The sequence below is a fragment of the Siniperca chuatsi genome, linkage group LG7 (genome assembly GCF_020085105.1).
Source record: "Siniperca chuatsi isolate FFG_IHB_CAS linkage group LG7, ASM2008510v1, whole genome shotgun sequence".
NCBI classification, from domain to species: Eukaryota; Metazoa; Chordata; class Actinopteri; order Centrarchiformes; family Sinipercidae; genus Siniperca; species Siniperca chuatsi.
In genome coordinates this window covers 16,016,175-16,160,353 of record NC_058048.1, presented here as the reverse complement: position 1 = coordinate 16,160,353, position 144,179 = coordinate 16,016,175, and the positions used below count along the sequence as shown (strand labels likewise).

General features: G+C 39.6%; 5 protein-coding genes and 2 long non-coding RNA genes across 9 annotated transcripts in view; 2 read left to right on the top strand and 5 right to left on the bottom strand.

The window, feature by feature from the left end:
• cpda (carboxypeptidase D, a) overlaps nucleotides 1–3,251 on the top strand; it is a 20,045-nt gene extending 16,794 nt beyond the window's left edge. The window contains exon 21 of the mRNA XM_044202399.1: nucleotides 514–3,251. Coding sequence (XP_044058334.1) covers nucleotides 514–740 — 227 coding nt within the window. The 3' untranslated portion in view covers nucleotides 741–3,251. The remainder of the gene's footprint in view (nucleotides 1–513) is intronic.
• A 1,429-nt stretch (nucleotides 3,252–4,680) lies between these two features.
• On the top strand, nucleotides 4,681–29,075 carry gosr1 (golgi SNAP receptor complex member 1). The gene is made up of 9 exons (XM_044202434.1): nucleotides 4,681–4,836; nucleotides 5,363–5,474; nucleotides 6,953–7,040; nucleotides 7,678–7,785; nucleotides 8,036–8,127; nucleotides 13,042–13,116; nucleotides 24,180–24,209; nucleotides 28,135–28,217; nucleotides 28,493–29,075. Exons 1-9 carry the CDS (start codon nucleotides 4,803–4,805, stop codon nucleotides 28,615–28,617), a joined length of 747 nt encoding a protein of 248 aa, XP_044058369.1. The 5' UTR covers nucleotides 4,681–4,802; the 3' UTR covers nucleotides 28,618–29,075.
• Nucleotides 29,076–31,883: 2,808 nt separating this feature from the next.
• Nucleotides 31,884–49,667, bottom strand: trarg1a (trafficking regulator of GLUT4 (SLC2A4) 1a). Of its 2 annotated transcripts, XM_044202435.1 has the most exons (4): nucleotides 49,376–49,667; nucleotides 48,672–49,087; nucleotides 34,850–34,976; nucleotides 31,884–34,163 (listed from the first exon to the last, which is right to left on the bottom strand). In XM_044202435.1, the coding sequence occupies exons 1-4, from the start codon at nucleotides 49,401–49,403 to the stop codon at nucleotides 34,153–34,155; spliced, it is 582 nt and encodes a 193-aa protein (XP_044058370.1). In that variant the 5' UTR covers nucleotides 49,404–49,667; the 3' UTR covers nucleotides 31,884–34,152. The 2 variants fall into 2 exon arrangements, with proteins under 2 accessions (XP_044058370.1, XP_044058371.1); XM_044202436.1 differs by having other exon boundaries at nucleotides 48,672–49,666.
• A 1,719-nt stretch (nucleotides 49,668–51,386) lies between these two features.
• Nucleotides 51,387–57,683, bottom strand: aipl1 (aryl hydrocarbon receptor interacting protein-like 1). Its single transcript, XM_044202433.1, has 6 exons — nucleotides 57,476–57,683; nucleotides 55,470–55,649; nucleotides 54,005–54,193; nucleotides 53,656–53,832; nucleotides 53,401–53,542; nucleotides 51,387–52,882 (listed from the first exon to the last, which is right to left on the bottom strand). Exons 1-6 carry the CDS (start codon nucleotides 57,578–57,580, stop codon nucleotides 52,683–52,685), a joined length of 993 nt encoding a protein of 330 aa, XP_044058368.1. The 5' UTR covers nucleotides 57,581–57,683; the 3' UTR covers nucleotides 51,387–52,682.
• A 1,283-nt stretch (nucleotides 57,684–58,966) lies between these two features.
• LOC122878915 lies at nucleotides 58,967–64,032 on the bottom strand. The gene is made up of 3 exons (XR_006378573.1): nucleotides 63,974–64,032; nucleotides 59,148–59,200; nucleotides 58,967–59,029 (listed from the first exon to the last, which is right to left on the bottom strand). It is a non-coding gene; the product is annotated as an uncharacterized LOC122878915 (long non-coding RNA).
• An 8,693-nt stretch (nucleotides 64,033–72,725) lies between these two features.
• On the bottom strand, nucleotides 72,726–90,063 carry LOC122879259. Of its 2 annotated transcripts, XR_006378666.1 has the most exons (3): nucleotides 89,804–90,063; nucleotides 89,023–89,126; nucleotides 72,726–88,178 (listed from the first exon to the last, which is right to left on the bottom strand). It is a non-coding gene; the product is annotated as an uncharacterized LOC122879259 (long non-coding RNA). The 2 variants fall into 2 exon arrangements; XR_006378665.1 differs by lacking the exon at nucleotides 89,804–90,063 and having other exon boundaries at nucleotides 89,023–89,796.
• A 25,437-nt stretch (nucleotides 90,064–115,500) lies between these two features.
• Nucleotides 115,501–128,948, bottom strand: abhd15a (abhydrolase domain containing 15a). Its single transcript, XM_044203163.1, has 3 exons — nucleotides 127,873–128,948; nucleotides 118,910–119,262; nucleotides 115,501–117,686 (listed from the first exon to the last, which is right to left on the bottom strand). Exons 1-3 carry the CDS (start codon nucleotides 128,419–128,421, stop codon nucleotides 117,026–117,028), a joined length of 1,563 nt encoding a protein of 520 aa, XP_044059098.1. The 5' UTR covers nucleotides 128,422–128,948; the 3' UTR covers nucleotides 115,501–117,025.
• Nucleotides 128,949–144,179: the final 15,231 nt, after the last annotated feature.

The following is a 144,179-nucleotide window of genomic DNA, read 5'->3' as shown; positions in this document are numbered from 1 at the left end:
ATCATTTTGTATTTTGGCTATTGTGATGTGCTAAAATGGTATTCCAACCTGTAGTTTCATGTTGATGTTTTTATTTAATGTTGCTAAAAACCTTTTAACAGTTACCATGCTCTGTAGCTCTTATGAAACAACTCTTGCTAGTGATAAAAGTCTAAGAATCAAAAAGTTCTCCTCTTAAATGGTTTTTGACTCCATCTCATATGTTAGTGTTGTGATCTTTGACACACTAAATAAATGCCTCCACCTTTTGTGAAATACTTGTAAACCAAGAGTTTTGACTATAAAAAAATTAGTTGACACTGAAGTCAGTGTCTTCCCACAGTGTCTTCCCACGGGATCTTTGTCATTGACACTTGAGGAGTACAATCTTATGTTTAGTGTGCTTAATCATCAAAACGAAAGAATTTGATTACTCCGTTGTTAGATGTGTGATGGAATATTTTAATGTTCTCCCAGCTATAAACTGTGTGTACGCAGACATGCTGAGTTGTGTATTTCTCTTCCTCCTTGCAGCAGCCTCCATGACAGCATTGGTGGTGACAGCATGCATCATCTGGTGTGTGTGCGCAGCCAAGTCCAATCGTCAAAAAGATGGCTTCCACCGTTTGCGGCAGCACCGAGATGATTATGACGATGAGATCCGGCTCACCTCTATGGGCTCCAAGAAGTCGCTGCTTGCCCACGAGTTTCAGGACGAGAGTGAAAGCGATGAGGAGACACTGTATCACAACAAAATCTGAGAACCGTTGCACTAATTTGGCTGTTGGCTCAATATTTTATTTTGATCTCCCCCTTTAATTTAATCCCTGTCCAACAAGAAACAGGTTGAACTCTAGGCAGCATCTCTGTCCCTCTTCATGACAGAGATATGAGAGGGATAAAGACACTTTGTTCTGTTGTTATACCAACAAGCTCTGAGGGCTCACTCACAGTCACTCTGTCAGTAGTGCTACTAAATTAATACTTAAAGAACATCCTGCTGGTCCTGGACTGAAGGGTTGGCTTTTTTTACTCCATCTCTACCTGACTGGATCGGGACAAGAAGACAAAAAGAAGGTGATTTAAAAAGAGGGAGAGAGAAATAAAGGTTTGGTCCACTGTGGACCTTATCCGTCCAGGTTTTGAGTTCCACAGCTTTTTAATTTCCGAGCCACGCAAGAGCGCTCCTTCAGACTACTTACTACCTGTCCTGCCCGGCTGAGGGATTCCAGCCGATAAGTCCAAATAAACTCTTGTTTAGTGGATGTGTAATGAACTCTGGATGGATGTGCTTAATCTCACACAATCACCCCACTGATATCATGCATTTCTTTCAATACTGCTTTGACCTAGGAAATTAGAAATTATATCTGTTTCTTTTATCCAAGACAGCATTGCCACATTGAAGTGTCCGGGCCTTCGGGAGACTGAATCCAATACTGTGCCTTGGCTTCTGTAAAGTTTACAGTCCATTCGGGCTGTAGCATGTGACAGAAAGCAGCAACATAGTGAATAGCTTATACTTGGTCCGTGCTGGAATTTGATCCATCCTATACTCAGGTGGTAGGAAAAGAGAGAAGTTATGATTAAAGGACTGCTGTATTCCAATGTTGCACTGTTTCTGCACAGATGACTCTAGGCTGGCCGGCCTGGGTTCAGTAGTTTTGTATTTTTCCAGTGAGTCAATGGTGTGGCCAAAATCATAATAGGAGCGAGCTTCTCAAAAGCTTTCAAGCATCAAGGCGAATCTGTTACCAATGAAATGCTTGAATGAAAACCTTCCCAGTAAGTGCAGGGTGCTCTAATGAATGCATGGAGGCCACTTGCATTAAATGGAAGGCAAGGATTGTCTCATATCATTGGTCAGGGGAAAAAACTATGAATCTCTAAATATGTAATCATAAGAATGTATCTGTTGTTTTTCCCTTTTTTGTTTTAACTATAGGTTTGTTGTTGGACAATTCCAAACTGTCTGTACATGGAAAGTTACTGCTGACTTTCACGCATGTCGCATTGAGCCTGCGCCCTGTTTTTGATCAAGGATGTGCATTCTCATCCATGTCTATAATTTCACACAATAAGGAATATCAGTTCTGTTTTCAATTCAATATGTTTGTATTTATTCCCCCACTAAACAATGCTTTGGAATGCAAAAGTCATACCAGGTTTGTCCGTCCATTTATAATCACTGTCTACAAATCAACATCAGACCTACCCATTCTACATGATTTAAAGGTCCGGTGCAAAGAAATTCTTATTTTCCAAACTTATTTTAAAACAAAGGGCATATAGATCATAATCCATTCGACTGTGAGATGTGGTTGAAAGCTTCGAAAAAGCTAGTAAAGGGACCTTTGAGTTGAGACTTTTGTGACACAAAAGTTACTCCGTATGCACCTGCCATTGTGGTGTAAATTTGACATTTGAGGTTTAATATGCAGTATGCAGATACTCATCGTCCTTCAGCCAGTTGCCAAGGACAATGAAAAAGAGGCTACTAACAGATTGCTTTAGTGGCTGTAAAGAGCAACGTAGTCAAGTGTGAATGAAATGATAATGCAGTAATTCTCTCCTATATTAAAGAAGCTCATTAGTCATTGGGTGCAAATCAAGGGAGCAGGTTGGTGTGCAGACATCCAAGTAAAGTGGAGAGTTATTAGAAGAAGAAAAAGCGAGACCTCTGTGTTGGTAATTCTGTGCCGAAATGTCCAACATGGCATAGAATTCAACTTTAAGCATCTTCTAGCAAATCAGATTAACTGCCAAAAACCAAAATTGTGGTTTCCTTTACACCAGAAATCCATGTGTAACCATTCGTAATGGAATTAAAATTGTTGCCCTGGATCATTAAAATCAGGTCCTAAATTGGGAATTCAATGCATGTTTTTAATCGCATACAAATACGCACTTGTTCACTAAGGAATTTGCCTTCCAGTTACTTTGAGAAGAGATTATTTCCTTCTTTAAACAAATGCAGCTGTCATCAGTGAAGTTAAACCTGATATCTGTGTAGAGAGACGGTTTTGTATATTATGTTTTCTTCCTCATACTGTATCTGTGAATGTGTGCGTATGAATTTTTGAAAGTTGAGCGTGTGTCAGTCACACAGTGTTGGTGAGAAGATTTTATATGAACTGGAATCAACTGTAAATGTTTGCCAATTGTGATTCATGTTAACCTTGAACACACTCAACAAAAAATTTCATAAGAACCTCTGTGTGACATGCACAAAAACTCATGAAACACAATGAAATAAAGCATCTCACAACATCTTTCTTGCTTTTGTGTTGCATTGTTATTTTTTTTGACACTTCTTTGAAACATTGTTTAGCAGTGATGAATAAAAAATGTAATCCTTGGAACAGAATTCACACACAATGAACAATAACGTAATTATGATTAAAGAATGGACTTTACTAACTTTAAAAAGAATATATAATTCTTAATCAGCTGAAGAAAATGGTGCACCCTTTTCTTGTCTTGTGTGTGTGATGTTTGAGGCACCAAATATGTAGTGGCCTAAAGCTGGACCGTTTCGATACCGGGGGATCATCAATCTGCAATGTTACCTTTTTTTTTTTAGATTTTCCATTTTCCTTTGTTACAGCAATAGCAGTTGACATAAAGTAGACGATGAAGAGACCTGTCCAACATGTATGTTTTGCAGAGTGTCTGTTTTATTTCTTTCTTTCTAAATATCTGTTATTTGTCTACCTGATGTGGCTTTGTAGTCCGAATATCCTCTTAAATACCCTGCGTATTGCTTATTGAATTAATTTTGTCCACTACTTCTTGTTATTTTTAATAACTGGAGCATATGGGGAGATCGGGGGACCGCTATGGCTCAGAAGGTCAAACAGGTCATCATTTAATTGCATGGCTGGTGGTTCAATCCCTGACTCCTCCTTTCTACATGTCAAAGTGTCCTTGAGCAAGACACTGAACTGCACCTGATGGACAATGTGTGAGTGTGTATGCGTGTGGGTGAAAGAGAGACATTGCAAAGCCTTTTGTGCCTTATGATGGTTGAAAAGTCTCAAGCACTGAAAGTATAGTTTTGTTCCTTTTTTTCAGAAAAAAAGTATTGATATTATAAGTGCAGTTTATTTACCACAGTCAGAGTGATATAATGAGTTCTTGATTTTGTCATTATTTTAGCAACTGAAAAGAAAGAGGCCCCACTAGGAAGGCCTGGTGCATAGATTAAAAATCTCACAAGTAAAACAAAAGTTAACATACTGTAAAACACCAAGGTTATTTCGGCTTGAAACATTTTAACATCCTGTTAGCATTCATGAACGAAATGTTGATGTTGTTAAAATATTAGTATTAAAATATAAAAGAATGATGTGTTCAACTGTAGTCGTTTGAGAAACTGCTCTGTTATATTCACTCCTGGTTATGTGATGCAATATTAACATATTTAACCTTTAACATTTATTTTAGTAGTTTTACAGAGTCAAATTAAAAATCACACAGTTTGACAGTATACATACATACTATATTGTGTATCTGCATGTTCAAGATTATTTTCTGAACCAATAGGATGCTTCTTTAAGCTAAACATAACTGTAATTGTTGAACCTTATTGTGGAAGCCCCATATGGCCTCTAGATGACGCTGTCTGTATTATTGGAGCTACAGACTGTATACAGTCAATGATTAGGGTTGGTACATGTGGAGCCTGGGTAGAGTGCTACCTGAGAGGCTCAGCTGAGGGCGAGAAAAGCAATATTTTTAAATTTTAAGTAGACGTCATGGTAGACGTCTTCTACTGACACGTGACACACCCCGGAACTTGGTGACGTAGCAGAACAACAAAGATGGCAGGCATAGGAGGCAGCAACTATTGGGAAGGTAAAGTAGCAAAATTTGACTCGATTTACAGTAAACTTTGTTCGCAGCAACATCTAGTACAGTATTCCTAATGTCAACAATTAATTTGCCGGTGTCACTGTCGGCGCGTTTGGCTCATACACCCATGGGTTAAACACATAACCTACGTATCTCTACGACCAACGTTAGCTCCCAACAAGCTAGCTATAATATCGCCAATTAAGTTAACGTTATTCATTAAGCTGTTAAATCTGTGTCGCCACTTTAAACGGTTTATCAGCTAGACACACTGAGAGTCCGCTGTACCGACTGTTACACTTATTAGATGATAATTAGTAGAAATCGTTGTCTTAATTTTCCCCTCGGATGATATTGAAAATAGTTGGCTCTTTCAGCTTACTCCAATGGTACAAGTTAATAAGCGTTGTTGTAATAACGTTGTCATTGCTTTGGCTTTGTCAGCAAACTAAAATGAACCGTTGTTAAGTTTTAAAATGTTTTGTCTGTCTGTGTGTGTGCGCGCGCGCGCGCGTGTGTGTGTGTGCAGATCTGCGAAAGCAGGCAAGACAGTTGGAGAATGAACTTGACCTAAAGTTGGTCTCCTTCAGTAAACTGTGCACCAGCTACAGCAGCTCCAGGGATGGACGTCGAGGAGACACGTAAGATCAAGTTTTCTGTCACACCTGCAGAGCTAACAACCGACTAAGGCAAAAGTCTGTATAATTCTTATTCATACTGGTAGTAAGGCATGGGTAGCTTGACTGGAGACTGCACAGTTAACGAACTACTCCAAGTACACCAAGTAAATCAAGGCAAGAACACATCCGACCTGATTGGGATTGATAGGTTGAGTTGATGTGATGGTTAAAATAGTAATGTTAGAGCTGAAACAACAAGTCCAGCAAAACAGAAAATTAATCAGTAACTATTTTGATAATCAATTAATCATGTCGGTCAGTTTTCAAGTATACATGCCAAAACTTTTATGATTTCAGCTTCTCAAATGTAAGGGTTTGCTGCTTTTCTTTGTCATATATCATAGTAAATTGAATATCATTGGGTTTTTATTGACATTTTGAAGACCAAAGGATTAATTGAGAAAATATTTGTCAGATTAATTGGTAAGGAAAATAATTGTTAGTTGCAGTCCCAATGAAGTCCCTCTCATTTGTGTAAGTGAAGGGATGCATACCTAATACTTAATCAATATGAGGGGAATAATCTATGTAGGGCATGTCCTTGAGTTAGTGAGAATTATAAAATCTCAAGGTTACTGAAGGTACAAATGTGGCCCAGGTTGTAGTGGTCAGAGGTCTGGATATGTGGGTGGAGGCTCCTGCAAAGTGTTGGCTGCAGGAAGGAAGTCTCTATGAACAATACATTGATCTCATACCAACTCCAAGGGTGTTGTTCACTAGCTATGATATATCCTAGGAGGGAAGCAAGTGAAGGAGGACTTCCCCATGGATCTTATTATTCTAACACTAGTGCACGGTTGTTTCTTTTGGTAATCAAACCACTACTTGCGAGCTGTAAGGATGAAACACACCTTTAGATTTTGATTCTTGAAAATAATTTGACTAGAAATAGTCATCTGTTTATAAGTGCTTCTTTGTTAGCAACAACCAGTGTATGTTTCTATTGATGCATCCTTACTTAGGACATTCACTAAACCATCACCAGCTTAAAAACCCATAACTACCCGTGTAATTTAAATCTAAAAAAATGTTAATCACACTTAAGATCTGTGTATGGGGGGAGTAGTGTCTTAAGTCATGCCTACTTTGGTTGCTATGTGGATGGTGTTAATAAAACATTTTAGATGAACAGTCGTAAATAAAGTTCATTGTGAATTATTTCTAATTCAACCTTTATTTTCATTTGGACTTAACTCATGCCAAAAATGTTTTCATGCAGTTTACACAGTTTGAACCCAAGTGCAGAAGATTCTTCACACAAGCATGAATTCTTTAATATCAGGTTTTTGTGCTAAACTTAACATTTAATTCCATCAATGTATCATTTAATCACTGAGACAACTAAAATCAATGCCAGTATATTTGTAAAGCTTTGTACAAACAAACCACTTTAAGTCAACTTTCTATTTGTTTTCCATTCTTTGTTTTTCCTCCTCAAGGTCAGACACCACCCCACTGCTAAACAACTCTACCCAGGACAGGATGTTTGACACAATGTCAGTGGAGATTGAACAGCTGCTGGCCAAAGTAAGTAAATTCTCATGGGCCAGTGACTCGTGAAAGGCCAGCAAAAAGACAAAATAAGCAATAAGAACAGCCCTGGATTTATGCCAAGGCTCTTGTCTTTCATCGAGGAAAGAGCAGACTGGAGGCTCCATTTCTCCGCATGATTTCCATTGGACCCTCTAATGCTTAAATGTATTTGATTCAGTTACACTCAAAAATGTAAGATTCATAATACTTCTTTCAATTCCTCATGGGACAGTTCAAAAGCAGACTCAGCAAACAACAAGAGATCATAAGAGGAGTAGAATTTTACAATACAGTATTTTTTCTAAAGTTAATGACACGAATACAAGCGCTGTAAGTCAGAATCAACAGCTACATTATAATAATAATATTGTGCACTTCTGATCACAAAAAGGTAAAATTAATTTATCCATGGGATATGTTGTATCATTTGGCTATTTGCCATGAAAGACATCCCTGTGACATAAAGTGTACATCCTGGAATTGACACATGCTGAATGTGTGTGTTATCGTGTTTTGCATATGTAGCATGTTGTATTGGGATTCTGTGTGGGTCTTTACCTTATCTGCTGATCACCTGGTTTCCCTAATGTGTTTTCCTTCCACCTGTCCATCCATTAATTTTCTCTGTCAGCTGACTGCAGTGAATGACAAGATGGCGGAGTACACCAACGCCCCGGGCACGGCCTCTCTCAATGCTGCACTCATGCACACGCTCCAGAGACACAGAGATATCCTACAGGTTTGCCCTCTTATTCTTCTCAATTTAATTTTCGTTTATTCTTCTTGCTCATCTATTTTCTATACTCTTTATGTATTTTACTTTACATTTTTTGTTTTCTGTAAAACACCTGTTTGGTAAAAACACTCTGCAATTCACTGTAGAACACAACTATACTATGAAGCACACATGCCTCAGTGTTTCCATTTTGTCCTCTTGGTGTTTACTCTTTGTTCTTCTTCATTTTCACTTTTATTTGTTTTCTATGCAGGATTACACACATGAATTCCACAAAACCAAAGGCAACTTCTTGGCCATCCGGGAAAGGGAAGACCTGCTTGGGTCTGTCAGGAAAGACATTGAGTGAGTACTCAGTCACACCACCTCATGATTAATTTGGCCATGCAGCTAATAGACCAGTATGTGTTCACAGTTATGTAAATATGGTCGGTATGTAGTTTCTTATTCACACTGTAAAAGCAATTTCAATGCATATAACTACTGATAAATGATTAAATGTATTGACTGGTGAAGGTACAGTAAATGGGTGGTCAGAGCCACCTTATACCATCTTATTGTCTCACATGAAACTGTACATGGTACTGCATACAAAACAAATACTATCGTCATGTGATGCATTGCTTGTGTTTGATCTTAGTGGCTGTGAAGGAATAAAAACTGCCAAGCATTACTCAGTGCTTCTGTGTTGTAGACCTTATACCTTAGGGAGATAGTTGAACCTTGACTTCCACTTGGCACGCTCTTGAAAAATGTTGACCATTAAAACCTAAGAAGATTCATGGCCTCTTTGGCCTTGTATTGAGAAAGTGTGTCCTCTCCTCAGATTGGTTCAGTTGTGAGTGTATTGAAATGAAATGGAGGCTCCCCCAGACCATGACTCTTGTCGTTTTTTTTTTTTTGTAATGGCTTATTGATCTGTAAGACACAGCACTGAGCATACGGTGAGCACTGCAGGATTCCTGTTGATCCCCCTCCATCCAGCTAGTATGCAGATAGACTGCGGATGCTTCATACAGTCATACATGTTCCATAGGCATCACAGTCCCTTTATATCATAACTCTTTCTCATTAATCTCTCACAATGCAACATTAAAATGTCTTCTGTGGGGGCTTATCTGTATATTTAAAGTATTTTTCACACATAAACCCATTTAAAGGTGTGTTCTTAGTAGTTCATGATAGGTTCAGTCCTCATATTACTAAATCATTTGATTCCTTCAATTCTCATTGGTTTTTACCAGTAAAATGTTATATCAGTGTAGTAACCGGCCATTAACAGTTATACAGGCTGCCTTCATGTTTTCTGTAGAGAATGCAGAAGAGCTTGGCTTGCTACTTAATATAAGAGACTGACTATTAGCAAATGTACTCAAGCTCATCACACACATAAGGAAAAACTGTGCAGCTCACAGTCTACAACAGTGTGATTTTCATTTTGAAAAACCAGACTTTATACAGTTAACTCATACTGTACATTTTCAGGTCACCTCTATATTGAATCAGTCTTTTTAAATGGTGTTGCTAAATCCAAAATCATGTGCTTCCATAGACTTGATGAAACTACATACACATACAGGGACATGCACAGATCTCGGATTGCTTTGCCCACATTGACTAAAATGCCTCTTGGACCATTGAATAACTATCTCTTAAAATATTACTGGTATTATTATTATTGTTGTTGCTACTGTTATTCATATGATTATTGTAGTAAGAAAATCCCATTAATATTAAGATAGGAGTTAAGGAATGATGCTGTCGTTGTATCTGCATTAATTTCTGGAAGACTCTGTTGAGGAGGAACACACTGATTTTGCTCTCAACAGCTTTTTTTCTTTATGTATAAATGAACAAAGTATAATGTTTATAATGTTTATCGTGACAGTGCTTTATTTCTAAATTTCTATTTCTGTATTTTTTAAGTATTTAATACTACTTATATCAGTGTACCCCAAGCCATTATTATCTAACACATAAACAATAAAATTTTAACTGTATATCTACTAGTAGTAGTTAGTAACATCCTGTGGGGTCAGCACTACATGCAACAGTTCACTCAATCTTCTCATTAAATCACATTGCTAAGGAGTGCCACTGACCCTACTAATAGACTCAGTGCTGATGAATCTAATGCATAGAAATGAGCCATTGTTGTTGACCCAGTGCTCAGCCTAACGATGACTAATGTGCCCAGGGGCTGTTAATGAGGAAACCATCTGAGCTTACAAGTAGGGGAATTACAACTGCTACTGTTATAGCACAGTGCAGTGAGATGTCGAGTCATGCTTAACATGAGGCCATATCTTTTGAAGAGCAATATTCCCCTAAACTCCCTCATTGACCTTTGCTGGTGGGGCATGAGAAAGTGATAAATTAGGGCTTGAGAATATATGAAAGCAGCTGTATCCTGGACAGATTTGATCAAGACTTGATCTGTTGAACTGCCTTGACTGTAATACAGTTTGTGAGGAATAACAAAACTGTGAGCTAACTTGCTAACACGTACAGTGAAAATCAGTGATCACCATTTTATTAAGTTTACTTAAATAAAAATAAATAAGTAAAAAAATTTGCTGTAAGAAAAATAAAAATTACAAAAATATTTTCTCCCAATAACAGAAGCTGGGGCCCGATATTTTGACTTTGTGATTTCACAACAAAAGTCAGATAGGTTTGTTCTTGGATAGAGGAGCTTAGTTTAGTACTTGCATCATAACAACAGCATAATAATAATAAAAGTGAAAAGGGTCACCGTTTTAAAATTTTTTAATGTAATATATTGCGGATTAAGTTGTGTTTGGAAAGCAAAACGTTAAGGTCAGTTGTATTTGTAGGCTTTCATGCCATTGATACAGTGATGAATGTTTCTGCTGCAGCTGAGCCTTTTGTCCCTTTTGTCAGGTAGAGGGCAGTAGAGATCTTGGGCATGGAGTAAACCTGGCCAGGGCACTGTTCACTGTAAATTGTTCATGTAAAGTGTATGCACACTGCACACGCAAAAAATCCATACTGATTAAAAGAAATAGTGCACACTGTCTCATTTATGCAAGCACCTATATGAGCAATATGACATTTTATCAAACAGTCTTATCGATATCTTTCAGTGTGCTCGCAGACCCTGTCAGCAGAACACACGTGCAAATATGCGCACACATGTGCACACACACACACACACACACGCGCGCACACACAGCTGCGTCGCTCATAACTGAGCTCAGACCTAACGCTCCCTCTGCTCCTGCTTTGATTCTAAATGTCAGCAACAAAAATGACAGCTAGACTGTGATTTACATTGGTGCCCTTTTAAAAAGCCTTGCTGGAATGATGAAGCTGGCTGTCTGTACAGGCAATTCTGGCCCCACTAAGGCATCAGCTCTGCTCCTGGGGCGACCAGCTTGGACTCAAGGCAGCCACTGTGGAGTGTGCTGTGTGTGCACTGCATATAGTATTTCCATTTAACGGCTTTGGATGGCGCACTGGGGATGGAGTAGGCACATTTGTTCTTGGACTGCTTGCAGTTAGCTGGGTGTTGTAGGATGTTTATGGTATATGTGTGTGCGCATACTACGTTTCCCAGTTTCCCCCCTCATCCTCTGTTCTTTATCTCATTGTCGCTCCAACAGTAGGGTGGGGCTGTGTTAAATGACCAGAAACCCAGGAGAGTACTGGGAGTCAGCTGTTCACAGAGGCTGATAGCTAGAGTTGCATCAAGCAAAAGAGAATGGGTGTGATGTGTTCGCTCTGAGTGGTGGTATAACAACCCATCCATTAACTTTGACTGCTTTGCTACCAGATAGCTCAGTAATACAGTACACTGCTTCATTTCTGTTCCATGGAATTAGTGGTCTCTTACATAGATGATGCATAGAGTAGTATAAGAATTGTAAGCCATAGTGAACAAAATAAATAGTTTATTAACCGTTCTAGACTCCCATCCACCCACTCTGAATCGTTGTCATTGTTGTACAGGAGGAGGTCAGGCCAAGCAGCTCTTTTGGCACTTTCCCACTGCCCAGTATGGAATTTTTAACTGTGTTTAGCTGGCATGCCGAGCTGTGATTTTATGCATTTCCATTGCTGCTTCATAGCAGGGAGAGAACCAGGCTGGCTAGCTATTTATGGCCGTGCTTGGGAACAGGATGGCCACCTCTGCCCTTCCAAGTTGTGTTGGTGCAGTAAACAACTTGGCTCAACATGCGTGGTCATTCAGGTGACCAGAGAGAAGGCAACATTTTTAAAAGGCTTGCTTTGTTCAACTTTCAGTATGGTAGAAGCTCCTGTGTAATGTAAAGTGGGTTGTTCCACTCCTGCTGTACCGTCCTGTTCTTGCTTTCAGCCAACCGATAACTGTTTTCTGATCTGCTCGACTACAACCATGCTGGTGATGTATTTGCTGTGTTAAGTTACTGCTAATGCAAACCAAATATTTCCTGCTTGCTGCTTGCTTCACATTAAAAGCTTTCCACTGGTGAACCACAAGAAGGCTTTTACTGTAAAGCAGGTACAGGGAATGCAGTGGTATTGGCGCCAACTGCTATGTGATAAAAATTGGTCTACACAGCAGTTACACCAGTACTTTTTGTCAGTAGATCAGATTAAATTGCAGTTTGTGTGAACCAGCAAAGCTCCACCACACTGTTAAGGTGAGCAACGCCTTTTACCATGCCAATAGGTCCCTAATTTTCGGTGGGATGGACATGTAAGGCCTTTACGGGGCGGCTTTAAAGAGCCTGCGTAGACAAAAACAGACAGATAATCGCCTCACTTTGCAAAACAAACTAGCCAAACATTTTCACCCTGTGGTCTTTTGACTGTGGATGAGGAAAAGAAAAGGTGGTGATGATGAAAAACTTAGTCGTTCAGATAGTTCTTTCTCTGACCGACTGATTCCAACGCCTGGTGATATATACAGACGAGGATCATTAGTTCCCGACATACTGCAAAAGCTATAGCCGATGATCAGGCTCTAGGCTGTCGACTATTAACTGTCCGCTTGGTCTGTCAGGATCCTAAGACTTTATTTCAAGGTGTCATCATATGTATGGTTCTGAGGTCTGGGTCTTTTTTTAAGTTTTCGACTTGGATGACATAACTTTGTCACTGAATGCAGAAAATTACTCTTCTCTCACTGTCTTCGAATGTTGTGTCACATTACAAAAATAGCAAATATTGTTACATAACTTTCTTTAATTTGTGACTTTATTCAAAGTAACCAGTGTTATTTTTTTTACCAGTTTATCTGCATGCCTTTTTCAGGACATACAAGAGTGGCTCTGGGGTCAACAACAGAAGAACAGAGCTGTTTCTAAAGGAGCACGAGCATCTGAGAAAGTAAGTCCCCATCACCTTTCTTTGCCATATTTGATGAATTTGAAATAATGAAGAATGCAACTTTTTAATTCACTCGGAGCAGTGTTTAAGGATATTTATTAGTTTGTTTTTGCATATCAATCTCAGCAGTTCAAAGTAGAATATAGCTGCCATTTTTCCAGAACTGTACAGCCTTTCCTGGCAAAGCAGTAGCCTCAGCTTTCCAGAATTTAGAGCAGGGATAACTCATCTGGATGGTGCATCACAGCCATTCGGAATAACACTGGTTACTGATGTTTGCTTGTTAAGACCTGGCACCCCATGGCACTTAATCTCTATATGCCTTTACTCTCAAATGGGAGGCCACTTTTTCATGATGTTGCATTCATTAATCTAAAGTTTGTTGTATAATTCAGGACAAAGAAAAATGTAGATTGGATTTGAGTGCTTTCCTGGCTAGTTGAGACAAAAACCATTTGTGCTTTACTTAATGCCCTGTTGAAAAAATATCAGCAGTGAGGTGTAGATTTAGCTGTAGGCTGAATTGTTGTAAGCTAATTCGTAACACACATTATTGCATCGATTGCATAACTTTGCATCTTAAAGCTGTAAAAAGTTAGGCAGACTTTTCATAAAGACACAGTAGGTCAAACCATGATCTGCCAACAACCTCATTAGTGTCCTACTATCATTTGGCTGACTCTCAAGCACTGCAGAATGGCATGAGGTAATAAAGTTTGTGAAATCTGTATGTGTGTGAATGTGTGTCTGTGTGTCTGTGTGTCTGTGTGTGTGTGTGTGTGTGTGTGTGTGTGTGTGTGTGTGTGTGTGAGAGAGAGAGAGAGGTACCCTGTGTGGAAAGTAAAATTGGAAGTCAGCAGGGCACACACACAAGCACACACTCAAACAAAACACAAATAAACCACAGAAGAGCTTTTAACATTGCCCAGGCTTGAGGATCCCATCTGATAATTTGGATCAGTCTGATTGATTTTCTCTTTAGCTAAATGTTTCCTGTTTCAACCTCTCAAAGGAACAATGCCTCAATTATTCCCCATCAAAGATCTCTTAATTCATTTCAAAACAGGCTTCACCTGCTCTGACATGGCATGGCTAATGTTTATCTTTCAATTTATGAAATGAAAAGGGGTTTATGGAGTGACTCGTATACACGAGGTAAACTCAACAACACGAACACCTTTAAAATACAATGCCGTCTAATAAAATAATCCTGCAATCCCATGGCAGTTCTCGAAAATTCAAAGAGTTTTTCGTGAACACTAATGTGGTTTTGCATTGTTCCACGAACTCTTTTGCCAAAGTTCTAGTACTGTATGTGCAAAATACTGATCTGCATTTCAATTACTTCCCCAGTCTTTCACCATGTACACTTTGGATGACTATATCATTATCAACATACACAGAATTGTTCAGGTCCAGTAATTTGACTGGCTCAGCAGATTTCCTTATCAATTAGCAAAAAAATAAAGTAACACAAAGAAGCCTGACAAGGAGTGGGTGGCAGCATGTTAAGGGGGACAGTAAATCCACTTTCCTAATACGCCTTGTACATATACAGTATTTGCATGTGTGTGGGTATACACACACAAATGTGTATATTTGTATGTGTGAGTGTGTTTTTTTTGTCAGGCCTTTGCAACACATGTGTAATTGCATCTATAGACAATATTATTAGATTTTCTTTTGAGGGTTGAGCAGTGACAATCTTCAGGGCACTTGTAATGCATCAATATTTTCAGCTGAATGAAGTGTGACTTAGAAAAACCCTGTTAAGTACCACTTCAGTCCACTTTTGGCCCTGTTTCTATAACAGCTGCCATTCTTTGTGGCAGTAACAGGCGGTCTGTAGTGTATGGTGATAAAAATCTGATCCAGAAATCTGTGCTTCATGTGTTTGGGGGATTTGGTGGCCACATAATTTCAACTCAATGTTCCTTTAAGGATTGCTGGACAATTATCGCCCGGCGTGCAGTCGTTACTGGGATTCACCATTCAATCTTTCCTTTAGTTATCAGCAGTTCAGTGCAAATGCCCTTTAATGGTTTACAGGAGGGATGCACCGATCTGATCCGGCTGATTGTTGTCAAAATCATTATAAAAATCGGTATTTTCACTACTAGTTACATTCATTCAGTCAAAGTTGTCCCTGGCCTCATGTTACATCACATAAAAATGATTCCAATGCGTTCCACGCAATGTGGTATACAAACAAAGGTTCAGGACTCCGAGGAAAGAGGTTTACTGAGAGAGTGATGTAGCTCCAATGCTATCACTTCTAGACTTTTTAAGTGCTTGTGCATATTGCATCGTGATACTCAATATGACACTACTAGGAAAGACCCAAGTGAATGCTTTAATGGATTCAAGTACTGAAGCAGAGAGAATAATTCTTCCTGTCCTGTCACTAAGGGAGTGGACCTGAAAAATCAGTCATACGGTTACTTGTATCTGCTGCGTACCTTGTATTCTGGCTTGAGAAAGGAAAGTAAGAATTTTGTTCTAGATAATGTGGTTTTTCAGGAAATAGAAGAGAAGACCCTCTCTTTCCTCATTTATTCAAACTTGGCTCCAAATAGCAAAACTCAATACTGCTGATAAAATAATCTTAGAAATGTAAAATGAGAACAGGATTTGCTAGTGACACACTGTGCTGAACCTCCTCCGGCTTGCTGCAGCCATGTGCATTCCCAGCAGTCACGCTCTTGTGCCAATCCAGCACAATTGATCAGGATACCGATAATGAAATTATCTTATTAAGCCACAACCCATATTATAGGGCTTCCCCAGACCATTGACAGAGATGGGAGAGATTGGAGATGAGGATCGAGTTACGCTTGATTGATCCTGTTAGAGCCATAAAACAGGAAAGAGGGCCTTTAGAGAAAATGACTAAAATGTGTTAGTGGCCAGAGCAGTGGTCTGAAGGCAGAGCACGGATACTCGATAAAGTGGAGAGATGTGAGTTAAAATGCTTTTTATCTTTTTCATGCTTCATGCTTCCTGACACAGTCTGTGATGCTCTCTTTTCAAAAGTTTTATGAATAATGAGGTATCCCTTATGTGAACTTACGTGATCTAGAAACATTCTGGACATATTTTTTTTATTTAATATTTGCACCCTGTTATAGAGAGCTGTTTGAGGAGTTGTGATTTTGTAGCTCAACTTGTGATAAAACCCTGTTTTGTGCCTTTGGCTTTTTACCTTAGACAAGTAAGCCTAGATGAGGATTAAAATCTTCTGTTCTTACAATGGTTTTAGGGTAGATAATGTAATGTTAGATTGCTATAAATTTGCACAAACAATGTAGGAAGTATTGTATAGTGTGTGTGTGTGTGTTTGAATCTAATATATTGGCAAGTGATGGCACCAGCTTTGCCAAACTGATCAGCTAAGACTAATCACTCCCTAACGAAAAAAAAGTCCAAGCCCCAAGTCCCTTCCAGTTAATCTACAAATGACTGCGGTGGGTGGAGTGCTTGCCAGCCTGCTTTCATTCTCAACAGAACCTAATGAGACAGACATGCCTAGATTAATTTTTAAGATAGCCTCCTCTCTAGTTTTTGCTGGTAGTGATTAACCTTGTAGAAATCCACATCAGTCAGACCTGCCTACACAATATGTTTGAAAAACTGTTGTTCCAGCAGATGATGGTAATAAGAGTGACACTTAAGGTGCTTTCAGACAGTGAGCGGTTGCCACCTCCACCTCCATTGTTTTCAATGTAAACACGGCAGACGTTGGCAGCAGCTGCCAAGTGAGGGAGGGGGGCTGCCGCTCTTGTGAACGCACACAGCTATTTGCCGCTGCATTCAGAGTAGGCATGGGACGATATGAAAATTTCATGTCACAATTATCTTGGCCAAAATAATTTCGATTCATGATATTATCTCGACAATAGGGCTGGGTACCGAACGTAGGTACTTTTATGGCACTGACCGATTTGCTTTGATACAATCGAGTATCAAAAATTCCTTGTCATTCGGTACCAAATTTTGATACCTAAGGAGTAAATCTCATCAGCGTCAATACGCATGCAGCATGCTTGTACCAAGATCTAATAATGCTGGTAATTGGCTGTCTAACATTACATGTCGTAGAGGCATGCAGGAAAAACACTACCTTATGCCTAGAGACAGGGCTTGCTGTTATTTTTTCTTTTCATTTATCGCCAGCTGCTTATCTGCACAGTGAATTTTGTGCATGCTGCTTGTTAGTTAGCCAGTGCAGCTATCACATCGTCCACTGGGATGAAAGCATACTCTCTTTGCCACCACGGGGATGGATAACCTGGAGCTGAGGCGGAGAGTCTTCTTCTTCTTTCTTCTTTCTTCTTCTTCTTTCTTCTTTCTTCTTCCTCTTCCACCAAGCTACAATGGTGAATTGCTGCCATACTGTTTGTTATTCATTTTCCTTTTGACATTTTTTTATATAGTCCAATACAGTACAGATATTCCATAATTTTCTTCATTTTAGTCCAGTTAATCAGGTTGAGTAAAGTGAGCAGAGTAAAAACAGTTTCTCCAGCTGCTCCCAGGTCTTTGAACAACTTCCTCCTTTGAAGTGAATAATTGTAATGTGTATTGAATTTTCTTTTTGTTAAAATAGATTTTATAAAATTGGTATTGAAAAAAGTCATTCAGGAGCCGGTACCGTAAAAAGGTTTGTATTGCATCATAGATAGGACACACATATTTGTAGTGAACATGCTTTTTAGTGAAAAACAACAATCAAACAATCTTAAATAAGGTAATCATAAATCATAAGGCCCCTTGTGTAAATAAAGGATTAATAAATAAAAATAGCAACATTGTGTGAGTCTGTTCTTTCTTACATGATAATTCCTGTATTTTTTAAATCAAGCTCTATTTTTCACTTCTCTACCATGAAGTCAAATGGTACAGACAACAATTTCATCAATTGCATCAGTGTATAGAATTTACCCCTGACTTAAGAAATACAGGAATTATCCTTCAACAAAAATAAAGTCCAACTGGCATTGGGCTTTTCGAGTCACTCGTGAGGATATTACGATATTATTATCCCGATAATGGAAATTCACCACGATCAACTTATCTCAACTTTATGATGGTTCAACTATTTCAACTTGCTGCTGCAGCTCGCTGTGTGACCTTGGTAACCACCAACTTACATCTTTCTGGCTTTGCATGCAGTTGGACTGAACGATCCTCTGGTTCCAAGGCTGGATCACTTCCTGGCACTGTATACTGTGTGAGGACATCTGAGCCTGCCTGAGCGTACAGACGTGTGTTAAACCAGTTGTTGGAAGCCCTATTTGGCGAGGCTGATAATTTCCCGATCAACTTGGGTCGATGAGCCTCTGGTTCCAAATTGCAAGGGGGTGCTTGGACCCTGTTATACTTGCTTGCAAGTCTAGTTTCCAATGACTGGTATGCAATCATGCAGCATCTAAAAGTTCTAAAAGCCTTAAAGTGTGGACAAATTGAACACACCTTTGGAAACAATGCCTTTCAGCTTGGTTTCACGTTACTCTTTAATAAAATGTAAAAATATCTCCTGGACAACTTATGTTTAATGTCATAGACATCGTTATAAATGTTTCTCCTCTGTGTGTGTATTTTTCAAAAGTGAGGTATATCAAATCAGGGCACTAAATACTGCAGGACCCATGGACCACATATGCAGTTGCAGTGGAAAAGATGCCTGCCAGTCCGAGAAAATCGGTCTAGCATGTTTTAAATAGTTCTCAATTGCAACCAAGTTGTTATGTACAGTATACGGTCCTTTTTCATTTCAATAGCTATGATTAAACCAGAACAGTTTATTGCCCATCCAAAGTACTGAAATGCTCAACCGGCCAGTAACAGAAGATATTTATGGGGGAAAATAATTTGGACTTTTACTTCCAGAACCCTGATGGCCAATATAACCCCACCCACTTCTCCAGTCTGCCTCACTTTGTGCAAGGTCTTACTTGAAACAAAATGTCATATACTGTAAAAACAGTGTCATTTGAAACTGAATAGCTAAGTGAAGTAGTGCTGCAGATGAAAAAGACACAATTGGCATCAAAAAGTATAGGTATGTTTGTGGGTGCTTCATGATCAACAGTTTTTAAACAGTTCATTTTAAACAGTATTTGCCTGCCACAGTGGCCACGTGCTACAGCCTCTTTCTTGTTCTCTCTCTCTTTTTCTTTCTTTCTCTGTCTCATCTTGTCCCCAAGTTTGAGACCCCAGCTTTTAGTCTGCCTGGCCTGTTGCCCATCTTAAGAAGTTCGATCTGAGCTGCCAGTTATGCTAATGTAATCAGTAGAGGAGAGCTCTGAGGATTTGGGTAAAGTGCAGCCCTGCTCTCTCTGGCTCACCAGAGGGATCCAAACAGTTAAGTTCAGATTCAGTTCAGAAACTTTAGAGGTTCAGTCAGAGGTTTACCCAACAAGAATGTGAAAGTGTCTGAGGCATTTTGGGCCAGTTCATTTCAGTGCTTTGCTCCCAGCTGGTTGTCAAGATAAGCTGCTAAAAAAAGATCTGGACCTAAGTGACACAGCTTTTGTTGAGTGCATCAACCATATGCATTGACTAGCTCATATCGAACAGTCCATTATGATCTATCGCAAGTGTATTTTCCTGTAATCAAGATTAGGACTGTGTGCCATTTATTGCCACTTTGCTATGAAAGAAGATGCCATTTTTTATAAATTGATTCCAGTGGGTTTGAAGTGTTTTGCTACTTACTGGTATGCGCTGATTGTGCTTTGTGTGCTTAGTTCTTTATTTGCCCAAAGGCCTCCCATTTAAACAATGCTCATCTCTGAGCAGCAAACACTACACCACAGCTTTTTCTCTGCTGTCCAGTCCCAGCAGCACTGTCAACAACAAAATGGAGGAATAGTTAGAAGCTCTTGTTACTGACAACACATTGCTATTTGATCGAACAGACAAATATTAACATTACATAAACAATAACAATACTGTCACAAAGTTGTGATCAGGATCGAAATGGCAGCGTCTGCCTTTCTTCTTTCAAAATGTTGTGTGTCTGAATTAAAAAAAAAAAAAAAAATGGAACCCCAGTTCCCTAGTTATTACAGATTCCCAGTGTTTAGAGTTTTTTTTTTTTTTTTTTTTTTTTGCATTTTTAGGGTCAAGGTCTTCTTTCTTATGCTATTACTAGGCCACAAAGGTTGGTGAATGGCAGTGTTACTAAAAAATCATCTCTGTGAATCTCACAATCCATAAGGTGTGTTGAGTGTCTAACAGTGGATTTTGAATCAGCTCTGAGCTTTGATTTGTGACCACTTTTCCTCTTTGCTGATGTAATTTGCTTTCTGCAACTGTTGCCAAGATTTGCAAAGTAATGAATGTTTCGGTTTACCTGGCTGATTCTATTAGTTGCCTCATATTGCTCTAAAAGCCATCCTGACAGAGCATTACTCTCAGAAAGTTGCTGGAAAGTATTTTCTTTCAGAATACCTCTTCAAATAATTGATGAGTCAACAGAAAAGATTGAGTTATCATTTTGATTATCTATTAATCTTTAATTAATTTTTATTAATTAGGCTTTGAGTGATTCCTGCTTAACACTGCCACTTGTTCTATGCCAGTTTTGAATGCAAACAAAAAATGGACACATGCGTGTGAGCAGTAAGCAGTGTCCATTTCTATGTTTGTTTGTGTGTGTGTGTGTGTGTGTGTGTGTGTGTGTGTGTGTGTGTGTGTGTGTGAATGACAAGAGAGGGCAAAGAAGCATGTGTGCAGGGTGGGTTGATTCATCACACTGGGAAAGGCAATTAGCTTGGAGCTAACAAGCGATATAATGACTGCAGCAAAATACCACTGACCAGGGGAAACGGAAGGAACCCACTCAAAGCTGAAACCACAGAAGGCCACATACACGAACGTGATGACACAATCAACCTCACCACTACAGCTGCGGCTTGATGATGTAGGGAACAAAGCACACATCTTTTGCCCCATCTCATCTCTGCATATAAAAACTCTATGAATCAAGGCTCCCCTCAGCCCACAGCCACTCTCCTTTGCTCTGTAGCTCATGATTTATAAGGTAAACACTGACAGCAGACAGACAGTTAAAGGATATAGTTTTCTCTGTCACTTGTTTGTCTGTCCACCATGATTTTTCCTCCATCACTTATAACCAGGTTCACGTGGCTGTCTGGCTTTTGCCTAACCACATTCTACTTAAGATGTCATTTCTTTCTGTTTAAGACATACAGCCTTTGTTAGGGCTTTGTTACTTGCAGTAATCAGTGCTGCACCCACCTGCTTCCTCAATCCATTTGTGCCGAACTTGCCTGCCAGCCTTCATTCTGAATTTCGTGCCAGTTACCATCCTATTTCACCAAAGACAACAGATATGATATTACAAACTACTGCCAAATAGCAGTTTGGTGCTTGTGTGCGGAGCTCTGATCCAAGAACAGAAGGCTGTCCAGCTCACACCGTGACTGTGCAGTGTCCAGTCTCATGGGCAACACTGACATTTGTTCGCGTTCCTTGTCCATGGTAATCCCTCCTACCTTTCCCGTAACCCTTCAAGAACTATGTTAAATGTAGACCAAAATGAAACTCAACTGCAGGAAGATATCAGAGACTTCAATGAATATGTACAAAAGTGAGCATTCCTATAAACTAGACTAATAAGGTTGAGATGAGATAAAGATTGGGATTACAGCAATTAAACTCATCCACATTTACTGGTTGAGGTCAGTCCTGTTTGGCCCTAACCTTGCACGTCATTAGCAGGACCAATATCTCAGTGATTACATCAATATATAACCCAGAAAGAGTCTGTCCTCTGAGAGATCAGTTTGTCAAAACTTGACCACATTCAGTAAGTGACCTGGTCACGGTCACTTGTGAGGCCCACAATCAAATTTAACTAGAACCTCTTGATAGTATTACTTGGTATTATCATTTTTGGTCTGCCTGAATCAAAGCTTGATTTGCTACTTAGCTGTTTGCTTCTTAAGCTTTGCAGTGCTCCTTCTGTAATAATCAAGTTGCTATTCATTTGAGATTATTAGGTCTTCCTTGAATTCATCATTTTTGATCTTTGAAACTCCTTTGAGGGCTGCCCAGCATCTGTTGGATGAAAAAAACTGTTAACTCAGCATACATATTTTCCAACTGTGCATGTGCACATGCGGAGCCTTTATGGTCTGTTTCCGCCCTCACTTTGCCTAAATAGAAAAAAACTGCTGGGCAGAGAGAGAGATCATCCCATTGAATGTAAGGAGACCTACACACTCATCCATCTTTCTCTGTAAGTTTACCATGTGATAAAATGAATGAAAAAAAGAATACTTTCAAATTAAATTAAGTGATTAAAAAGAGACATGGCACTCTCTCAAGGCCCAAGATAAAAACAAGTTGATCAGAAAATATGAACTTATCATACACTTAGAACAGGTGTATAGGAGAACGTTCAACGTTTAAGATTCTTTTCTTTTCCCCTTTTTCACAGAAGACATTTTAACATGTTGCAGTAGGGCAAAGGCACAGGTGTAAATAATAAAATAAATGATGGCTGAATTCCATTTAGCTGCTTTAGTTTCAGGCTCCTGGTATTGAACTTGCTGGCTCACTGTCACACTCATGACTTATTAATAGAACAGAGCCATCGTTAATGTTATTAGTAACACCCGTACTTTTCCTGCTATGACAGGTCATAATGTCTGCTGTGAAAAAGGCCTGTTGTTTTTCTTGTACCTGAATGTGCACCTCCTGTCTTTGGACACAATATTATATGATGCTGTATAACCAATCACAAATATGTAACATTGATAGTTTTAGCTTTATTATTACTTTGTTTGGATACATAAGCATGCTAAGAGCTTAACAGAAACCACATATTGAGCATGACAATGATGATGTGGAGTTGTTGAATGGATGTTGAGCTATGAAATACAATCCCTGCAGTTTTGTTTGTTTGGTTTACTTTAGCTCTCTGGAACATTATCCAAATTGATTCCAATTAGGGAATAAACTGCTGAGACCATTGTTGTTTATGAGCAACCTGAGACACAAAACCAGTGTGACACACACACACACACACACACACACACACACACACACACACACACACACACACACACACACACACACACCATTTCAACATAAGAGGGTTTTTTTTTTTGGTGTGAGTGTGTGCCCTCCAATATTCTCTGTAGGACAAAAGCAATCATTTGACACTCCCTCGTTGATGTAGCTATGCAGACGATTAAGCGCCAGGATCTCTGAGGTAGAATCTAATCTAATCTCTTTTGGTCTATGTAGTCCAGACTCCTTGTTGTTGTGGGAATCATCCATGACGAGAAGCTGAACTAAACAAATTATTAACAGTCGCTATTTCATCGCAAGGCTAAACAGAAATTAATAATAGCTCACAGTTATTTGTTTGCAATTTTACTTGGGATTTTAATTGCCAAATGATTTGTACTTGTACTTATTCCTACATTTACTACAGATTAGGGGAGTAAATATATCTGTTTGAGTGTTTTGACCAATGGCATACATTCCTCATTGACTTAGTACATGAGTCATTCTGATAAAAGCTAAAAGGAGGCTGCTCCAAAAAAACCTGCATTTTTTTAACATCTGGTGCTGCAGTTTCAATTGCCCACACAACATTTTTACAAATAAAACTTTCTGTTGTTTGTGTCAGTTAGCACAAGCAAAGGACATGAACAACACAAAAATTAGCAGCACATACACACAGAAATGTGACCGTACTGATGTTAGTGCGAAGATTCAAATTACGTTACGCTGTCTTCTGCCAGACTGATTGGTTAATCACTACGTGGGAGTCGATAAGATTAAAATGGAGAGAAGAAAAGGAAATCCAGTTCAAAACAACATGAAATTTGTCCAGCTCAGTGTTACCAAGTAACGTGATCAGAATTCAGTATTGATCACTGCCAATTTGAGACAGTTACCGATAACTACCCCCACGTCAGTTGTTTATTACCTTGCCATGTTTTTGCTACACTGCCTCTTGTCAATAGTTAACCTCTCTTTCTCTTTTTCTCCCCACCCCCCCTCCCACTCCTTGTTTATAGTTCGGACCGCCTGATGGATGACACAATAAGGTAAGACCTGCTTTCTGTCTTGCACATATGGGAAGACATATTTGCATATCTTATCAAGCTGCTGAACCTAACTCTAAATCCTTAGTATGTGTGCGTATGTGTAAAAATAGACCTTAATATGGTCTGGATATGTCAAGCCTAACAATACCCGTTGAGCTTAGTTTGGACACCTGTAGAAAAACGATGCTTGCTTATTGTGCCTCATCCTTCAGTGGCCACTATATTGCAGAAAGGCTGAGTGAGGAAATGAATACATTTAACAAATAATGAAATTTTCTCCCTAGCTCCATTTTAGAACAGCAATATAATATAATATAATAAAATAAACTTTTGGACCTGTATAAATCTCTTTTTGTCTCTGTAGGACACATCCTCCTGACAAAAGAAAAAAAAAATGTGAGCAGTACCGTTTTGACATTTCAGCCTTTGTCATATGAAAAGCAAAGTAAAAGTGGGCAAAGCTGTAGTCTCTTAAAATGAACAATCTAACTACAGCTCAGGCATAACGTAAGCCTTTACTGTTTTTCTTTTGTGGCATTTGTAGGAGGCAAAAACGAGTGGACAGGAAGTGTGACTATCATAATAATAACATGAATGAAGCTCAGGCTTTCACAAATTGACTGCAACATTTAATTTTATTTTGTGGTTATTTTCTTGAACAAAACCTAACTAACTTAGGGACATCATAACTAGCCACCACATTGATTTACGTAACTAGCCATTACATATAGCCATAATTAACTTGCATAGACTGTAATGTTATGCTTTCTGCTGAAGCATAGGCTGACATTAGCAGTGCAGGAAACCAGATTTTTTGCTCAATTAATGTTTCTAACTGTAGTGCTTTTTAGGAGTCAGTTGACTTCTTCCCCAAAGATTTTATGTATATTGTTTTGGACCTTGACTTTTTATCAATGGATTTTCCAGTGCCGTTGTTCATTGTTTGTACTGATGATTCAGCCTTGGAAGTTTGCCAACTGCTGGTCACGTAATATCGTCTGTGCATAAAATGAACGGGACTGTCACTTGTGCAACCCTGGATGCCCAGAATAACTCCTCCCACTTCACTGATTTATAGGTATCATCCATCTTTTACTAGTCCCTCCTCCTTTCTCTCCCTTCAGGCCTGCACAAATGACAAATAGCTTTCTTAGCATTTACCCTGTCTCCTTCCAGTCTGTTTTCTCTCGTCTTCCTCCATTGGTCCTCTCCGACCCATTGCCTTTTCCATTTCCAGTCCTTGTGTCTCCTTGCAAACTACTCTTACCTGGGGATTGGCGTGAACAACGGTTTGATTGGCGGATTTTGTCTCTGAAATCTTTTGTTTCCTGCTTATTTTCCCCAACCCTAGCTTTATTTTCCACAGCCCTTTTCTGAGTTTCTGCCCACATTTCTTTTTAAACCAACCTTTACCATTGTATTTCCTCATCCTAATCCTCCAAAGATTAATGTGGGAGTTGTTAATATTGTTGCACAACTGATGTTATCACACTCTGAAATTAACGTAATTTATAAACTCAAGGGAAAAGAGTATACAGCATTTAAGTTGTTAAGGTTAGATGTGTAGATGTGAACAATCTGAAGTGGCACTTTTTTAAGTCAAAGAGGCATGATTGTGCTTGTTCATGGGTGCATTAGTGAAGCAGAGAGATGTGATAGGCAAGGGCCATTTTTATTTATACTGAATGTAAACTGCTGTGTGAATGTGCCTAAGTATTCAAAGTGTGTCATTTCAAGATAATGAGTTACATTAGACTACAGGCTTGGTCACATCTCAAATCATAGCTATTTGATAAATAAAATAGTCCATAATCCATATATCTCTCTATCTGCATTTTGAATATTATATCAGTTAAAAACATTTCTTTATTTGCTACCTGATTTTGCTTTATTAAGTGATATTAAAATTAAACACCCAGTCAGCTTTTCAAGTTTATGTATGTGGTGTGTCCTCTTACTGTGGTAACCTCTTTGACAACTCAGACCCTAATTTTCATTTCTCTGTATTGTATATCATAAAAAATCCACCTTAAAAATAAATTCTGTGGTTTGCTTTGAAACAGAAAAAACTTTTTTTAAACCGTACTTTCACAAGCAGTTTTTCTTATCTGAATGGGCCTCAGTGTTAGAGGATAGAGGGGTGAACAGATTGTAAAGCCCTCTAAGGCAGGTTTATGATTTGTGATTTTGGGTTACATAAATACAATTGACTTCAACTCACCTAACTTGACGGGTTACTTGTCAACCTGAGACCACACATGCAGGTCACTTTTCAACTGCGATCACTGACTGATCACACACAGTGTGTGAAGGGAATCTTTATCCTCCAGCTCTGATTCTCATGAGCTGGTTAACATTGAGATAAAGGCTTGTCGAGGTTGCTGGAGTCAGCAAAGTGTTTCTTCCTGACTGGGGAGAACATGATCCCCAAAACACTGCTCCAGGCCAAGACTGCGGACTGTCAGGAGATGCCATGACCTCACCCTCCACACACTCATACAGTCCTTACAAACTGTAAATTTTCTTTACTCACTCAAAACCTGCATTCAAGTTCACACACATTCTCTCTAGGCCTGCTGCTCATCAACTTTGCCAGCTGAAAGAGTTAACATGGTGGTGGGGATTTCATTTACTTTGTTTTGACCTGCCTCCTCTGGGGCTCTGTCACTTTGGGGTGGGAGGAGTTTGTCCCCTGTGGCCAGTGTTTACTGGTTGTCACCCTGCTGTTCAAGAGTTACATAATGCTACTTGCAGTGAAAAAAAAAACAACTGTTGTACCAACTGTTTTTTGAGCATATTAACACTATACTCACGTCAGTATTTTTACTTGTCGAGTGGTTTTTGGGGGAGCTGATTTCTTTTACTCAAATGCTCCCACTGTGAAGGGCTCAAAGATGGGCTCAGTAGCTGCTATTGATTATTGTGTGTAAGCAGATGCCACAGAGGGCAAACAGAGCCTGAAACTTTTCCTGCCAGCTGCACTTTCCTACACTGAAAGTTGCTGAGGCCCAAGCGAGCAAGAGAGGTACAATATCATAGCAATTCTATACCTTCCTTCTACAAGCCTAGGCGACTCGCACACATACTGTAGGCACTAACATAAAGCTGAAGAAGAACGCGATAGGATGACTTATGTTTCACCCCAGAATGATTCCCTTCCTTTCAGCACGGACATGCCGTGCCTATAGACATGTAGTCTTTAAATACCCATTTATAATCATTGCACAGGAGGAGATCAAGATTTGAAAACTATGTTTCACAGTCCCATATTGTTTCACATCCTATAATGTCAAGTGTGTATGAATGTTTATTAGAGAGCTATCAAATAGGTGACAACACATTTAATTTGTAACCTCTCTCAGCAGGCTAAATATCTGATTGAACACTTAATTTGGATTCATTTGACTGACAGTTGTGGACCTGCTGGAGTGAGATGCAACTATTAACAGTACTTAAATACATAACAGTTTATTTTAAATCAAATATCGGCAGATAGTTTTCTCTCCATTGTCTATTTTTGCCTTAAAATGCTTTGTTGTTTTGGCTGAGAAAATAATTATGTTTAGAAACATAATTTTTTTTCTTGGATCACACATATGCATTTGTGCATCCAAAACTTGACTTAACCTAAGATCTTGCTTTTAGGTAAGGTGCAGTAGCTAGGGATAGACTTTACATTATAGGATGTTTTCTTATTATTTTTCTGTGGTTCTGTTGTTCTCCTTGACAGTTTGTGGCTTTAAATTGCGCCACCTCTCATCCTTTAAACCGGATGCTCGTTTCTCCAAAAACGTCCCTGGTGGAATTGAATTTCTAATCATATGTGGACTCGCTTGCTGTCAAGGGCACTTTACAGTACTAATAACTGCAACCACATGCAGTATATTGTCACTTCTCAACTAATTTATCTCTCTTGTCTCTTTAGTATTGCCATGGCGACCAAGGAGAACGTGACCTCCCAAAGGGGCATGCTGAAATCCATACAGAGCAGGGTCAACACGCTGGCCAGTATCCTTTATGCTGCATGTGTGTCTGGTTGTGTGTGTGTGGAACCAAGTAGAAGAAAGCACACATAGCTTGGAAGCTGAAGGGTTCCTGGTACTACTGGCCCTTCAAAAATCAACGCTCACAGATTGCTTTTCTATGATGGAAAGTGGTTCTTTGTTTTCCAGAAATAAGAAGAAAAGTATAAATAGAGCTGTTTTTCTTCTTTTATTTCTAATGGGGTTGAAAATTCAGGAATAGAAATATTTGTGATCTTCCTTAACTTTTGACTTTCTTAGACCGCTTCCCAACCATCAACAATCTCATCCAGAGAATCAACCTGCGGAAGAGACGGGACTCTCTCATCCTTGGCTCAGTGATCGGCGTCTGCACCATTCTCCTCCTGCTCTATGCTTTTCACTGAAAGCCTGGCCTGGTGAAATCTTTAATGGAACTGGATTGCTCTTTGTAGCGTGGGAAGCCCAGGAGACTGAGCTCAGTGATTGGAGGACCCTTGAGGCTCCCGAGCAGAAAGACATACAGTTGGTCCAGTTCTTGGATGGGAACAGATTCGGCCAACATGAACTGCTGAACTTGTATTTAGCAGTGGGACAGATGGAGGGTTGGTGGTTTGGTGCCAACAGGGGAAGGGAGACCAAATAGTACAAATAAGACAAGATTTAAAAAAATTATACTGATAACTTGCTTGGAGAGAAACTGAGGAATGTGTGAAGAGACTGCGAATATGTGATGCATAATGTTCACAGGTGGAAAGATTTTAAGTTGAATGGTCCTTTTTAATTGATGGAGTGGAATGGATAGTTCATTGTGGGCTGTAAAATGTGAAATAATAAATTATTCATATCGGTATGTGTAAAAAAAGTGTGTGACACTACTAGATACTGAACATTTAAAACATTTTCTTTTAAAAATACATGATTTGAACTCTACTGAAAAGTGGTTTCTGAGCTTAACCATCAGGATGCCACAGCAGAGCTCATAAAAATTATTATTTTTACTACATTTCTATATCTCAAAAAAAACAAACAACTGTAGCTGTCCCCAGCCGAATTCAAACCATGGATGTTATGGTTTATGGTCCGCAACTTAACCTCCCAGGCCACTCTCACTGAATTTATATTTAGAGCTGAAATAATCAATGTGACAAATCATCAGAAAATTTATCTGTAACCATTTTGATAATTTCATTGATTGATTGATACATTTTTCAAACACAAATTCCAAACAGCTTCTCAAATGTGAAAATTTGCTGACTTTCCTTGTTTTAAAATACAGTAAACTGAATATCTTTGACTTTTGAACTGCTGGTTAGACAAAACAAACAATTTGATTAAGTCACGTAGGGCTCTGGGAAATTCTGATGCACATTCTTCACTATTTCTTAACATTTTATAAATCAAATGATTAATCAACAAAAATAATCAGCAGATTAATTGATAATGAAAACAATCATTAGTTGCAGTCCTATCCACATTCATATCTGCATTTGCAATAACTTGACTGATGAGAGTTGCTCAGGTCACACAATGGCAGTCATGACATGAGTTATCAGGTTCATGTGAAATAAGCATCTTGGATGAAGTCTCTTTAAAGAAACCAGCCAGTTCTTTTGCCTTTAGTACCCTACTTCTCGGTTTCTGTAGGAGAAAAATGGAAACGTAACACTGCTTTGATGATCGGATATCGAAGGACTTAACCATTTTGCACATTTCCTAGTATAGTATAGCGTACCTGGCAGAGCCCATGAACCTCTATTTGATTTCAACCCACCTGGAACACAGCAAAACGACGTGTGCATTTGAAGGTGGGAACTAAAGCATTCATCTGAGAAGGGAATGATCGCACACTGGGTTTGACTTATTAGATTAACGTCTTACCTTGTTGGTGGGGGTGAAGGAATGTGAAAGCAAGGCATCTGTGTGAGAAACATCAATGTGTTTTTGTCTCACAGCTTCAGGCTGTTACTCGACTGGAATCCAAATAAAATAAGCTCACTTCAGTGGAGTGAAGAGGATACATTTTGTTTCTTCTCCTCATTCCCTCTGTTTGATGCCTTGCTCACTAAGAGCACATATAGGAAACTTTGCAGACTGAAGTTTTGTCTGTTTTACAGCAGCCAGACAAGCATCGCCATCTTTCCCTGAATATCTCACGTCCTTTAGGACTGTGCTGAAGTCTAAATGTGGTTCAGACGTGTGTACACGCTGTCAGCAGACTGCAGAGGTGCTGATGCGTTCAACTCCTGAATATTTCAGCCAGTCAAACTGAATGCCACCCAAGCAGAACTAAGCACCAGATCCTCTCACTTAGAAAGGTCGCGCTACAGTAACTTCTGACAAGTCTGTTCATTCGCAGCAGCTGAAATGCACGACGTAAGTCTGGTCCTCTGTGTCTGCGATGAAATCAGATGGCTATTTTAACATCAGGGATGCTTCACTCGTCTGATGACATAATGGCCTCTATCACTTTTCTCTGCAGATGTGTATTGATTGTTAAAAGGCTTTTTGAGTGTGAAGTTAAAGAAAGACATCGTTCTTGCTTTTAGCAAAACAGTCAACATTTTTTTTTTTTGACAAAATAAATAGCAGACAGTATCTGAAACCCAGAAAAAGCCCTTACCTTCAATGCTAGAAGAAAGGATGCAGTGTTTTTTAATGTTTCAGGAGTTTGGTGTTGTAGGTGTTGTAAGGGTTGCATCAGGCAACTACTCTGCAGAGTATGTAGGTGTGGGGAGCTGGCTTTAAAAGTGCAGAATCTGTCATGAATTCTTCATTGTCCCTTTTTTTTTTTTTTAACCAGGGCCATCTATAACCCATATCTGTGGCGGCCATGATAAACGGTGTTTGTGTGCTCTGAGGGGCATAGTTGTGTATCAGGATCTGCTGTATGTACAGGGTTCAGATATTATTAAAAGCAACAGCTGTACAATATAGTGCAATCCAATATAACAGCACTGCAGACTGCAGCCTTAACATGGAGTGGAATCAATCTCTCTGATTCAGCCTCAATAAAAACTGAACATTACACATAAATACTACATTCACAAATCTTTTATTCTATTACATTGTACAGGTGTAGCTCTTATTGTGTCCAATCCCTTCATGTATGTGAGGTACGTGAAAGGAATCGGGCATTCCTTCCTACTCATGGGGGCGAAGTCAGACTGAAATGTCTCAACAACTATTGGATGGATTGCCATTTGGACACACATTCACGTTCCCCAAAGGATGAAGCCTACTGACTTTGGTGGTTCCCTGACTTTATCTCAAGCGCCACCATAAGGTTGGTTTTTAATGAAATATCTTGACAACTATCGACTGGATTGCTATGGAATTTGGCTCAGATAGTATTCATTTTCCTAGCAGGATGAATTGTAAAAACTTGGCTTCTCATATAGTATCATCAGGTAAAAAAAAATCTGCCCAATACTTTGGTTTATGATCAAATACACTCCCCATCAGTCTCAGTTATACTTTTGTATTTAATGCTAATTAGCTAAACATGCTAAACTAAGTTGGTGAACATGGTAAACATTATACCTGCTTTACATCAGCATGTCGCTGCATGGCTGTAAACTCTTCTTGTGAAGTCTTCTAAACTCATGTCTGCCTGTTTCTGGCTGTCAACGCACAACTTCTCATAAACAGTATCATCGAAAGGCAAAACGTGGAACATGCATGGTAACATTTATTCCAAACATGCAAAATGTACACCACAGAGATGAAAAGTGGCACATACAGTATATTGGTAAAGAAACACAGGAATATATAGGAATGAAGTGATGTGTTGAACTGTTTTACTGACAGAGTAGAGCTTATAGGCTAGACATCTGGCTCTTAAACACCAGTTTCAGAGATGGAACATTTGTGTGTTAGAGAATAACACTAAAGCAGTAGCCTACACTCTGTGTGATGTACAGAAATTACACATACGCCATTTTGGCAACAATGTAATGTAACATTTTTTTCATTAGTTTGGTAGTAAACATGGGGACTCTTTGGATTTTGCTGCTTCAGATGTTTGGATAAAGATTTTTATGTACAACAATGGAATGGAATCGATAAAAACCCATTTTGCACAAAACATTGTGCTATATAGTGTTAATACTTGATATGATTGCAGGTGTTCAGCCTTATATTGATGGTGTTCAGATTAGGACTTTAGAAGAATCACGTTAGCTGCATAGTCTGATAAATGTCATCCCTCATCAGTTGTAATTAGCTGGTGTTTCTCCTGTTTCACTTGTATGAGCCCTTAAATAAACAATCACTGGAACTCAACAAATGGCATCACCTTTTATCCCTTGAATGGGACTTTGTCCAAATTATTCCTGATTTAAATTGCACAAGATAAAACAATGAAGCATTAATGCCCAAAGAAAAGCTGTGGATTTAAATAATGCTACATGGTCTAACAGTGATGTTACCTGTGCTTGTAGCATAAGCCTGTAATGTGTCAATACAACAGTCCTGCGTAGTCACAGGGGATTTAATACAGTGACTTCTCTCTGATAAAGTGACAAATACAGACAATCTGTCGTGCTTGGATTTTAAATAAAGATTATTTAAATGCTATTTGCTGTTACTCAGTCAAACTCAAACTCAGGCCTGTTCATTTACAAAAAATAAATGTGTGTAAGCCTGTTTGGCCCATAGCATGCGTACATATTGCATATATATATCCCATATAAATACATTTCATACCAATTCAAGGAGCGGAAAAAAACATTCAGTGAAACAATGGCATTTAACAGTCAATGTATAACAATGTAAGAATGGTAAGGGAAAAATGGGGAGCTATGGTGTAGAAAGGTAGTACAATGTAATATGTAAAATGGAGTTTAAGGACAGCAGCCACTTAGTCAGATTTTGTGGTAAAGAATTAGAGGATGTGAAAGGAAGGAATTAAAAGATGGCGGGAGATTTGGCATGCGTTTCAGTCTCTGCCAGAGCAAGGCAATGTTCAAGAGATTTTGGAGAAATGGGGGGATCACAGTCCTTACACATTCTACAGTGGCTAGACTCATAATGTACACAAATCACTCTTCCATGTGCAAACCTGATAGCCTCTCTGGCTCCTTAATAAGAAAAGAGACAACTAATAACAGTCAAAACGAAGGCAGAAGTTTGGTTATCTACATTCAGGCATGCAGTTGGTCTCAAATTTTGTTTAGTTCAAAAAATAATAATAAATAACAAAAATTAAAAATGTGTTCCCTGCCCCTTTTCACAAACCCTTGGATTTCCACTGATAATCCCAAGTGTTGACAAAACAGCCATTGTGACATTCTTAACAAACCCAGCACCACTTGGCATACAAACATTTTATAAAATGTACATCTATATATATATATATATTCATATATCCATATATCCATATTTCAAATATATTTGTAGCTGTATATGGTTTGAATGCAAGAGGTTCAGTAAGGAATATATGAGGATTATATGCAGCTGTCCAAAGTTTGAAGTCCAAACCCAGAGTTTTTCAAAGGAGCTCCGTCCCAGACATAGAAAATGTCTATTGTTCACTCTCTCCTCATACATAGATCATCCTCTTCATTTTAAGGAGTCCATTATTCCAAACAGAAACATTAATGAGTCCTCCTGACCACATACAAAGCTGCATTTTCATTTTCCTCTGTTTTAACCTGAACAATTCTACATCAGGTTTTTCGTTATTTTTGTCAAGCAAATGTTACTGGATTCTAATGCATGCATCTCTGAATGATTTTTTCATTTGTTTACTTGCTGCAGTACCTACTGTCATGAGTTGCCTATCTTTTGTATTCTGAAGGTGGTCATGATGTAATTACCATATGACATAAAGTTAGGAATTGTATTTCTTTTTATTTTTTGGAATGGGCTTTTGTTTTTTTCCTTGTTGCATCCATGGTTTTGCTTCCACGCTTCATTTTTCTACCCTCAGGTTCTCCATGTCATTTGCTTACTGTAAAAGAAAGAAGAGGAGAAATGTGGCATCATCAGAGAAAATCAGGTCAGACACAAAAACAGCTTCAGCCCACCATCATATTCATTATTTTGACTGGTGTAGCTCAAGTGTCGAAGGCTTTGAGCAGTAGGGTAGCCTCCCTTGCTGCACAGTCAGCCCTCTACACTCGCTGCAGTGCCAAATCAATCTGCACACACACACAAACACACACACAAGGCTTGGAAATGTGCTGAGTTTGGACGTAGAAAAACATACATCTCATGCGTGTGTGGTTGTGGTAGTGTCATATATCACCCTGTAATTGTAATGCAGTAGGTATTCTTTGTTGTTGAGCACTTGTTGTTAAAGCCCTGTGTGTGTCTTCTGTCAGTGGACACATGCACACAAACCAGACAGCATTTTCAAAGTTTGCTCTATGCTCTTCGGTTTCTCCCTTTGCACATTCATAAGCTTTACTATAAACATAAAATGTATTTTATGCACATTACTCTGGACATAATTAATGCTTCAATGAATACTGTAAGTAAACATGAGTCATTATCACAAACATTAAAACTAGCTGTGTCGTGTTGACATATATGGCAGGCACTTCTCAACAACTGAGTAGGTTTTGCCCTGTCATTTATTTTTAAGTTTACATCATTGTATTTTGAAATGTATCCTTCTTGTCTTTGTTTCTGTACCCGAAACGGAGACGTAGACTACGATGATGACAACGCCCAGGACGATGGAGACGATACTGAGCAGACGAGCCAGTCGACCCAGCCTCCTGGCCCCATCAGTATCCCCCACCTGGAGACTGTTTCTGGACTGGAGACACACAGAAGCACAGGGTGTTACCAAGAGAAACATTTGAATGACATAGATATGTAAGATGTTACATAATAATTGTAAATCAAACCATACCTACATAAGAGTAATATGTTTTTGTTGCAATGGGCCATCAAAACTTAGAAGACCCGAAGTAAATGCCCTACCAGGAATATAGGGTAATAACACTCAATGCGAATGGGTTACATAATCCAGAAAAAAAAGTAAAGTTACTGCTAAAACAAAACAGGAAGGATTTTTTTGGCACATCTCTCAGACAACTCAGAGCATGAAAATAAAAAAAACAAAACAAAGGGGGAGGAGGGGGGTTATGAATACAGTTTATTCCTCTCACAAATTGGGGTGTAAGAGAGGAGTGGCCATATTACTCACTAACAAGGTACAACCAGTCAAATTAAATATAAGGAAGGGTGCTATATTCTAGTTGAAGGGATGATAGATCACAAAGAAGTTACTTTATTTAATTTATATATTCCACCAGGTCATTATGGATCATTTATCAACAAAAATTCTATTTATTCATCCTTGAATCATCAGGAACCTTAATCTTTGGGGGAAACTGGAACGGAATACACCCAAACTTGACTCTACTATCTTGATTAAGAGGAAAAACCAAAGTTCATTGGTCATGAGGAAACTGTTGAAGGAATCTGCCAAGATAGATGTATGAAGGAACCTTCACTCCACAGAAAAGCAATTTACTTATTACTCCCCTTGCCATGCAGAATACTCCAATTAGATTACTTTTTCATGTCTTTTGCAGATTGGCACAGGATTAGTGAATGCAAAATAGGTGTCAGAGATGTCTAAGACCACTCAGGAATGTATCTTACATTGCACCTGGATAATAAAAAGAAGGATACATTGTGGAGACTTAACACCAGTATACTGAATGAATGAAAACTGAATGAAAAAACAAGGTTTACTAGACAAAAATATTATGAAACTAGTCCTTAAGCTATGAAACTTCTATCATGGAGACTACACAAACAACAGAGTGAGAGGACTATTTATAAAGTAAGAAATCCCAGCCTGAATTAACACCAATACTCCTGAGGTGCTTTAACCACACCCTTAAAGAAGAACAAACACCCCAATCATGAAGCAAGGCAATAATATCAATAATCCCTAAAGAGGGCAAGGATAAGTGGGAGTGCAGTTCATATGTGCCTATATTCATTTTAAATACAGACTACAAACTATTTGCATCAATAATAGCCAAAAGGATTGAGCATATTGTCTCTGAACTAATAGACCCAGATCAAACAGCGTTTGTCCAACAGAGACAAACACAGGATAATATTAGGTGAACACTGCACGCGATTGATTATTTGATTAAAAAAAAAGGGCAGTGCCATCAGTCTCGATGCACAAAAGGCATTTTATTTGATGGGTGTGGCTATCTCCACCAGCTATTAAAGCGATTTGGATTTAATAAGAGTATCAGTGAAATGTTTTAGATTACGCATCCCCCATAGCTAGAATAAGAATCACCTCTCCCAACCCATCAAGTTAGAAAGAGACTCTACCTCGATTAAATATCTCACGGTTTGGATCCCAAAAAACAATTCCAAAATTTACTAAAGTAACTATGGTCCTATTACTAAGACAATTAAAGCCGACGTTGACAGATGGTCCCTATTACCGCTAAGACATGTCAAACCGAATTGAAACGATAAAAATTAATGTACTGCCACGCAGTTTCACAGAGTTGGTGGTTCGATCCCTGGCTCCTCCTGTCCTAATGTCTTTGTAGGGCAAGACACTGAACCCGAAGTTGCTCCCAATGGGCAGACCATGCATGGTCGCCATCGGTATGTGAGTGTGAATTGTAAAGCGCAGTCAATTTACAGTAATGAACATTGTTTTGGAATCAAAATTGACTGTTCTTTCGTCACATTATACCTGAGCAAAACCCCAGACAAACTCATAGCTCAGGATGAATATATGCTTAAAATCCTCCTCGTTAAAGGTCCGGTATGTTCAATTTAGTGGCATCTAGTGGTCAAATTTGAATACTGCTCGCATCACCCTCCCTTTCCAAGGGTGTAGGAGAAACTACGGTGGCTGCGAAACTCACGAAAAACTAGAGCCAGTGTTTGGTTTGTCCGTTCTGGGCTACTGTAGAAACATGGCAGTGCAACATGGCGACCTCTGCGGATGGAGAGCCGCTTCCTCTGTAGATAAAAATGGCTCATTCTAAGGTAATGAAAACACAACAATTCTTATTTTCAAGTGATTATACACTAATTAAAACATACTAGTAAATATTATATTCCATCTCTGCCAATAGCTCCTCCTACATGTTACACAGTGGACCTTTAAGACTACGATATAATCAATATGTAAAATACTGGAAAAAATGGACTACTTATACGTGCAGTATAATGTAGCCCATTACATACGTCACTGAAAGACTCTTTTCCTGTACAAGTATAATGTTACCACACACACACACAGTACAGGAGCTTCTCTGAGAGTTACACTTTAAAATATTCATCAGGTGGTTTTCCGTTAATTGACAGCCAAGTTATTTTAAAGGGGACATTACACAGATATAGTACAGTAATGCTGACTAGTCTACTGGGTGCTGTAGAGTCCGGTACGGTAAAATGCCAACAATAATTTATTCCCAGCTGTGAATGGTGAAATTGTCTATTTCAGATTGGCAGTTTGGGATTGATGGAACGATGTGACTTGTAGAGCCAATTGGACTCCAAGGATGGAATAGGTGAGTGCAGCAGTGTGAAAGGGTTGTAGATCAATTTAATGCTGTATGTATATTGCTTTATGTATGCTGCAGATGTGGAGACAGGATGATTTATGTGTATGTGTGTGAGGCATGACGGATGGATCCTCAGTCATTGTGCATTGCTTTCACCTGTGAGAGTCCCAAAACAACAAATCTCACACGGTTGATGTCACTATCTTCTCATCAACCTTGGTTTGCATTTAATTTTAATTTGTGATACTGTTAAACACATACTACTGTACATGGCACATACACAAGTGTACTAAAACCAGTGCAAGAGAAACACACACACACAAACGGTTTGGTTCTTGACATCTTGTCAGTGATTTTGTCATAAAACTAGGTTAAATTTATGAAATGTCAACTTTCTTTTACAATTTGTCTTTTAAATATGTTAAGTCTACTTGATATATATATATAACTTAAGGTATTTGTAAGTTTGTTTATTAAATAGTGTATGAAAGAGTGTACTTGAACATGGGCACTGTAGTTTTTTTAAGTCGAACCCATCCACCTTCCATAAATACTCACTATCTCACCAAATGTGTATTAATCCATGCCTGAAAATAGTCCCCAGCTATTTACTCCTGTTTGACTACAGTGCCCATCTGTTTCAGGAAATGACTGAGCCTTTTTTAAAAATTAAAATATATATTGATTGAAATACCCGTTTTTAAAAATGTGCCACAGACAGGGTAGGAAAGTCAGAAAGTCAGAAAGACTGACTAGAAAATAGTTGGTTTTGGTCATTTAATGTGATTTGTTGACAATGAGAAACATATAGAAACCCCCCTGCCTTTTTCCTTTACGTAGACTGACTAGGTGAATCAGGTCAAGAGAAGTATCATCTCTGTTTGATTTCACCCGTTAAAACAAAAACTCTAGGCAAATGATATGTAACGTAACAGACAGGAATAAACAGTTAACAGTTGGTTAACTGAGTGCAGTGCTAAAAATCCCATAATAATATAATAATAACATGTCCCACTATAACACAAATGTGGTATGACAGCTAATGACTGAACAGAGTTGTGTTTTCTTTCCGCACTAATCAAGAATTACAGGTAGTACTGAGGTAAAGAACAACAACATTGTACAGTGGAGAGTTGGAAAAACATTGCCTGGTCTGATGAATTCCTGCTGTCTCACTCTGGTTGTGTAACTCAGTGCATCCATCACGCAGTGTGAAAACATCGCAGTTTGGTGGTAGTGTGATGGTGTTGATTACATTTGCATGGCACTCACTGAGCCCCTTTCATAACGGACATTTGAACGTTACAGGATGTCTGACCATCCCTTTATGCCAGCAGTGAAAGCATCTGTCAGGGATTTCGTTTAAGAATAAAATAATACGCCATGCCAGAAGGTAAAAAACGTCTAGGAATGCTTTCATGAACAAAACAGTGAAATCAGGTTATGCAGTGGCCTGTCCACTCACTTTCAATCCAGAGATACTTGGGCTATGTACACAATACCAGGTGGTGTGAGTCAGCCTGGGTTAGCATCCCTGTGGAGTGGTTTTAACTACTTTTTTAGGTCCATGCCCTGGTAAACTGAGACTGTTCAGAGGTCACACTCAGGGGGGGAAAAACACTATTAGAAAAGTGTCACTCATATTCTGTGTTACACTGAGTGCTACAGAAAAGAGCAAAGAAAGAAGGTAAAGAGATCACATATAACAAAGCTCATGTTCTACATTCAAAATTCAAACCTTCCATGCAGTGCTGCCATGTGCTTGCTCTTGTCATGGCACCATCCTTTTATATTTTGAGCCCGATGAAAACTTTAGGAGCTGTCCGTGGTTCTGAACGAGTCTTTTTAAACCAAAGTCTGTGTGCCGTAAAGGAGGAAAAGGACCTCTCACTCTCCTCATCTATATTAAATCACACAGCTATATTTTTGTAGGGTGCTTTTTACATAAAGACAAAAAGCACATAAAGTGTGGTGTTAAACGGAATAATCACTATGCCCATCCTGAATTTAAAACATATATATATATATATATATATATATATATATATATATATATATATATTTTTTTTTTTTTTTTTTTTTTTTTAAGGCCAACTGAACAGTGCAAAGACATTGTTGTCTAATGATTTACCTCTTATATTTACCCTCAATGTCTCTTTAATTGAATAATTATGGGAAAAATCATACCAAAGACAAAGAGAGAGGGAGAGGTGTAATTAGAAAGCACATTACTTGGAGAGAAGATGAGGTGAAATGTTATTTCAGTGGAAAAACATGCCTGAAATTATGAGCCCCACTATAACATAAGACTACAGAGAAAGAGAGACAAGGAAAAATCCTCCCTGATCTCCTACTAGTGACTTCATTCTCTCAGTCCCATGAGCCTCTCTGTCTCCAGGCTGTCTCCGGAATAGATCCCACAGTGCACTTGGTGCAGGTGGGTGGGGACAGTGCAACCCTGGGGTGTTCCACTGATATTGCAATCTGTTTTTTCTGTTTTCACAAACAGAAAAAACAGAACATTTAAAATTATGTGTAGACTTCCTGTTTTCCACTGGGTTTTACAGATTGTAAAACAGATGTAGCCTGATTAAAAATAAAAAAATAAAAAAATCTTATGAGAATATTGAGAATATTAATACTCTGGATATGTATTTAAGAAGCATACCCAACATATGATTGTCACTGCTTGTTGAAGAGTGAGATTTCCCTTGAATGTCAGATGAAAGAGGGTTTGTCGTTTCATGGCAAGTAGTCTTATTTAGCCTGTATTGAGCCGGACTCACATGACAGAGAAAAGCAACATCAGCATCTTAAATGAAAACACTGCCTAGTTAGCCTGCTTGGAAAGAAAACATCAATGAAACAAAGTTACAAACAAATTATAAACTTTTCCATCCATCATAGAAAAGAAAAGAAAGAAATAAGGGAAGGCTTCTATGTCAGCATCCGTTTAATAAACCCAGCCTTTTTTGATGTTAGCCTCAGGGGCTGCAAGACATTTAGTGTGTGTGCATGGGTGTGTGTGTTTGTGTGTGTGTTTGGTTAGAGGGAGGCACCCTACCCTTGGCTGATGAATGTCTATATTGATTCACAGCTAGAGTAAGCCTGGTCATGTTTTTTTTCTGAATGGGAAATTCTACCCTTAAAGTGTCTTGTCCCGTGTTCATTGTGCTGCATGTGTACACACCAGCCACACACACACACACACACTCTCTCTCTCTCTCTCTCTCTCTCTCTCTCTCTCTCTCTCTCACTCTTTGTAGTTCATGTGTTCAGCAGAGGAAAGTGGAGGCTAGTAAGTCACTAAGTGCTCCCTTTCTCTCTTGTCATTAATAATGGAGAGCCAGCAGCAGCCTGGTAGAGAGGGACAGTGTACAACCAGGAGCTGGTGTGTAGTTATGTCTGCGAAACTGGCCAATTTGATCAAATTAAAATTGTTTATTTGCATTTACACCCATTATTTCCTGCAAATTGTCAATTTTTTTGTTAATTTTTCTCCATACTTTTCATTATATGCATCCCTCTTAAAAGTGTATTCCCCATTTTGTTACGAATTTTACTTTTTAACTTAGAAGCCTTATTTTAAAAAAGTATCAAGTTCAAAATTCAAGTTTGAGGATAATTTATAATTTAGTAATTGTAGTCATATTCAAGCCCTAAAAGAGAGAGAACAAGGCTGTCGGTCGGTCTCTCCGTCTGTTGGGTGTAAGGAGCATCATGGCCTCTAGGGGACGCTAACAGGGCTTTTAGACTCAGTCTGTTACACTTGAATCTCCATTAAAATTGCAAACCACTCAATGTGGTCAGATGATCAAATCTGTCAGACCCATGATGGCAAAGCTCTCATTCTTGGAGCTATAAAATGCATTCTAGCTGCTGCTGCAGTTCATGCATTTTAATTGTATTTATATCTTGGTTAGCTTGTGAACTGGAAACACAGTTCAAATGAGCTAAGCGTTAGCACCACAAAAACACAAGGCCATAATAGTGTATGCCTTATTCCATTTTGCACATCAGTAATGAGTGAACCACTTTCAGACCGGTTTATTTAATCCAAGTTTCACAATTGACTTCAAAGCACAGTGCATCATTATCAGGATTAACAGAGCATGCTGCTATTAGTAATGTGTTTGTCAAAACAAAATTAGATTATCATTATACAGTAAATCTACAAAGTGCTGGATGTCCTGTCCAGAATGGGGCAAACACATCTGTAACTAAATAGGTATCAGATTGATACGGGAAAGGAAGCGGAAATTAAACAGTCAGGAGAAGGTTTGCCCGCATCCATCAGAGGATTTAAGATGATCGGGAAATGAGAGTCCAGTTACAACATTAAATGCATGTATAGTTTCTTACTACCTCAATGTGTAACTATGACGTTAGAATTCTGTGTGATTCAGTGGTGAAATTTTAACAAGACTAAGAGTCTACAGCCACGCTAGCAGCTCTGTGAGGCTGCACTTAGGCACAGCTGTGCTTTGAGCTAAAAGCTAACGTCAGCTAACATGCTCACACTGACAATGCTGATGCTTAGTAGGTATAATGTTTACCGTGTTCACCATCTTAGTTTAGCATGTTAGCATGCAAACATTTGCTAATTAGCACTAAACATAAAGTACAGCTGAGTTTTTGCATGTATTTGGTCATAAACTAAAATATTGCACTATCTTGCTTTTGGTGACTCATTATTGCCAATCAACTTTGGATATAAAAATGTTCTTTGGACATCAAAATCCCTCCAAAAATGTAGTGTTACCTATTTCTGTTGCATTCATCCATAAAAATATGTAGAACATGTAGCAATACATACATATTCTGTGCTATTACATTTTCATTCAGTGTTATTATCAAAGCCCCTGCTAGGATTTGAAGATTTCTGACATTGGATGCCACCCCTCCTGTGCGTCATAAAGCTGGGTGCTACTCTAATGCCATCACATGTATCCACAACATGACAGTGTTAGCTTTCCCTATATTCTATCTTATACACTGTGGAATGATAATATCATCACTTGCACAGGTTTAACATTACAAATAATAAATAAATCAGTTTTCTATTATAATACGAGCAGTCTCTGATTTTCTCACTAATAGGCTTCGTATAATTGGCAACAACAGTATGAAGTGCTCTCTCACTATGGCTGCAGTATTAGATTGCTAATAAGAAGTAATTTACCTACGCACACACACATATACACACACGCATACACAGTCATCCGTGCAGTGCAGCACTGCGAGTCCATATTTCACAGGCAAACCTGCCGAGCGTGCAATAACGCTCCTGAGGTTTGGGCCTTCCCATTACTGGGATAGGCTGGTCTGGGCAGTAAAAACCCCTGCCTCTCCACTCCCCATAATTGACTGCACATCTTCCAGGTTTGCCAGCCACAAGCCTTCCCCACCAGAGCATCTGTCAGAGATCTGTGGCGGCAGCCAACTGGAAGTTGGCTTTTACGTGGTCCTTCTGTCTGGAAATGGTGGTGGATGATGATGGATGTAACTTTTGGTGGTCCTCTTGTTATCAGTGCACCATCTGCCAGTATAGAAAGATGCTGACTCTTTTACAAGGCTAAATGAGGCCTCAACAGATTGTACTTACTTATAGTTCATTCTGATTGCTTATAGGATTAAAACACAGAAACCTGTCTCATTGCTTGATGTTTCGTGTCTGTCACCGCCACAATAAAAGGATCATGTGACAGTATGAAGTGTTCAGGTCATTTTGAAGCTAGATGTGGGCAACTAAAATTATTTGGTTGAGGTTAAAGCTGCATAAACTGATTGATTTTGCCACTTGGGAATGTTGGAACAATTTGAAAACACAACACTGACCTATTGGCACCTTATTTAGTTGTTAAAACACATCAGTCAGACATGGAGCAATAACATCATTCATTTGGAGTTATGTTTGTGTCCTGACTAATGTAAATTCCAAAATTACTCTACTTTTAGCTCTGTTTTGGTCTCCACCAACTCCTAAGGGAAATATCTGGTTCTTCAGCTGCTAAATGCTCCAGTGTGTTCTCTGGCTAGTCCATAACTCGGTCTGTCTGCTGTTTGGTGCTGGGTAGGTTAATGTACAGTGGATGTATCAGAGCTTTTTTGCTCAAATTATCTGCTGCTGCTGAAAGCAGGGTTGATGAGAGTGGTGATGCGGGCCAAGAAAACCAAAATAATGATCCAAAATAGACTAAAAGCCACTATAGAACTGTAGGGGATCTGAGATCAGAGTCGGGTGATAATTCTCTGTGTTCGTCACTACAAGTGACCATTTTCATATTACAGTCTTTTGATCTGTTTACATACTATGCTTAGTTTTAAATTGATTATGATGATGCATAATGTATTAAATAGTACATAATAGTACATAAATATCAAGTAGTAGAAAACCTCTTGGCATGAATTGAGACCTGAACCCAGGTCAATGGATGTTGAAGACAGCTTTACACACTCACCAACAATGCAACCACAACAAACTCACTATTTACTACTGTGGCATTTCATCTCAAACTACTTCCTGGAGTCTGGGCTGTTTCCTCTGACCTCCATTCATTAATATTATTTTAACAGCAGTTGAGCAGTTTCTTTTTTTCTATTATTCTTTGCGGAAGTGTCAATTTCACATGGGCGAGGAGAATATTACCACTTAGTAGTCAGCTCGCACTCTAGGGCTTTATCGTATGGTATCAACCACATTACTTTTGATTCATTTGTTCACAGCGAGTGTTGTAAACCTCTGTTTTCCTGCTCTGGCTCACTTGCACTTATCTGACATCACTGTGGTATCTGATTCGATTCTCTTCTAATCCAGTGATAGGAACTACTTTATAGCCATTTGCTGTCTCTCTCACACCCATCTGCCCTTGTGGCGAATGATTGTTTGATCTTCTTTGTGAGGCCCGTATCCCCTTTCCATACACCCAGGAAAGAGAGAGGATGTTGAACGCTGTCACAGAGTTGGCTAACTGCTGCAATCTGCCCTCTGCAGAGAAACGAAATTGACTTCTCTCGCCTTCTATTGAGTTATTAGCCAGCTCCAGTTTCTCCCTCCTTCACTTTTCTTTCTTCTGCCCTCTGTCAAAGCCTCTCTCTAGCTCTCTCTCTCTCTCACACACACACACACACACACACACACACACACACACACACACACACTCGCTCCGTGCCATTAGAAAGCGGCTGACTTGTGAATGTCAGTGGGTTCATGATGATGGCTCGGGGTACTACAGGCTGTCTCGTGGATACTTCCTGATATTCCCTTTGGTGTGTAGTGCCCACAGGAGTGATATCACAGAACTAATGGGTTTACTGCATTGCCTTTGCCTTGTTTCTCTGTAGATCTAAGTGTTGGCTGCTTTACAGTGTCAGAAGTAAAGTGTGCTGAAAAACACAAATGACTGTGCCAATAGCAACTAAGCTGCTATCAGCCAACATGAGTTAAAATCCTGACACAACAGTCTAGCTACTGATACCACTGAAATGACTCCTGGTAGAATACTGCCAGATACTTAATGCAAGGGTCATTCAAAAGCCGTATTTATCTGTACTGCTCAGTTACAGTAGAATCCCTTCTCTGCTGTTGTTTCCTGGCTCAAACACATGGAGGTTTGCACATTACAAGACACTTTGCTTGGTTTTGTTTCGATTGTTACTGTTCTTAATGATCCACTGATTTTTTTTTTTTGCCAAATGCAAAAAGTGATTTTTCACCTGCATGTGCAGCTCACACAACCTTTATTGTGTTTGCAGTTATTTGTGCTAAAAAATGTAGGAGAGAATGATTTGGGGAGTGGAGGTACATTATAAAGCCCAAATGATACTTTGCAGTTTCCAACTCCTCTGCTAGATTTGTTTGTCAGTTTTCTTTGGCTTTTGATGCTCTCCAATAATAAAAAAAAGATTAACTAGATATCTCACAATGACAAGATTCAAGATTTGAGAAACTCCCTACAGATGTAACACACACTCTCTGAGCCACTCACACTTATCTGGCTGCATTGACAGTGGCAAACCCTGAACTGGTTCTAATATTTTGTCTCAGACCCCCAACAGACAGATAAACCAAGCCTGAAGTTCTGTGTTTTCGGCTTAAATGTTTTAGTGAAACTCAATTCATTTCTGTGAATAAATCAATTATGAATATGTAGAATTTTGAAAGGAAAGTCTTGCTTATCGACTGTAATTTGCCAATTTTTGAATACCAACATTTGTTCCAAAGACAAAAAGGAGGGGGTGCTCCAAGTACGTAAACAAACGTAATTCCTATTTTTAAGTGATACCGTATACTTGGCGCTTCATTTAACAGATTTTTCAATAAATTGAACCCAGTGAAAAACTGTCTAAACTGCTGTTTCTAAATTTCGACACACTTACATGCTGTCCGTTATAGGTCTGACCTCGAATAAAGCATAATCCCACTGAAGGAGTCTGTAGTTCAAGTACACACACAAATAAATGCAGGGCTTTTGAATGACCCAGCAGGGGATTTGACTCTGATGTACAGTTTCAATAGCTGCCTGGATTTGTGTCACTAGTGGTGTCAGTCAGCTAAAGACCTTTTTACTGACGATTAAGGAAATTACAAGCTAAAAGGTGCAGGATTACTGACCTGCCAACCGTGGAGTAAGTCCTGCTGTGTCACGTTATGTGAATGTATGTCTGTGTAACAATCCCTGAGATTTTTTTTAGAATGCATACTGCATGTGTGTGCAGCAACCTAACACACACAGTACAGTATGGTATAGTACACAACAACAAACAACTTATTGATCACCGGTCCTGAAGTTATCCCATCAAACCTTGACAGGTTTTTATTTCACATACTGACTTTGTGAATTTCCACATTCAACTTTCCACAACTGAGTCTACCTTTGATTGAGCAGGGACACACTGACATAGTAAAGTACAGTGCTAATTTGCTGGGGAAATTAAATCGTGCCAGTTACCACATGCCTTCTGCAGCTTTTGTAGGAGCTTCGTCTAACAGGATGTTTTATTGTCTCAACTTGCACAAGTGTAATTTGAAGACAAAATGTGGAGCTTTTAAGCTGAGTGTACAGGCTGGAATGTCACTTTTTATTCCCGTTTCCAGCTTCGCTGCAATATCACTGGTATACTGCATAAGTTATACATTTTCATTAATAGTACATGTGTGCCAAAGTGAAACGAGGGTCACTGTCATCATAAATGCTGCACAGTATCTGGAGTTTAAAAAAACAAAAATCATTAAAATATTCACCTGTGCCATAAAGTATTGTCAAACACAAAACTGACACATTTCTCTGCTTGTCAGGTTACATTTGACCTTCACACTGCGTTTGTATTTTTACACATCCAATTGAAAATCTCTTACAGCCTTCAATAACACCGCCACCATTTTTACTGCAGACCTCTCACCGCCGCAGAGGGTGACAACAAGAAAGTGTCCCAAAGTGTGTTGTAGACCGACTGAGGATTGTGTCTCCAGAAAACATTTATTGAATGGCGAGTACGAAACAGTAGCATCATCAGTATCAAGCATCCGCGGCTGCTCGGCGTGCCCTCAGTGTCTTAGCTGCATCTTGTATCAGCATTTCTTGCATCCTGAAACTTTCAGTGAGAGGATTAATCAAGTGTCAGCGCCTCGAAAACCAGAACAACCAGCAGCTGAGTGGCAGCAGCAGCAGACCTGAGATCATTTAAAGCCTCAGCACTGGGAAAGCTGATGATGCACTGAGCTCTAGGTGTGTGTGTGTGTGTGTGTGTGTGTGTGTGTTCTTATTCATGATGAGTTTATCAGGGACCACAGAGCAGCACTGCACTTGCTGCAGTTACAGAAGTGGACCCAACTATTTTCTTACAGTAAAATATGCAACATTTGGAGGAATTTTAGCTATTCAGATAAGACATTGCCTGGAACTGAACTGAAACAACTGCTCTGTGGAGGTCTGCTCAGCTGCATCTGAGGGCCTCTCTGGTTTTGGTGGGAACAGGTTTCGTAACCATTTGTTTCTGTTTCTGTTTAAATAAATGTAACTGTAAATGCTGGACAGTTGCAGTTACTCTGGTGCCTGTTTAAATTAATATTTAATTGTACACAGGATAGAAAGGCACATTTCTAAGAGACTCCAACCATTGAAGAAAAATTAATCAGTGACCATTTTGATAAGTGATTAATCATTGATCGTGATTTATTCAACAACAACACCAAATATTTGTCAGTTCTGGCCTCTCAAATTCATGGATTTGCTGCTTTTATTTATTTTGTATTACTGTAAATCAAATACCCTTTAACTGTTGGCCAGATCAATTAAATCATTTTAAGATGTCACCCTCTGTTAATTTGTGATAGGCAATTTGTCATTATTTTTTGATATTTCATTGAAAAACGATTTTCTATTAAAGAAAAAAGGTACATTGTCATATTTCTTACTGATATTTATCTATTCAGGAAGAATATTTCACTCCCAAGCAGTTTGATGACCATCCTCTCACAGACTAATGTTGAAAATCCACTTTCTCTAAAATATCTCAGAACTCAAGTTCTTCAAACATCAAAATAATATGTAGAAAAGTGGCACGCTGACGACTTAAGTAAATATTAACATAATAAAACCAAATATACAGCTGTTTTGGGAGGCATCTTGCCTTATTTGTCTCCTCAGTAATAGACTCTTGACACTTCTGAACCAGATTAGGTTAATATCAAACATATTTTCTGATTTTGACACTTAATGCTCATTCATGTTACATGAATATCCCTGTTTACTAAGTTACAGACTTGAATAAATTCAAAATACAGAACATTTTTGACTCTCCTTTGGATTTCTCCATCACACACTGACACACACTTACTCATCCACCCATCCATCTCTGCTGCTTCACTTTGTGCTCCAAGACAGACTTTAGGCTGTTGTAGATTTTGTGGTAGTTCTACAGGGGCAGTTTAATAAAGCGATACTCACCATGATGGAGTACACCAGTGCGACAATGCTGACGGGCCAAACGGGGCAGAAGCAGGACATGATGACTAGGATGAGGTAATCCTTGGGCTTCGGGGTCTCCTGGACGGTAGCATTCCCTGTGGAGGAGCGGCTCAGACTGGCCCTGGACGGGGAGAGGGGGGCGGCGGCGGCCAGCTGCCCGGCGGAGCCCGATCTCACAGCGACGCTGTGGCCGTTCTGGTCGGCCTCCAGGCCCTTGTCGCTGTCCATGTTGACCGTGAAGGAGGTGGACATCTTCATCCCATTTCCTCCAGGCTCGGTGGTCACCGCCAGGAGTTTCTCCGTCTCCTGGGAGTCCGCAGGCGGAGCGCCTCCTCCACCCTCTCCCAAGTTGGACTTCAGGAAGTCGGTGTCCGTGTTGATGGCCATGTTCAAGTCTCAGTTGTATCAAATTAGATCAGAAAATGAATATTTTTTAAAAACTGGTTTAAAATTGATTACAAGGCAGGAGACGCCGACATTCCATAATACAGCTGAATGCAAGTTTTTACAACTAATCTTTTTAGCTGGGATCAACTTGGGGTGGGTGGGTAAAATTAGATTATTTGAAAGGTGATGCGCAAAGCTCGGATAATAGATAAAATAAAATGATAAAATCAGTGAGGAGATGAAAGCAGCGTGATTCCTGCTGATATCATTCTTACTCTTCAATCACTTTCCTTTACCTTCCTTCACATCCGTCGTTTGACTCATTTCCCGAAAGGGGCTGAGATCAGAAAATCTCCCCTGCTACCTGATACATCCAAGGAGGAACAATTCAGTCAAGAGGGGCTCCTGTCGTCCGCCTTGATCCAGTCCCACCACTTTCCTTTAAGTCTGTCTGTTTATTGAAAAGTAGCCTAAACGCGTCTCTTTCCTTTTCATAAGACAGAAGGATGAAGGTGAAGCGTCTCTCTTAAATCAGACCCCACATGAGCCACTTTCTCCTGTCTTCACTGTCTGTCTCTACGCCGCAGCAGCACAGCGACTGTACTCAACTTGGGACCAGTGTCAAGGTACCCAGTTTAAAACAGCACACTTCCGGTGACGAAACACAAAATAAAAGCTTAAATTTGCCAACAAAGGGGCTTTTGAATATAGGTTACAGTAAATGACAACAATTAACCTATATAATATATCTTATTTATCATAGGCCTATATAATTTGTATTAAATTAAAATATAATTATTTTTGCCTATCTGAGTAGAACACACAGCAGGGTGTGTCTTTTTACCACATGCGGAATGCCTGGGTCTATTTTGGAAAACACACTTTTGTGCTAATTTTGAAAGCCACATATGTAAAATAACAAAAGATTCTGTGTTAAAAGGTATTGTCAAATACTATTAATTAGGATACTAGAAATGTTGCCTGTGTAGCCTGCACGGCTTCTGCACATATAGCTCAGATGGTGGAGGAAGGTTGGCTGTTAATTACACGGTGCTGGTTCAAAATCCAGCTCCCTCTGTCCACATGTCAAAATGTCCTTAAGCAAGACACTGAACCCCACATAACTCCCAATGTAGGCCTAAGCTATATGAATGGGACATTCAACAAAGGCTTTTGCCAAATGAATGCAATGTAGGCTGTGAAAAAGAGAGGAATCAGTTTTAACTCATATAGCCTAATCAGTTAATAATTAGTTCAACAGTAAAAGCAAAGCAAAACAAGCATACATGAAACACAAAATCATATACCTTTATTTATTACCTTCCTTCCAAAATCTGACATTTACAGGTTTTTATTTTGAATACACGATCGTCGTACTTCCGGTATGAAATTGGCTTTCTCTGGCGAACTTGAAGCATGTCATGTTGGAGCAGGGCAGTCTGGCGCTGAGCCCATCTCCTCCTCCTCCTCCTCCTCCTCCTCCTCCTCCAGCTCCATTTCTTCTCTCCTCAACATCAGCACCAGTGGTTTATGGAGGAAAGCCAGCAGCGGATTGTGCTGCTATGCAGAATTTACTGATGTTTTTGTCCTGGGCAAGGTTTTCAGTGGCTCAGCCCGACATCATAAATCAACTCTTTCCATTTTCTAAATAGCGCTGAGGATATTCAGGTGTGGAGATTAACAAAATGTTTGTCTGGATCTGAAAAGAGAGGAATTGCATATAGGCTAGTCTCTAATGAGTGCCGTATTAAACCACAGCTTTTAGTCTCCTTGTTTACTTGCCTCAGATCAGCCAAGACTCAGCAGTAAGAAAAAGTGGTTGTAAAGGGCTGGATGCTATAGCTTGAATGTTTAATCACGATCCTCCGTAGCTTTTCTTTTCTTTGATTTGCTCCTATTGATTTCCCTCATCATTAAACTGGTGCATTAGCGTCAGCCTCATTTCCCTGAGTGACTGCTACACTGCACTGTGACCTGTGGTAGTGACGAGGGGAGGGGGGTGGTGGGGACACTAGTGCAGATAGTGATGACTGGGGATTCCCTGAATGAAACTGAGCTCTCAGTGTGATGCCATACTATTGATTTAATATTTTATGTCAATGCACAAACATAAGTGCATTCAAATGTGTCTTTCCAGTGCATTTCCCTGATGTATTAGTCACAACTCCCCCTTGCACTAAACTCCCTCTGTTTCCTTCCGTCTCTGTCTTTTCTCATTGTAAAGCTTTGTCCCTCCCACTTTGTAACAGACACTCTGCAGTAAGATCTTTTAAGATGTACAAAGGAAAGAAGGGAAGGAGACAAGCAGTAGATACAACCCAGATCATTTATTTTTACGAGCCCCTAGGCTCCAAATGAGGATACTGCTTAGGCTCAGGATAATTTCTCCAACAGGGATCAGGTGGAAGCAGAAGAATAATTGTTGTCAGAGCCCCACCCTGTGGAAGAGCAATGTGCTTACAAGACTTAGAGCCTTTGTTATAAATAAAAGTTGGTTTTATTCTTATTTTATAGAACTAGTAACTATAAATAAAGCTTTAGAAACAGCATATAGCCACTACTTCAGTTCTTTTACATTGCTTAGGGTGAACAGTGGCAAAGTGTGACATATGAGTTTTGAAAAAACTACAATGATGGTGTTGTCATTGGCTCACATAACATCTGGTGGGACAAATTTAAACACAGAAATCCAACTGAGCCGCTCCAACAATTCATTAGTTGCAGTCAGTCAGGGATGGAAGATTTTTTCTGTACATGTCGAGGAAATATTTTAAAACAATATTACAAATCAGAACACTAGCAAAGGAATAGTTTGACATTTTGGGAAATACGCTTATTCGCTTTCTTTAAGAGAGTTAGACAAGAAGACTGATACCACTCTCATGTCTGTATAGTAAATACTGTATAGAACTACAGCCAGCAGCCGACAAGCTTAGCTTAGCATAAAGATTGGAAACAAGGGGAAAGAGCTCTGTGCAAAAGTTAAAAGAAATCCACCAGAACCTCTAAAGCTCACTGATTAACATATTTTAATGGTATTGTTCAGTGGATTTTGTTGAAAAGAGCCAGGCTAGCTGTTTTCCCTATGGTTTCCCCCTGTTTCCAGTCTTTATGCTAAGCTAAGTTAAGCGGCTGCTAGCTCCAACTACATATTTATACAGATGCAAGTGTGGTATCGATCCTCTCATCTAACTCTAGGCAAGAAAGCAAATAAGCGTACTATTCCTTTAAACAAACTGTAATCATTATTCTCACTTAAATCACTTAATGCATCCATAATCTTAGCACGTAGGCACATCTTTAGGCCTTGCTAAACATAGGAATGAAATATAAATGCAATACAAACAGCCCATTGAACAAGTCCTTAATTTAACTTATATACAGTCGATTGTCTCAATCATGGTTTGTAGGAAAAAGAAAGACAGGTCGAAAGGGAGGGGTTTATACAATTTTATTGGACACTGTCTTTCAGGCTCTCTGGAGTGTCTCACAGCCCTTGACAATGCAGGGAGTTAAAGTTAAAAGCAAGTGTGGAGATTTGTGATTTAACAACTTTACTCATCTTTAGCCCATCACTTCAACCTCTGCTGCAGTCTCTCCTGGTCAAAACATGCCCTTGTACTTGTCCTTGTCCTCCTGGTTCTTCTCTTCCATGCGCATGTTAAGCACAGCCAGCTCCTTCTTGACGGCCTTCTTCATGCCAGGGTCCAGGTCCAGCACCCTGCTGAAGTCCTGCCGGGCCTCCGCCTCGTTCCACACTTCCATGTGGGCCTTACCTCGCAGGTAGAAAGCCTTCACTACACCTGGAGGACAAATACAAACACAAACATGTTTGACAGTAGTCGTTCATGTGAGGGACATCTGCAGCTTCATAGTATTCAATCAACAAGGTGAGAGAGTGTGCTAGATGACCGGATGCTTAACTGAAGTGAAGTATCTTTCACAACTTAGTTAGATTCACATCTATGAACACACACAAGTATAGACTGCATGCTGAACCACAGGGCACCGGATCTTTTATAGGGTCAGAATTTTATAGACATGAAACATACATTTACAGCACACACACACACACACACACACACACACACACACACACACACCCAACTTGTTAAAGGCTGAATAAATTGTAAAATTAAATAAGTGAAATTGTAAATAAGTGAGGCTGTAATGCTTGCACAGCAGGACAGTCATTTACACTGAGATATCAACTGGCTGGAATGTGATAATATACTTTTTCTGCTTTAAAAATGACTACATAATCCCTCACTCCATCATGGTAGAGTCACACACATCCTATCAGTCTATGGCAGTGGCAAACCTGGATGCTGGTTGATAATGTCGCTGGTGTGCTCAATGGCCTCGTAGTACTCTTCCATGCGCAGCAGACACTGACAGTAGTTGAGCGTTAAGGTGTTGGCCATCTTCTCCAGCTTCAGCCACGGGGCCTCCCATGCTTTCTCCTGAAGAAGAAAGTAGTTCAGATCCATGTCTATACATACTGGAAAATGCGGCACATACTGTTTTATAGAAGCAAATAAAATTCTATTTTGGACCACTTATTTGACGTAATCACCTTCATCTGAACATTCTTGATGCAGATGATGGCCTCCTTGTACTTTTGTGTGGCCTCTTGGTACTGTCCTTGTTTGTAGAGCTTGTTCCCCTGGCCGTGCAGCACAGGGACCGCCTTCAGCCTCTCCGTATCACTCAGAGCCCACGACTCCCTGTCATACTCACTGGGCTGCTGCACCTGTCAATCATACACATACTGTATGTATATAGGAGATTCTTTTTCAGTTTTCCACAGACTATAATATTTTAAAACACTATGGTTAATGCCATTGAATTGTCCTGGTACAGTAAACCCCACTAATGTGCCACTTCCTTGTTTAGGAAGTGTTGTTGTCTCTGTTCTTTCTCACCCTGAGCAGCTCCAGGACAAAGTAGAGGGGCTTTGGTTCCTTCATCAGCTCATCCAGGTCGTCGTAGCCAAGGCTGTGGTAGGCGAACATGTTGGCCATACCACATGTATGGATGTGCCAGTCGACTGGGTCTTTGCCCTCTGCAATGCGCCTCATACTTTTGGACACAAGTGGGTAAACACCAGTGTGCTGGAGAGGAGAGAGGACCACAAGAGTCAAAATATAAAACAGAATTACTAAATAATAAGGGTCTTTCTCTGTGAATGGCCTGCAGTGTAGAGTAAAGGCGACTGAAGGTTTGATATTTGAGCCTCTTAAGAACTTAACAAACAACTAGCCTCTAATGCCTCACTGTCATGTAACTGACACCATGACTTATTGACCACAGACCCATCGCCCTGACCTCTGTGGTAATGAAGTAATTTGAGCACCTTGTGTTGTCCCACCTCAAATCCATCACAGACCCACTCCTGGACCCCCTGCAGTTTGCCTAAAAAGCCAACAGCTCTTCTCCTACACAGGAAACATGTGATAATAATAATGATTGAAAATTAATTGAAGCTTAATTGTAATTTAAACTTAAATGAGTTGTCTCACATTATCTCCAGTCTATTTCCTCAGTTTAAATGGCAAGTTTGCCCTCCACTGGATGGGAGTGATACTGCACAACATATGCAGCGGCGTGTGCAGCGCAGCTCTGTTGTTCAGAGTGAATAAATGCTCTAAGCCCCATCAAATCTAATCAGAGTGGAGGGGAGTCAGTAGTGCTGATTCAGCAGGAATCAGAGCCGATTAGGGAAAACTGAGGCTGCTCCAGATTAATGACAGTATGCCTCAACCCATCTGTCTATGACAGTGTGCGCCACACACACACGCACACACACACACACACATAAATGCAGAAACACAGACCAGACATAACAAATTATTGATTACATAACAACATTCATAAAGACTAAACACTACTCACAAAAAATATACAGGTAATTCAAAGTGAAACTAAACTGAAAGTGAATCAGATGTCTTCAGTACATGAATGTTTGTTATAAACCACATGTATTATTATTATGTAAGTGTTTCTACTTTAGGTAGCCTGTTGATCCAGTTTTGAAAAAGTTGTGAGCACTCCTCTCCGTTTGCCCTGTGCATCCTAAGAGTGTTATTATCTGGCCATTCCTGTGTTAATTTTCTATTTCCTGAATGGGAGAGTTATCATGGAGGGTGCAATATATGCTCGTGCTTTATGTTTAGGCTTTAAATTTACATCTGGAGGACACCAAACTTTTCTTATTGGGTTGTTTTGTTGCTTGTCATTGAAAGCACAGTCTATAACTTTCACATCTGCAGTGTGATGTCATTCTGTATAAAGTCAACAGTCAAACGTCTCAGAAGAGGTTTGTACTAACAGACTATAATGCGCTGTGCTTAAAAACAAGCAAGCAGGAAAATGTTTTTCAGCACTCACAATGGTGTCACACCAGAATTCAGCCACCTCACCGATCCTCATGGAGGACAGCAGGGTCTCCCAGATGTCCAGTTTGAACATGTTGCCGATCACTATCTCCATGGGCGTGCCCACCACTTTGCTGTCATCTATCACTGTACGTTCATCATCACACAACTGGGTGCGGAAGTGGAATGTCACCTGGAGTAAAAAAGAACCATAGAAAAGAAGAACCATGTTGAGAGAAGAACTACATGAAGCTTGCTTGTTAAACCTGTACAGAGTGGACAAAAAGTGGGGAAAATTGCTCATAATTGCAAAGACTTGTGTCAGCTTTAAAAACGGACAATGACTCTCTAGGGTAACATAAAGCATCTAAAATGACATGATTATCAGAAAGGCCTGAAATGCAGGTGATCACAAATACCATAAAATTTAATTGCATGAGGAAAAGTTGTTTCAAGTCACTCACTGACAGGCAAAGATGACGTGTTTTGTTGTAAACACAACTGAACATCAGTCTCAACTATATGTCATGTCACGAGCTTCACACAGCTCTGTTATTCAACAGGACCGACAGACAAGAGGAATGACAGACATGCCAAGATTGCATAGTTGTATAATGTCCAAGGAGAGTGAAACCATATAACAACATTTCACACTGTTGTGCAAAAGCTGCTCTTTCATGTGCTTCTCCAATATGTTAGATGACAGTGCCCTCATATACAGTACCAGTACAAATGATTTCATGAACCTAGGATGATGTCAAATGCTTTTAGCAACTCATCAGTTAACACTATTGGGGAAACTTCAGGAGCAGTAAAGAGTAGATTTCCACTCTCAAAGAAAAAGATAAAAGATACATAAGAAGGAAGCAGAGTCAGTAAGCCACATAGGTCATGAGTGTCACACAGCTGGTATAAACAGGGAAATAGCACTGCTACACACCATATAACATTGAGGAAATATGAAGCCATTTCTCAAATTCAAGAATGGTTTCATATGTCAAAAAAGTGAATCTTTCAGGAGGCTTTCCATCTTAAAAATATCATACACACACATTATATAACAGCGTTCTTTGGGTTAGACTAATTTTGTCAAATCTGATGCAGATGGCTCAAAGTGTATTGATTAAGCCCTGAAAATAGTGTTCTCATTTAAGGAACATTGAGTGATATATGTCCTCTATCAACCTCTACTGGCTGTCAGTGGGAATTGCAGCAAGCTGAATGTGCCTCCCTTCACCCATCAAGCTCAGTTGAAAAGGCTTAAAATTGGCAGGAAAATGTTATCCATAAATCTCGAGTAATGAAGCCATGCATATTAAACAAACACTGTTTAAAACCTTCACAGGACATGTCATGGTCTTGCTTTTCAACAGGCCAATAACAGACTTGTTATTGAAAACTACTTATTGCTCCTTTACTTCTTGTGCATATTTAGAGGGATCCTCAAGGAGATACAACAAACACAGCTAAATTGAACCTATATTATATAATTTATTAGATAACAGCATACATGCCATATTTAAAATCAAGTCTATATAAAGACAGGTTTGTAGATAGCACCTCTGTTTGGACATTCTCTAATTTTTTGATGCTTTGCAACCATTCTACCACAGTCTAGAAAAAACTTGTCTCGTCTCTGCATGGTCATGTGATGCTGTGCACGCAGTATGATAATTAAATGTATATGTTAAAATCCTATTAGTACCTCTAATTAGATTTAGAACATTAAAACTAGCTTTGTGAGATGTATTTTTAATCATCCTCTTTAATTTGTCCAAAAGAAGGACCATACATAGCTGCTATTTATCTGAAATATGGTTTAATTAGATTAGTTACTGTACAGTAACTAGGCTGTATAGTGAAAAAGCAGTGGACTCACACAACTTAGTCTGTAATGGATGAGAGCTAAGTTGGTTAAAAGTCTAAAAACTGAAAGTAAAGACATATTTGGTGTGTGCCTATCAGTTTTGTTCTAGTTTTATCAGAAAATGTAAATAAAGTACTGAAGGCCTACAGTACCTTTGCCCCAGTAGTGAGTTTTGGGATGTCTCCGGTGCCTCCATGCAGGATGGTTTTCTTGATTCCCTCTGAATTTAGCAACAGCGTATCCTGCATATCCGTCATCTTTTTTGCTTATTGGTATGGATCACCTTATATTACCATGCATATATATATATATCTTATGAGTAAATCTATGTGTATGATGTGTGGGGTACAACATGTGTAAAATGACATGGTTGACTTGGAGGTGTTGTTCCTGGTGGATTAGCTTAGGTAGGGATAATGAGATTAGAAACTTCTCCTCCTCTCCTTATGTTTCCTCATCTCTCTGTTACTTTGTGTATTAGTCATCATCAGCACTTTCTCTGAATACCGTCAGACCCCAGAAACATCCACAAAGGAGGAGAAACAGTGAGTCAGAATGAAATAAATGTGAAGTGAATTAAGTTTTTGGAACAAGTGGCTTGTATAAAGAAACACAAATAGGTCTGTGAGAGCAGGACATGGTTTCCATTCCAGAGGAAATTTCCTGGATTTATGTGGATGTGGTGATCTGAACAATGCAGAGAATACTGAGAAATGGTGGAGCAGACAATTACTGTATGGACTCCTTGACCTTGTCTATTAAACATCTGTCTCCCATCTGGGCATTGTGTGTCTATGTGTGTGTGTGTGTGTGTGTGTGTGTGTGTGTGTGTGTGTGTGTGTGTGTGTGTGTGAGTGAGTGAGTAATCCAAGGCTCAGAGACTGTAGTGTTTGCTAACAAAATCTGCAAGCAGTTTGAGGGGGCAATTATTCTCAAACATTACCCAGTGTTAATGCCTTATTCCGTACTAATTGCACAAATAGAAAACCCATAACTGCACCTTGGCAACGCTCACAATTGTATAACTTTACAGCTTTGTGTTTCCTCTGTGGAGCAACATGAAGAAATAGGTATTTCACCATGAATTTTCAGGCAAGGTTGCTGTCTTATCTCTATTCAAATAAGACCTCTGTATCCTTGGAAAGTCCTGCAACATACTATCAAGTTTGCCTTTTTTCCAGTGATGTGACAAATAGGATTGGGCAACAGTTTGGTATGTACCTGGCAGCTCTCCCAGCACAGGCAATGGACAGATTTTATGCTCTCTTGTGGAAGAGGTCTGTAGTGCAGCAGGAGTTGGTCCTTCTCTTGATCATACTGGGCCTGATTTTGAAAGTGTTGCTAATGTGGACCTTTAAAGCCCTTTGAGACATTTACTTTTGATACTGGGCAACACAAATAAACTTCATTTGACTGGACTTGTGACACAGCTCTTCATAATTTATCCATAACGGTCACAAACAACACAAACTGTGACCCTGCAAAGGTGGTAGCAGGGTAAAGTGGTGGTATTCACAAGCAATATCATTATAATATGAACCACAGTATATTTAAATAATAAAATAAAATAGGGAAATTGTTTCTCCTCTCTCTGGATTTTGATCCTCCATCCTTCTCTGTGGAAACACTGGGCATATGATGGGGTGCTTCTCTGGGATGACAGGTTCGTATTGCTATAGTTACAGCCTTTACCATCATTATCATATCTGTAAGTTTAACAGAAAAAGAAAAAAGTGTGATTAATCTTCATTGTTGGACTCCTGTGTTTAATTATGCTGAATATGGTCTTGGTTTCGTGATTTGAAGTTGTGTCAGTGTCCGCACCTCTGGTTATTTTTCCTTCCAGTGAGGGGAGGGAGAGCAGCAATCCATCTAACCTGTTGGAGAGATAATACTATGACAACGGTGCGTGTTGTAACTCAGGCTTTGTGTCAGCGTGACTCATACAGTAATGCTTGCGTCAGACCGCCTACACCTTTCTCTACTGCTCTGCCTATGCATGTCTGGGTGCATGTGTGTGTGTGTGTGTGTGTGCATGCATGTCTTAATTTGCTGCATGTACATTGTAGCGTGGGAAAACAAAAGTTCCAGTTTGCTGAACCGCATGCACACGTCTTTAAGAACAGGTTCAGCTACAAGCAGTGCTACAAGCACGAGGTACACCCTGGTCTCCATCATATTTAGCCCTGCTGGAAACCCGCCGCTGATCCATTAGTTCCACTTTAAGCAAGTCATACTCTAATTCTGGAAAGTACAGTCATGGATTTCCTGGGGAGGAGCCATTCCCTGTGTAAAGCCATTCATTCATATACATATTGCATGGGGGAGGGCTCCTTCCATGATGCACAACATGTACGCACATAGAATAATGTTTATGAATGTGTAAACCTTTTGTGCTTCTGCTGTGAGAATAAGCCACAGAAAGCGTGGGAGAGAACAAGAGAGAGAGAGAGAGAGGGAGAGAGAATCCTTCTTTCTCTCCCTGTCAGATTGACATGTAGAGCTGACCAAGCAGATCTAAATGGAAGTGGAACATGCAATAAGAGCAGTGTGGGGGTTACTAAGGTTGGGAGACATACTCCACTACATTTATTTGGCAGGTGTAGGTGTACTTTTACTTAAACTTGCATTAATTGATTTTTTGCCACTTGGGGGCAGCGTAACATGCTTTACCACAACATAAACATTTTTCATTTTTGATATTTGATAAATAGCGCTTCTTTGTAATCCCATGTGGGATGGGCCAAATGTTTAACTAACTATCTAACTATCATGACCTAATGAAGTTGTTATGGCGATTGTGTTACGTATTAATATATCCAGCAGACACAGAGCAATAGTAGCATTCATTTGGAAACAGTGTTTCTGGCAACATGATGAGTGTCAAGTCAGGTTTACTCTTCTTTTAGCTCTCATATTGGTCTCCACCAATGCTTTTTAGCAGCTAAATGCTCAAAAATGTTTACCAGTTAGTCTCTAACAGTGTCTGTCTACTGTTTGATACTGAGCAGGTAGTGTAGAAAATGTCAGAGCTTTTTCACTGAAAACAGCTGCCTGCTGCAGCTGGAAACAAGGTTGATGAGAGTGAACCAAAACAGTAAAGTTGGGGATGTGAAACCAAAACAATGAGCTGAAAGATGCTGAAATGCTTCATAGAGCTGAAAGGAACTGCAGAGTCAGGTGATAATTCTCTGTGGATTTGTCTCTAAGAGCGACGTCTTTCACACACAAGTAGTCATTTGATCATTATGACTACAAAAATATTGTTTTGAACAGCTTTAAGGAACATTTTGAAAGCAAGACTTAGACTTTTAATACTTGTAATTTTAAATAAAATATTTGAATACTTCTGATACCACTGACACACACATCCACAGATTAATACCAAGGCACCATGTCAAGTATCCATCTCCTCTGGGTATGGTTGATCTATTTACTGTGCACACCTACATTCAACACGTTTGTTTCACTATCCCCGTGGGGGACAGTCATTGACATAATGCTTTCCCTAGCCCCTTACCCTAAACTTAACCATCACAACTAAATGCCTAACCTTAACCCTTACCCTAACCCTAACCTAATTGTAACCTGAACCCTAAAACCAAGTCTTAACCCTCAAAAAGCAGTCTCTACCCATGGGGACCTCATTTTTTGTCCCCATGGTGACACAAGTCCCCATGGTTTAGTGTGCATTCAGGTTAAAGTCCCCACCGGGACATAAGAACATGAAACACACATGCACACACACACACACACACACACACACACACACACACACACACACCTCACACCACATCACATCAGTAATGTCTATAACAGAATTCCTAACATCTTCAGTGGAGACATTTTGCCAGAGGTTTCATCTGTTCTGACTTTCGAAGGAAAACACCAGAAACTTCCAGCCTACCAATGCTTTCCAACACTCCCTACACTAATGATGACATGTCTCGCTTGAAAAACCTTTTACTGGATCAGTTTGAACATTTTTGATCATTTGCTGGTTTGGGATAGCCTGGCAAAGCTACTCCACAATTTTCACTTTGCTTATTTTGGTCTAGGAAGGCCATAGATGAAATACTTAAAGACAGATTTAATTTTAAGGAGTCTGAACCCTATCTGAATGGACACACACTACACGCTGGTCACTGGTCTTTTCCTCAAAATTTTAATCTGAAAAAACATTGCTTCAAACTAAAAGTTGCTCCTAAACTATCTGAACAAAATCCGTTTCTGAATAAAGCAAAAACTGAGTTCACCAGATGTAGTTTGCTATGTGAGGCTGGATTTTATGGAACCCTAGCCTTTAGCCTAGAACAGGAATAAGTCAACATATGCTATTGCGTAAAATGTGTACTTAGATGCTAAAATCACTGACATAAATCCTGAAAACTGTCATCTTAATATCAATCAGATCATCTGCCCATCCTCTCCTTAGTACGTTTCAGCCGCTCCCATCAGGCCACAGATACCAGTGGGTAGTCTTAAAGTGTGGAACAAATAGGAATTCTTTCACACCAGCTGCTATTGTCTTCATGAACAAATTAATTATCACTTGTTGGTACTTCCCTGTACTAATGTGTTACTCTGTTTGCGATGAACAACAAATTCAGGAACAGTAAAGAAACTCCAACTCAACTATCCTTTGTGCATGCATACACACTCGAAAATGTTTTTATTACTGGAAGTCATCCAGCAATGTTTTCATGTTGACATATGTCAAAGCTGTAACACTGAATACCATTCAGTATTATGCCATTAGTCATAAGTTAATGACAGCTTGCCTGAACAGGTGAAGAAAAAAAGATTGACTGAATTACGACAACACCTGTACAACATAATGGAGTTCTTTTAAAAAGAGAAGTCAATTAAGCACAAACTCATCCCACATCCAATTATAAGTAAATTATATAACATTTTGCACACAACAATGATACAGACAATTGTTATTTTACCTGCACCAATGCAATGCAAGTATGTGGTGCACAAATGTGTACTATCAAATAATCCAACAAAGTCTTTCTTCCAATTCCAGTTTCCAGCTTTTTGATGTAACATTGCTTCTGCAGTCATATGAGGCAGTGCATTAATACACAAGTGAGTGGCACATTCAAATCTGTCCAAATCAGCTGAATCAGTGTGTGAGTTTACTGATCAGTGATGTGCTACTTAAGCAGAGTAAATGTTCAGGCTTCACCACACTGTGTCATTCATAAGGACAACTGACACACAAAAAAAAAGGATGAATGGGAACAATAAAGGCAACTCTTTTACTTTTCTACTCCACCAGATGAGGAAGTGAAATTGTTAAGATTTCCAGTCCATCCCTCGTATTTCCTCCAAAGATTTGAAAAGGATAAGCGAGACGGCAGCAGTTCAGTCAAGCCAGTCATAACCCCCGGGCTCTGGGGATTTTATATTTCGATCTTCTATTCAACTTTTTCAACTGTGTGTATGGCTTATTTATCAAAGTGACCAAAATGGAGGAAAGCTGTGCACACAACTTTCATTCATAGATTACAGATGTCTGTGGAATTTAAATGGAATCACCTGCTTGCTCAAGCTCTTAACAATGTGTCTGCTAAATTATGGTTAAATGAGAGTATTCTGGTCCTTCTTTATATGTATCCACATCGTTATATCTGTAGTATTCATCACCAGATCACACAGGTGTTCATGACATTGTTTCCAACCCTTGAACGTTCCATTAGCACATATTTCTAAGCTTAAATTTTCTTGTAGGCCATACATCTTAAAAGATAACATAACAAATGATAGCCTCTTAACCATGTCTTACAAAGTTCTGCTGTGAGTCAACAAGACAATGATGATTTTGTTCTATGGCTGTATTAACACAGGAACAAAACCTGCATAACACAGATCTATTATTGTTTCCATATTAACAGGGATGAGACCCAATCTAGGCCATGCAGTGATATCCACTTCCTTGTGTAAATCCAGTTTATTCATGCAGTATAACACAGCCCTGACATGTGTAAAGCAGACTGCACAAGACAAAGCATAAAAGGTCAGAGGTCAGAGTCACTGTTCTCTAAACCACTGAGACAGAGGACCCTGCAGTACCTCGTCTGCCCAATAGGAGTACTGCTGGATAGCTCATGTGTGTGTGTGTGTGTGTGTGTGTGTGTGTGTGTGTGCATGTGCTGTAGCTGTCCTGACTTGCAAAATTCTCAGGAACAGCCTGCACTGGAGTCCTGTGAAGTCATGCAGTGGTAATGACAGGCGAGAAGTTCCTGAAATGACACATAAGATCAAATTCCCGAGGTGCGCACATCAGTTGCTGCTCTTGAATTACACACGTTTTACTTAATGCAGTCTCTGTAGAGACAAGTTAAATATACATATCTCACTAACTGATTACTTCCTCTAGCATTCTGTAGCCTTTAGTCTTTTAGCCTGTTCACAAGGATCTGTATTGTTTTGCTCTGATATCCATGGCTCTGTCCTAATCCTCGCTCTCGTCAGAGCTGCTGGCCTTTGGCTCTGCAGCTCTTCCCAGCCACAGCTCCCCCTGACCGGGCCCCTGCCGTCCTGCTCTCCGCCTGGCCCCGACCTTTAGCTACATACCAGAACACATAGCAGCCAGGACAAAGGGCAAATGCACACGACACATAAACACACACAGAACATACCGGTTCCCTGTTTCTTATGCACTCACTAATGCGAAGGTGTCCTCTGTGGCACAGGAAATATTGGATCTAGGTCTGTGAGGGTATAGATAGAATAACTTCAAGTGAATACACACACTCACACACACACACTCACACACACACTGTCATGACATGGTCGCTGACACAGCCACCTTCACAGTTCACACAATCACATGAGCTGGGTTACCAGTTAGCTATAGGGGAATATATAGATAGATAAATGATAGCCATCCCATGAACACACTTAGTCAAAATCAATGCAGCAATGGACAATATATCCTGACATTTAGTCCCTAATACACGTCAAGTCTCAAAAACACTCTACACTTCCTTTGATGCAACTTGATCATTTCTTTCACTAGCCTGGTAAACACCCGCATAATTTCAACTCCATGCCCCTAGTTTGGAACACATGATTTCTATTAGATAATTGGAGTGTCAAAGCCCAAACTGAGTTTTTGTCACTGGGTTATTTTTTCAGACTTTACAAAGAAGACATTATACAACCAAAACAATGTTTTCACAGACTGAGTAGAACTCCCTGTGACTAGTAAATTGACTTTAACATGTAAAATCAATGGAGTACCCCTTTATGAACTAAGTATCTGTGTAGAAGTGTATTTGAGTAAACATCATATACAGTAAATATATCTCAGAGAGCAGAAGTACTTAAAAAATAATCAGCTGCAGAAGTACCTATTACTATAGAAGAAACTTTATCACACTCCACCTTAAAACTTAAAACAATACTATTTAATGCATCATCTTTTACCCTCCTTAACCTCTTGATGTTAAGGGCAGGGTTATGTCTCATTTAGAGAATGCACATCTGCATAACTTCTCATATCCAAGTGGCTGTAAGTTGTCTGTGGTGTTAGTCGTAATTGACAGTATAGTTTTGATAAGACACTGTACAAAGACAAGGCAAATCCTCCTGTGCCCATGCTGCGAGCTAATAGATCTAATAGAGCTAATTGACCTGATAGACCTAACAGCCCCGCACAGGCCTGTACAGACTTAATCCTTCTGTTTACTTTCAACAAGGGCTCATGCCATCTACTAAGACAATCAGATCTCTCTCTTTACAACCTTCATGACAATCAAAAGAAGAAATGCAAAAGAAGCCTGTACACAGATAGAGAAACTAACATTAAGGCCATTCTCATGAGTTTTTGCTAATGCAAAACAAACAAGAGAATCTACAGTGTCAAAACATTTAAAATCATGCCCATACTGCATTGTGTGAAATGAATGAGTATAATTTATCCTAAATTCTGAATTTATAGCCTTGTGTTATTGTTGCCACAGTAGCATGCAGATTTCTTTGACTTCTTGTAATTTAGTAGCAAGGCAGAAACATTAAAGACAATACAATTACTTAATTTACCAACTAAATTCTTTGCAGCAAACAGACATGCCAGATGCATGACATCAGATTTCTATTTTTTCACATAAAGCATAAAATACAATGAAACCATTAGTTTTGTACAAAAAACAGTAAAAAAGTTGTTTTATTTTGTACCATCTATCTCCCAGTCTAATGTTTTATACTTTAACTATCTATAGCATCACTTTCCTAACCAATGCCCCTGTATAAATTATTAAACAGAAAAGAGATGAGTTATTGCCATCACCTACAGCAGCTCTAATAAACATATACCATCTTTTTAGTTATAAAACTGATAACATTAGCAATCTTGATAAAAAAGTGTTTTAAGCAAACAGACAATTTTCATCAGCCATGAACTATCTTATGATTTTACCCTTGACTTAACATTCAGTATGCAATCTACCCAAATAGCAGGTGTGTCACAGGTACGTCACATTTGAAATTAACAAATTAAAGTTAGATGATGTGTGTTGCAGTTGTTATTCAACCTACTGCAGAGGTGTTAATGTTCTGTTGTTAGTCAGCTTGATTACCTAATGGAATTGCTCTGGCTTATGGTTTCATAGTCTCTTACGGTATTGTCTGTTCTTTTCTGGTTTTTGTCCAGTACTAAATGCCATGACGTCATCTCATTACAAAATCCAGCCTGTGCTACCGTCATTACTCATTGTTTAAAGTAGTCCTGTGTTCAAGCCATGTGACGGTAACGTATTGACCTTTTCTTCCGCGCCAGTGGGGATATGAAAGGGGGAAGTGAGACATTGAATGTGATTGAAGTGCAGCCAACAGAGAGCGACAGGATCGAGTATTTCCCCCAACAAGCTGGTCTAATCTGCTGGTTGGACCAGGTCAAGGGATTAAACGGGTGCTGTTCAGCAGCCATCCTGTCTGACCTCAATACACTTAACCTGGCCCAGTCCTTAAGACATGTCTACCTGTTTAGAAGTAGATGGGTAAAGCTACAAAAAGATGCAGGAGCCAAGCCTGATATTTAACTTAATTAATATAAGGCACAGTTGGGGGTGCAGTAAAATATTTGTATTTATTTCTAATCTTTGGAATGTTGTACAGTGTTTATTTTATGGATACATTTCAAATTATATTTTTTATATCAGTTAAACCCCCTGTAGCAACCCAGCAACTTGGTTCAACTCTGAGCTTTGTACCAAACAAAATGTAGACTACTACAAGAACTAAAAACAAGTAACTCATTGTAGTAAGTACTAATACAGTTATCTTTTGGGGCTAATATTAATGTCTAAACCATTGTTATATTTATAGAGACACTACATGTGACTTAATATCATAAAAACAAGAACATGAGAAATCATTAGCTTGTACTTTCTGAAATGTGCAACCTGTAAATTGACTCATGTACAGTTTAGTTTGATTTTAACTTGCCACCTTGAGGCACACTATATATCTTTAAAAGGAGATTGGGCTGTATTGCTTTGGAGCTCTGGAGCTAAACCAAGTTATGTGAATAATGCATCGATCCCAGCCTTACAGTATCACAGTCCACTGTTACGCTCTGCATGACTGAACACAAACCCAGTGAACTTGGAAGTCTCTGCTAACACTCCCGGGAGAGATTATCCACTCTTCTGAGCCCTCTTTCAAACGCAATGTCCTAACCAAGGACGACCACTGAAATAGGCAGACATATGACTTGAGAACCTGCGAGCACGCCCTTGTGGGAGATGGCAGCATCTGACGGGCTTTAATGTGGACCATGTGCCCTCAGAGGGCAGAAGAGTGATGAGCTGATCCTGGTCTTCATGAGCAACTACAATTGACAATTTCCTCAAGTATGCGTGAGATGCACACAGAGAGGGGTTGGTGCATGCAGCTAAAATCAAAGGTCAGCCTCCTCTCACATGGTGCACATACACTTGCATGCACACTCTATCTATCTATCTATCTATCTATCTATCTATCTATCTATCTATCTATCTATCTATCTATCTATCTATCTATCTATCTATCTATCTATCTATCTATCTATCTATCTATCTATCTATCTATCTATCTATCTATCTATCTATCTATCTATCTATCTATCTATCTATCTATCTATCTATCTATCTATCTATCTATCTATCTATCTATCTATCTATCTATCCATCTATGCTTAATGTAAGAAAAGAAAAGAAAATACTGGTTACAGCTAAGTTCTTGGTTGCTGAACCTTCCCACTTAAAACACACAAAAGCTGCCTCTGGTTACGGGCATTCATCCAAAGGATGACACTAAAGGATGGGTTCGGTTTCCACTTTTTCACTTGAGTAAAATTACAGGAAGCTTGAAGGTGGCCTACATTCACTACTTACAGTAAGAAGAAAAAAACTTAAAAGATTGTAATATCTTTACAGTACTGTATTTTGTGTGTGTAATATCTTTACAGTACTGTATGTTATTGTAATATCTTTACAGTACTGTATGTTAGAAATAAGCTTTTTCAGATTTATGAATGATCTCTTAATCGCACACTGTCTTACAATATGTTTTATCATAAGTTGCAACACCATCGATCAATGACATCTATGATACGCAGATCCAAGATAGAAGCAAGAAGACAACACTGCTGCGTATTCCCATGCAGTCACATGAAGTCTGCATTTGCCACACAGCAACACTGGCCTGGAGTTTGTGTCTATATATTTTGTGTGTTTATTAGCTTGCTCAGTCATGTCCAACAAATTCAGAAACTGGAGAAAAAATCTTAAATTCTTTTTTTTCATATATTTTATTCCAGCAATTTTCTGTTCAGTTTTTTAAAGCTCTGATAGGTTTTATTAGTTTGACAATAAATATGAAGCTACAGCCTGCAGCTGGTTAGCTTAGCCTACCATAAAGACTGGAAACAGGGGGAAACAGCTAGCCTGGCTCTATTTAAAAAAAAAAAATTAAAACCAAAGTAAAAACGCCAATTGCAGTTTTATCGGGGTTATGTGCCGGACTATTTCTTGGCTGGGTGCAGTGACATCCTGAAAGTTCCCGGGCAACCAGCAGAGACTCCATGATGGTAACAATCTTCCCATCTAACTCTCAGCAAGCAAGTGAATAAGCGTATTTCCCAAAATGTCGAAACCATTTCTTTAATCTCATAATGTGTTTTCACCTACTAGAGCTAAACATATACTCAAACTACAGTAACCTGCCTATTACGTAATGTGAGGGTGAGTGGAAAAGTATAGCAGAACAATGTGTGTCTGTTTATAAGTGAATGTGCCCATGGTATGCACACGTGTATTACAAGGTGAACTGTATCCAAAAAAGAGCCTATGTTTGTTCCTCTCTCAGTGCTAATAAGCAATAGTAGCTTGGAAATCCTAGACGGCCCCGCGATCACCAGTCTGCCTCTCTCTCTTACAAGGGATTAAGTTGTCAGGTTACATTGAACTCTGAGCGCCCTCCACCCAGACAAAACCGTCTTAAGGTGCAGGCCGTCCAGTTATTTATAACTCTGTTGGCGAAGCACTCTCTACAGCCCACTCCAGCGCATAGACATGTATGGGCCTCTGTGTTCTGCTTTATTATGTGGAGTCAAGGGGAACACATTACAGTGGTTGTGTTTGTGAGTGTGTTTCTATCTATGCAATTTTGCATATTGTAAAATTGTGTGATACTGTATCTACATGTTTCAGTCTGTGTGTGTGTGTGTGTGTGTGTCTTTGTGTGTGCCCACTAACTGTCTGGCCACTACTGGTCAGACTTTCCAAAGAATTACATAATGGGCCTTCAGTGAAGAGCACCAGACTGACAAGAGCACCTTTACTGACGTCACCACTCACACACACACACACACACACACACACACACACACACACACACACACACACACACACACACACACACACACACACACACACACACACACACACACACACACGCGCGCGTGCAGACACAGACACACACACACACACACACACACACGGTGAATTAGGAGGGCAGGGTGCAGGCAGCAGATTGCAGACACACAATACCAATCCTCTTTCCTTTTGTTACACTATCCTACGTTCAACTCTCACTGCCTTTCTCACTTTCTCTCTCTCTTTCGCCTCACATCCCACCTATCTGGAACTACCATCTATTTTGGGAGCTCGGTGCTGGCCAAGTATCGGCTGCAATGTGTAGAACACATCACGGGTAGGGGCCCCGTTGAGTCAGGATGTTCTGGCTTAAGCACAGTGGTAAGTGGGTGTAGGCTACTTTGCATAATCTCTCAATCCCTGGCTGTACATTAGTTTCAAATCAGATTTTGAACCATGCACATTTAATGACATTTTCATCTTTGATTTAGCATTAGAGAACTATAATGTTAGATATGCAGGGTTAAAAATCTGACTTTTGGTGCAAATCCAACCTCTGCTCAACTTCCTTTTTTTGACTCGTCTTTGACTGGAATTTCACCTGTGTGTTTCCACATTCAAAACATTCATGAAAAACAAGATTCATTTGCTTTGGGTTAATACGAAGCCTGAGCAATTTTTGCAGAGATGGGTGCCAGTAATGTGCTCCTTACACTGTAGGTCATATGATTTATGGTCATGTCGATTACACAGTTAAATATGACAAAAAGCTCAGAAGACAGTTATTGACTGTTTCAATAAATTGCTTTATTCATTGTTCATTTATCAAAGCTGGGCAGCCCCCCATAAAACAGCTGCATGAGACAAAATATAAAACCATGGTGATAAATTCCCTCCATTTAAAATGAGACTGTACAACCACGAAGAAAGACAGCATGAGAAAAACCAGACCTAACCACATTTCAGCTGCTGACATTTCTACAATTACTCGTGATTTCTACAATTCTCATGAGTGAATTGCTGACATTTTTGTGCATTTCACAAATTTTTCTACATCAAACAAGTGAATACTCCGATTAAATCAATGAGTTTATTTCCAAAGTATTTCCAGAAAACAGGGAAAACCCTCTGGAGTCAGTGAATACAATGAGCATGTTTTATTTATAGTAATATAACTTTATTCAGTGTTGGAAGAAGCACTCAGAACTTTTATTTAAGTAAAACTAGTAATACCACAGTGTAGAAATAGGCTGTTAATAGTAAAAGTCGGGGACCAAGCGGTAGAAAATGGATGGATGGATGGATAGTAAAAGTCTGCATTCAAAATTTTACTTAAGTAAAAGTAGAAAAGTATTAGCATCAAAATATACTTAAAGTTCCCTAAGTAAAAGTACTCATCATGCAGTATGGCCCATTTCAGAATCATATATATTATATTATTGGTTTGTAATTATTGCTGCATTAATGTGTAAGCATCACTAATACTGCGGCTGGTAAAGGTGGCACTAATTTGAATTTCTCTATATACTGCTGGGTAGCTTGTGAAGTTTTATCTTAACACATTAATAAATATGTCATTGTTTATTTGTTGATTATATTTTGCACTACTAATCTGAATCTGCAAAGTAAAGTAACTAAAGCTTTAAAATGAATGTAGCGGGGTCAAAAGTACAATGTTGGCTTCCAAATAGTAAAGTAGTAATAGTAGTAGTAATGTACAAGTATCTCAAAAGAGTATTTAAGTACAGTATTGTATGAGTAAATGTACTTAGTTAATTTCCACCACTGACTTTATTTATATATCATGTATGGCTTTCACACAGTATCTCAAACTGAAAATTACTCATATTTTCAGTGATTTACAGATGTACATAGACTTTCACTGAAAAATCACTTTACGTGTAAAGAGGTTGCATTATAGTTTTATTTCTTACATCTTTTTGTTGTATTTGCGTGTATAAATATTGAAATGATATTTTTTTTACAACCTTGAACTGTTCTAAAATTAATATTTGGAGTGATTATCACTAAAGATTTGTAAATGTTTATGGGCGCCTGTGTCACTTTTCTTGTGTTTTGAGTTCCTCACAGCTTTCTACTTTGTTTAATTAACAAGAAGATAAGTCAGACTTCCAGGTGTAGCTGAGTTTGTGCTGAAAATTTACCAAAATTAACCTGGACTCCATACATTTAAGCATTTTAGCTGGCACCCAGTTATGTCTCTTCTATTGCTACACTTACTTACCAGGAATGAGACAGTGATTCTTCTTTGCAAGTCTCTGTTTTTACTTCATGTGTTTCACAGTAGAAAATATATATATTATTTAGTTTTCAAATCAAAGACTACAGCTGTTGTCTAGACAGTGCATTTTGTTATATTTAGCTCTGTGGGTTGTGTAATGGCCCCTGAAATTCTAGTTTTTCGAGAATGAAGAGTATTTCAACGGCTCCAAGCACCATAGTGCTGTATGTCTGTATCAGCTGAAGAGAAGAAGTATTTCTCCCTTCAGCAAACCATTGCTCTGCCAGTGATATTTTTTTCTTGGTTCCTGCGTGAAACACTGAAACTGAAGTCCCTTCATTTTTAATAAAACTGAGTGTGATAGTCATGCATTTTGTTTTCATGAGGTGACATTACACCCTGGGACCTCATTAAAATATAAGTGGAAGGAGACCATTCTTTTACTTATGCCTACACCTAATTTAGAAAAATTTAAATCCAAATTGCTGGTTCCTGACAGATTTAAGCACACATGGACAAAATTCTATTCACCAGATTTTAAATGCCCTAAAGCATCTGCCACAGATAAATCCAGACTTTTCATATCTTATAACATACTACGTGAAGGACAAAATACAGTATAGTTGGCTCACCATACGATGATATTCTTATACCATCAAAAGTGACAGCAGCTGAGAGCTGGAGAGTATTACATTCCACCTTTAATACATACTCCCATAATCACATTTGATTTTGTCTCTCGCATTAAAAAACGAGTTAAGTAAATCCTTTTTTGAGTGGAACAGTAGCGTCTACTCTTTTGTAAACTTTATCACCATGCACCACTACAGATCTGCAGGATTAGTTAACATCAGGGGAAACCTGATGACGACACCAAATAAGGCTATTTATCAGCAGGAGCAGCCCAGGTATATATTTGGGTGTCGTTGATACTTAAAAAAAAAGGATTTGATTGATTGCTTTTGTTATTGATTGCTTTGTTATTTTCTAATCTATGTTTTCTATATCAATGTCTTGACAGACGATGAATGCCTGTTTCCGTCTTGATGAAAGACTACGTAAACACCAGGGACAATGATGGAAATAAGTCCAGGAAACTATCGTCCTATCCTTGACAGGTAAATATATTAGAAGGTTGTCAGTAAACTAAAACCAGAACCAAATACGAAATCCACTAATTGATACCTCGTTCCAATAATGTTATTTAATAATACAAGAAATATATAAGCAAAATACGTGTTTAGTAAAATTTAAGATTAAACTTAAGTTAGGCACCACTCACAATCACATAGTATTTCAATATTTATTGATGATTACACAATAACAACAATTTGCTTAAAACACATTCCACTTGATTGATTATCATGAGTCATTTGTAATAGATTAAACATTTCTACATTTTGTGTAATCAGATTGTATGTTGATTAGTGCATTAATGTGATGTGTGTATGTGTGTGTGTGTGTGTGTGATATCTGCAGATTGAGGTCCTGCTTTCCTTGGACCACAAGATACACTTTTCCCTCCAGGGCTAAAGGTCACGGAGGATTGTGGGAGCACGCACGCCACAGGCTGCGGTTGCGTCACCACCAGTATTGAGTCAGGTGCACTCCCAAGGATCTCACTGCCAGCTGTCGTCGAGGCAGGGATAATCTGCCTAAGCAGCTTTCACATGATTTTACCCACAGGGAAGAATTTAGGAGAGGTTTGTAAACCTCTTCAGACCTGGCCTTGGAGCTTCTTCCTGCTTTGACTTAAGAGGTGAACAAGGGCTGTGCAGCAGACACCACACCAGAGAATACTTCAGTTTAAAAAAACTCTCAGCTCATTTGCAATTTATTCATTCCTGCACACACACACACACACACACACACACACACACACACACGCACACACACACACACACACTAATCTAAAACTTATCTGAAAATCTAGGATATGTGCAACTTGTCCATTAGCGCTTTGTTCTTTGACTTTCTATTTCAAAGCTAAAACCCATCGCCTATCACAGCTGGGTTGCCTATCACTCCATTAGCCATTACATTGAAGGCAAGAGATAAGGAACATAGATCAGCTCTTATATAGATGTCCGGAGGGAGAATGTCTCTACAGCAGATAGAGAGTAGATTTATCTTCCTGAAAAGACTGTTGGAAATTTCTGTGACCTTCTCTGTGAGGGTCAGAGGAACTTGAACAGATGAAGTTAATCTAGGGGTCAAAGTCAGCAGCCTGATGTCTATACATGCTGTGTAAATATGTGACTGGTATGACATATTCCAAAGGGCACCGGCAACCCTATCCTTGTAAGAAAAACTGTCTCACTGAGTCTTCTGTGTCAACGCAAAACTCTGACTTTTGGTATTTGATAGCACTGCAGATAAAAATATTAAATGGTTTGTTTTTGGAAATAAAGACATAATTTACTTATGTAAGACTTAAATCTAAGTGAAATCCCCACTTATATTCACACTTCAATTGACTTTGGAGTTGCTTGGAGTTGCAGGTTAAAGTTAAAAGAAAAAACAATTTTCAGGTTGAAAAAAAAACGTAAGACAACAGCATGGACATAATGTTGTCATAACCATTTAAAATGAACAACAATCTAGTGAAAAGTTGGCTACTTACTTTCAAAATTATTTCTTTTTGTCTTTACAGATGTGAAAAAAATTATAGCAAGTACTTTTTTCTCAACCTCTTTCTGGCTTTCTTATCTCTTACTGAGTTCAAGCAGCCCCTCAACAGCTAGGAGAGATTAAAGCCTGCAAAAACATTTTTTGTAATAATAAGAGCTTTCTTATAGTGTGTGACTGCAACATATGTACAAAAGAAATTATACTGCTTTACTTCCAATTTTAAATGCTTTCGACTTAATAATAAGTGTTATGCTGTAAAATAACTGAGCTAATACTGAATATATTATGATTGATGGCGTGTAGGTTGACTCAGTCCTCCTTTGATGATGCTCCTCCATCTCTGTTTGCAGCAGCTGTCTGTTCACCTCGTTCTGTGATGCTGTTCTGCTTGCTCACCCTGCACAGCTGGCACAGCAGCTGGCACAGACACAGGTACAGGCCACCCAGGTCTTACAGCACGGGTGTGGCACATCTGGAAAGAGGGAGGAAGAGAGGGGTGGATGCGCGCGCACACACGCACACACACAAATTCAAATATATGCTACCAGAAAGCAAAATGGCCCCATCCTGTTAATCAGGGTCAGGTAGATTCATCTTACTGCAGGTGCTTCTTCTCCAAGCCTCATGCATCCCTCCTTCCACAATCTCATAATTAACTCACAGGCCGATTCCCTGGGAGTGGATCAGGCAGGCGAGTCACTGACCTGAAACCTACACAACACACAAGGTCAAGGTGTGACCCCTATATGCACTTTCATGGTGCATTAATGCAGGCACTGGCAGTGCTACCTGAAGAGGATGTACAGGAGCGTGGAATAATCCCGTGTTGGTGTTTCCCGTGTGTGTGTGTGTGCGTGTCACTGGAGTGATGGAGGATTGTGGGGGTGGAGGGGGATGAGGAAGAGGTCTGCCAAGCATAAGGACAGAGAGGTAAAGAGGAGCAGACAAGAAGATAAGGAGATTGGGACACAGACAGGGAGCTAGGAGCCAGACCACGTTAAAAGGTAGTCGAAAAAGAAGACGATGAACTTCAGGCAGGCTGAGGAGGGAGGCTGCCCAGTTCTTGTTCCATCTGCGGTGTTAAGATCTCGAGGAGTGAGAGAAGGCAACAGAGAGCATGTGTGCAAGGGAGAGTAAGCCGGGGCATCTGGTTTTGTTAAGGCCCCAGAACATTCCTTCCCTCTGTTCGACTCCGGCTGGTAGCTTTTAAAGGGACACGTTCGCTCTCATAGCCTGCTCTGGGCATTGCCCCCTCGCTTGAAGTTCGATTTATGACTGCTGAGGCTGACTGTGCTCTTCTGCATGACACTCAGGGTTGTTACAGAAGAGAAATGTTATATGTCTTTTATGACACAGAGGAATAAAAGCAGAAGCATGTTGATGACAGGCATGACTACTATCCACTGTCACCACTAATTGGATTTTTCTAAAAATGTATTAGTATCAAAAATACTATCAATATAGACATTAAGAGAATGATTTTTAGCCTTCAAGTTTATTAGCTTTGACTGTGATTGCTGATCTACTGAGCTCCCAGCATTAGTGGACAGCTTCTAAACTCCTTCAGACGTTTGTGTTTATCATTGAAAGGCTATCTTCAAGTTAAATTTCACTGGAAAATCTTGAATTGTTAAAAATCCATTTCAGATGTTTGTTTCTCCTTTAAATTTTAATGAGGAGTCATATGTCAAGCCTTTTGAATGTGACTGCTGATACTCGACTAAAACATGTTTTTGGGATGATGCAAGCCAGGTGAAACTTACAATTGTGCCAACACTGTAGAGCAACATTATGATAACATATCATTAAAAATAACCACTAAACTGCGCAGCTATCATGAAAACTAACCCAAAATGACAGAGACAGAGTTCACAGTCCCATGACGCAATGCTTTTGTTACATGATACAGCAGGTGTCATGGTATGAATCTCAACACATGAACATGCCGCATAAGTAACAGGGTTTTCATGCAGTGACGGACTATGCTTATTATTTTATATGATGATCAGAGGCTGGATTTAATTCCAAGATCACCCTCATGTCATTCCTGGGAATGGATGGGTCTTCAGTGCAGGAAAGGGCCGACCACAACAGTTCTTCAGCTGGCAGCTTTAGCTGGTACATGAGGACATAAAGCTTGCCAGTGAAGAACTGCTGTAGGTCAGCCAACGAGCACCCTATACCCAACATGCACCCTATACATACCATAACCTGAAGAAAAATATGGACAATCCTGAAAGTGACATTTTGAAGCGTCGATCTCAATTTGCTGCTTGCTGCCATCTGTGATGGTAACTGAGGCTAATAGGCAATGAAGCAAACACATTCCTAATCATACTCCTGTTAAAGTCTTAATACGTCCCTAATGAAACAGTCATTTTCAAAATCACCATCAAGGCACAAATTAGCGAGTTAAATAAGTTGTTGAGGCCATAAGTTCTTCTGACAAAAATTAATGACTTATCAGAGAAAATTTGCAGTTGGAGATTTTTTGGAAACAGCATCTAGCAACCATTATATGTGCTCCATCTTAAGGCGCTTCCACATTGGCTTCAGCTTTTGGCTATGATGGTTGCCGCTTGGCACACACACACACACACACACACACACGCGCGCGCACACACGCGCACACACGCGCACACACACACGCACACACACACACACACACATACTCCTTTCTGGGCTGGCTTTAAAGGGAACTTGTTGTGGGAGAGAGGTGAGGAGCTAGAAAGAAAAGATACCAGAGAGGAAAAACTTTATTACATTCTTTCGTCATTATTTGTGAATACTGCGGTTTACAATGTGTTTAAATGTGTGTGCGCGTAGAAACAAACTAGCTGCGTGTGCATAACGGCGTGGAGGCTAGCCTGCATCACACATGCCAGCCTACTGTTTTAACATTCCCTCTGTTTTTGCTATAATTGAATACAGAAGTCTTTGCTAGCTATATAGCTTGGCCTCTGGTTACAGCCCGGACCTCCTGATAGAAAACAGCTCTTGTCCTGTGGGGCAGTTCAGTTTTCAGCAGCCATACGGGCCTGAATGAAGGAATTTTCCTTGCAGTTTAGACACTTCCACTCCCTTGGGTGTGTGACTGCTTCACTGACACGTCAAGTATTTTGTTATTTCACCTTGAGAAAACCCCACAAATTTCCATCCCAGTGAATGTCAGTTTAATAAATTTTGGTAGAAGGATGAAGCCCTTAAGAGTAACTACACAGGGCCAATCTGGTCCATCATCTTCTTTGCTATGAAATAGTTTTGAAGGTTTAACCATGGCCCAATTGAGTGTTAGAAATCAAAAGTGACAAGAAAACCCTTTATGTGATGTGCCACTTTAACATTCCCTTTCCGCTGGCCACTGTGTAATACTTACGAGTAGCCCAGGATTTGTCTTGCCTGGCTTCCATTCAGCTGGCCTGACTTCAACTATTGCAGTCAGTCAGTCTGAAAAGCCTTTCCCTAGCAGCATATTCTTTCACAGTTCAAGGACAGGACTTTGGGCAAACTAGCTCTCAGCAGCACTGCGAACCCAGCAACCCCTGGAAACTCAACGAACCCCACGCTGCTCTGAACAACAGTGGAAAGCTCTGGACTGCAGAGACACACACACAAACACACCCTCTCGATGTGACCGAATGGTCTACTTCCACTGAGACAAGTATTATGAATGAGCTTGATCTTGTACTAAATCCAGAGGGATCCATTGTGGGTGTGTAATACTGGAGATGAGATCCAGGGCAAAGGCTCCTCCTTTGTGAGTAGATTTGTAAAGAAGCACCCGAAAGCTCCATTGGCCTTTGTTACCAGTGAGGAGATAAGTTTCTTCTGGTGTTCGACAGATTGTATTTAAACTGAGAAGAAGATGACATTTTTACGGAGAGAGAGGTGAACAGATAAAAGAAGAGACAGAAAAGGATGGTGAAAAGAGAACAGCAAACCATAACAAGGTCAGAGATCAGTACTGCTACAATAAAACAAACTGGTGACCATGTAACAACCCCAATATGACACAGGATGAACAACAAGCCTGCCTCTGGCCAAATAGCACAATCTGGCAACTTGTCTGTTCAGCTCAAAACATGTTGTGCAACCAAAGAAGCTTAATATTTAGAGTCAAATTGCTCGCTAACCCAAGCTAGTAGAAATATCTGCTGCACACGGAAGAATCTGAGTAAAGTTGTAGCATTAGCTAGAAATGTGACACTCCAGAGGGTAAGATGATGAGAGTCTATTTTCGACTGAGAAACACACACACACACACACACACACACACACACACACACTTTCACACATTTTGACACCTTTTGTCATTACCAGGTTATAAGCTTATCCCTGCTCTGTGTATTATGTGTTAATTGTAATTATTTTCATATTGACTATATGAAATTAATTTACATCTTGATTATAAACCAATTACATCCATTGGTTGGTTTTTCACATAGCATAAAAAATTCAGTTGTGCCTCTGGCGAATTAAAAAGCTTGTTGTGACAGAAGGCTGCAGTTTTTTCCCTCTAAATGTAATTTCAACCCCTATTATTTCTTAGCTATGTTCTTCCTCTGCTCATGATATGTTAAGCATGCACACTTCACGCACACAGAGGCCATCCCAGAGTGGAGAACACAGTGTACCAGAGGAGTGATTTATTACACAGAGCTGACGATTCCCAGGACAATTACAGCCAGCCTAAGCAACAGGCTGAAAATGGCTCCTCGGAGTGTGTATGCACAAACAGAGAAACACACAAGAAGCACACAGTGTATGTGTGTATGAGTGATTCAAGCACAGTTGGCAGTGCGCAAGCAATAACTTAAGTCATTGAGAACAAGGCCTACTGTCCCCAAATGGAGTCATTATTCTTAGGTTGCACATGCACAGAGAAACTTCCCATATATGTTTGTATTTCAGGTGTTCAGCTTTTCCTAAGGCAGCACAGTGGCTGCTCAGGAACCAGATTAACTAAATATCTGTTAAGCTCCAAAAGTAAAGACAAACCTCTGAAACACAAACAAAAACTAGGCCAAACGGTGTGTTTAGTGGTGATGGGGATGAGGTGGTGGTTAACTTGGGGTTAGGATGAGGGCAAATGTTAAAACTGAAGTGAGGTTTGACTAAAGTAACACTTTAACCAAAGTGTTCTAAAATGCAAAGTCACTGTGAAACATAAAGTACGACCTACTGACACTTTGCAAAACAACACGTATCAATATACCTTCATACAGAAAGTGATTTGACTTCACACAGAGAGCGCTTCCTCTTGGGGATTGGGAACAACCTCATTTGTTTCCAGTGCAACCTAGCTTGTTACGTGGCGGCCGCCGGTTTGGTTTGAGCTGTAATGATCTTTCTCAGTAAATTTGACTGATATCTAAGTGCTGAAGTATGATTAAAAAAAACCCCCATAGAGAATGGAGAATGGATTAAATCTATGAACGCTTGCCAATAACAATATATCCCAGAGGGCTGTGCAGGGAATGACTTGGCCAACACGAAAGAATGGGAAGCCCCATGAATCATTCCAAGAATGCCATTTCTTATCCAAAAAAAAAATCGATTGCAAAAAATGCATCTAGTCCGTATTTTGACTCAGTTTCAGTGTCATGGGAATAAGTGGTAATATCAGCTTCTCCTGCAGCATGAGAAAGCAAAAAGCTAACATGGGGATACACACAAGATTTAAGCTAGATTGCATGCTGTATGGGCTAATACTACAGTTGAGCATACTGTAGTCGTTTTCTATATGGGCAGGATAATCTTACATATGTGCTTGCTGTGTTATGAGGATGAGAGCAGCTTTGCAACATATTCTGGCAAGCCTCTTATCTGTCTTCCAAAGGCCTCAACAATATCTATTTCACAAGGAGTATCACCCAGCCCTTGTCTTTTTTAGTATCGCAGTAATCTAAAATATTTTCCCTTGAAAACCGCGAGCTTGGCAGAACAGCCAATGCTAGTGTTATTATAGCAACCTTACGGCACACCCCAGAGTAGTTAGATCAATAACAGCATAACAATCGCACATATCCAAGTTCAGTTTGTCACGTATCAAACTGATCTCCATTATAACAGAAAAAACTATTAATACATAAAATGAATTTGTTGTATTTGTAGGGATCCAGTTCTCTGGCATTAGGTTTTCCCACCCATAATGTACATGGGAACTTGTATTAATACAACGACAAGTCCCAAAACACTTGCTGTTTTTAAAGAAAGCTACCATTTATTGCCTAGCAAAAATTATAAACGTCAATGTAGGCTATAAAAATAATCCAAAATGCGTTCACTGGGATTTGTTTTAGAATTTGCCTATAATCTATAGCATCAATAATGACTTTACCAGTAAAATAGATTATGTAAATGAATATCTAAAAATAATTTCTCTATCAAGCCACCTTCAGCTCAATCTATAAAAATGCTTCTTTTGCTTCAGCATTCTGCAAGATTGGTCACATATGCTGCACAAAGACATGACCATCAATGCGAGTGTTTTGGTTCTGATAACCAGCTCATTTACAGTTAAATATCACTCTGATTTATTCTTCACTTCTGATCACACTGGAAACCGTGCAGCACTTGTTCAATCAACTGTGTCATTTGCATTCACTTGTCATCAAAGATCCATGTTTGTATTAATCTTACTTTGAGATTGTATAAACAATTAATGGCCACATTAAACTTTAAATTATGCTTCTTGCAAGTGGACAACTAGTGTGATTATTAAAATTCTATACTTTTGCAATCCTCGGATTGCACATCAGTATGTGCACATGTTTGGACACTATCATGTTTACACTGATAGCGTTGTGTGCCATTGTCCCAATTTCAGCTGGTCTGCACTCGATCATATGTGCACACCCAACCCCCATAATCCTTTACCCAAGGCCATGACAAATTGCTTTCAAGTCAAGAGTGGATCAATATATTTGCTGGTGCTTTCCTCCTACAGCCTTGAATGGGATTAGTGAGAAGAAGGGGAATCAATTTCAAGAGACATATTCATACACACAAACACAGACACACAAGCAAACATTGCTGAAGAGTAATTCTGGTGGAGAGGCATGCTAACACTAGCACTCTGTCAGAGTAGGTTCATCACTTGTACTGCTTGCTTCTCAAAATGATGAAGATAGGGGGTACAAGCTGGAATTGACTGAGACCCTGATAGAGCGATAATGTGTATGCATGAGGTACGTGAGCGAGCAAATGTATGCATGCAATGGGAGATGGGGGTGGGGAGTCCACGCCCTGTTTTACAGAAGCGCCACCAGCTCTCACAACACACTCACGCCATGTGAATTACAGTATGAGGGAGTGTGTGTGTGAGTGCACATACATGTGCAGGAGCCCCGTGCATCTATATTGTATAATCTCTATTTGTGCTCACGGCTGCTTTTTATTTGGATATGAATAAATGATTCTAAATGAAACCGGTTACAGCTGGAAGTGGAAGAACAACTTCCAGTGGTAGAAAACAGGAATAAGGCATTCTTTAAACGTGGACTGACGCCCCGTAAAAAGGCTGTTCCTCATAAGAGGTTTTGTCTAGCACAGCTGTTCCCCTGGTAGGAAACATCCAGTAATGTCCCAAAGTGCAGTAATAAGAGGTTTTCTTCTAATTTGAGGGTCGAAGCTGGAGGGTTGGGGGTGAAGGAGAGGGATACAGAGAAAGACAGCAGTAAGGGTGGGGCCCATGAAACATGGCATAAACAAGTGACTCAGCGCCACATACACACACAAAAAACTTGTATCTCAACAAGGCATTTCTGCTCCAAAAATACACATTCAAATAGAACAACCTGACAGCAATTATACCAGTCATTATCCACACACGTGAGAAATTTTGCAGGCCCCTTTGATCCATTGAGCACAGCTTGCTAATGCACTTCCTTCATGTGCATGATGGTATTTGCTTAAGGAAAAGGTGATGTCAATTGGCAGGAAGTCAGCAGGTGGGAAAAGGAAGAGGAAATGACCCTTCCAGTAAAGTCCTGCACAGCGTCTAACAGGTTTTTATACTGAGCATCTGGAGCCAGGAATGCATGGTGTGTGTTTGTGTAGGAAGAGAGGGAGATGTGGTGCTATCTGCCTCAGTGATGTCATGAAGTGAGAAGCAGACAACCTGGTCCTGGTGTTCCCACCATGCACAGATGCACAGACAATGACGCAGCATGACTCTGAAACTGCGGACGTGTGTGTGTGTGTCTGATGCAAGCTCCCTGTGAAGGACACAGAGAGTGTCAAATTTTCTACACACACACACACACACAGTGAGAGAGATCAAATCATCCTTTGGAAAATATAACTGAACAGGATGGAGAAAGAAAGCTCTGGAGACAGTGAGATACAGAAACATAGGAGTGGAAGTAGGGGTGTGAACACTGGGTAAAGGGGCCCAACATAAAGAAAAGATTTGTGTGCTTCATCTGGCTGTCATCTCCCTTCCTACCACTGGGAAGAAGTGTGTCAAAGAATACATTGTCTCTCTCATTTGTGTCCATCCCTTGCTCTTCCTATATGCCCCTGTAGGCCCCACAAATATTCTCTCTCTCTCTCTCTCTCTCATATATATATATATATATATATATATCCTTTGTCATCCTCCCCCTCTTACTAGCAGTTTAGTTAGGCTAAAAGTGCTGAAAGACTGGAAATGCCTGTAGGGCAAATGAAGTTGCAGCTGCCCATGCGTGGTACGAATCCCAGAGAATCTCCTCAGCATCATCCCTTCACCCCACCTATCCTCCCTCAAGAGAAGGAGAAAAAAGACACAGATGGCTGAAACATGCCATAGACCATCTCCTTTCTGACCAATGTCATTTTCTTCACAAAAGATTAATAAGAAATAATAAAACTATGATTTTATGAACATGTGAAACATACTGGTGTCCCAATACAAGTTTGCTCTGTGAGGTGCCTGTTCCAGCTGAAGAAAAAAAGTCCTCCACTCCCTCATCTGTCTTTACGTGTGTGGTTTCCAGGGTTTCCCACAAGATTTTTTTTTGCCAAGATCATTTCCAGACCAATTTAGCTATGATGATGGCTGAAACATTAATCACACTCATCAGATATATGGTATTTGCTTTGTTAAATAGCACTTCTGCTCTTTGCTCTTTTCCCCTGAAGGTTAAACCTGCATTAACTGATTTTTTTGCCCACTCAGAAAAAAATTATCACCTTTCAGTTGATATGACGCACTTGTTGTTGCAAATAGTTTCGTAGTAACACATCCAGCAGATATGGAGGAACATTATCATTCATTTGGAGTCGTGTTTGGATCCACCTTACGAATGTAAGTCTAATATTCACTCACTTTTAGCTCGTTTTTTGGTCCCCACCAACTCCAGAGGGAAATATCTCTTTAGCTGCTAAATGCTCCTCCACATCCACCAGCTAATGGCTAACTGTGTCTGTCTGCTGTTTGGTGCTGAGCAGGTAGTGTAGTTGGTTCATAGTTTATTTTTTACTGAAATGCGGCCAAAAATGACACTATGAGCAGTGAAAGTGAACCACAAAAGTAAAATTGTGGGGCTTAAAACCAAACCCCTTTCAGGTACAATTTGTCATGTGAACCTTTTGTTAATACAGAAATGTTGGTTATAGTTGTTTTAATATTTTATTTCAGAAAATTGTATTTATTTTTGATGATATGAAGTGGTCTTTGTTTCAGGCAAGGGTATTCATGGCTTCTGTCCTGCTGCTCTCTTTTTTGAGGTCCACTCCAAACTTAGGGTGACTCAACAGAGGAAAGGGTCAAAGAGGAGTAATATGCCAAAGCCAAACACTCACCTTGGTTTAAGAAAGTGAAAGTTACCCTATTTTAAGTCCTTTCTACATCTATCAATAAAAATGTTGCTGTGATTAATGTCTTTGCACCAGACAGTTTACCTTATAATTTACTCAGCCAACCATATTAAGTTGATTTGACCACTGCCTTTAACATTTGTGTGGAGACAAAAATTTACTTCATGCTGTCGTCTCTAGCTGCAGATCAGCACCCATAAAAGGGTTACCACGCTAATCTGGGTGGGTACCACAATGCAGAGGTCGTAATTTAGTTTATTGGTTCCTGGTTTTATGAGCTAAATTTCTAATTAGATTGAAAAGGATTAAAAAGAATCTATTGCACTGACAGAAGATGAAATGATGAGCTGATGACAGTTTGGTTGGTCAATGAAAAACTGTGGCAAGTGGAGGTTAACTGCCATCACACTCCACTGAACAGGGTGTGTATGTGTGTGTAGGGGGCATGGCCGGGGTATGTTAGACTAAAAGTGTGTATCTGTGAGTGAGTGTGTTTCCTGCCGTTCTGGCCCCAGCTGTACCCAGATGGCCTGAGAGCACAGTGTGCTAAGCTAACAGAGATGAGACAGAGACATTCACCCTGAGTTACTGAGCTGGAAGAACACTGTGGTCTGACACACATAATAATACAATTCCACATTTCATCCACAGAAGTCACATCTTATAAAATATCCTCTATTACACTGTACAAGTGTTTAGTGAATACATTAGATACGACATGATGTTAGTATCCAACAGCTTTAATTATTAAATAAAGCCTGTGCTAATTGAGTAGGTTACCACATGACTAGATTGAGGTAATTACTGATGCATTTACTCAAGTAAAACCATCTTACTTCTTACGTCTTGAGTTTAAATGGTCTTTATTTTAAGTTACTCATGTCCTGAAGTTCCCTGGTTTTCTGGTCATTTTTTCCTGTCATCTCATAAAGAGTAATAATGCATGCAAAGAGGTTAAAATTAAAAGTTATGTCAAAGAATTAAACAAAGCTGTGTCACTGTGTTAAAGCACACCAGCTAGTTAATATTTTTGTATCCTCCTGTGTTTCTTTCTTTAGTTCATATGCATTACAAGTACTTAAATAATGTAGTCACAAGCTAACAATTGCAGCAGCTTTTTGGATGTTAATTGGTTAATCTGTCTATTGTTTAATTTTAAAAATCTTTTAGTTTATAAAATGCTGAAAAAAAAAAATACCTATAACGGTAATCCACTCATTTGAGAAGCAGAAACCAGCAAATATTTGACTTTTTTCCTCAATTAAATTACTTAAACAAAAAATCGATAAGCAGAATTGTATTGAATTGAATTAATTCCCTGTCAATTGACTGAAGCTCATTCTTCATCAGTATACTGCATACGGAAAGACATCATGGCAAGTATAACAGTACAAGACGGTGCAACACAAGTGTAGTTAGTATACTGAATAACACCAGTGTAGTCCACACTAAAGAAGCCATCTTATACTCATCACAAATCTTTCTGTCTGCAGCACCCTGATGAAGATGAAGACTTGGTCAAGTAAACTTCAACCTAATAAATTATTTGTACCAGAGTGTTTGGAATATGTAGCTACCTTTCTTTACTACTTTCTCCCTTTAGCCCGTCCATTGCCCATCAGTCGTCTCCCCTTCTCCCCCATCATTCCTACACTCATCTTTCATGAGCTTCGTTAAGCTCTCTTCTTCTGCCTTCCTTTCATTTTCCCCCATCTCTCTTTCACCTCTGTGATCTATTTTGTCCTTTAATATCCTCTTCCTTGCTCTACCTTCATTTTATCACCTTTCTCTCCTCTTTATCCTGCTCCGCTCTCTCTGTGTCTTTAGGTTGGTCAGTTCAGCAAGGCCGAGTTACATTCCTGGAATGCCTGCTACATATGGTCCACATTCCAGCCGGTCTGCCGAGAGGCCCACCGCTCCTCACCGCTGGTCCTGCAGAGATCAGCCCAAAGCTGAGCGTGCTACGGCATTGCTCCAGCCTGCCTAAAATAATCTCAACACTTAGCTCAGCCTGTGCCTGCATGAGGCTAGACCTTATTAAGCCTCACAAACTCAGAACTAAAGGTCCAACCAGAGCCTACAATGATGTTTCATTTAGCTCTCTTCTGAGGAATCTGAGGCCGAGCCGCAGACAAAACAGGCCAGGATCACTCTACCAAACTAGCACAGGTTAACTCATTATGCCTGTATTTAGCCGATAAAACTATTCTTTTGTTGTTAGAGAGATCTTTTCCAGTGGGCAGGCACACACAGTGCAACATGTGCTGTACATATGAGTATGGGCTGGTCTGGTAAACCACACGCAGCCCTGCTGTGGAGTGGTGACAATCTCTCTCCATATGAGGAAGTTACAATATAGTCTGGGACACAGTTGGAATACTGTTAGCGCTGCATCACCAACTACTATATCTCACCATGCTGCACACACCCACACACCCCTGTCCTGAGCATGTGCGTACATGCAAGCACAGACAGAGACTACATCTGTCTCTCCATCAGAGGAGACCATACACACACACACACACACCTACAACACCTGACAAGGAGCTTTGGTTGTCTAAACCAGACACAGTCACACATCCTTTCAACCCACTTCTAATTGTTATACTCGTTAACCTCTTTCAACTCGAATCAACTATATACAGATATTAGAAGTAACATTTTTCTTTTATTTCTCGCATTCAGAAAACCAACGTGGTATTCATCCTAAAGCGTGTAAAAAATTTGCCTAAGCTAGTCAAAGTTAGCTCTCTGAGGCTGTCTGGGTGTGGCTATAAAAATGTGCAACCTCACTGCAGCTACCGCATTTCCACCGCAGATCCTCCCCTCTTTGATTGGCCATCAATAACAGTCAATGTTCAGTCCCGCTCAGTTGCACCAAGTCACTTGATGTGTTGGTCATTCATAAGCCCAAGTTAGCAGAGGAGGAGGGACTCATCAAATGACACTTTAAAAAAAAAATTGATCAATGTCAGTAACTCTGGCGGGGCAAAACGGTTCCAGATCTTTCTGCGGTTATTTTGGACAGTTAAGTAAAAGGCCTGTCTGTCAGGCTAAACCCTTTCCAATCTGCCCACCCACAAATATACACACATTTGCATGAAATATGGCAAATACTCAAACACACACACACACACACACACACACACACACAAAGATAGATGCATTCATATGCACTCAAAATAACGACTTACAGGAAGACTTGACATTTGACTCTATTACAGGGCACAGGGTCACAAAATCGCTAGCACAAACTCAGAAAAAATCATATTCCAAAATCAGATTCCAATCTTTCTCCCCTCATACATGCCCTTTCTGTGTGTGTCTCTGTCTGGGGAGTGGCGCAATGGACGTCATTGCTGGACGGCTGTATTAATCACATCTAGTCACGCAGAGATAACGACTGTGCTGGCTAACCACTAACACACACATATGTATGTACATAGGTCAGTCCAGTGTGGCTAAACAATTGGAGCCCAGACAAAGCAAACACATGAATAAGATGACAAAGCGGGAAGGAGAGAAAGGGGGTGGAAAAGAGCCAATAGGGGGGTAACTTCTTAATGGTACAGAGTGGTACACTATACTGTACAGTGCGTAACAGCAAAATGTCAGTAGTGGTGGATAAAGATGTCATCTGAACAGCAATTCAACCGAGGATTCATAAAGTCATTAAATTCTTCACAAATCAACAGTAGTTACCATTGAGTCGCATGAATGTAGCTGAGGCTGCAGATTCAGATCCTTTTTTACTTAAAAATTGTGACATTTATGTGCCTGGATCAGATTTCATGCAGTTAGAATCTCTCTAAGTTCACTATGACAGTTCTAACAATAACTAACTATTTCACATCCTTTTTGCATACCAGTTTTTTAACACTCATAATGTGTCATTGTAACCAAAGTCAATGAGGCCTTGTAAATACATTATCACACTCCTGTATGTGAAACTAGTCCCAAAACAGCACTTCCTACATGGAGGGTGGGTGGGTGGGACATGTGCTGGGACTCCAACATTATTACCGCAGAGGTTAATTCTCTTAAAAAAAAAACAAACAAAAAAAAAACAAACAATCCAGGGCCTGGGTGTTCAAATGGTGGCATCCTGATAATCCAGATGTGTCTAGTGTCCCGGACTCTGTACAGCCTGCAGCATCATGTATAATTCACTATTCATACCCTAAGAGGGGGTGATTACAGCAGGCCGGGCACTCTTGAGATAAAGGGTAGGCAGTTTGGGAAGCTGAAGTGAGCCCTGTGCAACTAACAAGCGTTTCCAGAGCATCCCCAGCCCGAAAAGTGCATTTTCTTTGAGGCATCATGTAGAATTGGAGGAGGAATGGAGGGAAAAAAAGGACATTATTATTTTTGCAATTTAAACAAGTAACCCTGTCAGTACCGGGCAGGCCCTTGGAAAATAAGCAGCAGTGGGAGCCTCTTATGAATCCCTTAGAACTACAATCCAGGGGGAAAAAAAGGCAAGTCATCGGGCAACAGAAATGGCTGTGATTTGTACAAGGTCATGTTCTCCATCAGGAGCTTTTATGCCTTGCAAAGATCAGAGATGACAAGGTCTGAGCTGTCATTTGGCTGACACAGATGGGATGCAGGTGGAAAAAGCCACTGGTTGCTAAACAGAATGTGAAGACGGGGAGTTGCAGCTCAGCAGCCAGTCCTTATTGAGTTACAACCAGACTCAATGCGGTTTTCTACCAAAGACTTTGAGCTTTGGAATGTGAAATTTGATAAGTTGTCATATTTTAACCCATTGCCTTTCGTAATGTTGAAATCTTTAAATTGAGATTACATAAGCAAAGCTTCAACACTTCCTATAAATTACATAATCCCTGCCACTAGAATTCATAGAAAATGGGGGGCAGAGTACATACACTGTCTGAACTTGATGAGCACAGTGCAACAACCAGGGTGCCAGTAAAAAAGGCAAGCAAAAAACAAAACAAAACAGGCAAATAGAAAAAGCTTTGAGCTATAAAAACTACAATATCCACCAATGTCACATGGATACACTACTTAGTTGTCATTGGTGAAGTAGATATATATATATATATATATATATATATATATAATATTATACTGTTACAATAGAGCTGTAAGCATTCCACAGGTTGACTCAAATACAACCTCGACTTACCTCTACCAATTTAACACCTCTGTAGATTCCTGGAGGTAGATCCTGATGCCATGATCGAAAGTTGGTTAAAAGACAAGAAGATCTACTGTAGGCACCTGGAGATACTGATGGGGAAAAACAGCATAAGACAAGCTTGAAAGGGGAAATGAATGACGCGGAGGGAGAGACAGAGAGAAAGAGAAGAGGAGGAGGAGGAGGAGGAGGAGGAGGAGGAGGAAGAGGTGGGGGCAACTCTCCACATCCATGTTGCGCTACAAAGGGTGGGGCCTTGAGGAATTCACTCTATGTGCTTTCCTCTCGACTTAAAGCTTATCTTAATTAGACTATACAGGGTCAGTCTGCCCGTGCACTCAATTATGAGTTAGTGTGGTATAAACGCAGGAATGACTCCTCGATATTCTTTGACAAGTCGAGCAGACTACTGTAATATACACCCAACTCTTATATTCCGCTCCTTCCCTGCTGGATTCAGATTCATTCAAAGCCCAAACGTATGCTTTGGTAAAGACACACCCGACCATTGCATTCTAGTCATATTCTCGGACTGTATCATAGACAAATACAGAACATAAAGATTTTATATAGGCCTCAGGCGACCGACACACCACCTTCAGTACCAAATCATTCCGTTTCTTCTGTTTAGACTGACACTACATCTTAATAAAATGATAAAACCTGATAAAATGCCTTTGAGGTAACACCGTAGCACGCCTTCTCCTGAGGCCTTTAAATGTCACCTACGCTAAAAAGTTTGCAAAACGTATTTGGCAGTCGCACTTACTTTGGTTCAGGTAAATCCACTGGCTCCGCCGAGGCACTTATCAGTGAGGTTATAATATGTCAAATATGCGCAATTTGTGCCGTGCTTGGATGAGATTTGAGGATTATTAGGCTCTGTTCGGACTGTTTCCCCCACGCCCAGTTTGCCTGTGGCATTCGGCAGGGCTGGCTACTGTAAAGTTGCCACGTCCGTTACATTTCACAGACTTATGAAACCAAAACGACCTGCTAAGCAGCAAAAAAATAAAATAAAAAATACTCTACTTACTTCTTAACTGCGTAATAGTCCAATTAATCTAGGCTACTGCGAGGGATATAAGCCAAAAGGTGCGCACATCAAGATGGCAATACATTTGTTATGTAATATCTTCCTTGATGAAAATGACTTAACAGATTCTTTAAAGCCATTGGTACATATAAGAGTCTCAGCCCTGACTGGACACTCTCGAGTAGAAACAGTCGGTTTTCTAACATTTTTCAGTGTAGAAGCCTTACAGAAACCCTCAGCCACACCTTAACTCTCAATCTTTTTTCCCCCTGACAGCTCCAGAGGTTTCGACGAGACGCGAAGCCCACAAGTTCACCCTGACAAGACTGTCGCTTTGTGTGTCTCATGCACTCCGGTGTTAACGTTTAAACCTCTAAAAAAAGAAATGTAAAAAAGGTTCAATCTGAGTATCCGGTTGGCCGGTCCCACCCCGTGCTGCTCGCTGCTCCTCGGGGCTCCCTCCCCGGTCTCTCTCTCCGGTCCAACTCCTCTCTTCAAACCGGCTTCTCACTCCGATCAGCTGGCAGGGCCGTGACGTCAACACCCACAACCGACCAATCAGACGCGAACCGGAAAAATCCCTGCTGACGCCCACTGTGTACGCACGATGACGATCAGGTACATAGGCCAATGACGACGGAGATGTCTGTGAGAAATAAGGCGGGCTCTAGATATCGTGACCAATGGTATTACATCCGCCCATGGGAGGCGTTTCATCCTCTGACCTATTAGGTGTTGGAAGGTATTATATGTGAAGTGTTAGGAACTTTTCTACACCAGCAGGCCGCAGATGAAATTGAATATAATGAAATTGAATAATCTTAAATAGTTGAAGTAATGAAATGTGTCAACTTACTGTTACTGCAGGTAATGACGCCAGTCAACACTTCATAAGCTTGTGTGTCACACCAACATATGACACTATTTATCTTCAGACACTCAATTCAGATAAGGAAACACACAATTCTATTCTATTCTGTTCAATTATATTCTAGTAGGTTTGTCTATTTTCTAACAGTCATGAGTCAAGTTCACATGTAAGGCCCTGCGTGGTCTAGCGCTGCAGTATATAACCAAACATCTCCCCCTTTATTGGCCTTAGAGGCCCCTCAGGTCTGCCAGTTTGGGTCTTTTCCCAAGTCCAGGTTAAAAAACTAAGGGTGATCGAGCTTTTGTTGTACACCTCTGAAACAGCCCTCCATTTAGCATCAGGGCAGGTCTTTGCTTTTAACATTCATCTTAAAACCCAATTTATATCTCATGCAGCTGTTTTAATGCTGCTTATGTCCAGTCACTGTCTTTTATTTTTCTGACTCTGGAGAGCACTAGAAATAAACTGTACTAGTACTAGTTTATGCAACTGGAAACAAATGCAAATGCTTACCATTATGTGATTTTAAAAAAGCCATTCAATTTAGGGTGTTATTTTATGGTATGGTACTTTATTCATTTCCAAAAGGCACCAGGACTACCACTTGGACTTATTGGCCTTTACGCTTGACAGTTATTGCGGTGGTGGTATAATGTCCCTAACCGCTCGAGTAAATGAGGCACTGAAATGGTACTTTCCCCCTCAAATAAATTAAATTTAAAGTTGAGGTACAGAAGCCTTTCTGATCTTTAATGATTGCCGTTATCAGAGAGACACAGCAGGCTGGAAGTTGTGTCAAACTCTTCTTCATTATATACATTTCCCACCAATGGTCTCCTAAGAAGTCTCCATGTTGAACCCAAAATGTGCAACACTGAAGACCAAACAACCAAAACTCCTTAGCATTTTAAACTGTTTTTCAGCATTGAGTTTCGCATCTTTTTAAAGCAAACACAGCATTCCTGTGGTTTGGAGTGGAGTAAGAATCGGGTTCTACTACCAAATAAGTGATTGCACTTCTCGTGGACGGAAACCTCAATTGGAGGCTTGCTTGTTGAAGTCACTACGATTCCACATTTGGAAAAGAGAGTGGAGTGTGCTACATTTTCCCTTCGAAGTGGAGAAAAAAATTAAAACATTTGTGTGCCAGCTGTGGAAGTAACTCTATTGAGGACTCAAGGTGAAATGAAAATGCTCATGATGTAATTTACATGATAAAATCTTTGCTGAGAAGATTAGCCATGCTACCGTTATATACAGCAGCAACAAAGTTTGAGGATTCAATGTGACATGAAGACATGAACAGCAGATTTATTCCTGAAATACAGTAGAGAGTATAGAGTCTTTGACACTGACATGCAGTGCCCAGCGCTGCATAATTTAAGATACCTGAAGTCTCCTCAAGCCATTGCAGTGCATGCATGAGAAGAACCAAATCTTGGGTGAATTTTCTCATGACTTTTTAATGTAGTGGATTTGTTTCACATGCATATTGTCGCATGTTAGCACGGATTTTGAGAGTGAGGATCATTAGATGGTTCACCTGTGCACATACGGTATGAGCACACAGTTATTGCATGCGTGTTTAGTTGTATGAGCACGCACATTTCCATGTACAAACTATAAATGGATGTGTTCACGTCAGAGGAGAATCAAACGAGTGCATTTTATACCGCACCATATCAGTCCATTTTGGCTGAGGCACAAAGCAGAGAAGTTACACAGATCAAAGGCAACAACCTGTCAACCCTTTTGTTGTAACATATTTTAAACAGGCAGCAACACAATGCCGCCTCAGCACAGTGACACAGCTTTTATTCCTTGCCTCAATTTATGTTGATGCATTCACAAAGCTGGGCAGGAATGCGCCACAGGCACACATCGTTCAAGAAACCAATCGTTCCTCCTCTCAGAGCTCTTGCATGTTTCTAACCCACACCGTGAGGTGGCTGCGACTGTTTTCCCCCCCTTTGTCTCTGCTGACTTAAACCCATCAGGGCAGGGTGAACCGTTCAGTTCATATCTCAGGGATGGTGCATTCTCTCACACACACATCTTTTCAGCAGAACTAATAAAACTGCTCCTGGAGTGTTAAGTAAACCCACATTGAGGGAACAGCAAGCTAGTTTAATTTGCTATGGGTGACCCTCATGTCCAAATACTAGCCATATCACAGGTAATGTGCTATGATGCTATTTATATGAGTTTATCAGGGCTGAGCCCTCTTTAGAGGGGGGATAGTTTGATTTTGGGGTATTTTACTTCTTACACAGAGTCAGATGACATCTTCACTCATTAATGCTTTTCTTATGAATGCAGTCTCAACATTTATGAAGTTGGCTTAGCTCCACACAAGAATGACATTTGTAGGATTTTATACTAGTGAAACCTTTTGTTTGGCTAGTATTAGCAGTAGTAGTAGAAGTGGTAATATAAAGAAATCCTCAATAAAGTATTTAACCCTGAACATTAGGCAAGTTGTATCAGAACTAAGCTAAACTAGGCAAAGCTATGCTATGGTCATTTGCTCAAATTAAGATTAAGATTTAAATGTAAACTGTAGGTACTTTTATATGATTTGTGAAATGAAAACATTTAAGATGACAATCTTCATATCTATCAGGAAGAAAAGCAGAAATCTATAAAACATTTGAATTGTTTGGCAGTGTTGCTTATGTTTCAGGACCCATTCTTGTTTGGTTATGTATTTTTCTACACATAGTGGCAGAAATGTATTAGCCCAACAACCATAATGGTTAATAAACTATAGTGCAACATAGCTGGAGTATGCAATCTTTGTGGATTTCTTTTTCAGCAGTGAAAAATACAAGGCCTTTATTTTCTCTATACCTTCATCTGCACAGTGCAGTGAATCACTTCTGTGAAGGCTGCTAAAATACATCCACGTTGAAGGATAGAGGAGAGTAGAGTGAGATGAACCACTTTTTGTTTGAGACTTCTTTAAACCTCAGTGATGACAGCAATGATTTCTAATATCTACATTATATTTACTGTAAATACTAAATGTGAGTTTAATGTGAGCGAATTTTGAGCAGACATGGAGAGAGGATAACCTGAACAAATCAGTAATCGATCGCTTGGATTTTAAGGGGGGACAACACAAGAATTATACAGACATGCAGTTACATTACAGGCTATGAAATTTTAGTGATGCTTTCAGTCAGTGTGGAAAAAAGGTGAAATTAAATGGTTTAATTTGTGTCATGAGTGTTCATCTTTAATTTGCTCTTTAAATGACCACTTGCCAAACAGACTGTCTGAAGTCACTTATATAACTTATCCTCTAAGTCACCTGGGTGATCAGGAAGGTTAATTTAAACTCAGTGACCAGAAAAACTAAAACCTCTGTATGATGTAATCAAACACCAAAGTTCTGCAGTACATTTGTCAACATATAATGTTCACATTTTTTGACACCAAGTCGCAGAGGATTTGTCACAACTCCAAATATTTGAGAGCTTACTTGCATTTTTGCTGTATTGGCTTGCATTATATTGAAAGGTGGTTTGCTCCTTCATGGTGGCGGACATTTTGATGAAGTTGCCACCCGAATCCCCTGAATAACTGGAAACCTGTGTAACTCTGTGTTATGTTGGTGTTTTGGATTCAGATTGGAATTGTTTAGCTTGATGACAATTGGCCATAAAATTGAGTCCTTTTTGACATCTAAAAGCTTATTGTAATTAGATGAAAAGTTTTAATTTTCTCCTCTTCAAATGTGGTGTATCACATTTAACAGCATACCTGTGGTAGAAGTTGTTGATTAAGAAATCAGAAGGACAGTGCAAAAAATCTACTTTTGCAACATGAGTCAAAAATAATTGAAGACTAGATTGCTTTGCTTAGTAATCTGAATAGCTAATTAGCAGCCTTTGAGTCACATCACAAATGCAACACATTTTGTGGCTGTTCTTGCTTGGTGTGGCTTCAATTTAGTTCAACAGTTAGTTACAACTCTACCGTGGTGGGTTTTGGTTTATAAGATTAAAAGTAGAATAACAATAAAATAATAATCAAACACTAATAATCATATAACACATGTATTAACTTCTCTATTATAGTTTAGACACAGAAAAGATTTTTAACTTTTAACTTGATTTTTAACTTTCAAACCTACCACTTACAGCACAGTGTGTTTCCCTTCATCTCTGGGTGACTAAAGGACTTTTCAAAAATGTATGGTCACATGACAAATTTTGTCTATGCAAACAAGCTGTGGCTCAACTTCCCCACTAGCTCAAATCGCCCAAGAGTAATTGCCAAACGTTTTCCTCACAGTACAAGATTTTCAATAATTAGGGAAACATTAGTAATTCCAAGAAACATTGATGCCCCTAAAACATTCTTTAACTTGTTTGTAAAATCATCATTACAACTGTAATTGGGTTACAGAGTGCATGTAAATAATGTGTGCATTAGTAAAAATAATCTGTTACTAGATACTGTAGGATCTTCTGATGCATGTTAAATTAAATCGAATGACTATTATTTCTCAAGAGGTTGAGGTAGCACACTGTTATTTTACAAATATAGCCTGAGTGAATTATTAGCAACAATGAAGCCAGCAGCCTGTGTTGCCTTCCTTCCTTTAGAAAAGACTTTCATCAAAGAGTAAGTGAGTGTTTACGCTTTGCGTCTGGTGTGACGTGTTTAAGTCAGTGGAAACATAATGCTGCTGCTTCCTGTGTCTCTCGTAACCACACAGCACAGACTCAAGACCAATGCTGTGATTTAAGTATAGCAGTACAACCTGTTAGTTAGAGCCACACATTTTCCATCCATATGTCTCACTTCAATACATGCTCTTATTTTCTTTCTCTTCACTGTGTCCAGTCTCTCCTCTTTCTTTGTTTCTCCCCCTCCCTCAATTGCAATCTTGCTCGAGGAGTACATAAATCCCTCTCTTAAATAGATTCCAAGAAGCAATCGGCACCTCTGCCAGCAAAGGAGCAATCTGGAAACTATTCAAGCCAGGTAATGGCTCTCCAAAGCCGAACAGAGAGAACACATTGCATAGTCATACACACTACAACAGGTGGGGGACTTTCGGCTTTGAGTGAGTGAGACCAACTCTCACAGATGAAACTGCGAGCCTGAAGCCAGGAGTCAGTGGGTTCAACACTGACCCAGCAGGTAACTATAACATATTTATTTCTTTTTGGCTGATTATTTCTTTATATTAATTATTGAATTTTGTGAGTTAATAGGTAATTATTGCAGGTGTAAATAGTGTAAGTGACAGTCAGTAGCCATCTGTATTGAAACAAGACAAAAATAATGTCTACATGTCTACAGTCATGCTAGTGGATCAAGTATGTAGTCAGTGTTGCTTTGAGCTAAATGCTAACATCAGCATGCTAACATGCGCACAATGATGATGCTAAAATGCCGATGTTTAGTGGGTATAATGTTTACCATTTTTATCATTTTAGCTTAACATGTTAGCATGCTAACATTTGCTAATTTGGACTAAACACACATCTGAGGCTGATGGGAATGTCATTAGTTTTGGAGGTATTTGGTCATTAACCAACGTGTTGGACAAATTGAAATTTTGACCTGATAGCGCCAGATGAAAAGTCAGAGGATCACCAAATATAATAAATTCATCCTCTGGGCACCATGGATATCTGTACTAAATTTCATGGCAATCCATCCAACAGTTGTTGAGACATATAACAAAAAACAAAAGTATCAACCCCATAGAAGCACTAGAGGAAAAGTCCAGGGATCGCCAAAATCACCAGGCTTCATCCTCTGGGGACCATAAATGTGTCTAACAAATTTCATCAGAATCCATTCAGTGGTTGTTGAGACATGTCAGTCTGGACCCAAGTGGTGGATCGACTGACCTATAGACTGTCTAACAGACTGACATTGCCATCTCTGTGGTTAAAAATCAGTGTCTATATGTGTCAATGTTTGTGCAGCGTATACATGTATGTTTTCACAGCTACTTAAATGTACTGAAAATGAGACGTAAGATTCTGATCAGGTGAATAATAATTTTAAAATAACATGCTCCATGTCCATGTGGTCATGTTACTCTAGTTCTTTCAATAAAAGTGTCAAGACTTTTCTACAAATTGTTGTCCACAGAGTAGGACTATGAGGTACACCTTTGAACAGGGTGTTATTTTCCCTTTTCAGGTTTATATACTGACTCAGTAAAACAACTTTGAATTGCTGACACCCAATGACCTCCTTCTTGGCCTGTTAGATGTCAGATGCCTCACATACACCTATTCTTCTGTCACTGTCTTTCCTCCAGAATGCCGACTCTTCCTCAGTCTCTGATTTTACCACCCCAAGTGTCCATCTGCACAACCACTCCACCACCAATTCTGTCTTTTTACAGTTATCTCCCACACAGCTTCTTTCTTTCCAAAATCGACACAATTAAACTCCTATGGGCTTCATGGTTCTGGTCCTCTCAGGCTGTCAGTAAGACATCAGTCACAGGGGAGTAAGGGGAGCACCTCTGTCACTTTAAGAAATGCAACTGGCGAAAAGAAACTGATTAGTAGTGCTGGCAGCCAACCACGTGGAGTGCTGTGTGGAGACTGAAGCCAATGAGAAGCCCTGCTGGGTGGAGGTTACAAAAGCAGTCTGAACCCAATGACTCAGCAAAGTTGGGTGCGTGTGAGATGACACTTTGCAGCGATTTAAAGGGCCAGCTTGCTGGCTTGCAGCCCTCTGAAGGAAGCTGAAAAATGCACTTTCAAAATCAGGCCAAGTGTTCACTCCCTCCTTCTTGTGCAGATCACGAAAGTATGTGGCCCAGGTTGTTCTGCAAGGTTGTCGATAAAAGCCGTGCTAGAGTCTACAAGAGGGCTACACCCATCTTTTTTCACTCAGGGGACACTGTCTGACTAAGTGTTGGCCATTGGGATATACAGATGTTTGTTGTAGAATTAGCCAGTGCAACCTTAGATAACATCTAAGGGCATTAAACTATAATGTTTTAAGTGTTCTCACATCCAATTTTACCAGCACATTATCTATGGCCAGCCATTAGAGGGGGAAAAATGATCCATGAGGGTTTGAAACCTCACTTTACTCACTATAGGGCTTTTCTTACTGTATGTAGGAAATATTGAATGAGGCTTCAGCTCAGGGGTTCAGTCTTTAGCGAACTTCAGTTTGATACACTTGCAGTAATGATTACTATGAATGGACTGTATGTCATGAAATCTGTTAATTTAGTTTTGACCTGATTTGTATTTTAAGTCCCTCTCTGGAGAATATCCCTCTAAAGGTTTTAATTTCTCACAATAAGAATCTATTTCACCCCTCCTCTTTCTATAATCTCTTTCCTCAAATATGACTGGCTGAGTCATCCTCACAATGGTACACAGATTTGCAGTTGATAATGAGTTGGCCCTTTCAGCTTTGTTATAGATTGAATGACCCACATTATGATCTGATCAGGCACTGTTCCGTCTTCCTCTCTATACTGTAACACTGAGCAGTATTGTGAAGAAGTCAGGTCTGTGAGCAGCAGTGGAAACTTCCATTAGGCCACAGGAGGAGTATACTCCTGAGTATTGTTCTGGTCAGGCCTGCAACAGTCAGCATAGCACAGCACACCTCTGTGACAAGACAGGGGCTATATATATACTGTAAGTAGCAGTAATTCAGCAACTGCAGCCATCTCCAGCATCCCAGCTACCACTGCAAGAGGAGAAGGGGCCTCTTAAAGGCATACACAACCTCATGTCATGAAAAGAACAGACATTTAGGGAAATACGCTTTTTTGTCGAGGGTTAGATGAAAATAACAATACTACTACTATCGTTCGTTAAATATGAAGCTGCTTGAACCAGGAGACTGTTATCTTAACTTAGCTTACAGACTGGAAACAGGGAAACAGCTAGCCTGGCTCTGTCAAAAGGTAAAAAAATCCACCTACCAGCACACCCAAAGCTCACTAATTAACACATAAAATTTAGTTTGTTTAATTTGTACAGGTATTCACTTTTCGTAGTTATACCTATGAAAGGTAATGCACTATAATTCATATATAACCCACGTAATAGGGAGTCATGAGGCAGTTACATTTATCATTAGGATGCGACCTCTAGTGGCCTCAGTAATTATTATGGGATCAAAGGAGGAAATCAGATGAGGAGGTATAAAGTGCGTCAAAGTCCATGTAGGGAAGTAGACGGGGTAGATGTATGTGTCAAACACAGGACCTTCACCCGGGAGACCGGGGTTTGTGTCCTGTGTGAAACCAAAAGTCAACGCTGAGTTAATTTATTTTAAGTTATTTTAAGTTATGTACGTAGGTTACATAACCTAAGTCAGTTAAGTCACGTGATTAACTTTACGTGACATACGTGTTTACATCACGTGACTTACTGTCAGTTACTAATGTAGCGTACTTATTTTAAGTGTAACCATGTGCTTTTCCTAAACCTAACAAAGCAGTTTTGGTGCCTAAACCTAACCAAACTATGACCATTTCGCAACGTTAACCACGTGTTTATTGTCACCATGACAACAAAGGTCCAGGACACCTGTTGCTGGTTGCTGGACATTCGTAGGATTATGCACGAAAAATGGTGCACTGGTGATTTGTAGAAAAAAAACAAAGCAGATTATTTTTTTTACTTTTGCACACTGCTAGGCTAGCTGTATTTTTACCCTGTTTCTCGTCTAACTCTGCAAGAAATAAGAATATTTCCCAAAATGTCAAACTATGTCTTTAAAACTCCCATGAGTGACAAAACATTAGTGGCAAGGGTCATTTTACATTCAAAAACATCTCTATGTCAGAAATTCTAAATTTCTTGATCTGCTTTCCTAAAACCGTCATTTAGGCAAATATAAATACTGTAAAGAAACTGCTGTTAGCTGTTAGCAATGAGAAACCTTTGTCAAATTGAAGTATTTGTTTAATCTGTCCACATTCCCGGAGTTTTTGTCTACCAGATGGCTGCCCGTGACACAATCCTGGTATTGTGATAACGGTCCTTCTCTAAACAAAATTATATAATGTCAAAAAATACCAGTGTTACAGATCCAATGGCCTTTCTGGAAAGGCCATTGTTGACAGTTCAAATTGAAAAAGATGCTGGAATCCAAGTGATGTTCAACTAAGGCAAACATACTTTACACGGGTTCAGTACATTCTGTTCATAATTGTCAGCTATGCAAATTCACAAACAAGTATGATAATTTTTGCCAGTTGGGGCAAAGGTGAGCTTAAGGTGGAATTTTGCTGAAAACAATGTCATTTGAGTTGTATAGGTGTGCTGGTTTGTTAGGCAACTACAGGAATGCTGGAGGAGTTATGAATGTTAAAATGAATATTTACATACAACTATTTCTTTTCTATTCATGCTACAAGGTGAATGTATGGTTCGTTTGCATAACAATCATGACAACTGCAGATAAAGGATTAATTCTGTTCCCAGTACATTAGACATTGGTCCGAAGTGCTGTCATCCTTGTGCTCTGCTTTCTGTGCTTGTTGTACTTTTCTGCAGTCAGTGAACTGTAACCACTGCCCTCAGTCTGCGTCACCTCTCCACATTGAGTTTGTTTGTTCCAGGAAATGTTCTCACTTGAACCCTGACCCCTTTAAGAAATCACCTACTTTCTTCACAGCTCAGGAGAAAAGGGAATCAGCTGTTTCCTCATTGATTCATGTGATCCACATCCAGCTGTTTCATAAGCTTGTTGTGGCTGTGATGTCAACCCCACTCATTCATGTAACTGTAGCCAGGATTAACTACAAAGAGAGGTTTTTTTAATGCGTAGTCACAGTTGACACTCTGGTACTTCTAAACTGCAGGTATATCAGATTTTGTAGGTGTAAAGGGTTACTTTGCTCTATTATATTATTCTCCTATTATTCTCGTATTACCCATTATTCCCCACACCATACAGGGAACTCTGATCCCTTTGCATGTGAGGACGAGGAGGCCATAGCAATGCGCAGTCGTGCCCGAATTCCCAGAGAACAGCATTTCCATAAGGTTTATCTTGGTTGCCACATGCAGGGCCAAGGCCTACTTACTGATATGATTAGCCTTGCTGGTGGAAAAGGAACACATTATCCTCAGACAGTCTGATCCAACCTCCATTCTTTCCAAACACCCTTATTTGTCTGATGCTTGGAACTACTAATGATGATAGTGACTGAAATGCACCTCTCTCTTATTAAGAAGAAAACAAAATGAGGTGGCAAGGGCTGTTGAAGTTAATAGATGGAGACAGGCTGGCAGAACTGTTGCCACTGAAAGTGATGACATCACTCCGATAGGGAGACTTTGAGAGAAGATGTGTTAGTGACAAGTGGTAGCTATTAGAGTTGACAGGCCACTCTCAGGCACTTTCTTTTTCTCAGTATCAGAGTGCCAGGGCTTGCTTTTTTTCACACCAGCAGGTTAAATATTATCATCCAAATCTTTTGTTTAATTTGAACTCAAAATCTCATACTCAGTGGATCAGTTTGTGCCAGTCAGTTAGCACCTCCAGCAATACTCTAACATGTCTGCTTTCCATGCTGTGACACCATGTGACAGCATTGCAGCAGACAGACCAGCGAGATACCTCAGCCCCAACTAACACTCTGTTTTCCGACATGCACTCTCACGGATCAATAACCTCTTACGTAACATTCTGGTTTTGGACTTCAGGCAAGATTCCAGCTGACTGGAACATGTGACAGGGTTTTGTTGACCCACATTTTCCCTTCCTCCCGAGATCCCTCCCTCCCCTCCCCTCCTGCCATCCCTCTCCTCTTCCCACAAAGTCCCTCCATTAGCCCAAACCCCTCTCTACCCCTTCACACCCTTCAGGAAAGCAGTCATGTAGGCAGTCAGATTCAGACTTGGGTGGGTCAGGCCTTTCTGAGACGTGCCCAGACATGCACCCAAACAGAATGAATGACACACACAGGGAATAGCTGGTGGCTGAGCAGTAGCTTTTACTCGGACAAATGACATAACACGTACAGGAGTGGTCATGAAAAATATTTGACTTTGTATGGTATTTCAGACAGATATATAGTAGTGTGCCATAGTGTTATGGCTTGATGCTTTGGCAACATTTTTTTGTGTGTTTCTCCACTAACTGCTGGCTAATAATCAGTGTTGGGCAGCAACGGATTACTTTGCGACGTGTTACAGTAATGTGATTGCTTTTGAGTACTAATGAGTACTGTGGCCATTAGTAGAGGTTACAATTTGAAATTTGGTATTTACATCACAGTTAGTAATCCCAGTGACGCTCCATTATTTCGACAATTTGAGGGTTAACTTGTTTGCAGTTTTACCGGGAGTTTGATGGAGGGCTGATCAGTTTCCTCTCTGTGCGTTCAGAGGACAGACTGCTGCGGGATGTGTTAGCTTGTTGCAGGGGTGGGAGGTGTGGGGAGGTAGTTATGCTGCAATCACGCAATGTCAGCTAAATATGAAGAATAGAAAAACCTATTGTTATTTCAACTCGGGAGCATTCATGGATTTTCCAGGGGCGTTAACCATTACTGCTAGCCTTGGAGTCACACCATTTAAATAGCCTAAATTAGCTTTTTTTAGTGTGTTTTGTATTTGTTAGCTCCTTTTAAATAGCGGAATTGATTGAGTTAGTGTTAATATTTTATTTATATGTAACTGCTAGCCATGGTGGCAGCCATTTTGCTCCAGTTTTGTTTACACTTCCATAGTTCTTTTCACTAAGTGGGAGATATTAACTGTCAGAAATCCCCAATATCTCCAACTCAAAATTAAAACTCGGAGGCTGTTGTGAACGCTTTTTCTGACCTGGCTAATTATGGTCTGAATGATATGACATGAATGCGGTATTAGCTTCTACCAGAACAGGAGAAATTCGCCTCCTCCTAACTCAAAAGTTGTCTTACTTACATATTCTGTCTTCTTAGTTGCCAGCTAGCCACCATTAGCTTTGCCTACATTCGGTTGAGGAAGAGACTTCTCTAGAATGCTGCATGTAGTCAACGGGGTTAAGCTAACGTTAGCTGTTAGGTATCAGTAAATACCTCCAAACCATTTGGCTAGCTGTTTGTTAAACCACAATTGTTTTCTATTTCCACACGTGTTAAAAAAAGAATATAAGAGTTGTGGGTGTGATAGGTCTTTGGAGTTGTTTAAAGGCACCTTTGACAGAGCTGAGCTGGGTAACAAAAATAAATAACCAGTAATGTAGTTATTTACGTTTGCTGTTTTTAGCAGTGTTTTTTTCAGTGAGAAAAATGTAACGAGTAATTCATTAACAACCAAACATAACTTGCCCAACAATAATGAATACAATGTATCGCTGAATGTGATACTTTCTTTGGCTATTATTTGTCCACTTTTCTTAGGTTGTGTTCAAGGTGTTGGTGCTTGGGTGACTAACTAGTGTTTCCATACACAACATAACCTTGTTGTGCCATCAGGAGAGAAGGGAGATCATACTGTATGTTATGCAGCGACAGAAATACAATAGATGCAGCAGGTTGCATCTATTTGTGTCTCTGCAAAGTTCTGTGATGTTCTTAAAGCGAACAATCAGACAATATTATAGCATGAGACTGAGCTCGAGTGAGGTGAACACCATCCTGGTTTCCTGCCACATTAACCTGTCTGATGTCGCATTACAGTAAGCTGATTAACTCACCACAGGTGTCCTATTTAAGTGTTTGTTTCACTAAAACTTCCTCCACACAAGTGCCTCTGAATCTTGTGAATATTTCTGACAATAAATTTACCCTCTGCAGCTGAGTGAAGAGTGGTCTCTGTGCTGAGAAATGTCTTTCATGCAACCTCAATCATTCTGAGCAGAGCATAACTAAACAAGCCAGTGGAGGAAAGGTTTCAGTCGTAGTCATCTGGACACTGTTTTCAGAATCAAGACGTTTCGGCTCCCATCCAGAAGTCATTCTCTCCGGATGGGAGCCGAAACGTCTTGATTCTGAAAACAGTGTCCAGATGACTACGACTGAAACCTTTTCTATGATGGAACACTCCTGGACGAATGAGGCACTACACCGTCAAGCCAGTCGAGGTTTTTCACTGCCTAATCATGACTAGTGCTGGCCAAAAATAATACAAACTGTTCTTTTCTATATATGATATGTACCGGGTTTACACTGGTACGTACTGCTTCCAGGAAATTGCCATATGCTCGCACTCTAAAGTCCAGCATTGACAAGGGCTCTCGCCTTCTCCTACCTACTCGGCTTTTACATGTTACCAAACTAACTGTCAGCCATATAAATTGTAGTTTTACAACCTTAAACAGTGTTACAAACTCAGTCAGCATAAATTTTGGCTTGCTTTAAGTAGTGCAGGTGGTGACTGACTGTCATGTTTTCTCCTCAGGGCTTACCGTATGCTGTTGCTGCTGAGACTTTTAACCTGTTAACCTAACTACTAACCTGTATACTTGACTCGACTCGGCTGCTGCTGATACCAGCTCTCGTACATACTCGTTGCCCTCGACATTTCATGCCGAACTGCAGCCCGTAACCCGAAGAATACAGAAGAGACCGCTTGGGGGCTTCAAAGCTTGCCAGATTTGTTCATGTACCAGTCAGACAGTAGATTCAGTGCTTGTTAGTCTGTTGATACTATTCCTGGCTGCCTGCGGACTTTGGCAAGACTCGCTGCTGCAGTTTGGCTGATAGTTAGGCAACTAGTTAGTGTTAATAGTTGTTTTGCATTTTGATTTAAATACTTAACGTCTCCAGGTCAGGTTTAATTTTTTTAGGTTTTGATTTACTGTGAAAATAATACACACATAGCATCAACACAATTATCACATTTAAGTAAAACACTTCTTGATTTCAAATGATATCAGCTTGTAGCCTACAGCTGAATATTTTTTGATACCATGTTAGTGTGCATACCATGCATACCATGTTAGTGTGCCCTGCATTCTGTGGCCTGAAAGGTGCGCAACACCCAATACTCGAAAACTCAAAATACATGAAATACTTGATACATTTAGAGGTCCAGACCCGTGTAGGCCGAGGCAACATAACACTCGAACCTCCCGCACTAATCTTGACTCATCTTGATGGAAAAATTTACTAGAGTATTCTCCATAACTTGATGTATGAAGACATACCATAACTCATAAATTGTGTATTTATTTTGTCTCTCTGTCATCTGCTTGGGTACAGTAAGTGGGTAATTAGAAGACTGTGAATTGCACTGGGCCTGCAGTTAGTTCTTTAGGAAGTAGCAGTGACTCATCAGAAGCTTGCTTCCTGCTTCTATAAATAGCCAGTTATTCACTAGCTTGAACATGAGGTACCAATCAGACTACAGAATCATGTCTTTTATTCTTGTTTTATTATAAACCTAAATGTCAGTTTATGGCTTGTTTCGCTAAAGAGGAAAGAGTGGTTTGTACTTCTCAAATCCAATATTTGAATTGAATCAGATCTTTTTAACATCCAAGTTAACGTTGAATGTAAAGTTTGAAATGGTTATATGGACATTTTCTGCAGTCTGAAGCCTGATTAAAGAACTCTGTTTTTTTAAACCTATAATAGGCCAAAGTTTAGTTAGTTATTTTTAAACATACAGTAATTCAAGTTCAGATATCTCTCTTTTGTTTTACCAGCTCAAGTAATCTCAAGTGTCACTGTTTTATCTTTGTGCACATAAAAACGAATAAGCTCTCAAAAGTTATCAAACTTAACTCTCTGTAAGTCTCAGGTACAGACTGCTCTATTCCCAAGTACACTAATAGTTCACATTCAGAGCCAAAATGCACATGAATGCAAATTAAGAACAGTGACATCTTGAGGCCATGCTACTGTCTTACACGCTAATGGCTTGTAGTGTGTGGTGGTGGGAAGGTGTGCAGCAAGATAGCCAAATGGACTGTGATGAGACACATCAGTGAAGGAAGTGAGAAAGAAGTCTGGTATTTTTCTAGGGAGGCTTGCTCTGCACATGTATGCCCAGACAAACGCTGCTAACACACACACACACACACACACACACACACACACTCCTCTCACCTCTCTTGTTTGTCTCCATGTCCACCTTCTTGGTCTTACTTACTCTCTTCCCATCCATCCTCTTATTCCTCACACTGTCTTCCTTGCCTGTGCTTATCTCCTCTCCCTTTTTCTCTCATTCCTTCTCCCATTCTTACCTTTATATTTTTCCCTCCCTTCCTTGCCTCTTCACTCTTTCCACTTTCATTTCCCTCATTGTCTCCTTCATTTCCCTCTCCCTTTCTCCCTCAGTCCTCCCTCACTCTCCTCTCCTCTCCTCCCCACCTCCCCTTCAGTCCCCATCTGTGGCCCTCGTCAGAGCCGTCTAGCCCAGACAGGCACCAAGGGCAAGGAAACATCCTCCGGTGACGCCTTGCTATCGCACACACTGATATGACGGCAGTAGACAGCAAAACTGTCTAAGGAAGAAGCTTTTGTTTTTGTGTGTACAGTATATGAGCGTCTTGAGACAGATGCCATATCTGTGTGCCAACATGTATGTGTGCTTGTGTGTGGAAGATAATGCATCCTGGAGTCCATTTTGAAAGCAGCTGCTCATGGGCTGTTTGCTTATGTAAGCCTGTACTGTAAAACACAGCAGAACAAGAACAAACTGGCTGCCCGGGACAAAGGCCCTGCCCTCACTGCTGCACTGTCAGACATGTGTGTTTTTCTGTCTGTCTGCATCTAGGAGACACAAAATGAGAGAGACACAAAATGAAAAAGCGAGGCAGAGAAAAAGAGACCGAGTCCTCTGGAGATTAAGGTACTGTAGGGTCAGACTGTACAGGACTTGTGCGCTGAAGATAAGGGGAAAGATGAGCCCTGCTGCACCCCGGTAGCCCACCTGCTGCTATCTGGCCCTCATCTACTGTTGCTTTGTCATACAGCACACTGCCTTGCACAAGACTCCATGGGTTGCACAAGAAGAGAGAAAGAAGCAGCGAAAGAGCAAAAACATGATAGCATTACAGGCACAGGGAATGAGAACAAGAATACAAGTGAGAGAAAATCAGATGTAGATTTACAAGCTGAGCCCTTTAAACTCTGGTCTGACTGCAGCTGCTGCCTGGAAAACTTGTTTCTTTTTTTGCAACTATGTATCTTGCAATCCAAATCTCCTTCCACTACTGAGTTGTTTTGTTCTATCATGAACCATGTTTCCTAATTACATGTACAGTAAAATTGTCTTCTGCACTTAAAACAAGTAATTTTAATCGAAGTGGGGCTGATCTGCAAAAGGATCATTCTGGTCACAGGTACACAGTAATAAGAGTGGTCTTCAGTATTGGTCAGTTCAGTGTAGATGCACTTAGAGGAAAAGCAGAAGGAACTTACCAGGGTATCAGTGACTACCCATGACATTTCAAATACGTTGAACTGTGTGTAGAGACAGTTGGGCAACCCCCCCACCCCAGTCCTACATCCCTGCTGACAAGCAATATGACTGTCTTTCCCCCCGTCTTTCTCACCCTCATTTCCCTCTCTTGTGTCTCTATTGTCACGTCTCTTGTCCCTTTCAGGCCCAACAAGAATGAAACTAGCACACATTAGCTGGTGGGTACGTTAAGCTAAACTGCTCCTTGCCAGCAGAGAAAGGCCACACCCTGTATAACAAATGTAATTTGACAGTTGAGGAATTTGCTGCAGGCTAGCCACAAATACTTACAGCCTGAGTCTGAGATGCTTGTACGTCACTTGCGGTTTAAATTATGGAAATTTGTAGAGTGGGAGTCAGACTTGCTGAAAACATTTTACTGCATGTTGGCTCCTTTTTGACTTTTGCAGGTGCTTAAATAAATGTTTAGCATTTTTGAAATACTTGAATATTTGTAAATGGGGGAAACAAGCAAACGTGAATCATACTATTTGCATAATTATACTGTGAGATTGATGTAGATAGTGAATTCTGGGTTAGGTTTTCATGTGACTAATAAAAGTTACTGTCATTAGTATCAGGAAATATCTGAGTTTCTGTTGTCTCTTGTAGTGCAGACAGCGTGTCTTGAAAACAAATTGTTTGCTTAACAAGTGGTTAGAACCAATGTTTGTGATTACAATGTAAATAAATAATCTATAACTCATAAGTAATTTGGAAGATACTGTATCTTAAGTTGCTCTGACTTCTTGCCCACTCCACTTTGGAAAAGTACGACACAACACCCAACAAAGACTATGGACATCACAAAATACAAATATGCTGTGCGGGTTCAAGAGCTTGGATAATATAGACTTTGTCCAAGAAGTGGTAATATTACACCTTCTGTTTGCACTTCTTTCTCTATCTCCTTTTAGGCTCAAATTTGGAAACCTGAGCTTTTTAGTCCAGTGCACTGATACACACTGTACCGCAAGTCAAGAGAAAACAGCAACAACAATGCAGATGAAATCACATTTTCAAAACTGTTCAGCATGAAACGGTACAATACTGTATCCAGTTTAGTCTTTGTTCAAATTCCCAAGGTTACCAAAAATAACTGGTACATTTGCTTTGTGTCGTCCCAACATTGTGTTCCCTCATACTTTCTGATGACCTTGGACTTAACAGTTGACCAGCTCAGATTTACACTAACATTTTAACTACTAAAGCTGAAAGCTTACCAACCTGTCCCTGTTGAAGCCTGACACACATAGAGCAGAAAAGACATTTTTGAATGCACTTGTTCAAAAACTACATTGTATTTATCATTGTTGAAATGCAATTTAACAATGCAAGTGCAGTACAATTCTTTGATTACTACAGTTTTGGTTACATTTCTTACTTGTTTTGTGGCAGTATTGGTGAGTTAAAAAATATATTCTTTCCTCTTATTCCTTGTACTGATAATTGTATTAGCTTGCTGCTTATTAGACATTATTTATCCCACAATTGCCAAATCATGGAGCTTGGAATTTGTTTTTGTTTTATGGAGCTGTTTAGGTTCTTACTGACCCAATCTTGGTTTTGCATTTTCAGACTCTATAGAATGTTAGTCCTGCATGCACTGACACACCACATGTGGCTCATTGTCAGTGATCAGGCCATCAGTTATCTATTGATTTGTGGACCAAAAGCAAGCACAAAATGAGTGTGGAGGTGAGTATGGGTAGCTGTAAGCTGCAGAGGGAGAGGTGGGGGAGTTGCTCAGGTGAGCAGCATCAAGGAGAGATAACTGGCACAGCTGAACCCGGTTAACTAATTATTCTCTCCTTAAATACAGTAGCATGCTGGACACAAGGGAAGAGAAAGAGAGGCGGTTGGAGAGAGGACGGATGAAGAGAAAGAGCGTGTGGACAGAAAAGAAATAAATAAATAAAGAACGTACACTGAAACCCTGGTCTCAGCGTGGTGTCTCAGGGCCAAGAGGAACTCACGGTAGCACAATTACGCTACAATGAGTTCTGTATGTCAAATAGTTTTATGGTGTTTCAGATGAGATTTTGTGAGGTTTATTTGTGTAATGATTAACTGCACAAACACAATTAAACACAATATTCTATTTTAGGGTTATTTAATTGGATTTCATTGCTAATAAATTGCAGCATTAAATAAACATTAAGCAGGATATAATTCCACTATCAGAAAGGCCACAATCCAAGGTGAGCACCCACACAGAGACTCAGAGTCCAACCACATGGTACACTAACATACCAGTGAGCATCAAGGTACATAGTTCACCTGCGCTGATGTTAAACTAAGGTTTAAACATGGCACACACATGTTCTACCATCAATCGAGTATGCAAAGAAAATAATGGCTTATGTTCTGGTATTCATTTATCAGCACACCAGTTCTGAAAATTAATACAGAAGGAATACTGATAAATTCCCCCCCCCCAAAAGAAGAAACAATTCACCAAAAATAAGAAATAAAATAGAAGTGAGAAAGACATCATTCATCACAATGTGTTAGTCATTTCAAAGTTTTAGTGCTCAGATTGAAGAACTCCTTATTAACAAAATCTTCTGTTTTGCATTCTCATGCACATTACTAGACACAGGTGCTGGTCTCCTATCAGTTTTTTGTATTGTTTTTGCTGTGGCAAGTTTGCTCCTTATCCCTCTGTGGAGTGGAAAGAATTAGCCTACAATGCAGTCATGTATCAGCACTAATCAAATCTGTCTACAATCAATTAAATTATGTGGATTGTATCAATGCAAGTAGTTAACTAATCAGCATGCCACAGACAGCTCAGTTTGTTCACATCTCTTCACTATGGAGTCATGTGACATAAAGTAACCTTTGTTACACATTTCATGAATGTAGAATTTCCATGGAAGATGATCTGTTGTTTCCTCAAAAGTATAAATGAGGATCAATGTTGAATATGCAACAAATTAAAAACTTAAAAATTGCTTTTATATTCAGGTTCCCATAGTTTTAACTCCTCCTTTACATCTGCACAGTATTTATGGACATATGTGTGCTGAGTCCAATTTGTGTGACTCGGCAGATATCTATTCAGACTGCCAGCTTAATTTATTCCCCATGTGCTGAGCTCTAATTTTAAACGAGATGCTAAATATACAGACAGTTTCCAAGCCAAAAGCAGAGATAGCTGCGTCATTGTGTCTGTCAGAGCAGAGTCAACCCCTGGCGAAGTCAGGGCGTGGAACATTCCAGGCAGAAACCTTGTTGATGCTACCATCTGCTGGCCGCTGCAGCAGAACAGGAGGAGGTCTCCATGGCGACGTCAGATGACATGGTTGGATAATTTGGATGGGCAAGTAGGTCGAGTGATCTTGATAAAGGCATCATTGTAAAACCAGGTCACAGGGAAGCAGACAGACTTACTTTATTTATTTTATGGATGTAAAGGTGCAATGAATAATGATGTGATCAGCACTGCAGTGGTTTTATGTCCTATCATTGCTAACTGACTATTTGCTTCTCTTAGTTTGCTTTACCTTTTGCTCTCAAAGTCACTTTGACTTTGGATGCAAAATGTATTTTCTGACCCAAACTTTCTAAGTTAACTTTTCTTTTATTAACATTTGCTGTTATGAAGTTGGCCAAATAAACTAATTATTAATACAATGTTTTAAATAATATTCCTGTAATCCCAATAAATGTAGTGGTTTCTCTTGGGACCCTATCATGCCATAATCTTACATGTTAATCAACATGTACACACCCTAAACTAAACTAACAAAGAAATATATTAAATGAATGCCAAATTTGGACAAATACATAGAAACAGATCAATTATTTTGGTAAACATGGATGTCTCAGCACCTATTTTTAATAAGGATTACAATTTCATTGTGAATTGAACACACAAACCCTCTTCTGCAATTGGGACCAGAAAGATCCATCCTTTTCCCCACAACATCCACAAGATGGTGCCCCTGATCAGAGTAATTTTCTGTGGGATAACTCCAGGTTTGTTGGCTTTCTTTTTTTCATAGCTGCACTTTAAAATACTTTAAGAGAACAAAATGGAAAATATGAAAGTGATAATAGATCCCAAGGACAGGAAGACGTTTTACATATGTAATATTACATACTTTTACTCGTATAATAAGAGGTAATAAAGCTGAGAGTTTCCTGATCAGTGGATCACTTCAGCCCTGGGTCAGCAGTCTCAGGCTGTGTAACCTAATTCAGTGAAACATGATGGGACTTGCTCCCTTGATAACCCCACTGAACTGTGCCGTGGCAAATACTGTATTAGAAATACTGCAGGTGTGTTGTAAATAATTTACAGCCTCACATTTCATAAAAGATTGATAATGTAAATGACTTGTTATGTAATCAAAGAGTAAATATCCCCTGAATCATAAAAGACGGTGAGGGTTTAAAGGTAGTTACTAAAATGCAGCACTATTTGTGGTCAATTTATCCAGTGTTTTCATGTGTAAATAGTGGATGCCAACTCCCTCTGAATTTCAAAGGTCATCATTAAGTTTTTGTTCTGAAGTCTAAAGCCAAGAGCCAACATGTCACACAGAATTAACAGCAAGCATAATGTATACATCAAAGTAGATCTGACTTTTTAATTACTTCAGAAACATCAGAACCTGAGATACAATAAACAGAAAACTGAGAGTCATACAACACACTTCAGCAAACTTATCAGTAACAAAGTGGGGGAAGAACTTAATATTTGTCTCTCTCTTTCATCTGTCCAAAACAGTATCTGTGTTGTACACACATGTAAACACCATAGGGAGACAAGAAGTCCTCTTCTATAATCATAGCCTGTTTACAGTGTGACTCTTTTGGATACTTGGATACACAGAAGCAGAGCCAACAAAGAAACACCAAAACTCTCACTTGTTGGTTACTATCCAAACCAAGTACAATTAGAGTGTCAGCGACCCAAACCTAAACATCTGTTATGTATTTTTTTTGGCCTGCTGGTTGCTCACATTTAGTTGCCTTGGCTCTGAAGAGACTCTGATAACGTAATACTTTTAGCTAAAATATCTCTAAAGTGACTGCACAAAATCTCAGGCATTCCTATTATCTGTGAAACAGACAAGTAAAAGCTTTGACCACAGCAGCTATTAGATCTTCTATAGTAGTGAAGGGCACATGTTAATAAAAGGAGTCCAGAATCTATTTGGGGAGGTTGTTATTGTATGCACAGTAGACATCCTCATGGTTCATTTAATATGCTGACCAGATCTGAGTGTTTTGTTGCTCCTTCTTGATCCTAAACTGATTTCATCTTGGTTTTAGGAAGAGTGGTTCAGTTCTGAAAACTGGATAGACTTTCTAAGCCTCAGTGAGTCAGTTCTCATCATAGACTGTATAAAAACATTCAGTGGAGACAATGGTCTTCAGAGATTATCTGTGCTGTTAATACTGTATGTAAAGCGCATAGTTTATCTACAATACAAAGTGTCTTTAAGAGAAAAATGCATCAAGGGAATAGATTGACATTTTGAGAAATACATTTCGTCACTTTCTTGCCAAGAGTTAGATGAGAAAATTAATACCTCTGTCATGTATGTACGCTAAATAGTAAGCTGCAGCCAGGTTAGCTTAGCTTAGCATAAAGACTGGAAACATGGGGAAACAGCTAGCCCGTGTAACAGTAGCACAAGTAGAGGACAGTCATAAAGTTAACAAACTGACTCCCTAATGTCAGTTACACAGCAATATCTATCTTAAGTTTTTTAACATAAGCTAACATTAGCCTCCAAAAGCTACTGGTCATATCAGACCAATAAGGTTGTAGCAGCAAAACCCCTGAATGTATTGAACTGAGAAATGCTTATATTGCTTATGAATCCAGCTTTTCATTTGTCAGATGAAAAATGTGTTATTTCTTCTTTCAAAAATGACATAGTCTCGCTTTAACACACACATACAGTATTTCATATAGAATTCTCTCAGGTACTGTAATGTTGTAAAGTTTACTTAATATGTTGCCGACTCAAAATCTTGTTTGTTGAACTCACACCTGACTTCAAATCATTTTTATTGTATATTTACTGTATAAATGTTTACATTAAGCAGTCTCTCACTCCCCAATCCATTAGATTATAATGCTTGAGATGATTCAAACGTATTTTATTTTCTTCTAGCTGTCCCACTTCAACAAATCCCTAACAACGTGTGTGCATCAATTTAGAGAAGCTATGATTTAATGTAATCAAAGTGATGGGAATGTCAGGTTCTTTTTTAATTAAATATCAATCATTTTAATTAAATCAGCCCCTGATCACTGAGGCAGACTATTGGGTCTGAATTGAATAAGCAAAGTGGGAAAGGGCAATTCAATCTTAATCGCTTAATTTGCCAGAGGCCAATGAAAGCCAGCGTTTATTGCGAGGAAACAGTGTCTACTTTTGGTCATAAATTATGAGGCTTAATGTCAACAATAAAACAGGACGGGTTGTATAAAGTGTTTTGTTTTGCATGGTACCCCTGCTGTCACGTATGCTCTTTTTCAACATATGCTGGCCAGATTTATTTCCAGTAATAAAGAACCACAGACTTGCCTTGGAGGTCCCAGAGGTTTACTGTTTGTTCTGGTAATTTCAAAATAAGAATAAAATAATGTGCCAACATCTGGTCTCAAACACATTTTCTAGTTATAGAACTGAAAACTAAAAGATTGACCAAGAATTTGGCTTATTTCTTAAAATCATAAAGATATTTCTGTAAAAAATACACTAACTGGTACTGTGAGCACGTTATTTACTGCTAGTTATTAACAGAAAGCACACAAATTATGACACTAGAGATAAAAGCTATCTGCAACAACAAGCACAGGCTTTCCTTGCCAACAGCATAATATATACAGTATTTAAGGCATCAACATTTGATAATGAAATGCTTTATAAGCACACTAAAATACTGCTGTAATAAAACAATAATTTGTGCATCATTACTTACATAATAATAAGACACATATCCATTTATCTTTTGTGCATCTATCATTTATGCATCTTTTGCTATTTAACACATCCGTGGCTCTGATGCATGCTTGTAGTCTAAAGTATGTTATATATATATATATATATATATATATATATATATATATATATATATATATGTGGTATGGTAGCCTCATGTATCCTATACATGAAGCGAAAGGCCTCTGATTCTAATTTTGACATTTCTTTTAGAGAAAACCTGATATTTAAAGGGATTAATTTAAGACTGAAGAGATGTCGGTTTAACCCCAAGACTTAAAATCCGGACAGGGAAGACAGTTAGACACAGCTGCTCTTCCCTCCACAGTTGCAATACTGATGATGACCTGATTATTGACAATTGCAAACAATGTCATTATCATGGCTTTAGGGTCCCACCTACAGCATTTGACAATGGCAATAATGTCTGTGTGTCAATACAGTTTTTACTGAATACCATATAGGAAATGACATAACTTCTGAAAATGTGTTTCCATTCACACTTTTGGAAAATCATATTTTCAAAATATTTTGTATTTCTGTTGAGTTCATAATGAACCAGATTGTGTCTTAGCATCACTTCAGATTACTTTTATGGAAGAATTATCTGTATTAATAATGGTGTCAGTTACATGGGATAGTCACTATATGTTTGTGTGTGTGTGTGTGTGTCACATGCAGTTTTTGTTTTGTATGAGGCTGTGAATCTTCCTGTAGATAATGAGCATGTATAAAAATACCCTGCATGTGTGTGACAGGTTGTTTGCATGTCTGTGTGTGTGAGAATATCTGTGTGTGTCCTTCTGTTTGTGTGTGTGTATATGTGTGTGTGATGGCGAGGATGCGTGTTGACAATGTGTCTGCCGGCACACATTTCATGTGTGTCTGTGTGTACACTGCTGTGTTCCAGCTGTCTGAGTGGATAAGGCTCAGTGGGCGGACAAACACTACAGTGAATGTCACACACCCACCCACACACACACAGCATGGAATAGCTGTGGGGACTGAGCTATAATAGGGAGTGTCTGTGAGCATTGACTCAGCAGGGGTTTGACAAGACCACAGATCACAACTTTAGTGTGATATGCTTTAAAAATGAAGATGATTACAAGCAAAAATAATGAGAAATTGAGAACATACTATTAATGAGGAATTTACTCACCTGCAGTGGAAAGATAACCTTTTGAATGCTTTTTTAAGGACATACAAAGTGTATAACCCAAGTTAGTCATCTTGGTTCATTTATTATACTTTTAATTTTTTTAAAATTCCATCACATAATAGAACACATTTAACAGGTGTATAGCATGTTTATAAAACAACAGAAGACAAAAATCAGTTGTCAAACAGCGCTTGATAGTTTTGTGTCCATGTGCTTTCTACTCTGGAACTCGGCTTTTTTCCTGCATATTAAGCTGTTGACCTGAACACTTTCAACAGAAAATTTTATAACATTTTAATTTGCATAATTTGCACAAGAATGATAATAACAACATTTCTAGGGACTCAAGAAATGTTTCAAGCTTATTTTACATTAATTATGGATTATGCATTGTATGTATTCTATTCTCATCTTTATCTTATTTTTTGTATTTCTTTTATTTTCCATTAATTATGCCATTCTATCCCTGTTTTTATGTTCATTCTATGTCTTTTTTATGTGAAGCACTTGGTGCATGCAATTTCTTTGCTGTAAAGCACTTTGAGCTGAATTTCCTGTATGAAAGGTGCTATACATATAAAGTTTATTATTATTATTATATTATTATGCTGCTAAATCTCGATCGCTACATCTCAATACGAAAACAGACACCCTCACAGCGTCACCACCTTCAGATCCTGAGCAGCTGGGGAGGAAACCTTGGAGCACAGAGTTTAAATGATGATACAGGAAAACTCACAAAGTGCTCCCAGCCACCCAGCTCCTTAAAATATAACCTCATGACACAGACTTTCCTCTAAAAGCTGACTGACTGGTTGACAATCACACATAAGTTCCTCTATTCTGGGCATCACAGGACATTACCCCATACAGAAGAGAACATTCAATAATACACACAGAAAATTCTCTTTAATGTGTACAATAACACTGGATGAGTTACTTAAACTCATTTGACATTTAGCTCGAATTAATTTCAAATTTGCACTGGATTTTTTTCCCTTTCTACTCTAGACATAAGACTTTCAACACTTTTGCTCCCCAATAAATATCCTTTCAGTGATAAAATGAATAACAGTAAGATACTACAGTAAATGTCAAGGTATGAAATATCCCAAATGGTGATGCAGCTGTGGTTGCAAATGTAGCAAACTATGTCAAATGTGAGGCAGATGAATGTGTGTGTGTTGATAAAACTGTGACAGAATCCTTCAGTTTTAACAGCTGGCAGTGAAGAGATTTGGATCAGTCTGTAGAAAAATATATAGCCACTCATCTTGAGAGTTTAGTGTCAACTGTTCGGCAGTTAAACATAACAACTCTGTGCAAGCTTGTGGCCTGTCATGATCTATTTTCTATGCTAGTGTTTTATGGCTCACATCAAGGGTGTGAGAACAACACACACTTTCTCACTTAAAAGTACTCTATGACCTCAGTACTTCACAACTGCTGCACTTTTCTAGTTTTGGCTATCTTAACACTTTGTAGCTGAGTGTCACATGGGCAAAGAACAACCTGAGTCCTTCACATCCCACATCCATACAATACCAGAAGGCATCAGTGTAGTCCATTAACTTCCATTAAGCTCCCTCATCGTGTATAGGACCTCTGCCAGTTGTAAATGGCATGGATATTATGGGAACACGCTGGCATTCGTTTACATGTACTGACGCTGCGGTGCCGGAAAGCCCTCCCTCCTGTGCCTCCCCCCAGCCCCCTCCTCCTTGCAGCAAGCTGCTTCGCTCTGTCCTCTGCAGCAAAGAAGTCTGTGGTCGCCCTGAAGAATTCCAGCAGAGCTTTGTGGCTCCAGTTGGTCCCACGGCTCCCCATTCCACTGTTCGGCGCAGCCGCAGAACTGACTGCACCAAATGCACCGGCGGCACTCCCCTCGGACTGGGTAGAGAACCCACAGTGACCTCCACAGTCAGTTAGGAGGAGAAAAAAATGTGGGTTTGTCTCAAAGAGTTCCAAGGGTACCGTGGATTGGGTGTTACCGCGGACCGGGTCATCCTGAGCACAAACGCTCAGAACGGGAATAGCCACTTCGTCCACATCTCTCAGGGGTTCATTGCGTTCCCAGTAAGCATCCCAGGCACCTGACGTATTGCTGCTACTGCTGATCCCTGTTGGTGCTGCTGGCGCAGAGTCCACATGTCCAGCCTGACAGAACAACGACTCCTCCAGGCCACGCAAGGAACAGCTAGAAAACAGGGCGTCTGTCTGTATGGTCTCACCCAGCACCGTCTTGTACCTGTGCATAACATCCGAGTACACATACACATTCACAAAAAGAATACAGACATACAAATAAACAGAGTAAACAAGAGAAAACCAGTAAATCAATTTTGAAGAGCTGCATGGGTCTCAAATTATCTTTTGTGGCATTGATTCGAGAAACTTTACCTGGGTCACGATGTCTCTCAGAATCAATGACTTGACACTGAACAGGCCATCTGTTGCTACAGTAACTTGATTGTTTCCTTAATTGTCTGTGCCTTTCCAGTAAATGGTTAGTGAGCACTTGCATCTGTTTTTCTTACAATCCCCCTTTAATTGTGTCTCCCTTTTGGCTGACTGAAAATTCATAATTTTCCTTGTTTCAGAGTTTTCTGTCTAAGATTTTCATGTGGCATACTTCATGCAACAGCCTTATGAAGCTGTGTATTTTTTCCTCATCTTCTTCGCTCTGTGTGAGATATTCCCCAGAGTACACTGAAAGAAGAGAAGGAGCTGTTTATCTCTTTCTGCCTTCCAAAACTCATTATGCTCACTTAAACTAATGCACCATGTTCCAAAAGGATAGAATTTGTATGCACTGCTCATCTACACCCAGAAATCTACTTTTGAAAAAACATTTCTTTGCAGGCTACCGATTGTCATTAAAGGCAAATTCCAGTTTCATACAATGTTATTTTCATAGCTCTGGCCATCATTGCTATTGATAAGTACTCAAGTTATTTGCTGACATCTGGGAACGCGTCAGCTAAAAAGATGTCACAAGCTGTCAGACGATCAGGTTCTTACAAACACCCAAGTTAGCTAAACATCTTTCTGGTTCAACTTTGACCTACCCTGCTTGCCATAGTTGTGCATGCACATATTTTTCTTGTCTAAGGAGGGATTGTTGCTGACATTGCAGGTGCATCCATATTCAGTTTTCCCTTATTTTCAACCTGTCTGTCAACCTTGTGGTTTTTGCCTTGTCAGATTTTGCTGTAGTGATGTCGCTGTGCTCACAGATTTCAGCAAATCCTTTGGTGAGTACAAGGTTATCATAACCAATAGAAATGAAGGCCAAAACTATGAAAATAAGACTCAAGTTGTAAATCATCCTTTGGAAACCTACAAAGTTGTTTTCATTTGAGTCTTTCTGTTTTCTTCACCGGTGATATTTTGTTCCCAGGTATCATTACCATTTTGCCCACCCATCCCTCAATACCTAACCTATGCCAATATGTTTCCCTCCCTCCATACCTGCTGAGACATATCTTCTGGTAGAGCACCAGCACCCACTGCAAGGGCCAGCACAGCCCGTTCTCAAACCAGCTCTGACAGCGGAACACGGGCGACAGACAGACGGCCGCCGTCACGTAGCTGGATGATCCACACTCCCCCAGGTAAGACAGGAGAAGGCCCGACCCGGTGCTCTCGCTCACTGCATACAGCCTCCCTGCAGGCTGTCGGTAGCGAATGTAGCGCACAGCCTCACGCAGATCTGCGGGGTCACCAAACTGCTGCAGTTTGAGGGTGGTGAGTGGGGTGCCGTTGTGGCTGCGGCGGTTGAAAACTGCTGGAAGGTAGCCATGGGACAGTGCTGTTTCACACAACTGTAGAGAGAAGTAAAAAAGTGTTACATAATTTTCAAGACAAGATGGGAAATGTATTAATCCATTTATGTAACATTATAGAGAAAGGAAATTAAATGGTTGATATACAGTGTATTTTACAAAGGCTATACCTACATAAAGAAATGCTATTTTTTGTCCCTCTAAATAGGCCACAATGGTCGAATTGGTGTGGCGGTCTCTTGGTTGTAATATCACAGAATCACACAATGCCTCCTTCAGAAATCAGTTTCCATTTTGTTCCACTAAATGTCTTTGCTGTTGTAACACCTAAAATGCATGGTGCTACTTTTTATCGTTTGGGAAAAAAACAGTTGCTGGGGGATGTGAGAACTAAAAACTACAGGATTAAGTGTTGCTCCCTTTTACTGTGCTGTTTAACCATACTGAAAGTGTACACTCTAATACTACAGAATAGGTTTGACTGTCATCACTCCACTGAAAGAACAGTAAACATTTTGTCGTACCACTGTATCGCATGCTGTTTTTTCTGACAGTTTGACTATTTCTGAGGAACAAACTCTTGCGAGACACAATATTAGGCTACTTAGTAATACAGTTTTGCACAGATGAACCTCAGCAAACAAGAGTTATGCATCCCGAGATAATGCTTTCACAATGTAGCCCAAATAAGTAAACATCCGTGGCAAAACATGGCCAAAGAAGCCTTTGTTTAGTGATAGTTAACATCAACTTGTCAACTTGTCTGCTTGCTTATATTTAACAGAAATATCAAATTATTTTCCATTGTAAATGATCAGTCAGACAAAATTTGGAAGTGCATTGCAGCTGGAATAAATTGTAATGAGGATGATGAATTATGAGTTTGTTTCAACTTCACTCCACGTCAACACCTCGAACAGCTGATCCAACAGTCCATATCTGGACATGCAAAAATAGATGATGAGGACATAACCAGGTAAACTACTGATATATGAGAAGTTCATCCCTAGCTACAGGTTGTCATGAGCCGGGTGGTTAGCCTTCAAGTGGAGAACGTCCAGGCATTTGAGGCAGTTTGACATTAGTTATGATGATGTCCATGAAGCCCAGCCTCAACCTGCAATATGCAACTCTCCTTGAACTGGGCTGGGAGCAAAACTGGGAACGGGCTTGAGTACGGAAACCTGTGATCTCATGCCTCTGGCAGGCAGTCTTCCCTCTTAGTCAGCTGCACTGTGGAGAGAAATATCATACTCATTGTTTCTTCTAAAGCGAGATATTATTATTATGTTTATTTTGATACGAATGTGACAATATGAGATATTTGGACTGTTGAGTCATTAGTGCTGAACGAATGAATGTAAGAAAATGCTATACAACTGAATGAGAAGTGTCTTTCATGTTTCTTTAACAGAAATTTAAATATGTAAATCTGTTTAATCAACGCAAGTCAAAATTCATGAACAAATTTAAACTTGGCAAGACTTCTTATTTTATTCAGCACTTAAAAACATTTTAACTATACTTTAAATGCTGTGGAGAATGTATGAGAATGATATATCCTCACATTTTACAAACTACTGTGTGCAAAGTAGCATAATTTAGTGTAAAACTGATGGGAATAACAGATTAAAACAATAAGCCAATTTCATAAAGCAAGTCTCATTGAATATGTGTCTTTCAGATCTGTAAAATGTAAACTGCTCACCCAAAAGCCTTTTTCATTTTTAAAACGAGGCAGGCACAAATGTTTACCATCATTTTCTTTTGCTTTTAAGGCTCTCAAGGATCTGACTCTTCAAATCTAATGGCTTTTCTGTTGTTTCTCTATTTTTTTTTCTCTGCATGTTTACAGCAAACTGTTATTTACTGGCCTTGTACCTGTATTGGTGTTAAGGAAGCAAAGCAGAGTAAATATATAACTTCTTCTTGTAGCCTTGGCTGCAGATTAGCTTATTGTAAACAGTACTCCATTCACTAAGTCCTAGTTATTTTTGGTAACTCATATTCTCATATTTATTTCTATCATATCCAAAAAGTTGAGCAGAAAAACAAAAATACTCATGACACATCATCACCTTAGTAAGCTTAAATTTATAAATACATAAACTAGGAAAATAACTCTGGAAAGACTGGAAGGTTTTGATTCGGAGCAGAGCAGAAATGACAATTAAATATAGAAATTCCACTGAAAAGCTCTCCATGCAGAAGGCATGAAAATGAGAGATTATTCCGGTCAAGGCTCTGAATTTTACCTTTAGAATACATTATTCACTCCATTACAGTGTCTGGAAACACAAGGAGAGAATTTGTCTTCCCTCTAAACTTGCAGTGTCACTCTGCTTCATCTCAACACAGGAGAAGTAGAGTTCATGCAAACGTTTATGATCAGAAAATGTATGCTATGGCAGCCTGTGCAAATAAACTGTCAGATTTGAAATGAGTTTACATTCTGATTTAAATCTGCAAAGATGCCAGTGAGGAACAGCTGCAGAATCACTGCATTAAATATTTACCAGCTGAGAAAGACTGCAGTAGCATTTTCGACACTTTCTGGTTGTTTATATGAAAAAAGGATTTACTCGGCCAGATACATGACCAGGCAGTGTCAGTGAAAAAGATCTGAGCAAGGATAATACACTGGAACATCATTCACTCACTCATTCATTAGCCTCTTCCCTAACTCATTCCATAGCTAACATTTTGAATCATTGTGGAGGAGCAAATGAGAGGAGGGGAAGAGAGCAATTTCAAATGGATATGACTCACTTGAGTTCAGATTAATTCCTAAAGATATTGAGATACGTGATTAGATATTCCACAATTTAAACTGCATATGAGAGCTGGGGCTGAGTGACGAATGTTGCTGCTGAGATTAAATTAGGTGAACTGAGTGTGAAATGATTTCATCCTGCTTCTGCCTGCCTGCTCAGGTATATCAGCGACATGGTGTGAATTAGCGTCAGACATTGTGGTGATGCACTATGTGAATCACCCACTATAAAAGGCACAGTGAAGGAGGAGTAACAACTGCTCAGCGATACTAACCACATCTTGAGGATGGCAAAGAAAATTAAAGTTTTTGTTAACCGTGTCAGGAAGAGTTCACTAAATCCAAAGATATTGCAAAGCCTGTATCTGTTATATCATTTGTCACCAAAACCTAAAAATCTAATTTTTGCTCGGAAGTGAAGCAATGTCTCATAACCAAGGAGGAATACGTTTTGGGCAATCTGATAAATTATTAAACTGATGTCACCAGCTTAGAGGGAACACTTGTCCTGAGTGCCACCTTTTTTCTAGATAATATTTATACACATTAAATTTCTGGCAATACTTTTCCTAAAATGTTATGTGAATTTTTCTCTCAGCTTCATTGCACAAACAGTAGAAAACCAGCAGCATCCACTCCAGCAGTTTTCTGCCAGAGCTGATAAACTGTCAGCTCAGTAACAAATTCCTTTGCCAGCTCTCATACACACTCTCACACACACACACACACACACACACACACACACACACACACACACACACACACACACACACACACACACACACACACACACACAAAGAGGCAGCATTTATTCTCCTCACCCTCTGTGCTGAAACAATGACAAAGACATAAACACAAAAAGGGCTCCTAAAGTTCAACAATATTCCCTTCAAAGCATGTTGAATAATGTGATCTATTTCTGTGAGACCACCGCTAGTGTTAAACTAACTTCAGCAGCTTCATCGGGACATGTTGCCACACATCAGATTAAATTAGGGATGTTATTCGATTAAAATCCTTTTAGAGGCAACAAAGCATCTCACTACAATGCTCTGGCCTCTATTCGGGTCAATAGTTTGCCTAAATACTGTTTAACAGGCCTGTGATGTCCAAGGAATAGATTTGCTCCTGTGAGTTAGATATATGCAGGAGCGCAGCCAACATTTTAGAAATAAAGGAAAAGTCATTTTTTTGTCTGACAGTTTTGTGGAATAATTTGTTGTTCAAATGCATCCTGCAACATGATACTATTGTACAGGCTCACCCAGCATTATATGTACATCTCTAATAATTTCACTAATTTCACTTGCTGACCGTTCAAACAAATGATAAAAACCTTGATTAAACGTTACTGTATTTGTTATATAATAAATGCCATGGCTGCCATCTTTATAGTTAGTGGTTGGCAGTTTTCCAACCAACTAATTGTATGAACCCTAAATATAGCTAGCTGAACAAAGCAGAGGCTGTTTCTTATTTAATCTCTTGCACTGCAGCAAAATCTGTTTCTTCTCCTTCCATCCAAGCAGCACTGCTGGAGAAGAGTTGAAAAAGCATGATACCCTAGATATAAAGTGTTGTGAAGTCTTACAAAGGCAGACAAAATGATGGACTTAAAAATATATTTTGCAGTTGCAAGACAGTTTTTTCCTCTGGCTCAATTTCAAAGTGATAAGCATCACAGGCATACATGCAAAGGGGAGAGTAGCGGTTATTTACTGAAGATAACAACACAGTAAAAATATCAAGAACCAACCTATTTTCAAGCTAGCTCATGTTCCACAAGTCTCCATAAAAATGGATGTCATTGAAGGTTTGTTGTGTTGGTCTTATTGTAAAGTTGAAATGCAATACTGGGATTTTCTGTCCATATTCTAAGGTAAATGAGTGTCTAATGTACTGGTTGGTAAAACTGTTGATACCTTGTCATTTTAGCAAAGAAAAAACAGCATCTCCCATAAGCCATAGATGGAAGTGCTGCCAAATCCTGATGTGCATAGTCAAGGTAGGGCAAGGTACTGATATTGGAAAAAGTTCCAATTTGTCCCCCACATTTGCAATTAGGTCTACAATTCCTACACTGTTCACCCAAAATGTACGTAAACACCATCAAACTAAAGCTGAAGATCAGCTCTTTACACGCATAATCATTGTTCCATTTCCAAAACCAAGAGCCAACACAAAAAATAAATCACTGTCTTAATACTACAGACTGCACTCTGTGTGAACAGTACGGCCATGGTGTGTTGACACCAAACTTTAAAATTCACAAAGAGATGAGGGGACAGAAAACACAGATCTAATGCCCCATTTGCTTCTTTTCCCACTCATTGTTACTGGTTCCCTGTGAAAACTGTGACATGATCGCATGTTTTTGATAAACAGTATGCTTAGTAACCACATACATGGACATAGATCTATGCCCTATACCTGTATTGGGTCTCATGCTTTGTACTGCTGGTAATGTTTCTGTGATTGAGAAATTTCCAAGACTAGGTCTGATGAAGTATTACCACTACTATTACCTCCCTCACTGATCTAATCGTTAATGGTAAAGCATTTCCACTTTTACTGCGCGAGTGCTAAGCTATTATCCTCTCCCACAAGGAATTTGGAAAAATCCTAAAGCTGCTCTCTCAGCAGTCAGAAAGTGAAAGGAATGGTCTGAAAAACAATTATTTAGGTGTTGAAGGGTAAATTACACATAATGCCCAGATTATCTCATACCTCATATCTATAAGGAATGAAAAATACTCGATGTAAGAAATAAGTGCCAAAAAGCATACTGAATAAAACACTTGTGAATGTACTGTAACTAGGTCACAAAATGATGGTAAAACTGCTCACAAATCTATCTGCTCTGTCAGGAAAGTGTGACGTGTGTAAATCATGTGAGGCAAGACGGCTGCAACAGCTGGAAGTCTGCTTCCAGGAACATTTATGGCCTTTCAACACATTGCTCTAAACAGTGATCACAGACTGCTGAATATGGGGCTCATTCCTACATGTCTTTGCACACCTTCATGATATTAAATTGGCCTCTTTGCGTGACCTCTTTTTGAAGTTGAGGATAGAAATTTGTTAAAAATTGAGTTTGTTGATGGTTGCGATCAGGAGATTTTATGGAATGGTAGCTGTCTATGTAGACTTGTTTGGACTTCAGAGTTTAGAAAATTACAGTGCCGGTTTAAAGGAACATTTTGGGAAATATGCTTCCTCGCTTTCTTGCCAAGAGTTATGAGAAGATCAATACTGCTCTCATGGTCTCAGTGTAAATATGAAGCTACTGCAGCAGCCGCTTAGCTTAGCTTAGCACAAAAACTGACACGTTAATTTTACCTGGGAGGTTATGTGCCAGACTATTTCTTGGCCAGGCAGAATAAGATCGTCACAGTAGCGCCAAAACTCCAGGAGGACACTGTGCCAGGCCATGAAATAAACCAGCACATAACCCCCCGTGTAAAACAACAATGTGTAATTTTTATATTTCGGTTTATGTATGGATTAAACAAACAAGATATAACACATTAATTGGTGAACTTTAGAGCTGCTGGTAGGTGGATTTTGTCACTTTTGGATTAAGCTAGGCCAGTTGTTTCCCCCTGTTTCCTGTCTTTATCCTAAGCTAAGCTAACCAGCTGCTGGTTGTAGCTTCATCTTTACCACACAAATATGAAAGCGGTATCAATCTTCTCACCTAACTCTCAGTAAGAAAGCACACGAGCAAATTTCCCTAAATGTCGAGCTACTGCTTTAAGAAATATAAAAAAATATATAATGATGTAGGACAAAGATGGGCACAGTGAGATCAAGGGAAATGTATTTTTGCTAAATGTGTTATATGATCCTACTAGTAATGTAATTCAATGCACACTGATTTCTAACTGACCAACTAACTGACAGACTGACTATACGCCTAATAGAATGAATGAATGAATGAATGAATGTAAGTATATTTTGTATGTTTTAGGATGAACACATTGCAAACTCTGATTCAAATAGGACACCACTGAAATGACTGTATATGACTATTGTTAGCTACTAGATAGGTACAGTATACCATTATGTAGATGGGTATGAAGCACAGCAGACTAAAAAGGGGCATAAGACAAACTGAGAGGTGATAGCTCATTTATAAATTCATGAGTTCCTAAAATGTGCTGTGTAAAAGAGACAGGGACCACGAGCCCACACACCTCAAAAAGAATCTGCATTCCCCTCTGTTTCTTCTCTGTGTCAGATATACTGTAGATCCACTTGTGTGTATGCCCACGCAAACATGAGCTCTTTTTATCATCCTTGCTGGCACACACACACACACACACACACACACACACACACACACACACACATACACACACACACAGACACTGGGTTATGCAGTGAATCTCACCAGTGACAGGAGCAATCTTAATTGGTGTATATCCCTTGTGGTGCCTCAGCTTCCAGCCCTCCCAAACGTAATTGGCTGACAGCATCACAAATACTCTCTACACTGATGATGGCCCAACAAAAAAAAGCTTTAGGCTGTCTGAATGCTACAATTACTTTTCATCCCTCCATCATTTTGCTTTTTCCCATGGTAAAGCTTGAAGTCACCACTCATTTATAATGTTTTAACACCTGTTTTCCTTCTATTTTTGTCTAGCCATTGTTTCTTCCCACTTCCTTTCCTCTCTTCTGTCATCCTCTATCCTTTGTGTTTTTTTATATCAACATAAGAAGTTATTCATTCTAGATTAATGTCAAACACATTTGTTTTTGTTGGAGTATTCAGTTCTTGCACAGTTGTTATTTCTGACATGGGGCTGACAGTAAGCCTGTGACGGATTTGCACACAGAACTAATAGTATGAAATGAAATGAGCTAGCACGATGCCAGGTGCCCAGAGTGGTGTGAGAGCCAACAGGCATTCATGTGGAGCAGCGCTGCACTTCCCCAGGCCCCTCAAGTCAAGTGATGCTTTGTAATCCCTCACTCAATTACTTCAGTCAGTGTATTGAAAGAGCAGTTGAAAGGCTGCTGCCTCTGCATCTGCTCTTTTTACCGCTTTTTTCTTCAAACTGAGCTTGCCATGGCTTATGCTCCCATGACTGCCTTTGCCCAAATGGCCATTGTTAATTTGCACAGGCATCTTCCCACGTCTCTTTTAAATTATTGATAGTCTGACTACTCTTTTGACTAGCTGAAACACTTTCTGCAAATAGTATTCGTCTGTGCATATATTAAATATGTATCTTGCATGTTTTTGGTTTCTACCCTCTGAATTTGAAAAGAAAATTGCTCTCTTATTGTTTAGTATTACTCTGTGTATTTACGCTGTGAAAATGCTCACTTCCACTTGTTTTAAGTGTAGAAATGCTACTGTTGGCATAGACAGTGAATAATAGGACACTGCAGTCTCATGCAGCTGCTGTGATTTCCATCATGTTGCCTCAAGCTGTAACACAGATTAGGGACACATAGCAGCTACAAAGTTCATGATACAATTTAAGAAGTATTTGAGGGAATCCCTTTCAATGACATGGATACAAATGGGTTTCTGTAACTATGTAGTGATTCAGGAACAGCATTATGATGCTGTTAGTGTCTGCAGACACTATGGAAACTGCTATTTCTAACCTTAACACGGGTTATCTGGTTTGTGAAATATCTGAAGTTTATCTCTTTGGTATTGTTAAGGATGGAGTACCCTACTCTGTTCAGCAGTCAGCTGTATAAAAAGTTTAAATTCTTTCTATGACTTTTTATTATGAACTTGTTCATTGTTTTGATCTTTTGTATGACTTGCTGTTCAGTTTCTGCATGCACATAATTCATCTATGGTTATTCAAGTACTATCATCTCTATAATAGGAAAATTGTATTCAAGATTACCTTTAACACATTTCTAGTGATCTTCCCAAAAGAGTTTGGGATGATGAGCAGAATGGGACTGGTGGAGTGGCTGGAAGTCCTGCGTCGCTTCTGGTAGGATGGCACTGCCCAGTCCAAGGCCACGAGCCCATCGTCGCTCAGCTGCAGGTTGTCCCGCACAAACTGGACCGGGCTGTCGTACGGCCAGCACGCCTCGTAAGCACTCTGGAGGAAGGCGCTGGCTCGCCACGTCCACCCGACACACGGCGAGAAATTACTGAAGGTTCTGCAGTGTTTCAGGAGATAGTTGGCCAGCGCAGACGGTTTGCAGATCAGTGCCACGGTGCGTGCTTTCTCATCGGTCCCCGCACCCGCACTGGCCGTCTGGGCACCGTCGCTCCCCTCTCGGTCTGAGACGCACCTCCCGGTCTTGTCCTTCATTGCCTGTTGTGACATTACCAGTCCTTGAAGCAAAGCATCCGGGTGGCTCTCGGTGGCAAAATATTTGGAGCCTGGCCAGATTAAGACCACCAGGATCACAATGCACAGAGCCACAAGCCATTCCAGCATTGGCACGGTTTGAGAGAGCAAGATGAGCACAACACGGACGCTTTTCACACCTTATTCTGGATCTTAAATTGAGTATAAATTTACATTACAGAAAATAGTCCACGGAAAAGTGTGCCGGTCTTTTGTCCTAAATTGATGCTCAGCTCGTCAGTGAAGTTTGCTGCTTCCCTCCGGTGCCAAGGCGCACCAGTCTCTCGTCGTTGCAGGGGTGCTGTCTCCGTTACGCAGCGTTTCTTTCGTCCCAGCTCATTTCACTTTTTGAAAAACGAGCAGATTCCGTCCGTGTTTCATGCATTCAACGCCAACTGCTAACTCGACCAGTTCTTCAACCCAACTGCTGGGAGCGCAAGAAATGTCTGTGAGCAACGCGCCTCTAAAGCTAGAAACGCCTCCCATCATGTCCAACCCCCCTCAGAGTGAGCAGGTACTCGGTGCACGTGATACTCTCTGCTGTTATTAGCCTTTCCCTTAAATTACTTCCAGTACAAGTGGGTACATCTTGAGCGTTTTTAACACGTAGACTATCTCTCTGCATCCCTGTCATTAGTTCCTCATCTCTCTATCTCTTTCTTGCTTGATCTTTCTGTCACCCGCGCGCGCCAGAGACACCGAGAGAGAGACCTGTCACTAGAGGTGTAATGCGCATGGTCATTATCAGATCGGAGTGAATTCCTTCTGAATGAATTTGGCAACATGTGCACACTGTGTGTGTGTGTGTCTTTTTGTAACTAAGTTGAAGGAAAGGGTGAAAGTAGGCCAATGTTCTTTGGACTTGCAGATTGACAGACATCCAGTTTGATTTAGGTTTATAACATTTATGTAATGCGACAACCTCCTCTGCTATTTTCCTCGTCCCCTCCTCTTTATACACTATGAAACTCAAACAGACACAAATAGCCCTTTAAATGGAATATTTATCAATCACTAAAGCAAGGAAGACTTCTATGTTTAAAGGAGAAGGCATTTGAGCAATGGGCTAAAATTAAAAATCCCCTTATCATATTATTGTAAGCTTCACTTTCCGATGCACATAATTGTGATTGCACATTATTCAAAGATCCATGGAATATTCAGTTGACATCTTAATCAGTCACTAACACACTTTAGTGCCACTAATAATGTAAGGTTAATAGATTTCATGGAAAGCTGTAGCTTTGTCATCTGTTTTTAAGGAACATGTTGTTTTGGACACTCATTTAGCACACAGCCTGCTGAACATAAATTGATGGCAGTGCGAACCAGTGGTGTGTGCAAGCGAGAGAAAACAAACCCAACGGAAAGTGACAAGACAGTAGATCACTGTGTATTTGTTCCAATCTTAAATGCCATGCCATTCCTGTAGATTAGCCAATGGAAAATGAAAACAAATGGCAAAATGGGAGATGCCAAGCCACGGAGCAGAGAATAAAGACAAATGAGTGGCTGGAAGGATCAAGGTATCACCTCAGAGACACTTTGAATGCCAAAGCAGAACAGCTTACAGCTGGTGCACTGGAGAGCTGGGGGGTGTCTCAGTATGTAGTTCCAGACACTGATCACTTCTCCTTTGTGCATGATAACCATCTCAGTTGTTGCAGCCATACAGAAAGACAACTCTCACTAAGTTATCTTAGAAGCTCTGTGGTGCTCTATAAAACAGTTTGATCATTAACTTTAATAAGACGTCTGTACACTTAATTCCTATAAATGCTATTCGCATGACATTAATTCAATGCCCTTCAAGTCTGGAAAACGTTCATTTCCTCGAAGATGCTTTCTTCAGATGTCTTGAGAATAACAATATATTACGCCTGGCTGAGACATGTAATGAAAATCATATACCAACAGGAGTGAAATATTATCAATAACAGCCTTGCGTTCAAGAGGTTTAATGCATGTTATTCTTGTGTGATAGATATTTTCAGAGGGTACAGTTAGTCTGATCTCCAGGTAGAGCTGGATTTTCTTTTTTAGTGATTGTCATATTGGCCTTGACATGATCAAATTTTAGCCAAAGCTAGAGATAAATTAATGAAAGTCACCCAGTCATCTCATATTTTGGTACAAAACTGACTTTTTGACAGATTTTTTGGACAAGGAATAACCAGGAACACATTACATTAAAACACATTATGAATGATCGTGTTTTGATTAAGGCCATTTCTCTGATGTGCATACTGTCTATCAAGAGCTGAATGAGGCTGATAGGCATCTGTATATCAAATCAATAAACACTAGACTTGTAGGTTTTCAAATGGGAGATCAATTAGTCTTAGAGAAAAATATGGTCCTTGACACCTGTATATCACATTCTGTATCATGTGCGAGGTTGCGTTACATTTCTCGCAAGCACTTGTTTTATTATTTTGTATCAAACTTTGAGTAAAAAATGTAGCTCATCCATATTGATTGCAGTTTAATATCTCGTCTCACTGACCCATTTTATAATGCATCCAAATAGATGTCAAAGCTCAGAGTTTTTTGCAAATGTATGCATTCCCCTGAAAATAAAAAGTTTGTGATGAATAGTAAACTGAGGCATTCATGCCAGAGTACTGTGGAAGTCATCCAGATGCAGTCTGTGTTCAAACACAGTCGATGATTCCAAAAAGGTCACTGGAGATAAAGAAATGTGGAATACAGTAATACATTTTGCATTGATGAGAGGAGATGAGGAGGAAAAAGGTCAACAAATCAACTTGAACTTTGGGACTAGATAGCAAAAGTGACTTGATTAGAAAAGGTTTGGGCTGACTGGCTAGTGTAGGTTGGACATTATGTCTCGGGACAACCTGGTGAAAGACCCTTGTCAACGTGAAAGCCCTCTGGAAAATGTCACAAAGGTTGCCTCAAAACGAACAAACACTGCTGTCCTGTGTTTGAAGACCCTGACCCTCATCTTTATGTTTATTGACAACTGAAAAAGGCACACAAAGAGTTGGCTGGTAGGAGAAATAGACGTTGGAGACAATAGAGGCTAGTCATGTTGGTCACTCAAATACTTACCCCTAACCCTAACCCTTACGGAGCTTAATCTATATTTAAGATAACAAATTTGAAGTAAAATCTGTAGGGATGAGATTTTGTGGAACATGCAGTCCTTAGTATTTGTATCATGAGAACTTCATGTTTACCAAATTAGAGGCAGTGAACCATCAAGTGAGGAAGAAGACGAACAGATAACACACACATAATCTTCCAGAGTAGACAAGGATTCTTTGTATTAATTTTATTCAAGCAGATACATAAATAAATGCAAAACGTCATTGACCCCAGATGCACAAACTTGGACACACACGCACACACGCACACACATACACACACCTAATCAGCAATCAAACATTGTGCTTTGACATGCAGAATCTGGAGTCTTTCCCCAGGAGTGCTGACAGAATAGGAAAAGTACTGGGCTGAAAGGAAGACGTAGCTTAGAGGTTGCACTTTCTCTTACTTGATATTTAATGAATGAAGTCTCCTGGCTACGATTCTGCTTAAATGTACAAATCTTCACTGTGGCAGAGTAAGTACAACCAGTATGAAGAAGTGAATAGAACAATTTTACTGTGACAAAATCACTTTAAAAAATCATTTTAACTAAAATTAAGAGTGCATTATTATCCATGATGAAAATAACTTAGGATAGAACCAAAATCTAAATCGACATTTTGTTAGTTAGATGAAAAGATTGATAACACTCATGTCTGTACGATAAATATGAAGCTACAGCCAACTGCCAGTTAGGTTAGCTTAGCATAAAGAAAGAAAACTGGGAACTGGCCCCTCTAAAGCTCCCTACCATAATGGTCCAAATATAAGATGATCCTGATTGTAAAACGAACCTTCTCCGATTAGTAAAAGACTTGTTGAAGATAGTCCTCATCCTTGAAGTATTACTGGACTCTTTTAAGGCTGACTAACTCTAAAAGACATTCTATAAATGGCCCTGAAGTAACTTGCTAGCATAGAAACATTAAGGCTACAAACAATCCATAATGTGTTAATTAGTGAGCTTCAGGGGCACTGGTAGGCATATTTTAAGGTACATACATGAGACTGGTATTGATCTTTTCATCTAACTCTCGACAAAAGGAAAGCGAATAATCATGTTTTCCAAAATGTCTGACTATTTCTTTAAGTCTCCGTAAATGTCATGGATGGTTTTGTTTTTTAGCACAGCTGGCTACAGTAGGAATTCAACCTCTAACATAGTGACCTCTAACACAGTGAGCTCAACTAGATAACATCAGCAAAAAGCTTTTTAATGTGTCCATTATTTATCACGATTAAGAGTGATACTGAGACAAGAGGCTTTACTCGACTTAAGTTACTAAAAGTGAACAGGAACAAGTAGGAGCAAAGAGGAGTAAAGACAAGATGACACTGAATCCAAGGAGAAGAAGACAGAGAGCAATCTGAGCAGTCTCATGACTCATGGTTTGTGTTTAGATCTAATTTGTGGGGCCCAACCAAATATCCCTCCTCCACATTTTAAATCTTATTCTTGTTGCCTCCTTGGTGGGGATGGAAACCAGCTGTGGTCATTTGGATGGCTTGTCAGTCGATTTAAAATTGAGATTCAGTCTGCACCCATAATGTCTCTGTAAGAATGGAGACTGCTCTGCTGGTCTCACTGTGTCCTTGTCCCTCCCCTTCCCCCTCCTCTCCAGGCTCAGTCCCTCATGGCCGGTCACCATGGCACAGCCACAACCTTTAACATCAAAACAAACAGTGACTGTGCCACAACTTCAAACAGATTACTGTAATTCAGGGGAAGTGGAGCAACATCTTGGCTCAGACGTGGTTTTGCTTTTCTCGTGACGTATGTTTGATTGTTTTAGAGGTAAACGTAATCTCCAACATCCAACCTAAGCAAGTAAAAGGAAAAATGTTACAGCAAGTCACCTCTCACCCAACCTCTGTAACTGCAACCATACGTTTAGGTTGGCTTTAACTTTTCAAAACATCAACATCTATTTATGTGGTGTTTTAGTACATGTCCTTCCCCTGAACCCTGACTATGACGTAGGTCTACTGTTGACTGACTCATATCCATGATCAAACAGATGTGTCTACTTCTTCTCTGGGTGAATATTTGATGGGCTGCAGTCTGCGAGGAATGCTGGTCAAACAGAAACAAATCCAAGCAATTTTCACACACTTGCTTTGATAACGTCAATAAATCACACATGAATTTAGAGCATAAACATTGTCCTTGAAGAAAAAAATATATCAAGTTAACTGTAGATGTTTTCTAAAGTCACGAGCAGCCCATCCAGCCACAATGCTGCACCCTCTTGCACGTCAATAAATTACCACATCCTCAGTAGCGGCCTTCCTGCCCCATTTAAACTTCCTTTCATTTTTCAGCTGAGGCATAAGACCTACTAGTGAAACTTTCTTGTAAACTAATGGCGTGTGAAGGGATGTAGCTAGATTAAACAGTTAGTCAGCTCTTGTAAAAGGGATCCAGGGATCAGTACGTTTACAAGTGAGGTTTGGCCCAGGTGTTAATCATATTTATCATCAAGTTATCATATTGGCAGTGCAACAGCAGCAGAAGCAAATACCCAGTCAACTGCAATATGCCAACCCCCTGAACCCTGTTCTCATTTTAAAGTGCATCAACCAGAAAGCTAATCTGGTACTTATACTCAGACATATTCATTCTCTAAGAGTGGGACAACAAATAATAAAAAAAATACAAGATAAACTGTTGATTGAGGAACAAAGAGATGCTGTTGTAGAAAGAAATAGGAAAAAGAGACACGAGGAGGTATGAGATGAGATATCACAGAATGCTGAGGTGGTACAATTGAAAGGGACAGAAAAATATGCAGAATTATGCAGATGTGCCCTGACTGCTTTTTTGCCTCTTGACCTTCTTCTTAGCAGAGACAAATGAGTTGCCTCTTGGAAAATAGATTGGATGGAGAAAAGCAAGTCTTGTCAGTACAATAGTCTTTTCTCCTGCTATTCCCATGGTTCCTTCCTCTCAAGTAAACCATCAGGCGGGCATGCCAGGCCACATAGGATTGTGCCAAAGTACACCAATGTTATCACCAGGCATTAAATGTACATACACAGATGGATGCTGCTGTCTTTTATGAATGAATCCCTATGGATCACTGAGTGAGAAGCCTTTCTTAAAGGCCCTGAAAACCTATTTTCTTAATCAGCTTATTATTATGAGCACATAATAACACCAATGTACAATTATCTGCCAAAGTTAACAGTTTAGGTTATTTCACATAACAGAGTTCTATATTTGTGTTTTTTGTTTGCACTCCTCTCTTTGAGGCTTAGTTAGATAGAAAGAGATATCACGCATTTCTGTGCACCAATCAAAATTTAGCAATGTTTTAATCAAAATATGATGACAGTTGTGGGTTGTTTGCTTGCCGGCACTGTCAATCAAATCTGATCAAACCTCACCTGACGAGTTTTTGAGAGTTAAACCCTTATAAAATCATGACTAAAAATGTTTCCCCCCCCCCAACTTTAACTTTAATTATTGCTTATTTACTCATGAATATTTGATGTTATAGAGAATTACTTAAGATTCAAAAACAAAGGCATCCAGGGCATTTAAATGCAGTGGGAGGAACGAAACATGAACAAAAACACACACTGGAGAAATGCAGCAGGAACATGCTGCAGGGAACCATATGATCTCATAAAATATCCAATGTCTGCTAATGCAGGGTCCTTGGCTCAGCTGTGTTTTAGTAAAAAGAGAACAAGTCAAAATATGTTGAGTTCCAATTTGGCAGCATCAGGTGTTTTGACAAATACATCAGAGAGTGGGAGAAGGCTGATGAGGACGTGTAGTATAATTTCACACCACTGAACCCTTAGCGGAAGTTCCTGATTTTTTTTTATTAAAAAAGAAAATATGGCAAACATTTTTAGCCAACCTCCTAAATTGATTAGATTATTCTAAATTGCAAGCATGTGGTAGGTCAATATTAACAAATATTGTCTTCTTCAGGAAATTAAGACAACAAATCATGTTAATAAGTATGCCCAAGATGCTGCCCTTACGGATCAGTTTGTTGAGTCTGTCTGCTACCCTCAACCTGCTGCCCCAGCATGCAACAGCATACAAGATAGCACTGGCCACCACAGACTCATAAAACATCCTCAGAGCTTAAGAGAGCCTGAGTGTTCTTAGCCCAGTCCAGTTTATTGTCCATGTGTACTCCGAGGTACTTGTAATCCTCTACAATGTCCTCTCAATGTCAGTCAGGTGGTCAACAATCCAGGACACGAGGGGGGCATCCACCTGCATCTCACCCAGCAGGGCTGGCCGGATGGTGTTGAAAGCATTTGAGAAGTCAAAAAACATGATCCTCACCGTGCTTGTCCAGGTGGGTGTGGATGTGGTTCAGCAGGAAGATGATGGCGTCTTCAACTCCCAGCCGGGGCTGGTAGGCGAACTGAAGGGGGTCCAGGAGGAGTCTGACCATGGGCCGCAGCTGTTCCAGCACCAATCTCTCCAGGGTCTTCATTATGTGGGAGGTCAGTGCCACCAGTCTGTAGTCCTTGGAGCCACTGGGACGCGACGTCTTCGGCACAGGAATGAGGCAAGATGTCTTCCACACAACAGGGACCCTTTGAAGACTCAGGCTCAGGTTGAAGATGTGCAGAAGGACTCCACATGGCTGGGGGCACAGGCTTTTAGAACCCCGGGGCTAACTCCATCGGGGCTTGCAGCCTTGTTTGAGTGTAGTTTCATCAGCTGTCCTCTCACCTCGTCAGTAGTCAGGCACACAGCAGAGGTTACAGGCGGGGGAGTCATCAGTCATGAGACGGTCGTTGGCCTGAGAACCAGTTGAGTGGGGATGAGGACTCTCCCAGGAAGATGGAGGATGTGGGAGCAGTGGACTCAGAGGAGCTTGAGGGCCGACAGCAGCTGAGTTAGAGGGGGGATGAGCAGGAGCCGGTGTGTCGAATCTGTTAATGAACAGATTAAGTTCTTCTTATTGCTTCTCTCATTTCCTTTAAGCAAGCACATTTCTGTCTGGTTTCTTCATGATGTGAGTTCCATTGAAGGTTATTTTAATCAAGCCCATGTGATCCTCTGGAATTCCAGGGATCTGACTGGTGAGGAGGAATTTGGATCTGGCATTTTGAACTCAACGCACAGGTTACCATGGTGATGTACCTCGCTTTAAAGGGAGCCACCTACCTGACACTGGAAAGTCTGCTTAAACATGAAGTTACCTCACTAATCCCACAGTGAAGCATCTGTCAGGTGTAACACAGGTTGCTTTGATAATAATTTACCATTTTAGGACTGAAGAGAATGTCAAGCTCAAAGCTGATCTTTACCCTGGTTATGGATGGCTATGGATGACATTTGCAATTATAAGCATAGGGAGTACAATGCTTGTTAAATCTTCCATAGCTTTTGTCACCGCAGCATATGCAATTAACAAGATGAAAGCCAATCCCATATGTTTGTGCTGGATCTCATCCAATTACAGCTGTTTATCTTTTTCACGGGTGGTCACATTGAGCCACATAGATAAGCAGCTTCCCTTTGAGGGCGCAGCATGCTGTTTACATGTGTTTGTATATGTGTCTGTGCATATGTGTTTGTGTGTGTGTGTGTGTGTATGCTCTTTGTGCCAGCACTGAATGTACAGTAAAAAGAACATGACCCCTCAGCTACAGTGTGCTGGCTGAAGAAGCCAGACAATGAAGAAGGGCATGCAGGATTAGCGACTTGTTAAATGTTGCCCCAATCTGCTGATATATTCTGCAGACAGTATAAATCACAGCAATGGAGGATTTGAATATAATATTCTGGGAATAGAGGAATTTGAGTTTCAAGTTAAGGGGATATCAAAAGTAATTCCATAACTGGAGACCAGTGATCTGAGAACAGCACAAATCAGCAGCTTTGGGCCCTTTCATGAAGCCTGAGTACCATGAAACACTGTAGCACATAATTTACTTATATAATCTCGACTGAGATTGACAGATTGATTCCAACTGTCCATATGCCTGTAGGGTCAGAAAAACAAACTAAAGCTGATTTTTTGTTGACTCTTGGGACAAGCAGCGTTTGAATTACAGAGATTTTTTATCAGAAAAAAATAGGGTTTCCCCTTATAATTTTATTCAGTGGCCTCTTTTACTACTGTTTACTGTTTTAGCAAGTCAATATTTTGTTGCTGCTTGAGGCAGATTTAGGAGATCACACTGCTTACAAAAGGTCAACTTGTCAACTGTGTTGATGGCTGAGGTGCTCCAGTGGCCCAGAGGACCTTTGTTGCATGTAATTCCCCATCTCTCTTTTCCCTTATCTCCTGTCTTCTCTCTACTGTCAATTATCTAATAAAAAGGCATAGAATTCCCTAAAACTGTTTTAGACTGAGGCAATGTTGAAGCTTTTTGTAAGGTTGAGTATATTGTAGTAGACTCCAGACCATATTTGTTGAATTTGTTTCTGAATGCAAACATTCTTTTTCCAGTACATTCAGAAATGTTTGAACTATCTAAGCTACAGCATTAGTCCTCACAGTATATTGCATGCCACTCAGTTCCATAGCCACACACACACACACACTCACACACACACACGCACACTCTCCACTTAATTAAAGAGCCTTCACAAAGCTGCTTTTGTTGTGAGATGTATAAACCCATGAGATCGTTAAGGATCTGTCAGTCACCGGGGGTTGGCAGTCAATCTTCCTCTGACTCCAGTGAGGGGGGAAGTCAGTGCACATTATTATTAATTGCAGTCAATGAACTGTTTTCTTAGCCAGATGGGGATGAGCTCAAATGAAGCAGCAGGATTTTCTTTCAGATTCTCTCAAGATACAGCTTTATACTTTCCCACTTAAAATCCACCAGGTTTTTTAATAAGTTATACAATCATTGTGGGTAGAAAATTTGATTTACAGACCAGTCCTGTTAAATCCTGCTTAATGTGATGCTGATGTTAAACCTTATACACTTCACACTGAGGGTTATTCGCACTTGTCTGTTCCCTAATGTTCAGGGCATTATACTGTACGTCTCTGCACACTGCTCAAATATGAATCTCCTTGCCTCTTGTATATTTTTGAGGAATCTGCAAGTGAAAATGACATTCTTTGAGACACAGATTTACAGAGATCATTATTTCTCCCCTCGAAGGTAGAAAGTTTGGTTGCTTTCTGCTGAAAGATTTATTTCAGTCCCCTCCTGTCACCAAGAAAGGAATCAGAGATGCTCTTTGAACATGTTATATATGTCTCTATGAATTCCAATTTTCTTGTATTTCTTTTGATTTCATATTCATTATTTTGTTTTGGACTTAGTTCTGACTATGTCTAAACAATTTGTGGTTACTTTCAACTTCTTGTTAATGCTATGCTAATGGTCCTCGGTCCTTCATCTTCACAAACTTTAACTGGACTATGATTACTCCCTGTGATTGTCACCCCTGCATGAAAGCTCAGCGATTGTTTTGCTGTCATTTTATTTTTTGATTTGTAGCCAGCTACCTGTGCAAACACAATGCCCAGATAACAGTATGTTGGTAGACGCTGATGGTGAATAAAGGACACAATAAGAGCATGTGTTGCTTTCCAGCAACCTGACATGGGATTTTACTTGATCCAACATTTGTCCATTAGTCAGAACATTGAGCTGTGAACAAAGAGGGGCAGAGACGTTATTTACGCTCAGATACATTTCAGTTCACTCTTTCAGTCGTTCAAAATTTTCCAAAAGCTGTAGAAAAAAATGGGTAGTGTTTTTATTTCACATTGTTTTGACTACTGTATCTATGGTACTGTACTGTCATGATCCTGTCCTATTTTTCCTTCTTCTCTCATATTTCTATGTTTTATAATATCTTCACACGCCGGCCAGATCAGATAAATTAGTGGAGCTCCCACTGAAGTTTTAACCCCTCCCTCACGCAATCACCAATCATTTGTTTCACTCTTCCACTTCCATTCAATTACACAACGATGGCAGTTTGTGATGTGCTCTTGAAATAGCACCAATGACATCAACAGTGAATGGCAGGAAGGAAGTTCTAACATGAAGGGATAAATGCACATAGAAAATGGCCTTTAACAGAGTCTCAGACAACAATAGACCCTCACAAAAACCCATTCCATCCCAACAATGATGTGATAAAGAAAAATAACAATAAAAGCCCACTGCCACTTTGCAGTGCAATGGAAGAGCAAACAGGAACCTCCAGAGTTGACCTGATTCACAGCAAAGATTTAGAGAAAAAGAAATTGCTTTTCTCTGTTGTAGAAAACTTCTAAAAGGACTTTTATGTTCACTTGGTGGTCTCAGTTTATAAAAATCCTTTGAGATGTTACTTAATAACCCTGATGGATAAATGGTGTATGCTCTTTTAGAACATATGGACAGCTGAATAAAAGTCAAGATATAACAAAACCTCTAACCCTTTGGCCATTACTTCATTATTGGCATGGGGATTATTTTTTTCCATTTGCAATTTATATATATAGCTTTTCCATTTGCAATTTATATACATAGCTGGGAGAAAGAAGAAGAGGTAGGAAACGACATGATCTGATTTGTTTGGTGCTTGTTGTTTTGACGTTGCTGGGTTGGTATGGAGTTTGGAGTCCCTAGTCCCTATCTAAGAAAATAAACTGCTCAGTAATTCCATTGTAGATAAGACATGTAATATCATATTCTCAGTGGGGGAAGAAGTATTTAGCTCTTTTAGTTAAGTAAAAGTAGCAATACCTCAATGTACAAATACTTAACTAGAAATGAAAGTCCTGCATTCATAATTTCACTTTAGTAGAAGTACAGATGTATTATCAGACTGTAAAATGTACTTGTGTCAGACAGACCCCACATCTCCTCCACTCTAGTGCCGAACACCGGAACCCCTCAGGGCTTTGTGCTCAGTCCCCTCCTGTTCTTGCTGTACACCCATGACTGCAACCCCTGACATGGAGACAACTCTGTTGTGAAGTTTGCCGATGACACCACCATCATTAGCCGGATTTCAAACAATGATGAGACTTCATATCTGGAGGAAATCAACAATTTTGTAGAGTGGTGCACAGAAAACAACCTACTACTCAACGTCAGCAAAACTAAGGAGTTTATTTTAGGAGGCCAAACACACACCCCTGTCTACATCAGTGGAGCTGAGGTGGAGCAGGTGAACAGTTTTAGGTTCCTGGGAATCAGCATCACAGAGATCCTGTCATGGTCATCTCACATCTCCACCTTGGTTAAGAAAGCTCAGAAATGGCTGTGTTTCTTAAGGAAACTTAAGAAGGCAAAATTCCCGTGCCAAGTTCTTGTTAACTTTTACAGAGGAGCAATAGAAAGCATCCTGACTGGAAACACCACAAACTGGCATAGCTTCTTCCCTCAGGCTGTGAAACTACTTAATTCATCCTCAGCACTCCACCATGTAAAATAGTTTTATTTCTATGACGTATTATTTATTCACTCATCTACTGTATATAATTTTTATATTATATTTATTTTATTATATATACATCTGTTTCTGTGAGTAGCATAAAGGGAAGTACATCTCAAATCTCATTATACAACCCTGTGTTGTAAAGATAAATAAATCTACCTTGTACCTTGTACCTTGTATATCATATCAGTTGGTTATTATTACTGATGCATTAATGTGTAAGCAGCATTTTAATGTAGTTGGTTGAGGCAAAGCTAATTAACTACTTTATATACTGTTGTTGACTCTATAGCAATGCTTAATAGTTAATCATGTTTTACAGATTGATTATATGTTTTGTATGTAAAATCTTGATATTCAAAGTAAGTAGTAACTAGCAGTCAAATAAATGTAGAGGAGTAAATAGTACAATAAATCTCTCTGAAATGTAGTGGAGTCGAAGTATAAAGTTGCATAAAATGGAAATAAAATGAATACAGTACCTCAAAACTGTACAGTACTTGAGTAAATATACTTAGTTACTGTACTTTCCACTACTGCATATTCTGTACTCTTTAAAGGGACTCTTTCCACAACTGAACCTGTCAGCATGTATATACTCCACTTAATAGTGAGCCAGCCGGTTTTCTTTTTCCTGCATTTCATATTCATGCAAGCAAATTATAGCATCTGTCATAGAGCTCTATTTGTTTTTCCCACATGGATTCACAAGCAACTAAAGGTCTAAAAATCATTGTGTGGTTATGGATACAAACACACAAGCACAAACACACAGTCATGAGGATTGACACTGCCCTTTTTGGCATCCTACCTTAGTAAACAATATTTCCCGTGATCTCTACAATGCAAATTCTGTCTCTCCCTCTCTCTTTTACACGCACACATGCTGCCTCTGAATATACTGTTTATATCACTTAGCACCCATTAAATCGTTAGCCTGTTATAAACTGTGCATAAACACACAGATCACACAAATGAGTGTGGGTCAGAGCGGGAATTAAGTTTGTTGTGATAATGTGATGGTTTATTTTACTCCAGAGGGATAAATACTGCAGGATTTCTGAGAAGTAGAGATATGAGCACTGCAGTTCTCATATGTAAACACACCACATACACAGTTATGCCCAAATACACTGAGAAGATAATCCTACAATGTGTGTATGATATGAGATGGAGTTTTGTAGTTTTGGTTATACAAATTTAGACAAACCAGTAACTCAAAACGTATGATGCTGCGTCCTCCATTGCACGTAGACAAACAAGTAGCATTCCTGCACAGTGGCTGTTTACAGCATTACCCTACTGTCCGCTTTGATATAACTTTGGAAATGCTGGCATGGAAAAATTACACCTTTTGTCAAAATCAGGTCAGCTATTGTGTGTGACAGTCGGATGGATGGACAGAGTGTGTGTGTGTTTGTCTTACTTTGGACACATTGACAAGGTTAACTCCCATGATCTGAAGAGAGAAACAGAGAGACAGAGAATTACAGTGCAGCCTTATTAGGACTTTAACATCCACTGTTCAACTCAAGGAGACTGCACCAAATATTCCCAATGAGTCTGATCTTGTTTACTGACAGGGAAGCCAGTCAAATCTAAAGCTATGCATAATGAAGGGCTGCAAACACACATTAGACTAAATGCAGGCCAGGCAAATTCACTCTCTTGCTTTGGTTGACCTTGTGCCATAGTTTAGGAGAATAATGGTTCTCTTCAGATTGTTTAACATTATAACAACAGTGAGGCAAAGATAAGCCGGTCAAACTGAAGGACCTGGTCTATGTAAGTGGGAGCTCAGTATTTGTTGCCATTTTCTTATCGATTTGGGGAAAAGTAAACACGTTGCCACCCACATGTAGAGTGAGAGTGTATAGTAAGTATCTATTAAAAAATAACATTTGAAACATATAATATGGAAACAGTCACAAGAGAGCAAACAGGGAAGGTAGAATGGAGAAAATCCCCTGGAGAACAAGGCTGTACAATAACAGTTAAGATTACTGTAATGTCTATGCAAGCATACAACAAGCAAATGTTTAAATCTTGAGAAAAATAAAGCATTGTTGTAACAAGTGCCTTGTCACCCCATCTCTCTCAACGTACTGTAACATATCTTATTTTTTTTCTTTGTTACGGCATACATAGAGTAATCTTATTAATGAAAACAACGCTGGGAAAAATTATTAAATACATTTTAAAAACTGAGAATTCATTGAAGCTTTAAAGTGAGCCTTTGTAACTTTTGCTGAACATTGGCAACAAGTGGCAACAAGCTGAAAGTGTAGTTGTGAAGTGTAACAGTAGCAAAGATGACTCAGTAACGTGCAATATCTATCTTAAGTTTGCTAACATTAGCTAACATTAGCCACCATAAGCTACTTGTCATACCAGACCAAGTTAGGCTGTAGCAGCAAAACCCCACGTGTATAGAGCTGAGAAAGGAGTGTTTTTTGCTTATAAATTCAGCTTTTGATTTGTAAGATGATGTAAGAATGAGTTATTTCTTCTTTCAAAAGTTAAATTGTCTTACTTTATTGCAGAAGTTCTCTGTTTTTCTGTATGGTCCTCTTTTGAAAAAACGCTACTGTTCTTAATGAATGACATTAAAGGACTTCTACATCACATTGATGCACATTTTAATAACTTAGAGAGAGTGAGTACTGGCTGACGAGATCAGCTTTCCCAAAATAGAAAATGAAGTCAGATGCAGTGTGTGTTCGAGAGAGAGAGAGAAAGTGCAGAAGAGAAACACTGAGCTCATGAGAGACAATGAGAACATTCATCTAAATTAAAAGACATGGACCCTGGAAACCTCATACATATTACCACCACAATGACACCTGCTAAAAAACTCATATTCATGGACTTATGTTCCAAACACTTAGTTGCAATGCAGAAACAGCTGTTCATTATTCTGATTTAGCTTACTGTGTACTGAGATCCAGTGGAGGAAGAAGTAGCAATACCACAGTGTAGAAATACTCTGTTACAAGTATAAGTCTTGCATTCAAAATTTTACTTAAGTCAAAGTACAAAAGTATTAGTATCAATATATACTTAAAGTACCAGAAGTAAAGGACATCACATCCTATTACAGAGAATGGATCATTTAATTGGCATTAAATGAACCACACTAAGCTGATTTAAATCCTATCTATCAGATCAATCTCAGTTTGTACAGTGAGTCCTCCGTGCATGCCAAAGTTAGTCATGGAGTTCCACAAGGTTCTGTGCTTAGAGTGATTCTATTCACCTTATTTATGCTTCCTCTAGGCAATATTATTAGGAAACACTCCATAAACTTTCATTGTTATGCGGACGATAGCCAATTACATCTATCGATCAA

What these genes read in the sequence shown, in the direction of transcription:
- gosr1 (XM_044202434.1), top strand. Translation starts at nt 4,803, where the DNA reads ATGGCAGGCATAGGAGGCAGCAACTATTGGGAAG. An exon ending in GACACAGAGATATCCTACAG is followed by an intron (nt 7,786 to 8,035) that starts GTTTGCCCTCTT and finishes TTTTCTATGCAG; the next exon opens with GATTACACACATGAATTCCA. An exon ending in CTGATGGATGACACAATAAG is followed by an intron (nt 24,210 to 28,134) that starts GTAAGACCTGCT and finishes TTGTCTCTTTAG; the next exon opens with TATTGCCATGGCGACCAAGG.
- trarg1a (XM_044202435.1), bottom strand. Translation starts at nt 49,403, where the DNA reads ATGAGTCAAACGACGGATGTGAAGGAAG. An exon ending in AACGACGGATGTGAAGGAAG is followed by an intron (nt 49,088 to 49,375) that starts GTAAAGGAAAGT and finishes GATACAACTGAG; the next exon opens with ACTTGAACATGGCCATCAAC. An exon ending in CACTGGTGTACTCCATCATG is followed by an intron (nt 34,977 to 48,671) that starts GTGAGTATCGCT and finishes GTGTGTCTCCAG; the next exon opens with TCCAGAAACAGTCTCCAGGT.
- aipl1 (XM_044202433.1), bottom strand. Translation starts at nt 57,580, where the DNA reads ATGACGGATATGCAGGATACGCTGTTGCTAAATTCAGAGGGAATCAAG. An exon ending in AACTCACTACTGGGGCAAAG is followed by an intron (nt 55,650 to 57,475) that starts GTACTGTAGGCC and finishes TTTTTACTCCAG; the next exon opens with GTGACATTCCACTTCCGCAC. An exon ending in TCAAGAATGTTCAGATGAAG is followed by an intron (nt 53,543 to 53,655) that starts GTGATTACGTCA and finishes TTTCTTCTTCAG; the next exon opens with GAGAAAGCATGGGAGGCCCC.
- abhd15a (XM_044203163.1), bottom strand. Translation starts at nt 128,421, where the DNA reads ATGCTGGAATGGCTTGTGGCTCTGTGCATTGTGATCCTGGTGGTCTTA. An exon ending in TCACTAGAAATGTGTTAAAG is followed by an intron (nt 119,263 to 127,872) that starts GTAATCTTGAAT and finishes TTCTCTCTACAG; the next exon opens with TTGTGTGAAACAGCACTGTC. An exon ending in CAGAAGATATGTCTCAGCAG is followed by an intron (nt 117,687 to 118,909) that starts GTATGGAGGGAG and finishes TGTTATGCACAG; the next exon opens with GTACAAGACGGTGCTGGGTG.